Here is a 106,159-nt window from a genome sequence, read left to right on the forward strand (position 1 = left end):
TTATTATCTTTCAATAGTAAGCTTATGATTTGTTTTTATGTGTGAAGGAAAGCACACATTCATACAGTCTGGTAAGTAAGTGTCATGAAATAATATTTTTCATTTTCTTCCTGTTTTCTTATGAGGGGCTTTAATTTCATTTAGTTAACTGAAGAGAAGAGTGTTTTCTCATAAAAATAAAACATGACAAAATAAAAAAATGATTGGACACACACTCCCTGCCATATCTATATCTGTTAAAAGACGTCTGTATAGGATTTCACACACACATGTACGCAAACGCACCAGCTGTGACCTCATGTCACAGCTTTCACTCTCCTGTTTATTACATCGCGAGCAACTGTGAGAGTGACATAAATACAAAGAGATGTACGGTGGCCCTGAGGTACCAAAAGGTAACAGAAGCTTAAAAAACAGAAATAAACATGTCACAGTTTAATATGACAAAACAATAACCAAAACCACTTCATCCACTCTTTAAAAAACCCAAGCTCGATCCCTCTCTTTTTAGCAGCTATAGACCTGTTTCACATTTGCCATATATCTCTAAGATTTCAAAAAACTTACAGCTGCTTCAGAGACACACCATTTCCTGGATCATTTTCAGTCTGGCTTTCACAGGGCTCACTTCACTGAAACAGCCCTGCTCAGAGTCTCCAATGACATCCTGATGCAGAGCGATGCTGGTCATTGCTCTGTGTTATTGTTATTACACTTGACCTCAGCTTTTGACTCTGTAGATCACCGTGCCCTGCTGGACAGGCTGAAACACTGGGTTGGGGTTTCAGGATCTGCCTCTAAATGGTTCTCCTCTTGTCTCTCTGGGAGATTAGTTTCTGCTGCAAAGTTCAAATCCTCTTCTTCATCTCTTGATTTTGGTGTTCTGGGGCCTTTATTGTTTATTTTATATTTGCTCCCTCTGCAGCACATTATAGGTTCTTTTAAAGATATTTCTTACCATTGTTATGCTGATGATATTCAGCTTTTTATTTCTTTTAAACCTCAGGATGTTTTTAAGATTCAGAGCTTGCTTGGGTGTTTGGATGCTGTCAGGAGCTGGATGAATGATAACTTTCTTCAACTAAATGATGTAAAAACTGAGGTCCTTGTTTGTGCCCCTGATAGATTTTTCCCTAACATAGCTGAGAGTCTTGGTCCACTTGCCTCATTTATTGAGCCCTCGGTTAGGAACCTTGGTGTAACTCTTGACCTATGTGCCCAGCAGGTCCCTGAGATCAAGTGATCAAGGTCTGCTGGTTGTTAAGCCAACACGGCTGAAAACTAAAGGTGACAGAGCCTTCGCAGCAGTGACTCCTTCCCTCTGGAACTTCCCTTCCTCTCGGCGTGAGATCTGTGGACTCTATGATCTCTTTTTAAAAGCAGCTAAAAACTTTGTGATTTTTATCTTGAAAGGTGCTATATAAATAAACATTTACTTACTTACTAAAATGCAACAAATAACCAAGAAAAACAGATAACTGCGAAAAAAGAAACCAAAATTGATCATTCAGAAAGCACCTTGAAACTTTAAAAAATACAAAAACACAAGAGAAAACAGTGGCATTGAAAATCACAACAAAATTTGATAAAACATCCCAACATAAAAGTAAATAACCCAGATAAAAATGCAGTATTATATCAAATAAATGACTGCACAGGGAATTAAAAAATATTTCACAATGATGGTTCAGAAAATAAAGACAAAAAAGAGCAAAATGCAATAAAAATAGTCCAGAAAACGAAGTAAATCACAACTTTTAATAAAAATAACTACAACAAATTACAGACCAAAACCTTGTCCTTCATCTTAAAATAAGCTTCAACCTTGACCTGAGTTTTCAACAGACTTTAAAGTGTTTTCGCATCCACAAAACCAACTTTGAAAGATTTTTTCTGTTACCATAGAAAGTTTAGCAGCCACAAAAATCATGATTCTTATGACTGAATACTTAGACCAAACAAAACAAAGAGAAATAGAACGCCTCCCCCAGCCTGAGACACCCATAAATGCACAAGGCTGGACTGTCATCAACACCCAATCTCATAAATGTATAGGATGCTATAAAAATGATAGAGTTCTCTCACTAATTCTCTGAACAGCTTGAACATGACTGCCGTCTATTTTAGGAGTTTAAGCACAAGCGAGGTGGTGAAAGACGGGTGTTTACCCCCCCGATCCATTTCCAGTTTGCTTCATCAAAGTGAGGGACAAGGCAAACTCTCAGGGACAAGACCGAACAAGAGCAGCAGCTCTATATAGAAGTCTCAGAGGTGGGCAGTGCGACCAGCACAGTTACAAGTCAAAGCAAGACAACGAGTAAATTTAACCTATCTTATGTGATGCCGTAGATTTTAATAAAAGGGGATGATTCTCTCACCTAACCTGAGCTGTAGAGGGAAATGTGCCCATATCTTAACAGTCTACCTGTCTGCACATGAAGACCACCCCACATCCTTTTCCTTGGAACTTGAAGGTAGTTGGCACGGCAACAAACACAGATCATTACCTCAGCCACACCAACGAATCCGTGCTCGACTTTGTGAATCATCTTTTGAAGATAAAGACCAAGCTTTAACAAGTAGATGCACACCACATGGATTACCGGATTTAATTACACCAGCTAAATAAAGTAAGATGATGCTCATGTTGACTTATCTGCTCACCAGTCTGAATGAATTAAACTCCAGTAAAGACACACTTCTACATGTGAACTGAACTTAGTTGTTTCTCTAAATCTCGTTATGGAAGAAATCACAACCTTAAGTGGATCGCCACTTAGCAATACTTTACAATGAAAAAAGGCATTAAATTCACCAAAATATCCATCTTAGATATAAGTTTAATGATCTGCCTCCATAAGAGCTTAAACACAAAGTCATCAAAGTCATTCTCAGTAGCAGCGACGGTGGGCTCAACATGGAAGGAAATTACCTGGCCACAGGCCGCAGTGTGGCAATAAAGCATGTGGAAAGTGCAGCCTCCACCCACAGAGGAATGCAAATTATCATAAAACACAAACGTCTTAAATTTATTTTCTGCTACCCAGCATGACTTAAAATAATTGAGTGGAAAGTCTGGTTTAGCTGAGAGGGCAAAAAATAGTGAGTGAATTTTTGGTCCATCTTCTAATTTCTCCAACAAGTGTTCAGTTTATCACCGAATAAATGTCTGTGCAGTTATTCTCAACTATAATGCAAAATATTCTACAAGCTGATCATATGTTTCAGGTTTGAGAAAAAACATGTTTCAGTTTTGATGTGAAGGTCAATAAGAGATGAAAAGCAGAATAATAATAGAGAACAACCATAGCTGAAGCCCAAACAGCACTCTCTCCGTCAGCAGCTGCTGGTAAAGCTGAGAGCTCTGACTCGTCTCTGTAGCTTTAAGGCTGTCAAACTTTATTTCAAGTGCTTGAAGAGTGGAATGATGACATCTTTGGTACCTTCACAATCATTTCTTTTATCTAGAGCAGCTCAGAGAGCAGACCAGTGAGTTAACATTAAGTGATAATTGTCTCATGTAAAGCACAAGTGCTTTGAAGTCATCAAGTGCTGCACTTCACTTCCTGTTTGAGTGTCTGTCAGAGTCCAATGAACAGTGAGGATCCGCCCACGCGACCGGACTGCTGTTAAAGTCAGAACTTCAGTAGTGATTGATGGGTTTACTCAGAGGAGTCAGTCAGATATTATCTGATCTACTGCAGTGAAGATAAAGTAGACACATTACACGCATCACCTCAGGGTGTCTCAGATGGCCAACACCCTCCCTCCGCATCCTCTCTCTGCTCTGTGGAGGGCAAGTCCAGGCAAGTTTTCTGTCTCTGCCTCACTGTTTGGCTCAGTTTATTGCAGACAGGCCTGAGCTGCAACAGAGCAGCAACCCACACCACAAACATCCAACCTGAGCCGTGCTGCCCTTCAGCCAAAACAAGCAGGACACGCCTCAGTGCAGCTGGCCTCCAAACCACTCACCTGGGGAGAAAACACAGGGGAGAGGGGGAGGAGGAGGAGGCATGGATCACAGAGAGAAAATACAAGGATTATGTTTGTATAGTTCAGCTTTGTGATGTTGGAAGTTGGAGGGTCAAAAGCTGAAAAATCAACAAGTCACTCAGAAGAGTGAAGAAAAATGTGCAATGAAAGAAACATTTAAGCTGAAGTTACTCTTGTTTACATTTGGATGATGATGTGACAAAATTCAGTATTTACCAAAACTTAAGCTCCATTCGGAGGTCAAATCGGGAACAAACCGTCTTCTTTCAGATTTCTGAATGAGATTTTTAACTTTATATAAAAGGTTCAAGAAAGTCTGGTGGGTCTGCAATGATCCAGTCCAGGTGTGTCATCATCAAAGATGAGGGGTACCCATCTTTCCTCAAATGTATAAATAAAGTTTTTAAAAACATTTTTGTGAATTTTTACAAATATAATAAAGATTTCACAAATTTAAAACTGTGATTTAATGAATCTGCATGATGTGTGTAGAATATTTCAGTTTAGATTAAAAAAGTCTAAGTATTGTAGTTTTTGATCAGGACCTGGTCTAATGTAGTCTAGGTTCCCAAACCAGAGAGCAGTTTTTCAAACCGTTCACTGGATTGCAAAACCGAGGACACAGTTTAGTAATCATGTGCATTGATTTCACCCGTTTCTTTCTTTTCCCCGCTGGCTCTGCCCGGCTCAGTAATGCCAGAAAAAATGACTTCAAGTTATTTTAGTTAAAGGTGGTTCTAGTGAAACAAGGATCTGATGACCTGAAAAGGTAAATAAGAGGCCACTTTAAACATTTAGCTTGTCATTGTGCTGCCCTAAAATGAAATGTTCAGTGTTTGAGGGTAGTTCACAGTCCAGGGTGCTGATTCTGTTTTCCTGTAGTTTCGGTTAAATAAATAATGTCTAGTTTATCTGGAGATTTATTTGCTTTATTTTAAGATTTGATTTCTTAATTATCTTTTTATTTAGAAAATAAAATCAGATGGGGAGTTTATGTAATGTATCTGGGTATTCTGGCTCACTCCCACAGTCCAAAAACATGCACGTTAGGCTAAATTATGATTCTAAATTCCTGCTGGTCTCTACGCTGGTCATGTGATGGACTAGTGAACTGACCAGGGTGTAACATATCTGTCTTCTGATAGCAGCTGGGCTGCAGCCTACCGTAGCTGACTGGATGTTTGCAGCCATCATGAACCCACAGCTAGAAAAATAAATACAGAAGGAAACTTAATCACTCCCCAGACAGAAGACATGTTTGGGCTACTTTTGGCACTTACGGCTCAGTTTTGGCATTGGCAAGTGTTGTGCAGGCCAGAAATGGCCCCGGTACAGGAAGCCAGCCTGGACATACAATAGATTATGGCCTGTTCCTCGTTGGCCACATGTGGTGATCATGAGGCCGAGTCTAGACTTACTCCTGCTACAAGCTCCATGTTCATACAGCAAAACAATGCAAACATCTAGTGTGCAAACAGAAACAGGACCAGGGAGTGAAATTACTTTTAATTTTAATTCTGGCAGCTTGTCAGGTTAGGAAGGAAACAGCAGAAAGACTTTGATCAAGATGTTGGTGTTTTGTTGTTGATCCTGTGCTTAATGAACAAAGAAAAAGGGAGAAAGACAAATAAACAAACAAATAAATAAATGAATAAAAGTTTATTTAAAACCCCGTCCAACAGAGAGCTTCTGTCCATTAATTTATTCATTTGTTTTTCTTTTAATGAAATGTTTGTGTGACAGACAGGAATTTCAGATTAGCCCCGAGCCAAGCCCCAAAACCCAACCTGTCTTCAGGAAGCTGCTAAACCATAAAATCCACATTTGCAGATTAGTTTTTCTTTCATGACAGATTGATATGTCAGGCATGCATTTCACATTCATCAAAGTTGTCTCTGTAAAGTTGTCATACAACTCAAGCTGGAACTCAGATCACATGAAGACAGCTCTTTACAGGAGTAGAAATTTTGACTTGAGTCTTTCTTGTATAATTTATAATAAAATGAAAGTTTCACTAATTTCACAAATAAACTTTCAAAAAACACAAATGGAGACAAACAGGTTTAATTTTATAGCTCTCGAATGGCAACTTAGTAAATGTCACTTATGTTGTTAAAGTTGTGACATTTCACTTGAAAATTCTTATTTTTCATTTGTAATCTTTATTCAAAATGTAAAAAAAAAAAAAATGAATATATGCACCATATTGCTGTGTGATGGGGGTTAAAATTCAGTCTACATTTTCCAGATTTGTTTTTATGGAGTTTGATGATACTATAAGCAGGTTTGCTGTGCTTTGTAAAATATATTCTTTTCTTTTCAGGACACTGCTTTTACATCTATGCAAAAAAAGAAGAAAAGAAATTATAATACACACACACAGACAGATATAAAACTCAACCTTCACTAGAAGAGACACTTACATAATTTAATAAAGGAAAATGGGACAGATAGAGACTCGTGACTGGTCTGACTGGGTATTTCTCCCATTTAATTTGCAGCAGGATTTTGTTATTTCTTAATATTTTTGTTGTCTTTTAAAATCTTTTTGCATTTTGGCCTCTTTCATGAAGTCCACTTTGATCCAGGCAGAACTAAATGATTTTGCAGGGAGGTAATCACAATCTTTGAGGTCAGTTTGTTTTGGTTCTTACCCCACAGCGCTAACCGATCGGCTCTGTCAGAGGTTAATCTCAATTCTGGTCACATCTGAGCAGTTCAGCTCTTCACTTTTTGACTTGTAGACCCTATTTTCTCCATTATATTCACATCTTGTCACTGGAAAAAGAGCACCATGAGAGTATTAATTGTAAAATAATAGCTAATTTTACTGTTTTCTTTTCTTATTATTGGTTATATTCTCTGAAGTACTTTGGTCAATCTCAGTGGTTCTTTAAATCTGAGTAGAAGTGCCTTGAAAATTAACATGAGTTTTTTTCGACCAACATAAATATTTAGTGATTTACTGGGTCGCAGGAAGGCTGTTATCTGACATTAACTCATTATATCCTTTGGACTAATTTCGTTTGCTTGCAGTCTGTTTACCCACATCAATGTCTCCCTCTAGTGGAGAATAGCAGGAACTGCAACTGTGTGCAGATGTTCTGATTTTTAACACCAGCAGCTTCAATTCTCTGATAGGGATGTCAAGATTACTTTATTTCACAATTAATTATGGTAGTTAACGCCATGATTAATTACTCATAAATATCGTCACTTTGCATAAAAGATCATGTCTGAACCATAACGGTTATATATCAGATGGCTTGAAGGCTTGAAAACTGCATGAATTTCTTCAAGTAGGGACGATAAAGTGGTTTTTGGTTGGTTCTGCTGACAAGGCACTTAGATGCCCAAAATCAGCTTCTTTCTTTGTGGCATGAGTAATAACTTTGTGTTGCCCTGTGATGGACCGTCGACCTGTTCATGGTGTACCAGGTCTTGCCTGCTAACAGCTGGGATAAACTCCAGCTATACTAAGTCGTATAAAGGATGAACAGCCTATAAGAAGTGTTCACGTGATTTTAAACATTTATACTGTTTGGAAATTAACACATAATCAGGATAGTGGCACCAAAAAATCTGTAATTGTGACATCCCCACTCTGTACCTGAAGAAATAAAAGTGAAATGAAAGACGGTGGCAGGGTTAAAATGTTTTACTGTAGTGCTACAGTATGCAACAGGTATGAATGAAAACATCAGGCATCATGTTGTCTTTTGTTCCAAATGACAAAAATATCTGGCATGTAGAATTCCCACAACATGGCAGTAAAGTAGAAAACAGGATAACAATGAAAAGAAGAAAGAAACTGAGGTGTAAAAAACAAAACCATAGCTCTGTTGTCCTTGTGCTGCTCTCCGATTCTCTCCTGTTGGCTGGATCAGTGCTGACAACCAGGCTTTAATTCAGGGGCTAAAAACCAGTAAAATCACAATGACAGATCTGGTCGTTTTTAGCACAATCAAATGGCTTTTTCACATACATGTGCTCCACAGAAACACACACGCAGACGCAGACACACACACACACACAACGAACCAACACAAACCCTAAAAGAGCAAAAGTCCTGTGTTCTCAGTGTTGACTTCAATCAGGAAGGTTGAGGTGAATCGCATAATAAATACATTCTGAAATCTCTTGTTAAGACAAATATATACAAATTGATTTGCAGAAAAAACTTTTTTACTAAGTGTTTACAGCTAAGACAGTCACTTGAACAAAGTGTAGACCAAGATGCACAAATAAATCTCTTCCCTTGGGCTCATGTTTTCGTCTCCTTCCCTCGGTCCCTTCATATGCATGCTTCTTAATGTGACTGATTGCACACACTAGTGTCGTGGTCTGGACCAAAGCAATGCTATTCTATTATCCCTTCAATTACAGCACTACAGGCACACAAATACAAAGACACTCTGTTTGGCTCTCCGCCCTGCCTCATTCCTTCCGATGTGTGGCAAACACATGCAGCGCTCCCTGTAAACAAGTACTCTTTGTCCTTTCGGATAATAAATACTGTTTTGGTAAAATGATCATCATTAAAAGACGACACAGAGTGTATTTGAGCATATATCGATACAAAACACACAATTGCACTGTTTGAAGAGCTCTTCATTTGTATATCTTGTATTTTTCTCCTTCTTTTTTTCTTTTATTTTTTTTTTGGCTTCAGCATTAAGGCCCAAAATCAGGAGTGGAAGGGGAGCAGGAGAAGTCCAAGTCATGATCTGCGTGCGCCCATAAGGCCTACCGTAAATACAAACAACACACATACAAGCACACTCACAGATGAACAGTATTGCAGGGCGATATAAAAAAGAAAGACACTAGGGAATGGTGAAACATCCTCTCTGTCATTTCTCTTAGCAAAATCATTCTACATCTTCATCGTACATCTTTTCAGCCGTGCCCGTTTGTCTCCTCTCCTGTCCAAAGTGCGTGGGTGCCGGTGCTGTTTCAGTCTGGCTACACTAGGGGGTGCTATTCCTCTCTGTAGATGACTAACAGACGGTGGCTGTGGCTGTGTTTATTGCTATAAAGTCGTTGCTCGTCCCCTTAAAGAGAACACCAGGGGACAAAGCCACCCTCCAAATACTGATCTGAGGTCTCCTTTCCTCTCTGCTGATTGAAGTCTGTGCTTTTTAGAGGCTTTAACTGGCAGATCAGTGCTGGAGGGAAACCCCCCGCCTGGGAAGCTGGCTCAGGTGAAGATGTAATTGAGGAGGAGCTGGGAGAGGAGCAGGATGCAGAGGATGAGACAGTGACGACCCGTTAACGACACGCTGTCGTCTGTTGCCCTCTGACGAGACAGCTGACGACCCAGAGCCACCAGGTTCCTGCAGAAAGAGGGAAGGTCCGGGTGAACACGGCTTTAACAAGCCAGCAGGAATTCAGAAAAACTGAAGCTGCGATTCCTCAAGGGGAACAAACGTGAAACCTTTCTGACTATTTTCTCAAATTTGGTCAGTTTCTGAATTAGTTTCTACAGCTGCCAGAGTAAATCACAGCCATTCTGGTGAAGGTTGGTCTATCAGACACTCTGCAAAGCAGCATGCTGTTCGCCAGCCCATGCACATCTGGTTTGTTTTTTTAGAGTGTCAGCCACACCCTAGTAAATGACCTTTAGAGGTCACACACTGTAGAGAAACCAGTCCCCCAGTCGTATCACATATAATCCACGGCTTAGGGCCAGAAATCATTCCTTCTGAATATTTTGACTGTGGTAAATTAAAAGGTTTAAAAGTTGGGAAACAGACGTGACTCAGCTGTGACTTGTACGATTAAGCAGACGGTAAGCTTCACTACTAAAAAACAATTTTCTTTTATCTACAGAAAAGTAAACCTTCATCATCACTGTTTTTAGACACTTTTAAATGAACATTATTTAGAGTCCTCACAGTGAGCTGCTGTCTTTAATGGCGTAAACATGTGTCCGTCTCACCTCTGAATGTCTTGCTGTGTCTTCTGTATGGACGTGATAGAAGCCTCGATCAGGGTGATGTCCTTCATCTCCTTACAGCAACGGGAACACTGGTTTGAAAAGCCTGGCCACAAAACAAGAGGAAAACAATGACGGGGTTTAACACATAGCTATTGTAGTTCAATTTAAATAACACACAAGTCCGCTTATCAATGACGTGACTCTGAGGCCAAACAAGCTCTCCGCCCACCGTTTTTATTTGACAGAGTGTGGGCTGTTAGAAAGGTTGGGCTCTGACTGGTCCTGTCTGAGTGCAAACATTAGAACAAACAGCCTTTAGATAGGTGTCCACTTTAGAGGAAACTATGCATCAAAGGGTTAAAATTGAGACGTGACAAAACTGGAACTGCCTGTTAAAATGGAAATGGGCGGCAGTCTGACAACATATAGAAGTTGTGGAGGGTTTGTCATCTCCCTCCGCATCGTTCCCTGGCACTTCCAACACCTTGAAAGGAGTTCTACTTTAACGTGCCCACTGTTTAACTTGAAACAGGCCCACAACCACACTCTTTATGAGACTATACTACTCACTTTTACTCCGGTCTCTGAAAGTCTTACTCTGAACTCTCCTTATTTTCTTAGTCGCAGCACAACTATGAGGCCAAGATGTGACCAACTTCTCTGTTTTATGCTCATAATGGAAAAAAAATTAAATAAGAGACTGACAAAGCAAACGGACAAAGCTGGTTTATTACAAAACAGCAAAGTGGAAATCTGTTATCAAAATGTTATTGTCATAGAAACATTTGTCCTGGGTGTAAGTGCTTTTATGCTGAAACACTGACAGGAAGTGCTGTCAAATGTCCTGCCAGAGCTTTTCTACCAGAACAAAGTGCTTCCTTATTCAAAATCTGTTAAATATTGAGAATTTCTCCATCATTTCGGTCAATCATCAGCCGTAAAAATAAAGTGAAAAATAAATAAATGTGGGAGCACCTCATGCATGGCAGCTTAGGGTCTGGTGTGGATCAGAGCGTGTAACTGAGTGTACAGCTCACCTTCATTGTCCGAGGACTCGTGTGTGGGTTCTGGCGTGGTGCTGCTGCTTTCAGTGTTCTGGCTGCAGCTGGACGGCTGGCTGCTGGCCTTCCTGTGCTTCCCATTCACCCCCACCTGGAAGGAGGCAGAGGAGGTTTTCAAATAACATGATACAACATCCTAACTGCCAACGATGAGCATCACAGCAGGTAAGAAAAAGGACTCGTCGTGCTTCTCAATGACAAAGCAAAACAGATTTTTGGAATATTTAGTTGATTTGTTAAAAATAAACAATGTTTTCCAGAAGAGTTCAGACCCTTTCTTAATGAAAGCTGCATTTCAGCTATGGTGCATTCTACTATCAGTGGGCACTGAAAATTTGACCCAAGTCCACCTGAGCTTCACTCAGTTACCTGGACACAAGCAGAAAAGTTACACACCTGTCTATAGACGGTCTGACCAGTGACGGAGTAAAAACCAGGACATGATGGTGGGAGAATTATCTGTAGACCTGCTAAAATACAACTGTGTCTGGGCACTAGGGCTGCCACAATTAGTCGACTAGTCACGATTATGTCGACTATTTTAATAGTCGACAACTAATTTAATAGTCGAAGCTTCGTTATTTTAAAAAGAAACCTGCAGCGGCATTTTCCACTGCCGCCTCTGCGTTTCTGTCCATGGCACACATGCGCAGTAGAGGTAATCGGGGTCAGACGTGATGTCACCGGAAGTAAAACCAGACGGGCTTTTGTATCATCATGGCTACCCGGCAACGGACTTCTAAAGTGTGGGAACATTTTAAGAAAACAGAAGCAAAAGCTGTCGAATGCGTTATCTGCAAGGCAAAACTTGCCTTCCACAACAGTACAAGTGCGATGCACGAGCACCTGAAAAGGAAGCACATTGTGGCTGATTGCGACAACGAGGAAGGTGGACCGTCGTCTAGGTAAGCTAACTGGCTAAGCTAACAACATTAGCGTAAAACTTACTTTCTCATACCGATGATGGAAAAAAAGTATTTTGTGTTGTTTTGGCCAGTGCCTTATCCTTATTCCATCAACTGTTTGCACTTTATGATACGTGTTTGTTGCTACAGGCTGCATATTTCATTAAAGGTTTAATGAACTACCATCTTAATCGTCTTTATTTTAGTTAGCATATACCTCATAATATAATCATATGTAAATTAGATGTAAAATCTAGGTTTTGTATCCAATTTATATATGATCCGATTAGTCGACTAATCGAAAAAATAATCGATGACTAATCGATTATCAAAATAGTCGTTTGTGGCAGCCCTACTGGGCACCAACCTCAAGGTGGATAGAGAAACAGAGCCCCATGGAATCGATTTTGTTTTTTCCCAAATTCTACGTCTCCCTTTTCCCCCTAAATTATGTTTTACTCTGTGACCTGATATTAAAACCAAGGCAGCTTTTTCATGTTTTTTAGAGGCACTTAGGGTAGCATTTCTTTACTTCTGGGATAACTTCGGTGTTTCTGTTTTCTTAGCCTTTGCTGATTTTCAGGAGAGACCAAGTCACACAGACAGGAAGCTTCAGCGCTTTGACTTTCCTGCTTTTCTTCTTCATCTGGCTCAGACACTGTGGAAAACTCTTAATTTAGTTGGAAATATTCAGCCCCGTATGTGCAAATTCCACAATATTCCGTCCGCGTTTTAAGCATCGTGGCGATAATACAGCCCTACAGAAAGGACCCCTGCCTCTTTTCTAGAGTCCAAAAGAAGAGTGGCCTCCATTATTTTTACATGATATCACAAAGTTTGGAACCACCACTAAACTCTAGACCTGGTTGCCAAGCCAAACTGAGAAATGGTCAAAAGGCCTCGACCACCTAGGTCACCAATAAGCCAACGATTACTAAAAAAAGAGCTCATGGGATGTTTCTTGGAGCTTAAAGAGGGACGAACGTTACTGCAAATGCAGAGAGTTTGCAAAGAAGCAGTTGACTGAAAGTCAGAGCATGAAAATAAAACCTTGAAACAAACAATGATCTTTGTGGCTACAGTTTCCAACTGGAGACAACCAACACTGTATGAGGCCGGCCTCACACCCCCTGCATGAGCTGATGGCAGCATGATCCTGTGGGGATGTGACCCTGCGAAAGGGACTGACATGAGTCCAGAGTGAAGGATAAGGGTTCAGAAAAATATAAAGCAATCCTGATTAAATCCTGATCTCAGCCTGGTAGAAAGGTTTAGATTTTAACAGGAAAATGGCTGAAAGCAAACTTTGAAGAAAACAAGCAGCTTTGGGAAAACCGACCTGAACCTGGACACAGTCTACCCAGTAAATCATCTTTACAGACAAAATGACGGTGGCTGTAAGAACAGATGCTTCCCAACCAACATAACTGAACCACAACTTTTCTGCCACAACAAACCAACATCTCTAAAGTGTGGGGTCTGAATACTTAAAACTGGGATATTCGTTCATTATTTATTAATATATTTCTAAGATACAACAAAATCTTGTCTTTGCTTTGCCAGTGTGGAGGACTGGGTGCAGACTGATGAGAAAATAACTGTATATGAGTCTGAAACTCAACACACAGATCACATAGGAAGCTGGTGGCTGTAGTTTCACCTTGTGTTGACTGGCCCAGCTGTGACTGTAGGAAAGCCCATTCTGTTGTCTCTGGCTTCTCTCGTGTGTCTGAATCACACTGTCCTTCTCAAACTGGACGAGACAGTGTTCAGGGTCCCACGGCTGAGAGCTACAGACACAAAGATGCAGTTTCATTAGAATCTGCCTCACTCTCTTTGTCCCATTTAACTAAAAGCCAACGCCGCGCGACCAGTTCTATTGGTTTCTTGGTGTGAGTGTGTTCATACTCCATGTGCCTGTAGGTCCAGTCAGAGGTGTCAGGGTCCTGCTGGAAAAGTCTTGGGATCCAGGGTTTGTCTCCCCTCTCTTTGGCCTCTCTCCGCTGAGCCTCCTCTAGAACAAACTTCTCTTGGGTGGCCTGCAGTTGGTCCCGATCCAGGATGGCCCTGGTCACATGCTGCCACAGTCTGTGAAAAAATTTGATCAGAAGCGAATCGATTGAACAAGTAAGAGCCACAGATGTCAGCAGTAGCTTTGTGATTACTCTTATTGTTATAAGAAGTTACGACTCACAAATAAAGTTTAAAAGCCTTTTTACTTTCAGCAAAGACAAGTACTTTGTCAAGTACATGTACAGTTTATATCGTGAATAGCATCTATATTTAATTTACATGTCAAAGCTTCATAGCTTTAGCCCATGTCAGCTCACCAAGCACACTTAATGAAACCCAACACTAAATAAAAATAAACACAGGTATGAGTTTACCTTTCAGACTCAAACTCTCCCTGCTGGTCTAACTGGACCACTTGTCTCTTGAGACGTCTGCTCCGGATGTCTGTACTTGGGTTCCACAAAGTCTCCTGCTGACCAGAGCGCTTCTCATGAATGAACACCTCGCTGTCCTGATTTTAATAAAAGACATTTTAGGTTCAGTCAACCAAACTAATTCCCACAATGAGACATTAAAATTTTTACAGTGTTTGTTAACTTTGTAAAAGAACTAAATACTTGAAACAGTCTTTGCAACTTCCCTGGAAAGTCTTTCCAAAATTCTCCATTTAATTACAAACTTTTCAACATTTCTTTTTATCCAGCACAGTTTGGGATCTGTACATAGTTTTGTTGTGTCTGCTGCTTCTAAACCTATAATGTTCGATTCTGCCTCTGTTAAAGATAAAGACTGAAAACTAAACAGTGGTGAGGATGTGGCACAGAGGAATGACTTTGTGGTCCAACAGCTCTTACCCAGTGTCCATCTACGGTGGCCAGCACCTCCTCTCCCACAAAGATCTTCCCACTTATCTGGTTTACGGAGCCCGCACCTCCGAGGAAAGGCTGCAGTGAAGATAATTTAGGTGTAAAACAGCTATGCAATATTAGACAACTACAGCAAAGCAAGAAATATTGGAGAAACAAATCAGATTATTTTTTAAAAAGATTTCTTGTAATTAGAACATTTAACTTGTTTAAATAAATAAATAAAAACCTACCTTCAGTTTGAACTCAAGCTCTGCAAAACATTTTGTTTTCTCACACTTGATGGAAACTTTTCCTCCCAGCTCTAGTGTCATAGTGCCATACAAAATACCTGCAGGAGACAAATCATGGCACCATCAGGTCAACCAGTCTACGATGCGCCGCATGGTGGCAGCAAACCGTACACTTCGTTTCGCGTTGGTTCAGAGGCTGCGCTGCTCAAGTCATTACCCTGCATACTTTTAAGACTTGTTATGAGTTTCCATGGCAACAGAGGAGATGTTTACCAGCAGAATAAACTCATTAAGCTATCCAAAACAGGATAATCAGTGAAACAACTCTTCAGATCCCAAACAAGACCCACCGCCCCCACTAGAAGGTCAAGTTAAAGTTATTCTACACAACAGAAGTCATTTCCCTTTCCTCTAAAACAGACTTATACTGAGTTACTTTATTAAAATCTAGACAGTCTGATGATACCGATCTGATTTACAAGGCGGCATGTCATAGCTGCTCTCTGAGTTCCACACTGATGTCATACGCATAGACACGTGCGCACACACACACAGATGAGCACACTTTTTTCTTTTTTTTTTTTTTTAAATCACCCCCTTTCGGTTATTTATGGACAAAAGTTTGGAGATGTGACATGTCACAGCTAAGTCTAGCTGTCACATATTTAAATAAAGCTATTTTGTCATCATCATGTGTCATATTCCCCCTGTAAAACTGTGATTAATAGGTTACCTGTTACAGCTACAGAGTTCATGAAAACATGATTCAGCAGAGCTGATTTAAGGTTGAGATCTACACCCTGTTCATTAGGCCTGTATCTAAGTTACACGTATGAAATTAAAGAGTCAAAACAGACTAACTGTTATTTGTTGATAAGTTATTATAATGCAAGACTGCCATCATTCAGTGTGTGAAATACCAATGAAAGATCTCCAAAATCCACTTGTAGATGGCCAGTCCTAGTTCTGTCCCCCTGCTTTACAACATCGTGGTTTTTCTACTGGTCGGCTGGTTTAGCCATAAAAATCGCAAACAGAGTTGCCTAAGGCGGTTTCTTAAGGATATCAGAGTAACTTTTTCAATTTCTTCAGCTTCTTCAGATCCTCCTCTTTACAGGACATTTCACAGGGGTTTGTAAGATGATTCGTGCTGATCTGGTAAGGAACAGCACGCAAAAAGCTTATTTTGCCCTTCAGAGGTTGTTGTGTGCAAGCGTGTATGACGTATGCATAAATGACAAAAATAGACCATTAACTAGCCATTAACTAGACAAATGAACCAACAGAATTAGAAATGACAGTGAAGGTGTTTTGTACCAGCTAAATGGGTTTGTTACAGTTACATGAAGAGGAAAATATACACGCTGCGATATCAAAGACATGCCGATAACAAAAAACTTGGATACGACTGGATTAATTTGTAAATATGGACAAAGACATTTTTAATAGACCCATTACCTTTGCAGTGAGCGTAGGGCATGGTGATGACATACTCCTCTTCCCTGCTCAGGAACAGTAGTCTAGCTCTGCCCTCCAGAACAGCTGACAGAGAATTACCTAGAAGAGGACACAGGAACATGATCCACCTTAATAATCTCACACTAACAGCTGGGCTGTTGTACAGTGTAGTAGTCAAACTTAAGGCTATGCTGTTGTATCCCTGCATGCCTTCAGCTGATGGCATGCATCTTCTAGTCCAGTGGTTCCAACCTGGGGTTCAGGACCCCCTCGGGGGGTTCCCCAAAGAGCACTGGGGTCCCCGAGGCCTTGACATTTCAGAACCATTATGACTATGTTCCACTCACTGTCTCTCTTTTAAAAAAGTAAGGCTATATGTTGTTAATTTAACTTTGGCTTTATGGAAGGGCAGGACTCAGCCAGAATACAGAAATTATGGTGAGAATCTCACTTGTGAAAGCATAAAACCAGCATGGTTTCAGCACAGGGTAGGGTGGGGGGGTCCATGGCTTTTTAGTATTTGCATTAAGGGGGTCCCTGAGGAAAACAGGTTAGAACCACTGTTCTAGTCTATACTAGTCTATTAGCTAAAACAAACTGCATTTTAAAATATGATGTGTACCATAGAACTTGGACTTGGCCAGGATGCTTCCACTGATAGAAAAGCCATCCTTTCTATTGCAGATATAAAAGGCAGAGATGGGCGGGTGGTGGGACACCTGGCAGAGGATAGAAACAGAGACAAACGTCAAGTTTAAGAGTAAGAAAAAGGTTATCAGATACCATCTGGCACCTATTAATCTTACAGTTACACTTGACTGTGTAAATTATTTCACACAAGGATTGAAACGTGTCAATAAGCTGTACGCATTTTAGTTTTAAATGTGGTTTAACCTGCTCAGCTATGTAGAAAGTGCAGCTGTCAGTTTGAGGATGAAGCCAGCAGCAGCGAAATGTCTCCCCCAAGATTGGGTTGTAAGGTTTTTTCAGACCCTGGAAAATGGAAAGAAACACAAGCTTAATCAGCAACTCCAGCATCATCTGACATAAGCACATTTTGAATATTATTTTGGTCCAGTTGAGCAAGATTATAGTTGTTTAGTTTCAGTCAATCAAAATGTATTTATGAAGCATGTTTGAAAACAAGATGGCTGACCAAAGTGCTGTCCGTGACGAATATAAGACAGACATAAAACATTGGCACAACTCACAATAATACACATACAACCAACTCATGTGCTGAACGCCAGGGAGAAAAAAATGAGTCTTTAAATGAGATTTAAAAGCAGAAAGTGACATCCTAACATGCAGTTCCATAGTTTAGGTGCGACTACTGAAAAGGCCCCTCTGAGCTTCAATCTCGTCCTTGGATCAACCAAAAGCAGCTGATCAGCTGACCTCAAAGACCGTGAGAGGGAGTAAGAAGTCTGAGAGATAGGCTGGAGCAAGACATTTATAAACAAATACAAGAATTTAAAATTAATTCTGTAGCAGACAGGAAGCCAGTGAAGGGCAGCCAGAGCAGGCGTGATATGATCTAACCTGGAGGAAATGAAGGCATGCATAGTCTTTTCAAAGTCCTGTCTGGACTTTGATCACGGGTCTAATTTTGACAATTTGTTGCAGGTGAAGAAGCAGGATTTCACCATGGAGCTGATCTGAGTGTCAAATTTTGGGTCAACGTCTATTTTCACTGCCGAATTTGTGGCAGTGGATTTCTAATTTTATCTTTTGACTATTAAAAGACTGATTATTGAGCACTGTTTGTCATTGCATCTATGTGGCTCTCCCAGAGGACAGTCAGCACAAAAAGCGCTGAGTAAGTCTCAGCTGATTAATAAGCATTTTCTGCTGGCTCATGTGGGGCTGTGCAGCTGCCGCCAGGAAATTAGTCACAAATGAGTAGAAACAAGTGGAAAGTGTCTCCTGACATTTACAACAGAAACAGAGTAGGAGCAGGGCCATTTGTTGAGCAACCAACAAATAAATTGCTGCTGGATGTCATTCTGGATGATGGTGAGCCCAAAACAACAACAAAAATGCTAACAGTCAGAAAATGCAATGAAAACAGACAGTTGCAGCAGGTTGTGACTAAAAAACAGGACAGAGAATGCAGAACTGGAAGAAAGGCTTAGAAATCAAACCAAAAACTGTTCCGGTTTTTCCTGAAAATCTGTCACTAAAACAAATACCTTGTTTTAATGCACTGTTGTACTGAAGTAAACTTGAAGTTAAGTAAGAAACTGATCTGGAGTTGCTTCATTTTGTCATGTAAAGGCTCAGAAAAGAAAAGAGAAATAAATAAAAATTAGGTCAGCTGACTACTAAAATATACTGATGACCAGGTTACAGGTTTATTTTCATCCTCGGTAAATTCCAAGACGGCAATGTCAGAATTCATTAAGTTAAAATAGTGAAAGACTGGTTAAGGGTGCATGAGACATCCCTTTCAGACATGGATTGGCTGTTAGGATGCCCCCTGGTGAGGTATTCTGGGCACATCCCACCGGGAGGAGACCCCGGGGAAGACCCAGGACATGCTGGAGGGACTACATCTCTGGCTGACCTGGGAACGCCTCAGGATCCCCCCAGACGAGCTGGCGAATGTGGCCGCGGAGAGGGGAGTCTGGGCTTCCCTGCAGCTGCCCCTGCGACCCGCCCCAGATGGATGGACATTACATATGCTTTTGGAAACTTTGCAATCTTAAATTCATACTGTACTCTGAATTACTGTAAATGGGTCTAAAACATTTACAGTATGCAGTTTTTTACTTTTTGGGCCAGGGGGTGCATTATGCCAATATCGCCTAAACAAATACAGTTAAAAAATGAGAAATGCTGTGCAACAGCTTCATTAAGCTTCATAACAAAGTCAAAAGGTCATGGGACTCGAGGCTGTGCTAAGGTGTAGCCACATTTCTTTACAAAGAGCTACACAATAAAGACCATATCTTACCTTGGGCTTCTTGTAGAAGCCAGACAAATACCATCTCAGGACCTGCTTGATTCGACCATATGCACTTTCCTCTAGTGCAGCTCTGTGGTGGGAAAGCAAATAGAATATGGTTAAATATAAGATAAAAAAAATAGAAGTATAGTCATGAAAAATATGTATTTTGTCTCTGCTAAGCAATAATACTCACTGTGAGAGCAGATCAGCGTGGTAATAGTAGTCGGATAGCTTGTCCAAGAAGGATCGTGGCTCCAGGATGAAGGTCGGCAGCACCACCTTTGACAGGTCCATGCCCGGCCGCAGCTGCTTCAGCAGGCTCCAGATGAGACCCTTGTTTTCCTCTGACACAGTCTCCACCTGGGATGCCTCTCCAGCCTTAGGGGGCAAACACAGACAGAGGCACATTAAAGAGGTTAACAAAATAGAAAAAAAAATAAAATAAAGAGAAATCCCTTTCTAAAGACAGAAAATCAAAACCAGGTCAACGCGGAGCCTCTTTACCTCAGCCATCTCCTCTGTGCTCTGCTCCACATAGGCTGTAGCTTGTGGCCCGGGGGATAAATCGTCTGACTGTTCCATGTCACTCTCCTCTGTCAGCCTTCCACCATTTTCATTTACTGTAGTGTCCCATTCATCATGAGTCTCGCGCTCAGATTTGTCTGAGAAGCCGTCATGCTCCATGTGGTGATTGCCAAGCAGGGCTGCGTCATTCAACCTGACAAAAACAGAGGAATAAACAGAAAATGTAAGATCTACTTTATTTTACATTTCATTGCTGCACGATTTCCAGCCACAGAATAAAATCAGACAAAACTGTGCTAGAAATCACACGATTTAATTTGCATCTAGAACAACGTATGTTTGCAGATATTTGAATTGCAGCTGTATGGGAACTAACTTTATTTCTGGGTTACACACTATCAGCAGAAGTGGCTTAGACTGCTTAATTATTACCATTCACATTTAACTATAGAAGCATGTCCACTTGAGAAGTAAAGAGGTGACTCTCCAGTGGAAGATCATTATTAGCTTTACTGTGAGTGCTCAGAATTAACCTGATGAATCACAACTTTAAGGTAAAAAATAAATATCCTTAACTAAGTGACAGACTCATGTGAATTTCAACCCTAACTCGATGAAAACCAAACGGAGACAGAGCTATGCAGGGAGAATTATCGGGGAACACATCTGCTGAGGTCAATGGGCCCAAACTTAAATATCTATTATTGCTTATGGACTCTAAATATGTATGGGCCAAGGTACATCAAATGTAGAGCCCAACCAACATGGATTTTTTGAGGCAGATGCCGATATTTGGCAGAAAAAAATTCTGGTAACCGATTGACAGATTAGTAAAATAAATAAACAAATAAATAAATGTTATTTTATATTTGCATTTTGATTTTTCTTACTATGGAGCATACATTAATATAGCTACCAGTTGTACTGATTAATTTATCTTTAGATTTAGACCACAGGTATTCTACACATAAGCTATATAATAAGTGAAGTTACTGGTAAAACATTATTTTTGCAGCCTTCTGACGCCATTTAACGTTAAATTATATTTTATCTACTGAGTCATGACTTATTCGAAGCAAAACAAAAACCAGAGACTCTTTTCTAAGATGTCAAAGCATTTTTTAAAACATATAATGGTCACAAAAATAGTCTTTTAACAACAAACAGCGAGTTGCTTTTGCAGCCTGACACAATTTCAGTATTTTCTGACCTAGTAAAACTAAGAGTACCGCTGAAAACATTAATATTCATCATTAACTTTTCCCACCCCTCTGCGTTCACAACGCTCCTCCTCAAAAGTGTCTCAACACGCTCTCAAATATTTTGTACACTTAAGTTATTTCTGCAGGTACTTACTGGCTTTTAAGGTGGAAGATAACGCTGTGCTAGGTTGGCATAACAACAGCTACGAAGGTAACATAAACGGACATGGAGTAACTTAAGCTAGCTTAAGCACAACTTTAACAACTTTAAATGACGAGCATGACCGACGCAACGAAGCACGGGCCACTATCACGACACGACTGCAAACGGAGTTTAAACTAAAACTGATGTCATGCAGAGTTTTTTTTTTTTTTTTTTTCCTTCTTCTTCTTCTTTTTCCCAATTTTAATTTCACAACGTCATTATACAAGTACGTGTCAAGCTCCACCTGACAGCAGCGAGGACCTAGGATAAAATGGAGTCAGAGCTCCACCTGGTGGAGAAACAGCGCAACAACATTCTGCACGATTGACACTTGGCAGAATTTACTGTTTTATGAGTTATTACGAAAATATCGGCGTTTATTTAGCAAAACCCCGGCCGATTGTGTTTATTTTGAAAAGAGCTATAATCGGCCGATTTAATCGGCTGGTCGATCAATCGGTCGGGCTGTAATCAAATGTACAAATAAACCACACCATTGATGGAAATATGCCTCCTTGTAGTAAAATCCGGTCATTTGTATTGGAAAACCACCAGTATATTAGAAGCAGTAGCAATCAAGTGATATATATACACCATACTAGACTTATACAAAAATTTATATTTTAAATAATAAGAAATTAAAGAGGAAGCAACACATTTGGAAATATTTACAAATCAGACTTCTTACTCCCTCTCACGGTCCTTGAGGTCAAATGGTAATGGTAAATGGACTTGTACTTATTTAGCGCTTTTCCAGTCAGTTTGACCACTCAAAGCACTTTACACTACTTATCACATTCACCCATTCACACCCCGACAGGCACATCGGGAGGCAACGTGGGGTTAAGTGTCTTGCCCAAGGACACTTCGGCATGTAGTCAGTGGAAGCCTGGAATCGATCCATCTACCTTCTGGTTAAAAGACGACTGCTCATCCTCCTGAGCTACAGCCGCCAATCAGAGTTCATATGGATTACAAGGAATTTTACTACCGTGGACTAGACTGTCACTCATTCTTATCCCAGTTCTCCTCCTGTGTCTTATTATTTTGTGCTGTAACAAATTGTGTTGCATGTTTCAATAACGCCATACCAACAGACCAAGCTTTACTTGTGCTTGTTTATTTGATCTAACAATGTTTCTAATTGAAAACTCAATAAAAAAAAAATTTAAATGGCAAAAATTTACTCCTCCATGAGCCACCACCTTATCGTGGTGGAGGAGTTTGTGTGTCCTGACGATCCTAGCAGCTATGTTGTCGGGGGCGTATGCCCCTGGTAGGGTCACCCATGGCAAACAGGTGTCTAGGGGAGGGACCAGACTAAGTGTGGCTCACAAAACCCTTATGATGATGAAAAAACAAGGACCAAGGTTTCCCTTGCCAGGACGTGGGTCACCGGGGCCCCCCTCTGGAGCCAGGCCTGGAGGTGGGGCACGGAGGCGAGCGCCTGGTGGCCGGGCCTTTGCCCATGGGGCCCGGTCGGGCTCAGCCCGAAAGGGAGACATGGGCCTCTCCTCCCGTGGGCTCACCACCTACGGGAGGGGCCATAGGGGTCGGGTGCATTGTGAGCTGGGCGGCTGCCAGAGGCGGGGACCCTGGCGGTCTGATCCTCGGCTGCAAAAGCTAGCTCTAGGGACGTGGAATGTCACCTCTCTGGCGGGTAAGGAGCCTGAGCTGGTGCGCGAGGTTGAGCGGTTCCGGCTAGATATAGTTGGACTCACCTCGACGCATAGCTTGGGCTCTGGAACAACTGCCCTCGAGAGGGGCTGGACCCTCTTCCATTCTGGAGTTGCTCCCGGTGAGAGGCGCCGAGCAGGTGTAGGCCTGCTCATTGCCCCCCAACTTGGCGCCTGTACGTTGGGGTTTACCCCGGTGGACGAAAGGGTAGCCTCCCTCCGCCTTCGGGTGGGGGGACGGGTCCTGACTGTTGTTTGTGCCTATGCACCAAATAGCAGTTCAGAGTACCCACCCTTTTTGGAGTCCTTGGGGGGGGTGTTGGAGAGCACTCCTTCTGGGGACTCCCTCGTTCTGCTGGGGGACTTCAATGCTCACGTGGGCAATGACAGCGAGAGCTGGAGGGGCGTGATTGGGAGGAACGGCCCCCCTGATCTGAATCCGAGTGGTGTTTTGTTGTTGGACTTCTGTGCTCGTCATGGATTGTCCATAACGAACACCTTGTTCAGACATAAGAGTGTCCACATGTGCACTTGGCACCAGGACACTCTAGGCCGCAGTTCGATGATCGACTTTGTAGTCGTGTCGTCGGACTTGCGGCCGCATGTCCTGGACACTCGGGTGAAGAGAGGGGCGGAGCTGTCAACTGATCACCACCTGGTGGTGAGTTGGCTCAGATGGTGGGGGAGGATGCCGGTCAGGCCTGGCAGGCCCAAGCGTGTTGTGAGGGTCTGCTGGGAACGTCTGGCAGAGTCCCCTGTCAGAAGGAGTTTCAACTCCCATCTCCGGCAGAGCTTCAACCAAGTCCCGGGTGAGGCGGGGGACATTGAGTCTGAATGGGCTGTGTTCCGTGCCTCTATTGTCGAGGCGGCCAGCCGCAGCTGTGGCCGTAAGGTCGTCGGTGCCTGTCGTGGCGGTAACCCCCGAACTCGTTGGTGGACACCGACAGTAAGGGATGCCGTCAAGCTGAAGAAGGAGTCCTATCGGGCCTTTTTGGCCTGTGGGACTCCAGAGGCAGCTGATGGGTATCGGCGGGCTAAGCGGAGCGCGGCTTCGGCGGTCGCTAAGGCAAAAGCTCGGGCGTGGGAGGAGTTTGGAGAGGCCATGGAGAATGACTTCCGGACGGCTTCGAGGAGATTCTGGTCCACCATCCGGCGGCTCAGGAGGGGAAAGCAGTGCTCCGTCAACACTGTGTACAGTGGGGATGGGGGGCTGCTGACCTCGACTCGAGACGTTGTGAGGCGGTGGAGGGAATACTTCGAAGACCTCCTCAATCCCACCAACACGTCTTCTGATGAGGAAGCAGAGTCTGGGGTAGCTGGTGCTGGCTCGCCTATCTCTGGGGCTGAGGTCGCTGAGGTGGTTAAAAATCTCCTTGGTGGCAAGGCCCCGGGGGTGGATGAGGTCCGCCCAGAGTTCCTTAAGGCTCTGGATTCCGTAGGGCTGTCTTGGTTGACACGCCTCTGCGGCATCGCGTGGACATCGGGGGCAGTCCCCCTGGACTGGCAGACTGGGGTGGTGGTATCCCTCTTCAAAAAGGGGGACCGGAGGGTGTGCTCCAACTACAGGGGGATCACACTCCTCAGCCTCCCCGGTAAGGTCTATTCAGGGGTGCTGCAGAGGAGGGTCCGTCGGATAGTCGAACCTCGAATTGAGGAGGAGCAGTGTGGTTTTCGTCCCGGTCGTGGAACAGTGGACCAGCTCTATACCCTCTTTGGGGTCCTCGAGGGGGCATGGGAGTTTGCCCAACCAATCTACATGTGTTTTGTGGATTTGGAGAAGGCATTTGACCGTGTTCCCCGGGGACTCCTGTGGGGGGTACTCCGGGAGTATGGAGTGCCGGACTCGCTTGTAAGAGCTGTCCGGTCCCTGTACGACCGGTGTCAGAGCTTGGTCCGCATTGCCGGCAGTAAATCAGAATCGTTTCCAGTGCGGGTTGGACTCCGCCAAGGCTGTCCTTTGTCACCGATTCTGTTCATAACTTTTATGGATAGAATTTCTAGGCGCAGCCGAGGTGTCGAGGGGATCCGGTTCGGTGGCCTCAGGATTGGGTCTCTGCTCTTTGCAGATGACGTGGTTCTGTTGGCTTCATCGGGACGTGATCTTCAGCTCGCACTGGAGCGATTCGGAGCCGAGTGTGAAGCGGCTGGGATGAGAATCAGCACCTCCAAATCCGAGACCATGGTCCTCAGCCGGAAAAGGGTGGAGTGCTCTCTCCGGGTCTGCGATGGGGTCCTGCCCCAAGTGGAGGAGTTTACATATCTCGGGGTCTTGTTCACGAGTGAGGGAAGGATGGAGCGAGAGATCGACAGGCGGATCGGTGCGGCGTCCGCAGTGATGCGGGCTCTGCATCGGTCTGTCGTGGTGAAGAGAGAGCTGAGCCGAAAGGCAAAGCTCTCGATTTACCGGTCGATCTACGTTCCTACCCTCACCTATGGTCATGAGCTGTGGGTAATGACCGAAAGAACGAGATCTCGAATACAAGCGGCCGAAATGAGTTTCCTCCGCAGGGTGGCCGGGCTCTCCCTTAGAGATAGGGTGAGAAGCTCGGTGATCCGGGAGGGGCTCAGAGTAGAGCCGCTTCTCCTCCACATCGAGAGGAGCCAGATGAGGTGGCTCGGGCATCTGGTTAGGATGCCTCCTGGACGCCTCCCTGGTGAGGTGTTCCGGGCACGTCCCACCGGAAGGAGGCCCCGGGGCAGACCCAGGACACGCTGGACAGACTACATCTCTCGGCTGGCCTGGGAACGCCTCGGGATCCCTTCGGATGAGCTGGTGAATGTGGCCGGGGAGAGGGAAGTCTGGGTTTCCCTGCTTAGGCAGCTGCCCCCGCGACCCGACTCCGGATAAGCGGAAGAGAATGGATGGATGGATGGATGGCAAAAATTTATATTATTTGACTTCCAATGTTCAGCTGGACAAAACTGTGCTGTTTAGGTATTTAAAATATGCACTACACAATAAAAGTGCACATATGCAAACTTATTTTCTAGGCAGAGCAAATCAAACCCAGACCTTAGATCTGTCTGCATTAAACCAGAACACATTGGAGTAATTAGAAACATAAATAAACTTATTACAAAAAGGCACAGAAAGAAGTGATAATGAAAAGGGAAGAGAAATATGGACGGTGAGGTGTTGGGGTGGTTTAAGAGGAACATCCCACAACTATTTTAAAAGTCCGTCAGTCATCTGAGTATCAATAGCACATACATCCAAAAAATGCAGCCAAACAAAGATCCAAAGTTTTTTATCATATGCACACTTAGATATGTCATAAATTCTTCATACTTTGGATCCTATGAATTACAGAAAGAGTGCACAACAGCTGCCGTGAGTCACATGTTTTCATAAACACATTCCATGATGATGAAACTACGGTTAAAGAAAACGAGAAAACGGCTCGTTCCTTAAAAACAACAGCAGAGTTTAAAATTTAAAATCCGAGGACTTTACAAACCTGATCAACCCCTTTCCAACAAACTTCCTGAATTATCAACTCCCCACAATGTTATCTGTTAATCCAAACACACCCTGGAAAAGAGCCGGTTTCCCTTACCTTACAGATAGAAAGAAAAATACCTCCTCAGGAATCCAAACACCACAAATGCTGTTATCAGCAAATCCAAAAGCACATTCAGTCTATTCTTATCTGGTCTCCTCTGCGCTGTGTGTAAATGTTTTTCCATTTACTGACAAAAGAGTGCAGTTTGTTAATGTGACACCGAGATACCTACTTCCTGAATGAGTGTGAGGAAATATCTGCCTGTGTGTCAAGGTGTGTCTGTGTGTGTATATGAAAGCTTGCAATGGCTTCGTTGCTACCGTCTCTTTCTGGGTGGTGTACTGCTCACATTGTGCTCCATCTTCCTGCTCCCCTGTCAGTCATGTGATTGAACAGAGTGCCATGATTGGCTGGGAGAGGAACAAGACAGGAGGGACTGCTTGGAAGGATGGCCAGAGTGAGGGTTTAGCCACAAGGAAGGTAAGAGGAGGGGGAGGTGAGAGAAGCAGAGGAATGTCTAACATAGGATATAAACAGCAGCCAGCAGTTAAACCCAATGCCTGCAGAATAACTAAACATATGCACAAAAGCACATTCATGAGCTGAAAAATCATCCAACCAGGGTTCTATAAACAGCCCTTAATTATTAGATTTGCAAACCAGAGCAAACACACACACACACACACACACACACACACACACACACACAGATCATATTATTTTCTCAGTAATTTTACATCTCACTTAAACTGGGGACATCCAGACCACTGTTTGATATGAATACCGAACAGACACACTATTTTTTAAACGAGGACAACTATGACAATACTCTCACTGAATGTGTTGTGGTTAGTAAACAAGAGACTAAAATGTTGCTTAAAATGAGCAAATAGAGCAGAGTTTATCATAAGGTGGAAGTTGATATTCCCCTTAAGCTTTTAGATCTGAGTGCTAGAGGAACTGCATGACACGGTGCAGCCTGGATTCACGGCCAGTTTGCAGGCAGCTGCTGGCAACGCTGTTCATGGGCCGGATTTGTGAAGTGGCTATCTAGCAAATATTTCATCAGTATAAAATTCATGGAGAACAGTGGTGTGTTACCTTCAACGTGCACACAAGTTGTATTTTTCTGGCACTACATCAAATCAGATACACAGACAAAGAAATGAAAACCTTTACTTGCATGGTACACGCAGAGAGAATGCAGAAACCTACGTTTCATCTATGTGTAATTCAACCATCTGGTGGTTTCTGACTGATGTACATGTGTTTAGTAGAAGTGTCAACAATTCTGTACATGAATTAGAAAGTACAGCAACTTGGAATTTAATTACAGGAAATGAACATGTACATAATGCATATTTCTTTCCTGCTGTAAAGCGCTTCAGGCTTATTACTTACTGTAGCAGCTCTGTGTCAGTGAGTGGAGAAGACTGTAGCAGGTGGAGTATATGCGAGGACTCTGAAGACATGCTGATATCTCCCTCTTTCCCAGTTTTGGCTGTCAGCTTGTAGAGACTGGAGCAGCTTAGAGCCAGCTCCAGGGCATCCATCCAGCACCGGCCTGAGGAGAAGACAGATTTAGAGAAACATGAAAACAAGGCTTCTATAAAGTCTGGTCATAAAGTGCCATAAACATGCAAGAACATCAATGTCCAAGCGAAACAACTGCACATAAGCCTCACCATCAGACTCTGATGCAGCTCTGAAGATCAGGTAGTTGCTGGGTAAAGGCTGCGTGATGGAACCAACGTTCTCCCCTTTGGGACCCTGAGCATATGGTTCAAATAGTGACTCACACTTCATGTTATGCATCCAGGTTGTACCAGCAGAAACAAATGACCCTCTTGAGGGCCGTATGCATAATGCAGCACAGAACAGGATAGTCACCATTTAATAATTAAAACTGTTAGTGATAAAAAAAAAAAATGTACAACGATTAACCAACTACTAATGATGCTGATTGTCAACGCTCTATAAAGCCAGCTGAAATTCAGTCTAATCAAAGACCATTTCCACTCTCCTTTGTGCCACAGGGTATTTTTTATTATACTATTGCTCCACTAGGAGCTACTGAAGCTAAAATTGTCTTAATACCACCTATGAACTTAGTGTGGTTTATACAGAAAAGCCCAAAAGTCAGATTCTAACATCCAATTATACAAAATGTGAGTGTTACATAGCACAAAGCGAGCCTCACAATGAGCACGAGAGCCAGTGAGCTAACAAACAGGTCAAACCTTGACAGCCCAGATGGATTTCTCTAGTGGGTGGTAGAGCTTGAAGCAGAACCCGTCCTTCTTCGAGGGTCTCTCAATCAGCTTGCAGGCACTAAGCAGAATGGTGCCCACCCAGTGATCTGTTTTGGGGGTCTTATAGATCAACAGTACTCCAGGCCTTAGAGCGCACCACAGCTTGGTCCAACTTTTTAAAGAGCCACGGATCTAAAGAACAAGTGACGAGATGGGAAGCAGCAACAACTTCAGCTTACAAATACAACTTTAAAATGTTGTAAGGACGATATAAACCTGAACACATTCTTAGCTTTACAACTATTCCAGTGTCATTTGTGGAAATATAAAAAGATTATCAAATTATGCAAAAGAAGACGTCATTCTGCAGGTTCATTAAGTAGCTCCAATAATCCCACACCTTCAGCCAGTTAGACATCATAACAACACTGGGATCCTTCAGCGCACTGGACAGTTCTTTAGCTGCCCGTTTCTTCTCCTGTCTGTAATTCTGCTTTTGCAGCTGTAACACAGAAGAAAGAACACACACACACACACACATGTCATCAGCTTCATGGTGAATAAGTAGACACTAGGTGGAGGCAGAGTCAAATAAACTGTACTATTTATTAGAGACAGGTAATTAACATGAACATATTTTAAAGGTCTTCCAACACGTTTTTCAACATTTGACCCACTTCACGGAGGAGTGAAATGCTGCATAATGATGTTTAATACTTTTCTGAAGCAAGGCAGCGACCTTTACCTTGAGAGACTCCTTTCGGGCGAGCTTCTCTGTGGGGGAGGGGCAGTCCTTCTCGACACCATTAAACATCCTGGACTCAGACTAGAAGTGGGAGCAAGAAAGAGCAACAGAGGTGATTTACAGAGACAAAGACTGTTACCTGTTTTAGCTACTGTGGGCATTTCATTTTACAGTAAAATAACTGTGTAGAATGTTCTATTAAAGAGGAGAATCCAGAAGAAAAGTTCATTACTAATGTTTTGATTTTGTTTGTTTTTTTGTGATGTACAACCACATGAGTTTAATATCTAAATTTGCATAAACTGAGAACAATTCGTTGCCTGTACTTGTGAGAAGTAGGTGTGTGCCTCTTTCAGTCAACAGGGAAATTAAGCAGAAAATCAGTTCTGGTTTTCTGGACACAACTAACTTCCTTAGTTAAGATCACAAAGATAACAAAGATTTTGATTGTCTCCATTAAGCGGTAAAAACAGATTTTACCAATATATACATTATCATTACACAGCTCCTTGCTTCAGTGCACTAAACCATGTTTCACAATATTGTACGGTGAGCCCACACAAGCATTTACACACATCTATCACATATTTTTACACATATTTGACATTCTTAAAAGTATAACACACAACTGCATCCCAGTGTTAGTGACAGCATGCAGAAGTAAAGCTGTTCTCAGTCTCAAATAGTTACATAAGGGTCTTTGGGATGGAGGAAACGGCAAACGCTGCATATGAGACACTATTTTAAATACTGAATCAGGCAATATTGTGAGACTGTGTGATGCAAAGCAACATGGAGAGAAGAGACAAGACAGGATGAAATTACCTGGTTGCCAATGGCAACATTTATTCATCGCTGATAATTTGTATTACTTAAGAATGGAGACAGATTGTTCAGACATAAGCAGTGCCAAGACCAAATAGATCTGGCATTGCCAAATAACAGGCTTCTGGTTCCAAGACAGTTCCCACCATGGCCTTGACATGTAAAATGTGCTTTGGTTCAGTCTTTTCTTCTTTTGCATTCTTAGTATGTTGGTGCCGTATTGTACATCTGCTCTCTAATAAACAATTTAATTGCACTTGATTAAAATGCCCTGAAATTACACAACTTCCTCTAAAAGTAAGACCTCAGTAATTATAAGCTCAAGATTTTTGTACAAAATTAACACTTGTAACGAAGGCAAACAAGAGGAAAATAAATTATGGCATCATTCTAAAGGAATCAGTGTGTGCTCACCAAGAGTCATTTTAGTGAGCTGTTGAGGCACTGCCCAATCAGGAACGGTGTGCTTACCTTGCTGCCTGGTGATTGGGCAGGACTAAGTTCATTACTCAGCATGGAGAGACCGTTCCTGTCTGTCTCTTTGCCTGGTGGGAACCCACAACACACAGTCACATACAAATGCGCTCAGTGAAATAACCTGCTGACAGACAATTAAAGCATGACAGCTGTCAAAGCAGCTCAAAAGCAGGTTTGTTGATTTGTATGGAATAAGAACATTACAGCAGAGTAATGTCATATTTTCACACACAAAGGACCCCACCAGCAGAAGCTGCTGCAACATCACCATCCTGTCATATTCACTTTTCATCCATCAGCTTTCATGTCTTGGGCTCCTACCTGGACTGAGGTTGTAGAGGTCATTGTCTCCTCCATAAGAGAGGTTCCGGGTCAGGGTGCGGGGGTCAATTTTAGGTGGGGAAGTGGCGCTGGGGCACAGAGAAAGCCTCCGATGGAACAAATTCTCCTCCTTCATCCTGACACCTTGCTTGTCCTCTGTAAGGGAAAACACACAAAATGGAAAAAAGAGGAAAGTGTGATGTAGAAAGTAAAGAAAAAACATAAAACAAAAAAATGTTGCTTTAAAGTGTGTCTGTATTTGTCCATCTAATATTAGAATTTACAAATAGTTTAAGTTTCTCATCCAGTCTCTGAAGGTCCACTTCTTTTTTAATCAAGTCTGTTTTTATCTCTCGCTGTATCACCGAGGGAGCTCTTAAACATTCTGGCTTGTTGTCTGTGTACATGCGTCTGAACCTCCACCCTTTCATTCTTTTCCTACACTAACAAAGCCCTACTGTACAAGGACATGTCAGCCTGCCACATAACGGCACAGTGCATGGCAGTGACAAGCAGCTCAGACTGCACACTGTCAGACTATTTGACAGATGGAGGCTCCAAGTCAAGTTCAGTGAGTCTGTCCACAGAGATCCACTGTCCAAAATTACCACAAACACTACAATCACAGTCCCTCTATTGTTTGAACGTCTTTAGACCCTTACACACACACACACAAAAAAAATAAAGCCTTTTCCCTTATTTTGTTCACATCTATAAAAAAAGCCAAACTACTAATGAGTTGTACGTTTTAGCAAACAGAGTACAAATGCAGCTACTGCAGATGATCAAGCCGTGGCCCTGCAGCTCCATGTTGTTACTGTGCTTTTATTAATTTACAGCCGTGACAAGATCGGATCAATTAAGTTCATTTTCACTCGGTGCATAAATAGGAGACCCTGTGACGCCCAGCCTACAAAGTGGCTTCGCCTACAAGTCCTCAATAACAGCATCCAAGAACAGTGTCTTACATAAAACTCATTCATAGTGTCTTCACAGACTGATTCATCTTGTAACTATCCTACACTGTGATTACTCTAAAGCAAATGCAGTATGTTAAACTGGTACATACATGGCTTAAATATGGAGTGGAATTTTAACGGTCAAAGTGTGCACTCCCTCTACAAGTGCATTCATGTGAATATAAAAAAATATATATATAAAAAAACAAAAAAAACAAAGCACTCACATTCTCCTTACACCACTCCCTGCTTCCCTCAGTTGTCTACGCTGCCTCAGTGACTCATTCAACATCCTGACACCCTTATAATTTCATTCTCTTCAGCTCATGTCTTCCCTCCTTCATAAGCTTTTTTTGTCATTTTAAATAGGTTTTAGTAAATGGTTATTATTCTGACAAAGAACGAAAGAAAAGATAAATGTAAATAGACCCAGATTTGTCCTTGTGGAGCAATTCTATAAATAGCTCTCTTCTGCTGCAGTGCATGTGTGAATGTGTACCATGGTGCTGAACCCTGTGCAGGGTGCATGCTGCATGGAAAAGAGCTTGAAGCATTAACATTACACAAAAATAAACACAATGCACTGCCAAGCTGTACAGGGGATTAATACCACTTACAGTACAGGCCAAAAGTGAGGTGAAGAAGTGGGAACACATGTAGACTGACATGATAAATTGATCCAAGCTCATTCCCACAGCTGCAGGGCTGGATTTGCAGGGAAAAGACTAAGAATATGAGCACATTATGCAGCTTAGCTCAAACACGGGTGTGTCATCCCTGTAAGCTTAACGTGCATCTATCACTTCAGAATATATATGGAGGACATGACATGTGTGTGCCGAATTATGTGAGCGCAAAAACATTGTGGATAGGCATAAGTGACTGCGTTTGTGTCTGCCCTGCTACTGCAGACTGAGGGGAGGATTACAAAGTGTAATGGAGAGACAAAATGCTCGTCTTCAACCAGCCAATCCCAACACTGGTGGTGAAGCAGTGAATGCAAACAGAAAACACACAGAGCCCTTCAGTTACTTTAGAGATGAGGAGAGAAATACTTTGTGTGAGAGTTGCATAAAACATTGTCTTTGATTATGTGTGAATGTCTGTATGTGCAACTGTGAGGTCACAGCAGCATTTTTTTAAGTGAAACTTTTCAGATAGTTTCTGCAGGGAAACTTTGAAAGTGTTGAATTCAATAAACATAAAAGGTTACAAATGAAAATAAGAGCTAGAAGTAAAAAGCCCACCTTATCAGCAACACCTGGGAACAAACCTTGTTTTCCACTAGGATTAAAATTATAATCAAAACCCATCTAATAATACCACAATGTCTGTTGAAATTTAAAAACTAATAGTGTTAACTGTGAAATTACTCTTGAGAGTGCACTTACTGTAATTGGATAGTAAATATCAACCAGATCAACTAATAAATGAAAGATTCACAGGGCCAAGTACGGACGTGAGCCCAATGTCAACTGAAATATTATATTTATCATCAACACCAGCATATCAAGTCACCAGTATGACAGATAAACAAACAAACAAAAAAAGACACTCCCTGTAATCAGCAAATGCTTTTGCAACTTTCCATTTAAGCATTCGATCTATAACCAATAGTAATAATAATTTTGTAAAGCAGCAAAATTATACATTAGACCATATTCAAAGCTAAATAAAGTCACGTCAAAATGTTTAATAAAAACATTGAGCTATAACTTTAGGCAGTGCTGTACTTAAGGATGAAAAGATAAACGTATAAAATGTCACAGGTTTTAAAAAAAGTGAGAGAAAAACTGACAGCACAAGATAAACGATGTGTCAGCGGGAAGTATTGGCTGCACGACTCATATCTACGACTAAGATGACAAGGAAGGAATATAATCCCTGGCAATACAAGGAAAAACTACAACAGCATTTCCTTCTGCCTGAACCTTTTATTTAAACAATGCTAAAACTCAACTCCAAGCACTCATTGTGCACAGTGTGTAAAGTTTACCATGCTTAGCTAACATGAACTCCACCCTGCAAAGCAAAACTATGCAGGTGCTGGGCTAATATTTACCCTGTGATATGAGCACCTTGTGGAAAAGACAACATTGCGGTAAGAGAAGCAGAGAAGTGTATTACCAACAATCCTGTGTCATTCATTAAAACTATGAAAAGGACGGATAAAAACTAATCTAGAGAGCAAAACAACAACAGAAGTGCCTTACCGACAGTTACCTTGTTGAGGCAAAAACACCTGTGACCTGCTGTCACATGGAGTCTGTTTGTTTTCAGTAATCATTACACCACCTGGGACATTTGGGGAAGAGGAGGGTTGAAATGTGACATGTTCTAACATGCATGTTGTTAATATGCTCATATGCTGGCCATGTAGAGACTGACAGCAGCTTAACTCGATTCTGCAGCAGAAAAGCAGATTCAGTTAAATTAGAAATCTTCTCTAGGAAATAAGTAAACGGTAACTAAATATGCAATGTAAATTCTGCTACCGGGGTTTGGCTGATTTGGCTCTTTCTTCCCCCTGGAGCGCGTCATCAATCGCAGTGATCTTAACTTTTCCTCACTGACCTGGCCAACGGGTTTTCTGTGCCAAAAACTGTGTGCTTGATATAAATAGGACAGCATCAGTGTTGTGTTTCACATAAAACTAAGCTCCTCTCATTTACAAAATCCATGATGCCTTCTGTGGTATTTATGGCTTGGTTTAAAGGAAAAAACCTTTACTTTGTATATAAGTGGAGTTGTATGAAATCCTTGAAACACAGACCCCCAGAATCAAGCCAGCTGCTCTTAATATGATTGCACAGATTAAGTCCAGACACATACTCATCCTTTCATCTATCCCCCTTTCAGTGTTCCCTACCATATTAACGCCTCGTCTGCAGGCCTAATGGATGGCCACATGACCCAGATATACACCAATGGGACATTACCAAGTGCAGTACAATGAAAATGTGGTAGACATGATGCACTGTGGGGCATCGTAACAGTATGTCCAGGCATGTGCTCTTCGAACAAAACTAATTATAACATTTATTTCTTTCCAGTCTTTTCACGCAAATGGACCCTCATGTTTTAGTTGCATGGTATGTTAAAAGCATTCAAAAGTTTGGTAGTTAAATGACTAGACTGACGAAACCACCCAGTTCACTTAGCAAGTCTTTGATGGCAGTGACACTCTTCATCGTCTAAACTGGTGCAGTTTTCTGCCTTGAACAAACTGAATCAACACTAATAAAGTAAAACAAGTCAAAGCTCTTGTACGAATTCTTTTGATCAGACAAAGAGTTTTTTAAGGAGTTGTAATTTTACCTTGACATGTTTCGAATCAAACTTTAGTCTATCAGCTGATAGTATCCCAGAGGAGTGACCAGCCCGGCAATCTCTTTGATCAAAAGGATTCATAACACTACAATTTGAATAGACAAAATGAACCTAGTCACTCTAAATCAAAGCTCTACGTCAGTGAGAGCTCATTTTATAAAATGTTGCTGCATAGTGAACACTGACACTCTAGAAGTGAAGAAGTCTGTAAAACTCAAACCAAAGGAAATGAGAATTCAAAACCCTAACTACTATGTCTGACCCAATACAAAGAAAGGCACAAGTAGGTCTGCTGTTCAGAACGGTTTAAAAAAAGAAGACACGTGGTCTATTTTTGGTATACACTGTGGGAGGATGTGTGGTTTAGTTGTTCCATTCCAAGTCTTGTGGGGGTGCTGGAATAGTCTAAGAAACTTGTGTGGAGAAAATGCCCTCCAATCCAACTTCCCATTTTACCTTATTAAAAATCGGGCACCTCCTTTGCTCTTTAAGGTCTTTGGTTGCTCATGAGGTAAACCATCTCTAGACTGAACCAAAATCTGAACCTTCCTCTATCCAGCTTCCTCCCTGATATTGTTGCAATATCAACAAATGCAGCTTATTATGCTTTTTTATGTGCATATTTTCATTCACTGTTCATGTTGTGGAGCATTTCAGCAAGACAAGCAGGAGACGCAGCCTCCTTTAGTACACAGTTTATGTGAGGCTTCTGTAAGTGGAGAAAGGAAAAAGCAAGGCAATTATAGTCTGTAAATGAGAGAAGTAAGCCTAGCACGAGGAGCGCTGCGTCTGTTTCAGGCTGGGATGAAAATGATGGGTTTAATGATGACAAGTATGTATCTGAAATTTGATCCAGCAAAACAGCTACATCAAAACACAATCACTTATTCAAAACACGAACAGTCTATCCAAACATATATTTTTATAAAGCATCTTGAAGTATATCCCAATGTTATTCCACAATGTCAAACTTAGTAAAATGTTTAATGTATCTAGATTATTTTTGCATTACACAAAAACAATCAAAAGTCAAGCTGATAAGCCACCAACAAATCACTTTATTTATATTCCTAACTTAGATCCTGTTACTTTAAATATGCATTGCATAACTTTCCAACCTTAAAACTGTGTTCTGGACATCTATTATGCATATTTCTGGAGACTTCGCTGCCTCGTCCTGAGGCTGAGAAAATCACACTTTTTCTTGTAGGACGCTGCATGACGTTGCAGCCCAATTTGAATCAGTAAAGAAATGCAAGAAGACATTATTGGATAAAGAGGGGAAAAGAAAGAGAGAAAGAGACATAACAAGAGTCGAGATAAGATTATCTTTGCTGGCTGGAGAGGGCTCACAGCACAGGTAGGATGCAAAATGGATTCCACATTAGCCAATGATAGGGGCACGTCGCTGGGAAAATTGCATCTTTAAAATCATTTCATACGCTAGCCCTTCCCTTCTTATTATTTATTAAACATGAACCACGTTTAATGTCAAATGCAGCAACACCATCTGGATCATTGCTCACTGTAAAATGAACAATGGAGCGTTTGTCTTCTAAAACGCAGGCAACTGAGACAGCAATACTGATGTCTTCCCTTTTGTTTAAATAAACTAAATTTGAATAATAAAGCAAGCCTCGAGACACAAACTGCAGCGATGTTTGACCCGGTGGACAAACTGATCCAGCTGGCTGTGTATACGACTAGATTCAGGCCTGGAGGTGAGTGTAAGACCCAGTCTGAGACAGGCCTCGTCACACTGAGCGCACAGATAATGGCGCTGCTGTGGGGCCGGACACAACCCTTTTGTGTACAATAAAATTTTGTTACAGACAAGTGAACATGTACACATTTGTATACACACACAATCTCTTGCTTAGAGTATTTGATGACTTCAGTAATACACTTTAACATAAATAGATACTTATTGATCCCAACACTGAGAAATTAGAACTAATCTGCTGCAGCCATGACTTCAACTTCACACACATCCTGCTTTGCTTTCATTCCCTGTTGTAACGTGAACACCTAAAACACACAAATGATGCCACCTTTATACTGCCAAGGACATTTTCCATGTCAGCACATTGAAGACAAAAAAAAAACTGACCTAACAGTATTGGCTACACCGACATATATTGATAACTTCACATCATATATATTTACATTTATGAATATTCCATTTCCATAAAGGGACAATATATTGTAATGCATCATTTCAAATATACACACACTTTCATTCATTAGATACAAGCTATTAAATTGGATTAAACATTAAGCATTTAACAACTGCAATAAAACTCAAAGTGGATGGTAAAGATAATGCTGTGAAGAAAACACTGAAAATGGGAAATCAAAGCAGCATAAGTAAAATGGAAAAGTAGACTGGAAACATCAGAGCTAATAATCTGCATATGCATGATTTGATAATCTCAGTTACCGTCAAGTTTCTGCTGAACCATCTGGCGTAGTGGGTGTAACTCACGCTCCGTATTTATTGTTAAAACTGTTTTCATATGTAAACTAAGGATTCTAAACACAATTTGATTCATTGTTGTTGCTACTGAATGTGTACAACTTCCAAAAGAGAATGTATTCGAACTTTGTTCCTATGGCAACTTTATGGTTGATTTATAAAGCAAACTGCTAAGTTTTATGATGCTTTCCATTGTGTTGGATTTTTACACACCAAAACATAAATAAATAAATAAACCCCAACACACAAAACAAATTATATATCTGATCTGAATGTTCTCACTTATTGGGAAGGCTGACAAGGAGAGATATATGGCTAATCTCTTTCCCAACAAGGCACCTCTGCCCAAGGGTATCAGGGATGAAGACGGGATCAACAGCAATTTACTTGATTAGTTACAAGGTGTTAAAAGACCTACCCCAGTTTCAACTGTGTGCCTGAGTATAGCAGGATGATGATACATTAGAACTGGCACTGACAAAAGTTTACATGTTTACATAAAGGGTGAAGTCTGTCTTGGTAGTATGTCATAGCACAAATAAAATGCTTATTTGGCATATGAGCAAAAATACTCACCCAAGAGTTTAAATTTCATGCAGGCTCCTTCAGCTCATTATGCCCCTCCCACATTTCTATTCTCTAAGCAGAGAACACAAAAGTATGAAAAAGCAATGTATCAGCCATTTTTCATCCCGCTGCACTTTGAATTATATAATAGAGTTATGCAAATTAGATTAATTCTTTTGCTCTCAGGATTCTGCAGCAACTAAAATGTCCTGTTAGATTATGAAAAGGCCTTTTTATAGAGCTGAAACCCCTCACTGGCAGAAAAGAAACAGAAAGTTGTGGAGATAACACAGAAAAGGGGAGCAGAAAATGAGCCTGTTTCCTTGTGATTACAGCCACACAGGTTGCTGTGTGGGCAAAGTGTTGTCTTTAAGGGGGAGTGTTTGTCTGCTGAAGGGACATTAAGTGTTAAGGCTGGAAGGATGCCCACCAGCAGTGACATGGAGGCTGCCTGTCTTGACTGAAAATATATAAGGAGAGAGCAGATGACAAGGTATTGAATAAATTACTTTAATTAATAATGCTAAAACAAAAATCAACCCTTGGAGATGGAGGGTAGAGACTCCCCAGTGTACCATCTAGAGTCCTGCACGGGTCCAATTTTCTCAACCCGAACCAACAACGTGCAAACACATTATGATAAATACCATCCACAGTACCTGGTTTAAACAGTGTTCTTGGCTCCTGAATCACAAATCCAGCTTCAAAAAAAGGAAACCCCGACACCTGATACTGTGGAATACTATTATTTGAATATCCAAAAACACATCACGGGTATTTAATACCTATATGTAAAGAAAAAAGCGAAGTTCTCATCAGTGACCCACCTGTACCTGTGAAATTCTTGTTATGTATATTTATTTATTTATTACATGTGAAGCTATAAAAAGTATCTCCCTTCAATAAAACATCTTGCTGTGAAGGTACAGAATGTTGTCAATGAACAAACTAGAGAAAAGGTTCAAGGGAAAATAAGCAGAAGTCCAGAGTTCCTGGTAAGAAATGAGTCAGACTGAGCTGTCACACTCCTGCAAAAGCACTTTAAGTGTACACAAGGATGGTGAGTTGCTGTGTTTACATTTCCATTCAATGACTGTGGCCAAGAGAGTAAAGCAGGTTGCCTAGCTGAACCAAAAGCATTGAGCAAGGCAGCCTGGTAATAATTAGTGTGTGTGTATTTCTGTGAAAGAAATAGTAAGAGTTATAAACCTACTGCGTGGTGTAAGTATTTTCCCTGTAACTGCTTTAAGCAAAATGTTCATAATACACTCCCTCGAGGCTTAAAAAAAATTATATTGCACTTGTATCCAGAGAACCTTAAACTAAAACACCAGCAGCGCAATCTTATAGATTTTTCAATACTACAAGCTAAAAGAATGATAGCTCTTTGTTGGAAAAAGCCTGATCCACCTAATATCGGAGCCTGGATTAAGTCCATGGCACAATGTATGGTACTGGAAAAAATGACATTTTATTAAAAATAAACTAGATGTATATGAAGAAATCTGGAAGCCATTTACTAATTACATTAATAAGACTATATTGGTCATTTCTTACAAGAGGTGTAAAACTGTTTTGTTACTGTTATAGATCTTACTTTACTTGTTTAACTGGTATGCAGAATGTACAAGAAATCATACCTGATTTTTAGGCACCTTGTGTTACTGTTAGGGCTGCGCAATATGGCCTAAAAAATTTTTTTCTGATTTTTATAACCAAATCCGATTTCCGATGTTAAATCAGTTTTTTTTCTTTTCTTTTACAAAACATAAAAAAAACTTATTAAAAACATTTACTTGTTTATATAGATGAATGCCAGCAAAAATAAAGCATATAATGTCATAGCTTCTCCACCATATAAACGACTTCATATCTTACATAGAAATATGCGACACAATGCATCCATGATCTCTTTCCATCTGAAACTTTATCATACAGAAAAAATTCCCCTGATGAATGTTGTCTTTTAACGAAAGTTTGTGGGTTATGTTGACTTCTGCATCTCGTAGAGAGCAGCATTTCTCACTGCAGTTATACGCACGGCTAAATCCAGGCGTGAGTGAAGGACCACTTCACTGAAAATCTGTCAGACAAACACCGTTCTGGTGTGGAGGGAGGGCTAAGTCTGCTGCTAACTAACTATGGAAAAAAATCCAGATTTTCATTAAAATAAATCTCCAGAAATGGAAAATTCGATTTATTGATTTTATAGATTTACTGATTTTTTTGTTTGATGTATTTGTGTAATGTTTGTGTGAATAAGAGAGATACCTTGTTATATGTTGGGGTGGGAAATAATAATACTGTTCATTTGTGAATTGTAATAAATTGTAAAAAGGAAATTTAATAAAAATATTGTTAAAAAAATTTAATATTCTTTAAAGTTGGGTCATCAACGTGTTTTTTTTAAACTAATTTTGATATATCAGAGTATCTAGCAGCATGGCAAAAAAGCAAAACTGGCAAAAGTTTAAAATCAACAAACTCTTGAGTAAAAATCTTAAAAGGGAAAATATGAAAAAACAAAAAATACATTCCCACACACATAAAACAGAAAAAAAGTCGGATTGCAGGGTGCTCGCATTTCCAGGGTGAATGACGAATGCCACAGCAAGTGTATTCTCCAGATCTATAAACATTTAATGAGAGATCATTGGATCATCTAAGAGTGCAAGCTCAGCTCTTTGTCCAAGCAATCACTTGACAGTCATGAAAAAAAAAAATCCAGCAGTTTACAACCCTTAACACAAGAGCGCATGTCTTGTTGCTACAGCTCTATTAACTGAGAAGAAATGTGCTCTACTTTCATGTCTGCCTAGGTCAAATCAGTCATTCCAACACTTCAACTGATTTCAATAAATGAAAAAGCTTTTTTCTTGCTTGCTGCATGAAGGGCTCCAGCGCTGGACTGTCATTTTGTTCATTCTGCATAAAAATGTTCCAAGGACAACATTTGGCAAAATGGTTAAAAACAAAATCCTATTATTAAAAAAAAAGATCCATAAACAACACTTCTGTATCTTAGACTGACACCAGGATCACCACGTGCAATTCTGGCATGTGGTAAATCAAGTCAATGCAACATCAACTGCTGTTTACCACCATGGAACTGGACATTCAACAGTTAGCTAGTGAGCTAGCCGCTATCCTGCTACGCTGCAGCAGTTCTGCTTACAAAAGCAGGTGGTAAATAAACAAATATAATGTGGGTGAGAGGAGAATTGATGACATACATCTATACTCAGTGAACTATTAAAAGAAAAATGCTGGACATAATTGCTGAATAACTCACACTGCCAGCTGTGGGTGAGTTACGGGAGGTTATGCCTGGAGAATAGGCAGCTGCTACTGAACCTGCATCAATCTTTATTTACAATAAAAGCAATAAAATCAAATCTCTGTGGTTGTTTACATAAGGTAATTCAGACATCTTACTGGTCAAATATATTTTCCTGAATTAAAGTGAAGAAAAAGAGACAGCTGAAAGTGTTAAGTCAAAATGTTTTATGAAAAAAAGTTAACCAAATTCTGCTCGAGTCTATAACAAAACTGCTGCATAAGAGTTCAAAAGAAAACTGAATGAATGACCCTTCATGCAGCCTGCCCATCCCTTGTCTTTTTTTTTTTTCTACAACCTGCACTCTGTTTCTTCATCGTGGTGTATTTTTGCTCTCAATATACCTTTCCATAAGAAGATTAGAGGTCATCTTAGATCAAACACACACTGCATAATCACAAAAAACTAAATTATTTAACATCAGATCTAACTCTGGCCAACTGAGTGTCATTTCATCTTGCTTTGAAAACAAGAAAGTGCTGTACGCACATTTTCTCTGAGCGGAGAGCTACAATTTTCAATGCAGATGCTAATTGGCATTACTAATTACCCTTTATTCATGCTACCTAATTTGGATTTACCTTTTCACTAATTACCGTAACATCAGGATCCAATTGAATTTACCAGTTTTTAATGAATTAGCACCAAAGAAATATGAAGTGACAGAATATCGGTCTATACTAATTTAGAAAAACCTATCAATCTCTATGTCCCATGCAGTTCTTCTCATGAGCTAACTGATATGTCACTGCTGTCTTCTTGTTTTTCTTGTTTTTAATAAAGCATAGTTATAAGGCGAATTGGTGACAATACTGGATATATGTGAAGTTTTGTTTTTATATGTTTCAAATTGAGTAAACCAAACCATATAGTTTGGTTTATACTAAATAAGATACAATGCAGCCAGTCAGGTGAAATAAAAAAAAATATATAACATATTTCTATAACTATTATCTTTATGTTGTATTATATCAAATAGTCTGAATATATGTGGCTTTTAAAGCAAACAAAATGAGAAGACAGTAATCTGGGTGTGAAATATGGGGCACGAGTTCAACATTTTGTCTGGTTAATATGCAATTTCTGTCGAGTTTCATGTCTTCATGTTGCTCACATGCTAAGTTGAGTATCTTGGGAACCAAACTCTGAGAAAAATAAACCGGCATGTTTGGATTTTTCTTTCTTCTTAACAGCAACCACTGTTTAGTCTCCAAATGTCTTAAAGGATGCACAATTAACCACAAAAAAATAAAAATGAAATAAAAATAAAAACAACTGCAGAATGCTAAAACCAGAAGCAAATTTATTATAAAAATAACTATCATTCTAATTATGATATCTTCCATATCCTAGGAATAGTTATACATTGAGAAAGCTGCCTATAATTCCAAGCAAAAAGCCTGCTTATTATAAAAAATATATGGCTTCCCTCTTTATACAGCCAACCTACATAAAAACACTAGTAGCCATATCCATCCAGGACAGAGCAAATATACAGTCTATTATGAGAGGCTGAAAAAGGAAACATATAGTAGCTCGGAAGTGCTACCATGTGAAAGATCAACACTCAGACCAACTGCCTGTTTTAGGGATTTGAGCTACTTTATAAGTTACTTATACTTTTATGGTCACAAAGACTGAACAGATGTAAGCTTAACTGCACGAACACTGTAAACAGGTAGCTGTAATAAATATAATGGTTAAATAAATGGTAAGCCTACTTTCCACCCTAGGAGAGATGCCCTAATTCCCCATTCTGTTCAGAAAGTCAGACACCCCTCCTGGCAACAATGCATAACATGTGCCTGCATTTGTGTCAGTTTCTGAAAGTAGTTCACCGATGAAACAACTGTACCACAAGCATTTAACTGCTTGTATGTTTGGACTATTTGATAAAATGAAGCTAAAGTAGAAAATTACCCAGTTAAAAAGCTTGCTTGCATTATTTATATGCTAAAAGGAGGGCCAGCGGGTAAAAAGAGCTCAGCTTACCTTTCACCTAAACCACAGGGGACCCTGCATCCAGAAGCCTTTGTTGGAGCAGCTTGTCTCACCTGCAGACATAATCAAGCCAGAATAAGGTTTCACTTTAACTCACACTCTACAGACAAAAACAATCTCAACCTCAGTGTTCCTCCTTCTCATGCTCCTCCTGGTCACACCACCCTGCTAAAGCCCCACCCCATTCAATACAAGGCCTAAGAACTGCTAACATCTTTCAGCTTTTCACCTGCACAAACACTGTTAGTCACAAGTCAACACTACACTCAAATATTTAAGCCCCAACACACAAGAAGGATCATCTAATTAAAAACATTAAATGTTGTTTATTACAACAACAGAGACACAGTTGACAAAACTTTAAACATGCAGTAAATTCATGAATCATTGCTTCTACAACGGTCACACTCTGGTGGAATAGGAACCCTAGCTAGACCAAAAATAGCAGAAAGCTGACACCTTTAAACAGACTTATTTGTAATTTCAATTCAATTTTTGAGCCTCATTCTAAAACGCAGTGCTTGACATGCTTTAAATTGCACTTGTTCTGTGGTTAAAAACGTTTCACCACCACTTCTGATTTAATATTTGCTTTCCATTAAAATGCCTTAAAACCATTCTTGTAAAATGAACAATGATTCTCAAACAGCTGTGATGTGTGATAAGCTGTAATCACTAAATAATGTCAAAACTTTAAAGCAAGTTTGCTAATTCAAATTGTTGCACAATTAACACATACCTCTAGACAATAGGAGTTAAAGACTTTGTCTCCATTGTGCATATGTCTTAAACCCTGGCAAGTGGTGTTTTAATGGTGAGATGGGGGCACAAACGAGCTTAAAAGAAAACTACCAATGAAATGTTCTGAGTTTGTTGGCAAGTTATTAACTGTATGGAACACAAAAAACTGCAAAGCTTAATTTTTTTAGCCAAATCACCTAGCTCTGACAGAATAAAAATAACAACAAAAAATGAAACAACACATCGCTACTTGGCAAACCTTAACACGGATCTCTGCAGACATCCCCTTAGGTAATAATTCACTGGAAAACCAGCAAGCGAAAAATGGGCTGGGGCAGCACCGGCAGAATCTGTGCCTTGCATCTGATTGCTAAGAAAAGGAGGAAGCATTAATACTTAAGCATGTCTAACCTAAATAAGTAGTGAACTGAAAGTGAATCAGAAAGCTGGCTCCATTTGGGGACAAAGACATGCGAGGGAAGGGAGGGCACAAGAGACCGGGCCAAATGCACAGCAAACAAACGTGAACAGAAAGATGTGGAATGTGGTATGAAGATGAGGGAAGGAGTTATAGGAAGTCATTACAAAGGGCAACAGTAATATTAAGACAGTGGGAATAATCTTAATTTCATCCAGCACAAATGATCCAAAAATGGTTAAAAAAAAAAATAAAAATTGTGTTTGTACAGAGTGGAAACTAGAAGTGGGGTAAGACACTGTGCCCCAGAATATGGCAGCTTTGAGGTGGAAGGATACCAGAACAACACCATCACTACACTCTTCTAGCTGTCACACATTCCTGTCACACCAGATGTTTAAGTATCCGTTCTTCGGAGAAGCTCACTTTGGTGTACACAGAAATAATGCTGTGTTTAGGTATTTCTACTTTCTACTCATAACATATTAGAATAACTGGGTCAAAAATAACTCAGCAAGGGAACAGTTAGCCACACCAGCCCTGCAAATTGAATACCATAGTGTTATGGACTGCTAAAACACTGTGCCCCATGCATATTGTATAACCAGCACTCTGCATGCATACAACTAAGTAACATTTGCATAAGAGCACTGTCAGCTTGCCAACTCTCACAGCACAGAGCCAAGACGGACTTATAGGAGGGGGTCCAAGTCACGCCCTGCCCAGTGACTTATATTCAGTTTTCTGGCACAATTAAATGAAATGATTGGAATGGTGTGAAGAACAACTGTAAGCTAGACTGGATGAGAATTAATGGCCACAAACTGAAGCAAAACCACTAAACATTAATGAATATCTGTCATTTCAACAGCAAATTTTATTTATCCGAGTGTCTTACAAACAAAATGAATGTGGTAGTACACCCATGAATATTAACATCTGCAAACTTGCATAGGGTTGTTTTATGTCAATCTTTTTAATCAGTCTTAAGGAGCAACACCATCTGAAACTAATGTATCTCTCATACATACATGTATCTGTGATGGAGCGTTGCAGCATTTCGTTTGGGGAGTTCTTTCTTCTCTAACCATCAAGCGCTATACTGCCTAACATTTTCCAAACTGCACACCAGTTCAGCCACCCCCGTGAATCTTTGTGTCGGTCAGATGCCTCTTCTTGTCTCTTGTCTTGAAAAGCTCAAATTTATCGTCTAGACTGCAGCAGGTGGTGATAGTCCTTCTGCCCTAGAGGAGACCCACTGTGAGCAGCACGAGGAAGCCGACCAAAGTCACCAGCTGCAGTCCAAGATTGCCGATGATAAAATCAACTGCTAGATGAGAAACCCAGTTGGAGAAGCAGCTGAATATTCAGACAATGTTTTAAAGATTCTCTGTTCCAGTATCTGCCATTTCACCCCTTGTTTTTTTTTCCAACCATCTAACAGGAACAGTGGATGACTAGAGATCAAAGGATATTTCTAGTCTTTAATTCCTCCCTTGGAATAATTACTTTATTCAAATGTAGAAATTTTTCTGTAACTGGGGAGTTGGAATAGCTGTAGCAGTCTGTCCACAGGGCTACAAATATGTAAACTTAATATGAGACATTCCTAGTAGGATATACAGCTCAAACCTGAATTACAAGCGACACAATCACTTTTCATGCCCGTATTTAACACAAAGGTTAGTGAATCAGAAAGTAAACCATAGACAGATGCTAGTTATGTTGCTGTAGAAATTACTGGCATGACTGGAAGAGGGTACTAATTAATCCATCTATGAAGCTCAAATGTTGAAGCCAAAAGACAGACCAACTTAGTAGTGCAGCAGAAGACCATCATTTTCTGGCATTAAAGGAATTCTTTGATATTTTATAAAACATATTTTTATTTGCTGCTCTCTCACTAGCATTTTGCCACATCAATATCAATTTCATCTCTGTGCCTTCAGCACACATATCAGACCAAGATGTGTTTATTTAAGCGCCAAAGACTGACACAGTGGGAAATGCAATACGCAAGGAGACACAGTTTGGAAGAAAGAGTGCAAATATGCAAGAAGCAAGTGGTTTAAAGACCATCGATTACATTTTTTATTATCAGTATTATTTCATTTGAATGACAACCACTCAGTTTTTGTTGGAAGTAACTGTAACCCACAAATTTCCTTCTGTCCAGCACTCTAATCTGGTAAAAATCTTTCATAACCACACACACACACGGCAAGACTTAGACAGCCCAAAGATTTTTTATCTTGATTTTGGGCCAGGTGATAATTCCATGTCATGGAAACCAGCCCTCTTTTGAAACCCAAGGTCCTCCTGAAAGGTTACAGCAATGCTTACTTTCTTGGAGCTGCTTAGCTTGGACAGCTAGAGCAGAGAGTCACAAATTTCCATTGAGTGTAAAACCAACTGTATCGTCCCCCCCCCCAGTACTCTATTAGGTAAACACAGAGTCCGTAGTCTCATAAATAAAATCTTGACACAATAAACTTCCTAAAGCACCAAAGATGTAATGAAACATAAAATATAAACTGATTTGCTTGCAGCCTGTGAAATGTCATGACTTGAAAACATCAGCAGCAAGATGCCAAAAACTAGAGCTAATCTGACTCTGCACCGAGCATCATAATGACCCTCCAAAGAGGGCTTTATCAGGCCAGTGACGTAATTAAGCCTCCCGGTAAACACTTCTTTCATAATAAAACACTGTGTAGAAAGTATGTCACAAACCTACAACACCCCAGCTGTAAACTCAACACAGATGCTGAAGCTTATCCCTTAAAACTAGAGATTATCAGCATTTCAACATGAGACGAGCAGAGGGACTGAACAAAATGTCTGTGTCAGTTCTGCCACTTTAAACTTGCTTTAAAACAAATGTGGCTGGTGACACGAATAATTGCTACAGTCTCATGTAGGTGTTGCAGGTAACAAGCAAAACTGGAGTTCCTTTAAATGGGCTCCATCACAAAAAGCAAATAAACATTTTACGAATAATCACAGCGCAGGCATCAACTCTAAAGAATGATTAAAGTGGACTGAAGATTAAGATGTACATGAGGTGGTTATTGTTTTGAGGTTGGATATAGGCTCTAGACACCAGGTAACCAGTTAGCCAGGAACTCTAGTCCAAGTCTAAGGTCAGAAAGAAGGTTAAGTCCCTTCCATCTAGGACTGATCCATCTTTGTTGTGCCTTAGTGTCATATAAAGTACGAAATAACATAGGAGGTTGAGGTTGATCTGACATGGACGTGCCTCTGAGCTAGGAAAGGAAGTAGAAACAGAGGTAAAACAGGCTTTTTTTACTCTACTTGTCATTCTGGTGATTCGGCGTTGGCTTGATGTGTGCAAGCACACTGCGACATGGGGGGTGAGACCTTCCATTTAGCTAGTTTAAATTATTAAATTGGAAGAGGAACAAGTTAATAAGATATATTTTTTGCACCAGAAAGATGTAGCTAATATGTAAAAAGGCTTAAAAGAAGCCCATTGTTGTGCCATTTTGTTTTCGGTCATACTCATCATAGTGTTGTTCCAGCGTGTCTTTCAAGCAGTATGCTGACACACATCATCACGTCTCTGGTTCTGCAGTAACACTAAACTTTCCATCTATCGGACAGTCATGATTATAGGCACATTCACGCCATGATACTCCTTAGAACTTGGTTCGATTAGGTGGGGAATTCCGAAACATTTTGCATCTTTCTTTGGTTTGCTTTCACGCCCTTTTACACAAGTGGGCCAAACTGCCTGGACAACGCCGATATTTCCCAAAATGACCAATGAACGAGAAGGAAAAACAAGAACAAAATCCAGCTGATCAACTGGCCAGGACAGAAAACAAAGATCTGCCCTTCAACTGGCTCATTCACTACAAATAAACAATAGAACATCAAATTTATGCAGTCTCTGGGATTTTGTGTTTACTTAGGTTTTCAAACCCAACCTGCTTGCTCTACACTACACCACAAATGCTCTCCTTTGGCTTCCATCGTTACCAGCGGACTCAGGCCTCCTTCCGCATCAGAACAGTGTCTGAAAGCACTAACAGATATACGGTGAAGTGAGCCTTCACTCACGCCTGGAATTTAGCTGTTGCAGTGGGAACTGCTGCTTTGCTTTAAGAAGCAGAGGACAACTTTAGCCAACAAACTCTCGTTAATAGAAAAACCAACATCAGTGGAATTATTGCCACAGTGGATCCTGTATGATAAGGATCCACATGGAAAGAGATCACGGATGCAGTTGTGTTGCATATCTCTATGCAAGATATGAAGCCATTTATACGCTGGAAAAGTTATGAAGTTCTTTTAATTTTTTTGCTGTCATTCATTCATATAGGTAAATTAAACATAAGCATATTTTGCATGCAAAAGCTTTAAGTTTATTATTGGTTTTATGTTTTAAGAAAGAAAGGGAAAAAGAAAATAATTAAATTAGGAAAACCGGATTTAGTTTGAAAAAAGAAAAACCAGAGATTTTATTTTTAGGCCGTATCACCCAGCCCCACCCTGTTATCAAGCGGACCACAGTTTGGTCCACACAAGAGTTTGAATGAGCCTTCACATTACTTCAAACAGATGGCACTATTGTTGGAAGCATATCAGGTTTGTTTAAGTTGCGCCCTAATTTTAGTTGAAGATTTGTTTTTGCACAAATAAGTCTTATTAACAGTTGAGCAACAAAGAGGTGAATCAATAGAAAACAACCACACAAAAAAAAAAAAAAAAAAAAACACGGAGTCATCAAGCCTACACTATGCTGTTAAAGAAAAGAAAATCTCAGACAGGTGCTTTAAAATTCCCAATGTTTTAAATTAGGCTTTCCCAGAATAGCATTTACAAAAACAATGTGTGCATTTGGCTAAAAGCTTTAGCATTTTGCAACATACGTATAAACTAATGTTATAAATATAATCTACAGTTGTTCGTAAATTACAATAGACTTTATTTAAAAAAAGGAAGATACCTCAGCAACAAAAGGACCTCATTTTATTCATACAGCTCACTTCACTGCTGTAAAGTGACTGAACAAAAATCTGCAGGAGACAGGAATCTTGGCACAGTAGAGGCTGCTAAAAGGGCTTTTGCTCTCTGGGGGCAGAGACATGGATTCAGAATGGAGCAGTATTAGCCTAGATTCCCCCACTAGATGCTGGGGAAAGCATTTATATGTCAGGGGAACTGGAAAGGTGCTGAGCCACTTCTAAACTCAGGAGCGGGACACTTCCATTGTACCGAGTAGAAAGAAAGAAAGCAAGAAAAGAAAGAAAAGCAAGAAAGAAAGAAAGAAAGAAAGAAAACTACTGTGTATTTAAGTGTTTTTGTAAAAAAAAAAAAAAAGATTAACAAAAATAAAGAGTCTTTGACATTTTACCTGCATTTCCTTTGTGTTAATAAACAGACTGGAAATTAGTTGAGAGAAATCAGGGATGACCTGCAAAAACTGTCTACAGCATCACAAATAATGACTAAAACGCTTCTATGACCTGTACTGCCTTAAATGCCCTTTTCAGTAAAATGAAGTCAGTCTGTGGTTGAATGTTATTTTCTGAGTATCCCTCAGGACTCAATGTGGAAGTTGGGACATCTGTTGCTCTGTCTCCCTGCTAGAAAACAAGTAAAAACAAAGCAGAACTAACCACCACCCCCAGAAAGTGACTCAAACAGCTCTTCATATTCTTGCCATGCCTTTGTCTTTGCTTCATTTACTCTTGCTCTTTCCCTGTTTGTCATTCACAGCAAAGCAAAGCCACAGTTCTACTTGATAGGCTTAGGGCCCAACACCATTATATATCCCCACCTGATTAGGGCAAGGCAGACTGTCACATGGCGTGACCAGACTTTAGGTATTTGCAGATCAGTACAGAAACCCTCCCATCATTATTTTGACATTACAAAATGTAATTAATGTTTATTGGCTTTGATATAAAGCATTAAGATGATGAAAGAAACAGCATTGACACTATTTGAGGCAGAACATACTTGTGAAAAATTGTATTTGCAAATAGGAGTACTGTCTGTTTTTAACGACTTAATGACCCAGTTTCAATGGTCATGCAATACTCACGACCTTCAAACACTTTCTCTGTTACCATTTCTGTTATTGACGCCTTGTGCAGACTGACCTTTTACAGTTAATCAATACTGACTGAATTTTTGTCCAACACAAGTCTGACAGCGAATTACAACACAATGTTAAAGACGGATTCAAGTAAAAGTTCACAAAGACGACAGAGCATGGAAAGCAGCACTGCAAGCAGAGAATGTTTAGAAAGCACAGAACAAAAGCATGAGTAAACATTTTTTCTCACTCTGCTGCAATTTCCCAGGTATCACCTGACATCCCACTTCTCACACTCTGGTATTCACTTACTCCTGTGCCACATGTTCTTCTTGAGAAGTTTCAGTAAAGCTTGCAGCTCTTAACCAAACTGTGCTTTAATGATATTCTCAATTAAAGTCCAACTCTACATAATTCTAGACTAAATGACCACCACTCAGCTTTTGAAGCAGACAAGGACTGTCATGACAACATTACTAACTAATAGTAAAACACATACATGATCCCAGTCATACTTTATTTGTTTAAACAGTAAAAATGTCTCGTTACAAAACAAGATGCTGTGTATGTTTATGAGGCGCAGGATACTCATGCACACTAAAGTGAGGTGAGCATAACATGTTAATGTCAAAGGAAGTTTCGATTGTATGTAAACATGTACACAATCAAAATGCAATGTCTCATTATCTAGAAATAAAAATGCATTTCTATGGAAGCAATTGCTTTCCAATGCTATTACATAATTATTTAACTGGCATAAAAAGGTCCGAAAACTACTGATATTGTTTATCACAGCTGCATATGGGACCATTCATCAAGTGTGCATGTTGTAAAATCCTTATTACTGAAACTGTAAGTTGGCACCACTGATGCAGTAAGGTCATTCTTATCTAGTCACTCACTCCACGTTCAATTTCTAACCGAAACTTTTGATTATATAAAAGAGTAGTAATCGCAAATATATGATATTTTAATGTCTACCAACCACGTTGCAGTTACCTGCATTTCCTCTGCATGTAAACGCAACACGTCGCAAAGGATACGACATCGACATCGTACACATGCAGAGATCATGGTGATTCCTCGGATTAATGGAGGTTGTTTGGAAGTAAAAACTGTGGTTATTTTCCCAATAACCACTGTTATCGCGCGTAACGTTATCTCGTTTAGCTTGCCTCTGTTTGCCACCGCACATGATAGCAGTAAAGTCAACCGTGTACATATATATGGGGAAAACAGCGGTACTTGTCCTTGTTTATCACAGCCACCGTGGGAATCGGCTAGGCTCATGGTTGCTATGCAAACGGGTGACAGCCAAACTGCAGCCGCATGGGGCATGGTCTTCCCCGCTAACGTGGAGATGAGGGTTTAATTGGGGTAGCGAGCTAGTAACGATAGCCACTACCCAATTACACGGCAAACCAAACACAGAGATGACGTTACTACCACCACAGACCAAATTCATCCAAATATAGGGTCCAGCATGCCTAAATCTACCGTCCAACCCCCATTCCCTGTGACGGCGATGGGAGCTCCGCTAGCTAGCAAAAGTTAGCATTTAAAAACATACGTTTGTTGAATAAAATAGAAGTAACTAAAAATAGCAAGTTAACCTGCTCGTTGTGTTGTAGTAAGTCTGCAGAATACGAAAACTTACTCTTTGTCGATCAGGACAGCGCCCGTTTAATCTCACAGCTTCCTTCCCAGTCCAGTGTCATACCAGGGCGCTGGGGGAGACAGCTGGGTACTGGGGGACGGTTGGAGCCTACCGAAGGAGAAGTTGCTCCCTTTCAACATGGAGAGTGCAGCGTGGACTGAGCCTCCTGCTGCGGTTCATATGGCTGCTGTCGTGCAGGGAGCTCTGGCGACACCTGTGGCTACCGTGGGGTACTACACCTGCTGCATGCTGCTGTACTGTATACTCTAGTCAAATATTTTATTTTAGTTTAGTTTATATAAAAATAGATTTAATTTTATTTAACTATATTTAACATTTCTAATGTATTATTTAACGATATCCTCCATTTGAAACATGAATCACTAAAACTGGAGAAAGAAGAAAAAAGTATTTGGAATCTCCCAGTAGCACAAAAACAATGTGCAATGGACTAAATGTAAACATAAAAACCACAAATGCTGACATGTTATGAGCAAGTAGAAGCATATTTTATTGTATTTCTATGAAAAATTGATTATCATCTGATAGCAATTATATTGTGGTATCTTGGTGAGGTACACACACATCCCAGTATTTCATTATCCATTTCTTGAGGATATCAGGTTGGATAGGAATCATCATTCCTCTAACGCTTGGTTTACTTTTTATTGAACCTCACAGGAGACAAAACAAGAAAGACACGTTCAAATGCCAAATCTATTTTTGAATCCAAATTTGTGGCTGTGAGAGACATGAAACAAGGATGACACACAGGAGTGGAGGAATGGAGAAATAGTGGCGAGGGCTCACAGAAGCTGACTCTCTGGCACAGCCTTATATAAACCACAACCACCATATTGCAAACAGGTCCGGTGTAGGCCTGTTGCCAACTGTAAAATATCTGAAGACTGTATAAAGCTTTTCCCCCATAACGAAATAATGAGAAGTTGCATTATTTATCATTTGTTGAGAGTGTCCTTTGCTACCTGCAACCTCATAGCTGAATAAGGTTTGTAAACTCATTCATCTCTGCAGCATTCAGCTTTGTACTGTTTCATGTAAATACTTCTTAAACTGTTTACATAATGACTGTACAGTGGCTGTCACATTACCTTTTAAGTATTAGCTTGTAAAAAAATTAAAATACATGTACAAAAAATATTAATATTCTAAGTGATATCAGTAAATTTGAAACAGCTTAATATTGTGAGAATAAAGCTTTAATCATGAAATTGAGGCCACAATGCATTAACATCTTTAATCCTATTTCATATGACAAACTGAAAGATATACACATTTTAAATCCTAACTCTTTTAGCATAATTGCTTTGAACCAGCAAGCACTTAAAAAGCATTTTAAAAATGCCCTAAAACTTTGTTTTCTAGTCTTACTTGTATTTTATTTAAAAGTGCGTCCAACCATTGTAAGTACACTATAGCAAAAATAGAACACAAGTTTAGAAAAATCTACAAAAACGTACCTGCCTCATGGAAAATTCTACTCTTTAGAAGGTAAAAATAACGCTTGAGTTTCTCTGGCGATTTTTAACATCACAGGAAATGACCATAGATGGATCAGATATATAGCAGGAAGCCACACAGCATTACAGTTTCTGAGAGGAATGTACAGTGCAGACGAGACGGACATCAGTAAAACAGAACAATGGAAGTGGCTTCCAAGTTTTTGACAGTATGTTTCTTTTTTCCTTCTTTTTTTAACACAATGACGGCCAGTAAATCTTAAACTTGCATAAGTTCCTGAGCTGCAACAATCAAATGACCGGTAGTGAGGAAAATTTTCCATTCCATAAGGCACTGGCCAAAATGCAACAAATACCACTGATAAAAACATCTCTTTTGTTTAAAGTGGACAGTGTAGAAGACAAATGCATCCAGTGCATTATTCACATTGCAGTGCACTTAAATAAAAATGAATAAAAAAACATTGCACAATTCATTTTGACTTATTGTTTGTAAAGCAAAAATAAAGTCTATAATTAAAAGGTTCCTGTAATAATAATATCATATAGGCCCTATTTATCTTTAAGGAAAAAAAAAGAAAGAGTGCCCCCTATTGGTGTTAAAGCATACAAACCGTTTAAAGGCACAGTATTTACACCAGCATTTGTTTTGTACAAGTCAATTCCAATTTTTTTAATCAAAAATGTAAAAATATATCTATACAGCATCTAAAAAACTACCTGAGCAAAACATTTACTCTTCACTAAGTCACATACAGTAGGAAGCAATCAGAAGTTTTAAAACTATTGTGCATTTGTAAAACAAGGCAGAAGTAAATATTATCCATGTTTTTGGTCAATAAGTTGGTCATCAAATGCATCTTCACACAGCGCCCTTCATTATCAAATATTCAACTTTTTTTAAACAAATAAATACAATAAAACAGAGTTTAAATCCTGAATGTTGGTAGATTTTCACTAAAAGTGTGACTCATAAAAAAATAAAACAGAACTGTTAAAATTATTCCCTTTACACAAATCTGCACAGTTTCTGGCTTAAGTTAGAAACCTGAAGGAAGATTTGAAAAACTATGTAATTTAATATCTTTGTTTGGGAAAACCTTTTTTCGGTTCTATATTCTCGTAAATTGAGAGTGCAGCTGCGTTTTGGTAGATTAGATCCACGTTGGTCCCAGTCCTCGACCGGATGACATCCAAGGCACACTGGTTTAAGAACACATACTGGTCCTGCAGATGTGGCAAACACAAAAGATCATCAAGATCATTGCAAACAATGTGGAAAAAACACACACAGGTTGTGATTGTTTGCTACCTCTGTCTGCACCATGAGCGGTCGGTGCATTCGCAGGTCGTAAACAATGCCAAACACATCCACAATATTTTCCCTTTCGATCTGGAAGATCAGCCGGTCGATGGCGATGAAGGTGCCTGTTCGGCCCACACCAGCACTGAGCGAAAGCAGCAATAACGAGACAAGGAGAAGAGACAGAGTGAAGACCAGTGTTCTTCTGTCATTTCCAAAACAATCATGTATAACTAAATGTGAAAAATTTGTTTATTTTGTTTGTGTGTTTCGTCTGACCTGCAGTGGACCACAGTAGGTGAGTGTTTGGAGTACTGGTTCATGTGTTCTCTGACCAGATGCCTGAAGCTGATGAGGAGCTCCGTGGTTTCTGGAACCCCGTGATCTGGCCAGGCTGTGAAATGGAAGTGACGAACTAAACGGACCTCTGCTGTTTTCACCTGGAGGACAAGCAACAAAACATTTGGGAATATCTGTATGAGAACTGCAGGCAGGATGGTTTGCAGTTGGAAATGGAGCTCAGAGCTTTTTGCAATAGTAATTAATGTGTTTCAAGGATTTATGCTTGAATGAAAAGTGGTTTTAACTCTAATATATAATCATATACAGCAGATCCAGGGAGGATCACTCAGACCAACTTTTGTGGCTCTGTGTGGTTTACAGTGATCGATACATCTTTGCTTCCATGCTTGCAAAATACTCCCACAGCTTACTTTTTTCATCTTATCACTGTCTGTGGTTTTTTGCACCACTTACTTCTCAAATACGCTTTCAAGTTTGAAATGAGCATTGGAGAGGATGGGTAAACAGATGATCACATGACTCTCTTTCACGGTAAGAATCACGTGTATGTGGTTGCCTGGATACGAAAAACATGCTTAAACTAAACCCTGAAAGCCCAACTCAAGACTCTGCATCATGTCTTCAATCTCATGTGGAGAGATGTTTTATGTTTACAAGATAAGCTGCTTATTTGTGAATGAAGTAAAATGCTGAGACTGGGGTTGATAAACCTACCTACGTTACCACGTTGGAACTATTGTTTTTAGGCTGAGAAATGCAGCCTTATCTATCTTAGTGAACTGTGTCCTTCTAACATAGTTTGATTATGTCTTGTACTGATATTCTCTGCAGCCACTGCAGGATTAACTCACCTGTAAAAAGACAGACCAAATTACATATATAAGCCTTATTTATTTGCTAAGTAAGAATGATAACAATAGGCAAGCAAACTTTGGCAGTCTTGGCATAGTCCAATATTTAACGTAAAACAAATTTTAAAAGAAGCTTCCATCATGTCCATCACTTCCAACTTGTCCAAGGACAAGTTAGTCAAAGACTAACAGTAGGTAGGGAAAACTACAGGGCTAAACACTGCAGGGAGAATCAGTAACTGTCGAATGATTGGTGAAGTAGGAGTGAGGTGGATGTTGCAAGATAAGAGAAGTATGGATACTGGAGACCTCAAATGGAAAATATCAAGGAAAGAAAATCAAAAAGAACCAAAGACTGAAGTCAATAACTTTTATTATCTGTTTTTTCCTCCACCACACACTTTGATACTTACATTTTTTATGCTAAAGTCCCTGATGGTCCAGTCATCAAGTGGTATTTCAGAAGTTGTTGTCACAGTAATATTGTCAAAGTGCTTGGTGCCACGACCCCAGTACTGCTCACATTTAACCTGAAAAACATAAAGATGACGATTCAGCTGTAAGAGGCTGGAACTATTAAAGACGTAGCAATGATCTTTATTTAAACTGTAGTTAGACACACTGGGATCTGTTTCCATTTGTTGACATGTGATGTGAGGTTGCTACTCACTCGTCCTTGTTCATTACAGCGAGTCAGCATGACCAGAGTCTGCGCATTCTTCTCCCAGATCATCCTCCAGAACTCGTTGACTGTTGTGGGCAAAGGACCCTGAGCTGCAATAAACTCCTTCCTGGAGAGGTAACCCTGCCCGACAGAATCAGTCCAACCACAGAAAACATTCAAACAGAGCTACTCACATGTGGGTGAAGGTGACATGGGTAACATGCAATGCCCTTAGAGTTGCCACAATACACCAATATAGAAGATTAGCATGATAATTAAATAATTAAATATTAATATTGTACAAAAAATACACCTATGATAATATTTTCTTGTGTGTTCTCAGCCAAAAATGAATATAAATCTTAATATAATGGAAAAAAATGTTTTTGTACAGTAGGCAAATTTACAAAATCACAATGCATTTTGAATATATAATTCTATTGAATTCATTTTATATTTATATCGTAATTATATGTATGTTGAGCACTGAAGCCAATAATAGTATTTATATAAAAAATAATTATGTTTAAAAATAAATATTTTTGTGGCATTGTTTATTATTTAATTATTTATGTCCTAGGATAGAAGGTGTGAGACAAATGATATAATCTGACTTTATTCAAAAAGTAAAAATATAACAAAATTAGTGTTGGTGCCAATTTTGAAACTTTAATAATCCCATTTAAAAAAAAGCCATTTTGCAATTATGGGATGGAAAATTATTCACTTTTTGTGTTTTTTTCTATCAATCTGAAACCAAGTTTTATCCCAGAAACAGGCATTTAAGGGGTTGAATGAAAAACAAAACAAAACAAAACAAAAAAACAATAAAAACATGAATATTTGATATCATATGTTGAGCACTGAAGCCAATGATAGCATCTATACATGTTTTAAATATATTAAAATATATAATATTTTTGGGGAATTATTTATTATTGTATTTTTATGTGTTGGGGTAAAAGGTGTGACACAAATTCTAGGGATGTAGGAGCATTAAAGCTCCATAGGTTGAAATAATCTATTACCAAAATTAAAAAAAAATGTAGTGAAAATCAGAAATCAGTGCACCATGATATATCATGTTGTCCAGTAAGAAGTTTACTGAATTGAAGCAATGACTGAGGCAGACAGCAGCGTTAATGAGAGTCAGTACGCACCGGCATGTAGTTAGCATTGATGTAGTCGTCATGTGGATTTCCATGGACAATAGAAAGTTTCACCCTTGATGAATCGTCTAGAAGGTGAACAAGAGTGTAAATAAGGGCATGGAGTTTGGTAATACTATAAATTAACCTACACGTTTAAATGTTGAAAGATGGTAGCCCTGGTTTAATGCTGGGAATGGATGACAGGTAATGGTTAATGTCTGAAGGATGAGGAGCGTTAGCGCTGAAAGCAGCAGAAGTGGATATTTGTTAATTTTGTTATTGAATTTCCCTTTGGGATTAATAAAGTATTTTTCATTCATTCATTCATTAAGTGACTTACAAGGAAGCACGTTGTTGTAGCGGTTTTTAGGCTTGTTCTCCAAAGACAGAGCATGAATTTTTGCCTGAGCAGTACCAACAATCTTCATGTCCTTTAAAAGAAAAGAAAAATAGTGGTTTAAAGATGATAAACTAAAAGCAGCAATAATATATATATTTTTAATTTATACTAACTCTAATGTCTCTAATGATTCTACTGTCACCTTCAAATTAACTGCAAATCTACAAACATTTTTTCATGTATGGTTATCCTCTCTCAGGACTTTACAAATTTGATAAAACTTTTGGGTCAAATATATTGCAGAAATACAAAGAATTTTCAGATGTTTCAGGTATTATGGCACCATTTTATTTGTTATTGCCGAAATTATATAGGTATAATGACTGTGAGAATGAACGCTTTCTTTATATATAAATAATTGCTGTACATTATGACATGGATTTATAAATATGAAGTTAATGTTTCACCTCAAATTCCTCTGCAAAGCCACAGTTGGAGTCTGCTTTCTGCTTCTTGTAGTAAGCCTCATAGTCCTCCACCCTCACAGCCGCACTTCTGCTCAAACGGACAACCATGTTTGGAGAGAAATGATGAGTTTTCATCACAAATAATCTACTAATATTTGTAGATTTAAAGGATTAATACTTACACTTTAGCTCTAGAAAAATAATGAAGAAAAAGTAACAATTACTTTAACATTTGCCACCAATTAAATTCATATATGCAAGAAATATAATGTGGTAAAAATGCACAACTTGCCTCACGGAATGAATCTGGATGTCGGATGCCTCTTTTTTGGATACTCTGCAGTACACCATCAGTTTAGAGCTGGTACCTATTAATGCTATTTTAATTGTCTTTATTTTTTATCAGTAAAGACTATAACAAACCTTTTCCAGTAGATGATGAAGCCCATAAGGATAATGAAGAAAACTCCAAAAACTCCCAGTGTTACTCCAATAACAATTGCAATGGTATCTAAAATGTTTACACAGATTATGAAAGTATTATAGAATATGGTCATTATTTCACAGGTTATGTAAATAAGCATGTTCACAAAATCCCATTTTGGCTCAGCTAAAATGGTACCTATAGTTTTGTCAAGTTGTAAAGCTTCAGAGAACGGTGTTATGGAGTACAATGACCGGTTGCTGTTCACAGTTCCCTGATCTGTGGCCGAACTTTCCAGATAGGTGAACATCACAACTGCATATCTGCCGGATGAAACACACCACCTAGCTTTAGAGATCTCTAATCATTTTTATAAACCAAACTTTTACTTTTAGAGTTGACTTTTCTTCATATTGATTATGCTGATGGGATTGCTGTTGTAATATTTACTAGAATAATCAAAGTATTAAAAAAAAAACATTCATTACACTAGAATATCATAGGTTAAAATGAATTAAAATGAAATGATTAAACACAGAATGAATAAAAAACAACAACAACTACATAACAAAGGACCTGAACCATTTTTAAATGAAAGTGGTTTGTTTTCTTACTGGTAAGATTCACCGGCTGTCAGAGGACCATTAAGGTAGCCCTCCCACTGTGCTCCATTTCCTATTACAATGGAAATTGGGTTGTTTGACGAGTTAGTGCTTTTGGTTTGGAGGTCCTGAATGCTGCGTGACTGGGAGGTGATGGGTATAACCGTTGCCAGGTATACTGGGGTAGAGCCTTTACTCCAGTCAGCATAAGTTTTTCCCAAGTATGTCAAATTAGAATTATCTAATGAAAGAAAAAGGAACATATGTCTCTTTATTTCTTTATCTACTTACTTAGAAAAGCTCTTTTTAATGTATTATCAATATAAAATAATGTTTAGATACATTGAGCCCATTTATACGACCATAAAAGTCAGTAATCAGATTACTGCCAGCAGCAAATGACTCCCGGACGACAACACAACAATAAACAGTTAAAACTAACAAAATAAATAAAAAGTCAAAACTTATACTTAAAAGCCCAATGGACACACAAAGAAAACAGTTTTTAAATCTGTTTGTCTTGCCTATGGCATCACAACTCTACGGCCTGAAGTAGCCATGAAGGGGATGGCTCCACCAGAACAGAACAACATATTAAAAGACGAAATAAGTTCTACATGGATGAAGACATTAGCGTACTGCGGGGAAATCTACGAGTGTAAATCTGATTTCCCATAACTCAGTTAAGTTAAAGGATAATCAATCAATCAATCAAAACTTTCAACATACCTCAAGGAAACCTAAGTGCTGCACAGTAATAATGAAAGCAGTAAGCAACAACAATAAAATAAACAATAAGAGCCTAGTGATCATGCTCTCCAGAGTTACAAGCCAGCGTAAAAAAATGAGTTTTTAAATAAGATTTAAAGGATTAAATAAAAGAAAAAGACAGATAGAGATGAAGGATGTCAGATTTTGCTGTAAACTTGAACACTTGAATTAAGTGTTAACTGCAGAAATCAGATAATGATCAGGTTTTTGGTGGCATGTAAATGGGCTCATATAAAACAACATAAATAAACAGCTGACAAAATGGTTACTTGAGCACAAACTGATTAATACAGCAAAACACACACTCCTTGATATTATGAGAAGAAACTTACATGAACTGCTGCTTCTTTTTACCAGTACCCCCACATTTGTGATTGGTCCATTCGTGTTGTCTAGCAGGCTGCGATTAATCTGAACTGTGAACGTGTTCTGATCCTTTACACTTACTAGAGTGGCAAAGTTTGCTGGAATCTGAGGATCTTCCAAAAAGAAAAAAAAAGAAAGCTAAATGAGCATCAATTACACTATTGTACTTCTACTTGTATAGAGGATATTGTCAGCTAAAGATCCAAAAATCTGCTGAGACCACTAGAGACAAGGACTTACTCGTGATGCCTGTTCGACATGTAAGATTTACAGGTGTACTGGGATGTCCGCAGCTTTGAGTCATTACAGTCACTTTATATTCGGTATAGTGTTTAAGTCTGGAAACATTTTGACTGCAACAGCTGGCCGTGGAATTAAAGACTGGCTCACTGTCTCCCAGGACAACCTGGAAGCCAGAGCTCTGACCATCCGGTTTATTCCAGGTCAGGAAGATCTGTGCTTCTTCTAAGTTTGGTGCCGTGCATGTGAGATTCGTCACAGGGCTTGCATCTGCAGCAACAAAACGAATAAATGTCAGGAAAGAAAGAAAACAATATAATATATTACTTTTTTATGTGTTATGAATAAAAAAGTTTATTTCTTTTGCTTCTTATGATCTTTCTTATTACTTGAAGGCTGGTGTAGTTGTCATCAGCAAGTTCTTTTAGGTTTACATTAAGATAATCGATGTGAATTTTTTTTTTTAAGAACTTTACCTGCAGTATAATCTTGCATTATTTATTTATTGGATTTTGCATGAAGAAAAATGTGTCAAAGCAGTCGTATAACACACTGCATAAGAACGAATTGTTGTGACTGTACCTGTGCAGATGTTGATCCTTGTCGAAGCACCCCGTGTTCCATCAGAAGTCACTGTGGTGACACTAATGTTGTACTGGCTTCCTGGTTGCAGGTCACGGATGAGATAATTGGTTTCATACGTGATGCTGTTGTTAACCATCCCATCTGACCATTGCCAGGTCAGATTGTAATAATAGCTGTCCTTGTATTCAACAGGTTTGGTCCAATTCACACCAATTGATGTTACCTGGGGAGTGGCGTTGAGAGAGTTCACTCTATGCGGTCCTGATGGTTGGAAAGAAATTTTTAAAAAATGCACGTTAATTCAAACAGTGAATATGAAAAAAGAATATTCATACAGAAATGAAATCCTTACTTGTTGTGATCATGTTACTGGTAACACTCTCACTCGTAAAATTCATAGGTCCGACGGTTCTCACAGAGATGTTGTAGGAAGTCCCAGAGGACAGGTTGGAAAAGGTAAATGTGGTGTTGACAGCAGTGCTGGTAGTAATGTTTTGTTCTCTCTGAATTTGTGTATTATAGTAGAATAATGTTTTTGTCATTAGAGGGGCTTCTCCCCAAATAAATACAATGGAGCTGGTTGTCTTGTTCAGGATCTCAATCGGTCCAGGAGGGTTAGGGTCTGCAAGGACACATGCACACTGACATCAACACACTGACCATTACTTTATTTATTTAAAAAACTGTGCATTTGTGTTTTTATATCAAATTATTTAATATTTCACAGGTTTCAGTTGATGTAAAAAGTTAATAGTACTTTCAAATGTACAAAAACCTGTGTGTTTGTAAATCAAACTTTTGATTCTGAGCATTTTTTTATACTCACAAGTTGCATTAATAACGACGTCAGATGATTGATTAAAAGGTCCACTACATGTGCTCAATATAGCACCGTAAAGGACTCCAGCTGACAGGTTGGTGAACAGGAAGGAGGTAATGTTGGGGCTCAGCTCTTTTTCTATGGTGAAAACTATCTGAGAACTGTTCAGATGAACCTTATAACGCTCCACATTTCCATAAGGTTTGGTCCATGACACCAGGACTGAACTGTTGGAGCCCTGATTGGAGACACTAGGCAGCACCGTCTCAGGTTCTGTGAATGTGCAGATGAGGAAAATTAAGCAGTTCAATCCTGACAATTTGAGAAAGAGAAATAGTAAATAAGATTCTCACTGGTGTACTGAGTGGTGCAATGTTTCTCTCCGTTAATGCCATTTGCTGCCATGACTAAAACACAGATGATGTAGTTGGTTCCAGGGGTGAGCTCTGAGATTGTGATGCTTTCCGTTGGCAAGGTGCGGTTTTCGAGGTTGCAGCATGTTATCACCACCTGATACATATAGTCATTCCTGTACTGTAATGGTTTTGTCCAGTTTATGAAAATAGCAGATGTGTTTAAGGTTTCAGCTCTCAAGTCTGTCACACCATATGGCCCTAAGAACACAAAAAAGAGTTGCTTATTGTTACACAGTAAAAACCAATCAATCAATCAATCAATCAATCCATTTCCAAAAAGAGATACAGTACATACGTGTAAAGTAATAAACTGTCCGTGGTTCTGCTTGGGTGCCGTCTGCGGCCTGGGTTGTAACGGTGAAGCTGTAATTGCTTCCAGACTGAAGATTATCTACTTTTATAGTAGTATTAGTAGTAATGTTTACAGTCACACTTATAGGTGAACCAGTGTCAGGACCCTTGACCTTTACTTCATAGGTGTAGTTTGATTTGCTGTCGGGCTGTTCCCACACCAAGGTCACTGAATGTGTGGTGATTTCTGTCTGGGTCAGATTTGTCACACTGAATGGTCCTGAGAAGGTGAGAAGATGAGATACAGTGAGTCAGCAGAGAAGATGACAGGCTGAATTTCCTCAAACCTGTGACTGTAATACCACTAGTGTAGTGCACCACACAGGGATGACATTTTAACTGGTTTTCCATTAAGGTATCTGGATGTAATGTTGCTATAGCAATGGCTTGTTCTACTAAATGGGCTTAATTACATAGCTTTCAACTCTGAAATACAAAATATAAAGTGTTTCTTTAAACAAGGGATGCACCGTTCATTCCTTACTTTTCTATACCGCTTAGTCTAATTCAGGGTCGCTGGAGTCTGTACCAGCAATTAGCAGGCGAGAGGCTGTGTACATCGTGGACAGGTCGCCAGTCCATCACAGGGCCAACACAGAGAGACAAACAACCACTCACACCTAGGGAGAATTAACCTAACATGCATGTCTTTGGGAGGAAGTACCCAGAGAGAACCCACGCATACATGGGGAGAACGTGCAAACTCCACACTTTTTTGTTAAGAGACCGCGGTGCAGCCCTGCACTGATACCACATTTTTCAAAACAAGTTCAAGTTTTTACATTTGAGTACTTGCCGATAACAAGTATCAATATGAGAACTAATAAATCACATTACAGTACACTAGTAAGGAGCATGGACCAGTGTGTTAGATGTGAGGACTGAGTGGTTAATTGTGTGATATATCAGATGGGTCATTCTGCAGCCATTCTCTAAATGTAAGGCTTGAAACTGTCAGAAACTTTATAAATAAGGAGGATAAATTGGTTTTTTGGTGCTTTATGTTCACAGCTGTGACAAAGCACCTGTAGGCCCAAAATCAGCTTCTCTCGCAGACATAAGGCCAAATTCAGATTTGTAATAAGGTACAAGTAATAACTTCGTTGCTTATCTGTTCAAAAATGAACATTTTATTTCCACAGATTAATCTCTTTTGCATTAATCCATTAATTTGACAGCCCTAGTTTTTTCACAATAGTATTGAGTTCTGTAGTATCGGAATACTCTTATGAATATAGAGTACAAGTACACGTACATAGTATCAGTATGCAAACCCCCCATTGTAACACAACACAAATCAATTAATCAACATGTTTCTTAAAGGATAAACAACACATACGTGTGAAGTAGGAAATGGTCCGAGGTTCTGCTCGGGTGCCGTCTGCAGCCTGGGTTGTAACGGTGAAGCTGTAGTTGCTTCCAGACTGAAGATTATCTACTTTTATAGTAGTATTAGTAATAATGTTGACAAGCTCTCTCCCAGGTGATCCAATGACCTTTACTTCGTAGGAGTAGTCTGATTTCCTCTCTGGCTGATCCCAAACCAAGGTCACTGAGTCTGTGGTGATTGTTGCCTGGGTCAGATTTGTTACACTATATGGTCCTGAAAAGGTGAGACATAAAATTTGATGTAAATCAGCCTCAAATATTACATGTTAAATGTCCTAAATGTCTCAGGACTGTAATACCACCAGTCTAGTGCACCAAACAGGCATGACAAGTTAACCAATTTTCCAAAAAGCATCTGCATGTCATGTTGATTCAGCAATGTCTGCTTGGTGACAGGAAACAGAGGTTTTTTTCTTTATTATTATTATTGCACAAATAATTGTCATTTTCTGTCTTCATGCTGCTACTTAAAAACCAAAAACAAAAAAAAAAATGCAAAATCTGTTACTGTGACCTGTAACTAAAACTATATTACAATAATAGTATTAATAACTATAACCACTCTTTCAGTAGATTACTTAATAAAAACAAATACTAAAAATCAATGTCTCAAAAGAACACAGAAAACAAAACTCCTAAAGCAGGGTTGATTTTATCCAAAGCAATAAGTTGAGTGTGATCAATATTAGTATTTAGGTGACTCACGTGTATAGTTTCTGGCTGTTACTGCTGTGCTCGTATACCCAAACACACCAACAGTAACTACACTGATGTTGTTGGGGCTTCCTGATTGGAGATTTTCCAGCAGGTACCAGTTGTTTGTAGTCTGGTTGGAGAAGTTACCGCTGGACACACTGAAGTTGTACTGATTTTGGTCCATGTCTGCTGGACGTTGCCAGGTAAAATTGATGGACTGAACTGTCTGAAAGTCCACTGTGATGACACCAGGTGGGTTGGGAACTTAATAGATGTGGGAATACAGTTATCACTTAAAGTTAGTAAAATGAATACATGGTCAACCAAGTGTGAATCACAAGCTACAACGTTGAAGTTACTCACAAGTCGCATTGCAAACCGTATGGTTGTTCTGAACTGGTCCACTTATGGTGACCACATCCACACAGTAAAGGACTCCTGGTTTCAGGCCCCCAAAAACAAAGCTTAGAGTGTCGTTGCTCAGAGTTGTGGTTTGATTTAACTGCCGGTCTCTGTAGAGATTAACTGAGTATGACGACACCTGCCCAGGTGCTTTTGTCCAGTTCACTGTCAGGGTGGTCGTGGTTCCTATGGCTGTTATGTTAGAAACTTGTCCAGGAGCTGTAAGAAATGAAATACAAGTTCATGTAAATTTAATTTCATTAGCTGGTTTTCATGAACACAAATTGAGTTAACCAAGTTTATGGAGGGAGCTTTATTCACTTTTCATTAAATTATCAAGTTAAATAAGTTAAATTAGTGAACAGTAAGCTTTTGTTTGTCGGATAAGAATTTTATTAACTAATATCTTCCTTAAATTATACTAAATAGAAACCCTCCAGTGACGCCTGGTGGTTGGAGCAGGTATGAAACATAAAACTAAACCTGACAAACACTCAGTGTGGCCACGCTCATTTCAAACCAAATTCTGAAAAAAAAGAACATTAAATCCTTCTCTGTTTGCCAGTAGAGGCTCTGTGTGCACATAAAGCTGTCACTTTGTCTAAATAACACGCATCAATACCAGGGGTCTAATAATACAACAATAAGACTGTAACTGACCCTATTTTTATTAGAGATGCACGATATAGGATTTTTTTGTTGCTGATATCCGATATGCAAATATTTTACTACTCTTTTTAGCAGATTCTGTGCCGATAATATCATGCATCTCTAATTTTAATGGTTACTTGTGTACTGGAAAACAGTCATTCTCTGTCCTTCAGTACGACCATCAGCTGCTACTGCAGTGACACTTATTTCATACTGGACACCAGCAGTCAGGTTAGTTATGTCTCTAAATGTCTCAGAGTTTCTTATTTCTCCATTTCTCCACTGTACTCTATAGAAAGAGCTGTTTCCCTCTGGTTTAGTCCAGTTAACAAACACAGAGGATGTGGTGAAACCAGAGACTGTGAGATTTCTGACCATTTCAGGCTCTGAGTGGAAGACGGATACATGAACATCATATCAAAGTAAGAGAAAAGAGGAATAATTAAGAACGTCTGACAGAGAAAGCTACTATAAACTACAAATGTCTAAAAACTGAAGCAGTCGAATGTGAAACAGGATGTGAGCTCTTCATTTAGCAACGATCATCTTCATCATCTTACTTGTATATTGACAAGTGTTTCTCACGTCACTCTCTGTTATGTTATCTCCAGCTACTGCAGTCACAGCGAAACAGTATTTCACTCCAGGAGTCAGATCAGTGACATTTGTCTCTGTCACAGAGACATTTTGACTGAAGTTTGCTGTTTGATTTGTCCATTTTACTGTATAATAGGAGCTTTCTCCCAGTGGTTTGCTCCAGTTTAGAGACACAGAAGATGTTGTGAAACCAGTGACAGTGAGATTCCTGACTGCTCCAGGCTCTGTGTGGGAAAAAGTGTCGGATAAGAATTTTAAAAACTAATATCTTCCTTAAATTATACTAAATAGAAACCCTCCAGTGACGCCTGGTGGTTGGAGCAGGTATGAAGCATAAAACTGAACCTGACAAACACTCAGTGTGGCCACGCTCATTTCAAACAAAATTCTGAAAAAATAAAACATTAAATCCTTCTCTGTTTGCCAGTAGAGGCTCTGTGTGCACATAAAGCTGTCACTTTGTCTAAATAACACGCATCAATACCAGGGGTCCAATAATACAACAATAAGACTGTAACTGACCCTATTTTTATTAGAGATGCACGATATAAGATTTTTTTTTTTTTGCTGATATCCGATATGCAAATATTTTACTACTCTTTTAGCCGATTCTGTGCCGATAATATCATGCATCTCTAATTTTAATGGTTACTTGTGTACTGGAAAACAGTCATTCTCTGTCCTTCAGTACGACCATCAGCTGCTACTGCAGTGACACTTATTTCATACTGGACACCAGCAGTCAGGTTAGTTATGTCTCTAAATGTCTCAGAGTTTCTTATTTCTCCATTTCTCCACTGTACTCTATAGAAAGAGCTGTTTCCCTCTGGTTTAGTCCAGTTAACAAACACAGAGGATGTGGTGAAACCAGAGACTGTTAGATTTCTGACCATTTCAGGCTCTGAGTGGAAGACGGATACATGAACATCATATCAAAGTGAGAGAAAAGAGGAATAATTAAGAAAGTCTGACAGAGAAAGATACTATAAACTACAAATGTCTAAAAACTGAAGCAGTCGAATGTGAAACAGGATGTGAGCTCTTCATTTAGCAACGATCATCTTCATCATCTTACTTGTATATTGACAAGTGTTTCTCACGTCACTCTCTGTTATGTTATCTCCAGCTACTGCAGTCACAGCAAAACAGTATTTCACTCCAGGAGTCAGATCAGTGACATTTGTCTCTGTCACATAGACATTTTGACTGAAGTTTGCTGCTTGATTTGTCCATTTTACTGTATAATAGGAGCTTTCTCCCAGTGGTTTGCTCCAGTTTAGAGACACAGAAGATGTTGTGAAACCAGTGACAGTGAGATTCCTGACTGCTCCAGGCTCTGTGTGGGAAAAAGTGTCGGATAAGAATTTTAACAACTAATATCTTCCTTAAATTATACTAAATAGAAACCCTCCAGTGACGCCTGGTGGTTGGAGCAGGTATGAAGCATAAAACTGAACCTGACAAACACTCAGTGTGGCCACGCTCATTTCAAACAAAATTCTGACAAAATAAAACATTAAATCCTTCTCTGTTTGCCAGTAGAGGCTCTGTGTGCACATAAAGCTGTCACTTTGTCTAAATAACACGCATCAATACCAGGGGTCTAATAATACAACGATAAGACTGTAACTGACCCTATTTTTATTAGAGATGCACGATATAGGATTTTTTTTTTTTGCTGATATCCGATATGCAAATATTTTACTACTCTTTTAGCCGATTCTGTGCCGATAATATCATGCATCTCTAATTTTAATGGTTACTTGTGTACTGGAAAACAGTCATTCTCTGTCCTTCAGTACGACCATCAGCTGCTACTGCAGTGACACTTATTTCATACTGGACACCAGCAGTCAGGTTAATTATGTCTCTAAATGTCTCAGAGTTTCTTATTTCTCAATTTCTCCACTGTACTCTATAGAAAGAGCTGTTTCCCTCTGGTTTAGTCCAGTTAACAAACACAGAGGATGTGGTGAAACCAGAGACTGTGAGATTTCTGACCATTTCAGGCTCTGAGTGGAAGACGGATACATGAACATCATATCAAAGTGAGAGAAAAGAGGAATAATTAAGAACGTCTGACAGAGAAAGATACTATAAACTACAAATGTCTAAAAACTGAAGCAGTCGAATGTGAAACAGGATGTGAGCTCTTCATTTAGCAACGATCATCTTCATCATCTTACTTGTATATTGACAAGTGTTTCTCACGTCACTCTCTGTTATGTTATCTCCAGCTACTGCAGTCACAGCGAAACAGTATTTCACTCCAGGAGTCAGATCAGTGACATTTGTCTCTGTCACATAGACATTTTGACTGAAGTTTGCTGTTTGATTTGTCCATTTTACTGTATAATAGGAGCTTTCTCCCAGTGGTTTGCTCCAGTTTAGAGACACAGAAGATGTTGTGAAACCAGTGACAGTGAGATTCCTGACTGCTCCAGGCTCTGTGTGGGAAAAAGTGTCGGATAAGAATTTTAAAAACTAATATCTTCCTTAAATTATACTAAATAGAAACCCTCCAGTGACGCCTGGTGGTTGGAGCAGGTATGAAGCATAAAACTGAACCTGACAAACACTCAGTGTGGCCACGCTCATTTCAAACAAAATTCTGAAAAATAAAACATTAAATCCTTCTCTGTTTGCCAGTAGAGGCTCTGTGTGCACATAAAGCTGTCACTTTGTCTAAATAACACGCATCAATACCAGGGGTCCAATAATACAACAATAAGACTGTAACTGACCCTATTTTTATTAGAGATGCACGATATAGGATTTTTTTTTTTTTTGCTGATATCCGATATGCAAATATTTTACTACTCTTTTAGCCGATTCTGTGCCGATAATATCATGCATCTCTAATTTTAATGGTTACTTGTGTACTGGAAAACAGTCATATTCTGTCCTTCAGTACGACCATCAGCTGCTACTGCAGTGACACTTATTTCATACTGGACACCAGCAGTCAGGTTAGTTATGTCTCTAAATGTCTCAGAGTTTCTTATTTCTCCATTTCTCCACTGTACTCTATAGAAAGAGCTGTTTCCCTCTGGTTTAGTCCAGTTAACAAACACAGAGGATGTGGTGAAACCAGAGACTGTGAGATTTCTGACCATTTCAGGCTCTGAGTGGAAGACGGATACATGAACATCATATCAAAGTGAGAGAAAAGAGGAATAATTAAGAAAGTCTGACAGAGAAAGATACTATAAACTACAAATGTCTAAAAACTGAAGCAGTCGAATGTGAAACAGGATGTGAGCTCTTCATTTAGCAACGATCATCTTCATCATCTTACTTGTATATTGACAAGTGTTTCTCACGTCACTCTCTGTTATGTTATCTCCAGCTACTGCAGTCACAGCAAAACAGTATTTCACTCCAGGAGTCAGATCAGTGACATTTGTCTCTGTCACAGAGACATTTTGACTGAAGTTTGCTGCTTGATTTGTCCATTTTACTGTATAATAGGAGCTTTCTCCCAGTGGTTTGCTCCAGTTTAGAGACACAGAAGATGTTGTGAAACCAGTGACAGTGAGATTCCTGACTGCTCCAGGCTCTGTGTGGGAAAAAGTGTCGGATAAGAATTTTACCAACTAATATCTTCCTTAAATTATACTAAATAGAAACCCTCCAGTGACGCCTGGTGGTTGGAGCAGGTATGAAGCATAAAACTGAACCTGACAAACACTCAGTGTGGCCACGCTCATTTCAAACAAAATTCTGAAAAAAAAATATTAAATCCTTCTCGGTTTGCCAGTAGAGGCTCTGTGTGCACATAAAGCTGTCACTTTGTCTAAATAACACACATCAATACCAGGGGTCTAATAATACAACAATAAGACTGTAACTGACCATATTTTTATTAGAGATGCACGATATAAGATTTTTTTTTGTTGCTGATATCCAATATGCAAATATTTTACTACTCTTAATCAATTCTGTGCCGATAATATCATGCATCTCTAATTTTAATGGTTACTTGTGTACTGGAAAACAGTCATTCTCTGTCCTTCAGTACGACCATCAGCTGCTACTGCCGTGACACTTATTTCATACTGGACACCAGCAGTCAGGTTAGTTATGTCTCTAAATGTCTCAGAGTTTCTTATTTCTCCATTTCTCCACTGTACTCTATAGAAAGAGCTGTTTCCCTCTGGTTTAGTCCAGTTAACAAACACAGAGGATGTGGTGAAGCCAGAGACTGTGAGAATTCTGACCATTTCAGGCTCTGAGTGGAAGACGGATACATGAACATCATATCAAAGTGAGAGAAAAGAGGAATAATTAAGAAAGTCTGACAGAGAAAGATACTATAAACTACAAATGTCTGAAAACTGAAGCAGTCGAATGTGAAACAGGATGTGAGCTCTTCATTTAGCAACGATCATCTTCATCATCTTACTTGTATATTGACAAGTGTTTCTCACGTCACTCTCTGTTATGTTATCTCCAGCTACTGCAGTCACAGCGAAACAGTATTTCACTCCAGGAGTCAGATCAGTGACATTTGTCTCTGTCACAGAGACATTTTGACTGAGGTTTGCTGTTTGATTTGTCCATTTTACTGTATAATAGGAGCTTTCTCCCAGTGGTTTGCTCCAGTTTAGAGACACAGAAGATGTTGTGAAAGCAGTGACAGTGAGATTCCTGACTGCTCCAGGCTCTGTGTGGGAAAAATTGTCAGATAAGAATTTTAACAACTAATATCGTCCTTAAATTATACAAAATAGAAACCCTCCAGTGACGCCTGGTGGTTGGAGCAGGTATGAAGCATAAAACTGAACCTGACAAACACTCAGTGTGGCCACGCTCATTTCAAACAAAATTCTGAAAAATAAAACATTAAATCCTTCTCTGTTTGCCAGTAGAGGCTCTGTGTGCACATAAAGCTGTCACTTTGTCTAAATAACACGCATCAATACCAGGGGTCTAATAATACAACAATAAGACTGTAACTGACCCTATTTTTATTAGAGATGCACGATATAGGATTTTTTTTTTTTTGCTGATATCCGATATGCAAATATTTTACTACTCTTTTAGCCGATTCTGTGCCGATAATATCATGCATCTCTAATTTTAATGGTTACTTGTGTACTGGAAAACAGTCATTCTCTGTCCTTCAGTACGACCATCAGCTGCTACTGCAGTGACACTTATTTCATACTGGACACCAGCAGTCAGGTTAATTATGTCTCTAAATGTCTCAGAGTTTCTTATTTCTCAATTTCTCCACTGTACTCTATAGAAAGAGCTGTTTCCCTCTGGTTTAGTCCAGTTAACAAACACAGAGGATGTGGTGAAACCAGAGACTGTGAGATTTCTGACCATTTCAGGCTCTGAGTGGAAGACGGATACATGAACATCATATCAAAGTGAGAGAAAAGAGGAATAATTAAGAACGTCTGACAGAGAAAGCTACTATAAACTACAAATGTCTAAAAACTGAAGCAGTCGAATGTGAAACAGGATGTGAGCTCTTCATTTAGCAACGATCATCTTCATCATCTTACTTGTATATTGACAAGTGTTTCTCACGTCACTCTCTGTTATGTTATCTCCAGCTACTGCAGTCACAGCAAAACAGTATTTCACTCCAGGAGTCAGATCAGTGACATTTGTCTCTGTCACAGAGACATTTTGACTGAAGTTTGCTGTTTGATTTGTCCATTTGACTGTATAATAGGAGCTTTCTCCCAGTGGTTTGCTCCAGTTTAGAGACACAGAAGATGTTGTGAAACCAGTGACAGTGAGATTCCTGACTGCTCCAGGCTCTGTGTGGGAAAAAGTGTCGGATAAGAATTTTAACAACTAATATCTTCCTTAAATTATACTAAATAGAAACCCTCCAGTGACGCCTGGTGGTTGGAGCAGGTATGAAGCATAAAACTGAACCTGACAAACACTCAGTGTGGCCACGCTCATTTCAAACAAAATTCTGAAAAATAAAACATTAAATCCTTCTCTGTTTGCCAGTAGAGGCTCTGTGTGCACATAAAGCTGTCACTTTGTCTAAATAACACGCATCAATACCAGGGGTCCAATAATACAACAATAAGACTGTAACTGACCATATTTTTATTAGAGATGCACGATATAAGATTTTTTTTTTTGCTGATATCCGATATGCAAATATTTTACTACTCTTTTAGCCGATTCTGTGCCGATAATATCATGCATCTCTAATTTTAATGGTTACTTGTGTACTGGAAAACAGTCATATTCTGTCCTTCATTACGACCATCAGCTGCTACTGCAGTGACACTTATTTCATACTGGACACCAGCAGTCAGGTTAGTTATGTCTCTAAATGTCTCAGAGTTTCTTATTTCTCCATTTCTCCACTGTACTCTATAGAAAGAGCTGTTTCCCTCTGGTTTAGTCCAGTTAACAAACACAGAGGATGTGGTGAAACCAGAGACTGTGAGATTTCTGACCATTTCAGGCTCTGAGTGGAAGACGGATACATGAACATCATATCAAAGTAAGAGAAAAGAGGAATAATTAAGAACGTCTGACAGAGAAAGATACTATAAACTACAAATGTCTAAAAACTGAAGCAGTCGAATGTGAAACAGGATGTGAGCTCTTCATTTAGCAACGATCATCTTCATCATCTTACTTGTATATTGACAAGTGTTTCTCACGTCACTCTCTGTTATGTTATCTCCAGCTACTGCAGTCACAGCGAAACAGTATTTCACTCCAGGAGTCAGATCAGTGACATTTGTCTCTGTCACAGAGACATTTTGACTGAAGTTTGCTGCTTGATTTGTCCATTTTACTGTATAATAGGAGCTTTCTCCCAGTGGTTTGCTCCAGTTTAGAGACACAGAAGATGTTGTGAAACCAGTGACAGTGAGATTCCTGACTGCTCCAGGCTCTGTGTGGGAAAAAGTGTCGGATAAGAATTTTAACAACTAATATCGTCCTTAAATTATACTAAATAGAAACCCTCCAGTGACGCCTGGTGGTTTGAGCAGGTATGAAGCATAAAACTGAACCTGACAAACACTCAGTGTGGCCACGCTCATTTCAAACAAAATTCTGAAAAATAAAACATTAAATCCTTCTCTGTTTGCCAGTAGAGGCTCTGTGTGCACATAAAGCTGTCACTTTGTCTAAATAACACGCATCAATACCAGGGGTCTAATAATACAACAATAAGACTGTAACTGACCATATTTTTGTTAGAGATGCACGATATAAGATTTTTTTTTTTTTGCTGATATCCGATATGCAAATATTTTACTACTCTTTTAGCCGATTCTGTGCCGATAATATCATGCATCTCTAATTTTAATGGTTACTTGTGTACTGGAAAACAGTCATATTCTGTCCTTCAGTACGACCATCAGCTGCTACTGCAGTGACACTTATTTCATACTGGACACCAGCAGTCAGGTTAGTTATGTCTCTAAATGTCTCAGAGTTTCTTATTTCTCCATTTCTCCACTGTACTCTATAGAAAGAGCTGTTTCCCTCTGGTTTAGTCCAGTTAACAAACACAGAGGATGTGGTGAAACCAGAGACTGTGAGATTTCTGACCATTTCAGGCTCTGAGTGGAAGACGGATACATGAACATCATATCAAAGTAAGAGAAAAGAGGAATAATTAAGAAAGTCTGACAGAGAAAGATACTATAAACTACAAATGTCTAAAAACTGAAGCAGTCGAATGTGAAACAGGATGTGAGCTCTTCATTTAGCAACGATCATCTTCATCATCTTACTTGTATATTGACAAGTGTTTCTCACGTCACTCTCTGTTATGTTATCTCCAGCTACTGCAGTCACAGCGAAACAGTATTTCACTCCAGGAGTCAGATCAGTGACATTTGTCTCTGTCACAGAGACATTTTGACTGAAGTTTGCTGCTTGATTTGTCCATTTTACTGTATAATAGGAGCTTTCTCCCAGTGGTTTGCTCCAGTTTAGAGACACAGAAGATGTTGTGAAACCAGTGACAGTGAGATTCCTGACTGCTCCAGGCTCTGTGTGGGAAAAAGTGTCGGATAAGAATTTTAACAACTAATATCTTCCTTAAATTATACTAAATAGAAACCCTCCAGTGACGCCTGGTGGTTGGAGCAGGTATGAAGCATAAAACTGAACCTGACAAACACTCAGTGTGGCCACGCTCATTTCAAAAAAAATTCTGACAAAATAAAACATTAAATCCTTCTCTGTTTGCCAGTAGAGGCTCTGTGTGCACATAAAGCTGTCACTTTGTCTAAATAACACGCATCAATACCAGGGGTCTAATAATACAACGATAAGACTGTAACTGACCCTATTTTTATTAGAGATGCACGATATAGGATTTTTTTTTTTGCTGATATCCGATATGCAAATATTTTACTACTCTTTTAGCCGATTCTGTGCCGATAATATCATGCATCTCTAATTTTAATGGTTACTTGTGTACTGGAAAACAGTCATTCTCTGTCCTTCAGTACGACCATCAGCTGCTACTGCAGTGACACTTATTTCATACTGGACACCAGCAGTCAGGTTAGTTATGTCTCTAAATGTCTCAGAGTTTCTTATTTCTCCATTTCTCCACTGTACTCTATAGAAAGAGCTGTTTCCCTCTGGTTTAGTCCAGTTAACAAACACAGAGGATGTGGTGAAACCAGAGACTGTGAGATTTCTGACCATTTCAGGCTCTGAGTGGAAGACGGATACATGAACATCATATCAAAGTGAGAGAAAAGAGGAATAATTAAGAACGTCTGACAGAGAAAGATACTATAAACTACAAATGTCTAAAAACTGAAGCAGTCGAATGTGAAACAGGATGTGAGCTCTTCATTTAGCAACGATCATCTTCATCATCTTACTTGTATATTGACAAGTGTTTCTCACGTCACTCTCTGTTATGTTATCTCCAGCTACTGCAGTCACAGCAAAACAGTATTTCACTCCAGGAGTCAGATCAGTGACATTTGTCTCTGTCACAGAGACATTTTGACTGAAGTTTGCTGCTTGATTTGTCCATTTTACTGTATAATAGGAGCTTTCTCCCAGTGGTTTGCTCCAGTTTAGAGACACAGAAGATGTTGTGAAACCAGTGACAGTGAGATTCCTGACTGCTCCAGGCTCTGTGTGGGAAAAAGTGTCGGATAAGAATTTTAACAACTAATATCGTCCTTAAATTATACTAAATAGAAACCCTCCAGTGACGCCTGGTGGTTGGAGCAGGTATGAAGCATAAAACTGAACCTGACAAACACTCAGTGTGGCCACGCTCATTTCAAACAAAATTCTGAAAAAAAAATATTAAATCCTTCTCGGTTTGCCAGTAGAGGCTCTGTGTGCACATAAAGCTGTCACTTTGTCTAAATAACACACATCAATACCAGGGGTCTAATAATACAACAATAAGACTGTAACTGACCATATTTTTATTAGAGATGCACGATATAAGATTTTTTTTTGTTGCTGATATCCAATATGCAAATATTTTACTACTCTTAATCAATTCTGTGCCGATAATATCATGCATCTCTAATTTTAATGGTTACTTGTGTACTGGAAAACAGTCATTCTCTGTCCTTCAGTACGACCATCAGCTGCTACTGCAGTGACACTTATTTCATACTGGACACCAGCAGTCAGGTTAATTATGTCTCTAAATGTCTCAGAGTTTCTTATTTCTCCATTTCTTCACTGTACTCTATAGAAAGAGCTGTTTCCCTCTGGTTTAGTCCAGTTAACAAACACAGAGGATGTGGTGAAACCAGAGACTGTGAGAATTCTGACCATTTCAGGCTCTGAGTGGAAGACGGATACATGAACATCATATCAAAGTGAGAGAAAAGAGGAATAATTAAGAAAGTCTGACAGAGAAAGATACTATAAACTACAAATGTCTGAAAACTGAAGCAGTCGAATGTGAAACAGGATGTGAGCTCTTCATTTAGCAACGATCATCTTCATCATCTTACTTGTATATTGACAAGTGTTTCTCACGTCACTCTCTGTTATGTTATCTCCAGCTACTGCAGTCACAGCGAAACAGTATTTCACTCCAGGAGTCAGATCAGTGACATTTGTCTCTGTCACAGAGACATTTTGACTGAGGTTTGCTGTTTGATTTGTCCATTTTACTGAATAATAGGAGCTTTCTCCCAGTGGTTTGCTCCAGTTTAGAGACACAGAAGATGTTGTGAAAGCAGTGACAGTGAGATTCCTGACTGCTCCAGGCTCTGTGTGGGAAAAATTGTCAGATAAGAATTTTAACAACTAATATCGTCCTTAAATTATACAAAATAGAAACCCTCCAGTGACGCCTGGTGGTTTGAGCAGGTATGAAACATAAAACTGAACCTGACAAACACTCAGTGTGGCCACGCTCATTTCAAACAAAATTCTGAAAAAAAAATATTAAATCCTTCTCTGTTTGCCAGTAGAGGCTCTGTGTGCACATAAAGCTGTCACTTTGTCTAAATAACACGCATCAATACCAGGGGTCTAATAATACAACAATAAGACTGTAACTGACCATATTTTTATTAGAGATGCACGATATAGGATTTTTTTTTTGCTGATATCCGATATGCAAATATTTTACTAATCTTAGTTGATTCTGTGCCGATAATATCATGCATCTCTAATTTTAATGGTTACTTGTGTACTGGAAAACAGTCATTCTCTGTCCTTCAGTACGACCATCAGCTGCTACTGCAGTGACACTTATTTCATACTGGACACCAGCAGTCAGGTTAGTTATGTCTCTAAATGTCTCAGAGTTTCTTATTTCTCCATTTCTCCACTGTACTCTATAGAAAGAGCTGTTTCCCTCTGGTTTAGTCCAGTTAACAAACACAGAGGATGTGGTGAAACCAGAGACTGTGAGATTTCTGACCATTTCAGGCTCTGAGTGGAAGACGGATACATGAACATCATATCAAAGTGAGAGAAAAGAGGAATAATTAAGAAAGTCTGACAGAGAAAGATACTATAAACTACAAATGTCTAAAAACTGAAGCAGTCGAATGTGAAACAGGATGTGAGCTCTTCATTTAGCAACGATCATCTTCATCATCTTACTTGTATATTGACAAGTGTTTCCCACGTCACTCTCTGTTATGTTATCTCCAGCTACTGCAGTCACAGCGAAACAGTATTTCACTCCAGGAGTCAGATCAGTGACATTTGTCTCTGTCACAGAGACATTTTGACTGAAGTTTGCTGTTTGATTTGTCCATTTTACTGTATAATAGGAGCTTTCTCCCAGTGGTTTGCTCCAGTTTAGAGACACAGAAGATGTTGTGAAACCAGTGACAGTGAGATTCCTGACTGCTCCAGGCTCTGTGTGGGAAAAAGTGTCGGATAAGAATTTTAAAAACTAATATCTTCCTTAAATTATACTAAATAGAAACCCTCCAGTGACGCCTGGTGGTTGGAGCAGGTATGAAGCATAAAACTGAACCTGACAAACACTCAGTGTGGCCACGCTCATTTCAAACAAAATTCTGACAAAATAAAACATTAAATCCTTCTCTGTTTGCCAGTAGAGGCTCTGTGTGCACATAAAGCTGTCACTTTGTCTAAATAACACGCATCAATACCAGGGGTCCAATAATACAACAATAAGACTGTAACTGACCCTATTTTTATTAGAGATGCACGATATAAGATTTTTTTTTTTTGCTGATATCCAATATGCAAATATTTTACTACTCTTTTAGTCGATTCTGTGCGGATAATATCATGCATCTCTAATTTTAATGGTTACTTGTGTACTGGAAAACAGTCATTCTCTGTCCTTCAGTACGACCATCAGCTGCTACTGCAGTGACACTTATTTCATACTGGACACCAGCAGTCAGGTTAGTTATGTCTCTAAATGTCTCAGAGTTTCTTATTTCTCTATTTCTCCACTGTACTCTATAGAAAGAGCTGTTTCCCTCTGGTTTAGTCCAGTTAACAAACACAGAGGATGTGGTGAAACCAGAGACTGTGAGATTTCTGACCATTTCAGGCTCTGAGTGGAAGACGGATACATGAACATCATATCAAAGTGAGAGAAAAGAGGAATAATTAAGAACGTCTGACAGAGAAAGATACTATAAACTACAAATGTCTAAAAACTGAAGCAGTCGAATGTGAAACAGGATGTGAGCTCTTCATTTAGCAACGATCATCTTCATCATCTTACTTGTATATTGACAAGTGTTTCTCACGTCACTCTCTGTTATGTTATCTCCAGCTACTGCAGTCACAGCGAAACAGTATTTCACTCCAGGAGTCAGATCAGTGACATTTGTCTCTGTCACATAGACATTTTGACTGAAGTTTGCTGCTTGATTTGTCCATTTTACTGTATAATAGGAGCTTTCTCCCAGTGGTTTGCTCCAGTTTAGAGACACAGAAGATGTTGTGAAACCAGTGACAGTGAGATTCCTGACTGCTCCAGGCTCTGTGTGAGAAAAAGTGTCAGATAAGAATTTTAACAACTAATATCTTCCTTAAATTATACTAAATAGAAACCCTCCAGTGACGCCTGGTGGTTTGAGCAGGTATGAAACATAAAACTGAACCTGACAAACACTCAGCGTGGCCACGCTCATTTCAAACAAAAGTCTTAAAAAAAGAACATTAAATCCTTCTCTGTTTGCCAGTAGAGGCTCTGTGTGCACATAAAGCTGTCACTTTGTCTAAATAACACGCATCAATACCAGGGGTCCAATAATACAACGATAAGACTGTAACTGACCATATTTTTATTAGAGATGCACGATATAAGATTTTTTTTTTTTGCTGATATCCAATATGCAAATATTTTACTACTCTTTTAGCCGATTCTGTGCCGATAATATCATGCATCTCTAATTTTAATGGTTACTTGTGTACTGGAAAACAGTCATTCTCTGTCCTTCAGTACGACCATCAGCTGCTACTGCAGTGACACTTATTTCATACTGGACACCAGCAGTCAGGTTAGTTATGTCTCTAAATGTCTCAGAGTTTCTTATTTCTCCATTTCTCCACTGTACTCTATAGAAAGAGCTGTTTCCCTCTGGTTTAGTCCAGTTAACAAACACAGAGGATGTGGTGAAACCAGAGACTGTGAGATTTCTGACCATTTCAGGCTCTGAGTGGAAGACGGATACATGAACATCATATCAAAGTGAGAGAAAAGAGGAATAATTAAGAACGTCTGACAGAGAAAGATACTATAAACTACAAATGTCTAAAAACTGAAGCAGTCGAATGTGAAACAGGATGTGAGCTCTTCATTTAGCAACGATCATCTTCATCATCTTACTTGTATATTGACAAGTGTTTCCCACGTCACTCTCTGTTATGTTATCTCCAGCTACTGCAGTCACAGCGAAACAGTATTTCACTCCAGGAGTCAGATCAGTGACATTTGTCTCTGTCACATAGACATTTTGACTGAAGTTTGCTGTTTGATTTGTCCATTTGACTGTATAATAGGAGCGTTCTCCCAGTGGTTTGCTCCAGTTTAGAGACACAGAAGATGTTGTGAAACCAGTGACAGTGAGATTCCTGACTGCTCCAGGCTCTGTGTGGGAAAAAGTGTCGGATAAGAATTTTAAAAACTAATATCTTCCTTAAATTATACTAAATAGAAACCCTCCAGTGACGCCTGGTGGTTGGAGCAGGTATGAAACATAAAACTGAACCTGACAAACACTCAGTGTGGCCACGCTCATTTCAAACAAAAGTCTTAAAAAAAGAACATTAAATCCTTCTCTGTTTGCCAGTAGAGGCTCTGTGTGCACATAAAGCTGTCACTTTGTCTAAATAACACGCATCAATACCAGGGGTCCAATAATACAACAATAAGACTGTAACTGACCCTATTTTTATTAGAGATGCACGATATAAGATTTTTTTTTTTTGCTGATATCCAATATGCAAATATTTTACTACTCTTTTAGTCGATTCTGTGCGGATAATATCATGCATCTCTAATTTTAATGGTTACTTGTGTACTGAAAAACAGACATTCTCTGTCCTTCAGTACGACCATCAGCTGCTACTGCAGTGACACTTATTTCATACTGGACACCAGCAGTCAGGTTAGTTATGTCTCTAAATGTCTCAGAGTTTCTTATTTCTCCATTTCTCCACTGTACTCTATAGAAAGAGCTGTTTCCCTCTGGTTTAGTCCAGTTAACAAACACAGAGGATGTGGTGAAACCAGAGACTGCGAGATTTCTGACCATTTCAGGCTCTGAGTGGAAGACGGATACATGAACATCATATCAAAGTGAGAGAAAAGAGGAATAATTAAGAACGTCTGACAGAGAAAGATACTATAAACTACAAATGTCTAAAAACTGAAGCAGTCGAATGTGAAACAGGATGTGAGCTCTTCATTTAGCAACGATCATCTTCATCATCTTACTTGTATATTGACAAGTGTTTCCCACGTCACTCTCTGTTATGTTATCTCCAGCTACTGCAGTCACAGCGAAACAGTATTTCACTCCAGGAGTCAGATCAGTGACATTTGTCTCTGTCACAGAGACATTTTGACTGACGTTTGCTGCTTGATTTGTCCATTTTACTGTATAATAGGAGCTTTCTCCCAGTGGTTTGCTCCAGTTTAGAGACACAGAAGATGTTGTGAAACCAGAGACTGTGAGATTCCCTACCGGTCCAGGCTCTGTGCATAACAAAGTGCAGCATATGTTGAACACAAATCAATAATTATATCTAATAATATGGAAGGATACCACCAGGAAAAAAAACAACACTGTCTACACATTTTACCTTCCTCTCAAATGAAACACCTTAAAGTGTAAGATAAATGTGTACTTACTTGTGTATTTAGACACGGAGATACTTGCTCCTACAGTTCCATCTACTGCAACAGGAGTAACTGTTATAGTATACTGGACACCAGCAGTCAGGCCAGTGATGTTTCTACTTTCGCCCGTTTCACTTGCACTTTGGGTGTTCGTTCCATCTGTCCAGTTTACACTGTAGAAGGATCTATTTCCATTTGGTTTATTCCAGATCACAAATATGGATGTTGTTGTGACTGCAGATACTGTGAGAAGACTGACTGCTTCAGGTTCTGTAAATCAGAAAGGTGTCAGAGGAAGGATAAATCAATTAAAAGAGGAATTTATTGAAAGAAATAGTCATCGTGGATCTACTGTTGGCACTACGTCCAACTAAATCACATTATACATGGGGTTTATTACACACACACTTACTGGTTGTGATGTTTTTGCAGCAGTTAAAAACATCATCAACTTTTTTCAGAATTAATATGCAGACAATAAAACTTATCTTTTAACTACTTCTGGATATCATCCTGCTTATGATCACGAGAGTATTTTTCACCAGCTGTCCTCAGCAGACTGTCCCTACCTGACTGTATGAACCAAGATTAACTGATGACTTACTTGTGTACTGGAAAACAGTCATTCTCTGTCCTTCAGTACGACCATCAGCTGCTACTGCAGTGACACTTATTTCATACTGGACACCAGCAGTCAGGTTAGTTATGTCTCTAAATGTCTCAGACACATTTACAGAGTTTCTTATTTCTCCATTTCTCCACTGTACTCTATAGAAAGAGCTGTTTCCCTCTGGTTTGGTCCAGTTAACAAACACAGAGGATGTGGTGAAACCAGAGACTGCGAGATTTCTGACCATTTCAGGCTCTGAGTGGAAGACGGATACATGAACACCATATCAAAGTGAGAGAAAAGAGGAATAATTAAGAAAGTCTGACAGAGAAAGATACTATAAACTACAAATGTCTAAAAACTGAAGCAGTTGAATGTGAAACAGGATGTGAGCTCTTCATTTAGCAACGATCATCTTCATCATCTTACTTGTATATTGACAAGTGTTTCCCACGTCACTCTCTGTTATGTTATCTCCAGCTACTGCAGTCACAGCGAAACAGTATTTCACTCCAGGAGTCAGATCAGTGACATTTGTCTCTGTCACAGAGACATTTTGACTGAAGTTTGCTGCTTGATTTGTCCATTTTACTGTATAATAGGAGCTTTCTCCCAGTGGTTTAGTCCAGTTTAGAGACACAGAGGATGTTGTGAAACCAGAGACTGTGAGATTCCCTACCGGTCCAGGCTCTGTGCATAACAAAGTGCAGCATATGTTGAACACAAATCCATAATTATATCTAATAATATGGAAGGATACCACCAGGTAAAAAAAACAACACTGTCTACACATTTTACCTTCCTCTCAAATGAAACACCTTAAAGTGTAAGATAAATGTGTACTTACTTGTGTATTTAGACACGGAGATACTTGCTCCTACAGTTCCATCTACTGCAACAGGAGTAACTGTTATAGTATACTGGACACCAGCAGTCAGGCCAGTGATGTTTCTACTTTCGCCCGTTTCACTTGCACTTTGGGTGTTCGTTCCATCTGTCCAGTTTACACTGTAGAAGGATCTATTTCCATTTGGTTTATTCCAGATCACAAATATGGATGTTGTTGTGACTGCAGATACTGTGAGAAGACTGACTGCTTCAGGTTCTGTGAATCAGAAAGGCGTCAGAGGAAGGATAAATCAATTAAAAGAGGAATTTATTGAAAGAAATAGTCATCGTGGATCTACTGTTGGCACTACGTCCAACTAAATCATATTATACATGGGGTTGTGATGTCTTTGCAGAAGTTAAAAACATCATTAACCTTTTCAGAATTAATATGCAGACAATAAAACTTATCTTTTAACTACTTCTGGATATCATCCTGCTTATGATCACGAGAGTCTTTTTCACCAGCTGTCCTCAGCAGACTGTCCCTACCTGACTGTATGAACCAAGATTAACTGATGACTTACTTGTGTACTGAAAAACATTCATTCTCTGTCCTTCAGTACGACCATCAGCTGCTACTGCAGTGACACTTATTTCATACTGGACACCAGCAGTCAGGTTAGTTATGTCTCTAAATGTCTCAGACACATTTACAGAGTTTCTTATTTCTCCAGTTCTCCACTGTACTCTATAGAAAGAGCTGTTTCCATCTGGTTTAGTCCAGTTAACAAACACAGAGGATGTGGTGAAACCAGAGACTGCGAGATTTCCAACCATTTCAGGCTCTGAGTGGAAGACAGATACATGAACACCATATCAAATGTCATACGTGTTTGGTATCTCACTTCCCTGTCTATATACCTTTAATACATGCATTACATCCTAAAGTACAATATGAGATTAGACATTTTTAATGTTTATCTGTTTGACATCAAGGTGTGATTTGGCTAATTAATTGGGTGCCTAAAGTTAAGTGTTGCAAATGGCACCAAGTTAACAACTGAGCCCAGTTAGATAATGAAACAAACAAACAAACAAACAAACAAATAAATAATAAATATCCTACTTGTGAAAGTATCTCTGAGTTGTGCTTCCCCCTCAATTGAATTTGCAACAGCTGTCACTGTAATGTTGTAGTGCACTCCAGGGACTAGATCTTTAATGGTGTAGGTGGTTTCATTTGTAGTGGACTGGTTGGAGCCATTATTTTGTGAAAACCACTGAATCTTGTATGAATCAGCATTGCCATCAGCTTTAGTCCAGTTTAGCTTCACAGAGGTTGTTGTGACAAAAACAATAAAGAGATTTTTAACCGCAGCAGGATCTGCAAGTTCAGAAACACAAGAGACATAATGAGAAATCATTGTGTTGTTTACAGCTTTGTGGCATCAGATGATCTAAGTAAGATGGTGAAAGAAGAAACTGCTGCTCACTTGTGGGTTTCGTAACCGTGAAGGGTTCTCCTTCAGTGTTATTGGCTCCAGCAATGGCACTGATGGTTATAATGTAGTTAGTGCCTGGAGAAAGGTTTGATAGCAAAACGAAGGTGTTGTTTGTGAATAAAAGCTGTGAATCTCCAGCTTTTTGCCATGTGACCTTGTATGAAGACACGTAACCATCAGGTGCAGTCCAGTTGAGGAAGATGGAGACAGTGGTTGCAGAAACGTTGTTAATTTGAATGTTGCCTGGTTCTGCAGGGGATACATGAAGGGGAAGATGGCAGAGAGTAAAAGAGAGAGAGAAAAAAGAAACAAAAAGAAGCCATGAACACATCAACACAGTAAGACATTCACAAGAAGACCACACTCATAAAGGTGGTGATATAATTCCACTTGTTCACACTACTGACTCGATTTATTTCAGAGACTCAAAGAATGATTTCAGAACATTAAAAGAGAAATTCTTGATGAATTTAGGCTCTGTGAATAGAATACAATAGAATAGAATACATGGCTTATGATTCATTAATTTACTATCAACTGCAGAATCATGTTTGCATGATGAAACAAGTTGTAGAATATGTTTCCATCACTCATCAATAAAAGTCACAGTAGATATGTGGAAATGCAGTTGGAAGTTCTTCTAAAACCACAGCTGATTCTACAGCTTAAAGCAGAAACCCTAAACCATGTTTACACCTGGACATACAGCTGACTGCTCTAACAGGAGAGTCACAGCAGACTGACAAAGACACGTTAATGCAACACTCAGCTCCTGTTTAAAGCAGAATACAACGAAAAGTTAAAAAAATTTAAATATGTTTTTAGATGTTCAATAAAAGGAAGATAGTTTACGGTGAGACTGAAACAAAACAATCCAAACATGACTATGCAGGGGAGAAGTTGACTAGCTGAGTCACCACAAACAACAATCTATATTTCATCATTAGTAAAGGTAAACCCAGAAACCAGATGTTCCTGAACTTCTTTAAATTTTCTTTTTCTGCAACTTCTTGGATTTTCCTTTAATTTCCTTGGAGTATCAGAAAAAAACAGAGATTGGGTTAGATTACCTACATACTTGTGTACTGGAAAATAGTCAAGGCAAACTTTCTCATCATCAACCTTTTTCAGAATTAATATGCAGACAATAAAACTTATCTTTTAACTACTTTTGGATATCATCCTGCTTATGATCACGAGAGTCTTTTTCACCAGCTGTCCTCAGCAGACTGTCCCTACCTGACTGTATGAACCAAGATTAACTGATGACTTACTTGTGTACTGGAAAACAGTCATTCTCTGTCCTTCAGTACGATCATCAGCTGCTACTGCAGTGACACTTATTTCATACTGGACACCAGCAGTCAGGTTAGTTATGTCTCTAAATGTCTCAGACACATTTACAGAGTCTCTTATTTCTCCATTTCTCCAATGTACTCTATAGAAAGAGCTGTTTCCATCTGGTTTAGTCCAGTTAACAAACACAGAGGATGTGGTGAAACCAGAGACTGCGAGATTTCCAACCATTTCAGGCTCTGAGTGGAAGACGGATACATGAACATCATATCAAAGTGAGAGAAAAGAGGAATAATTAAGAAAGTCTGACAGAGAAAGATACTATAAACTACAAATGTCTAAAAACTGAAGCAGTCGAATGTGAAACAGGATGTGAGCTCTTCATTTAGCAACGATCATCTTCATCATCTTACTTGTATATTGACAAGTGTTTCCCACGTCACTCTCTGTTATGTTATCTCCAGCTACTGCAGTCACAGCGAAACAGTATTTCACTCCAGGAGTCAGATCAGTGACATTTGTCTCTGTCACAGAGACATTTTGACTGAGGTTTGCTGTTTGATTTGTCCATTTTACTGTATAATAGGAGCTTTCTCCCAGTGGTTTGCTCCAGTTTAGAGACACAGAGGATGTTGTGAAACCAGAGACTGTGAGATTCCCTACCGGTCCAGGCTCTGTGCATAACAAAGTGCAGCATATGTTGAACACAAATCCATAATTATATCTAATAATATGGAAGGATACCACCAGGTAAAAAAAACAACACTGTCTACACATTTTACCTTCCTCTCAAATGAAACACCTTAAAGTGTAAGATAAATGTGTACTTACTTGTGTATTTAGACACGGAGATACTTGCTCCTACAGTTCCATCTACTGCAACAGGAGTAACTGTTATAGTATACTGGACACCAGCAGTCAGGCCAGTGATGTTTCTACTTTCGCCCGTTTCACTTGCACTTTGGGTGTTCGTTCCATCTGTCCAGTTTACACTGTAGAAGGATCTATTTCCATTTGGTTTATTCCAGATCACAAATATGGATGTTGTTGTGACTGCAGATACTCTGAGAAGACTGACTGCTTCAGGTTCTGTGAATCAGAAAGGTGTCAGAGGAAGGATAAATCAATTAAAAGAGGAATTTATTGAAAGAAATAGTCATCGTGGATCTACTGTTGGCACTACATCCAACTAAATCATATTATACATGGGGTTTATTACACACACACTTACTGGTTGTGATGTTTTTGCAGCAGTTAAAACATCATCAACTTTTTTCAGAATTAATATGCAGACAATAAAACTTATCTTTTAACTACTTCTGGATATCATCCTGCTTATGATCACGAGAGTATTTTTCACCAGCTGTCCTCAGCAGACTGTCCCTACCTGACTGTATGAACCAAGATTAACTGATGACTTACTTGTGTACTGGAAAACATTCATTCTCTGTCCTTCAGTACGACCATCAGCTGCTACTGCAGTGACACTTATTTCATACTGGACACCAGCAGTCAGGTTAGTTATGTCTCTAAATGTCTCAGACACATTTACAGAGTCTCTTATTTCTCCATTTCTCCAATGTACTCTATAGAAAGAGCTGTTTCCCTCTGGTTTAGTCCAGTTAACAAACACAGAGGATGTGGTGAAACCAGAGACTGTGAGATTTCTGACCATTTCAGGCTCTGAGTGGAAGACGGATACATGAACATCATATCAAAGTGAGAGAAAAGAGGAATAATTAAGAAAGTCTGACAGAGAAAGATACTATAAACTACAAATGTCTAAAAACTGAAGCAGTCGAATGTGAAACAGGATGTGAGCTCTTCATTTAGCAACGATCATCTTCATCATCTTACTTGTATATTGACAAGTGTTTCCCACGTCACTCTCTGTTATGTTATCTCCAGCTACTGCAGTCACAGCGAAACAGTATTTCACTCCAGGAGTCAGATCAGTGACATTTGTCTCTGTCACATAGACATTTTGACTGAAGTTTGCTGTTTGATTTGTCCATTTTACTGTATAATAGGAGCTTTCTCCCAGTGGTTTGCTCCAGGTAACAAACACAGAGGATGTGGTGAAACCAGAGACTGCGAGATTTCCAACCATTTCAGGCTCTGAGTGGAAGACGGATACATGAACATCATATCATATGTCATATGTTTGGTATCTTACTTTCTTGTCTCTTTACCTTTAATACATGCTTTACATCCTAAAGTACAATATGAGATTAGACATTTTTAATGTTTATCTGTTTGACATCAAGGTGTGATTTGGCTAATTAATTGGGTGCCTAAAGTTAAGTGTTGCAAATGGCACCAAGTTAACAACTGAGCCCAGTTAGATAATGAAACAAACAAACAAACAAACAAACAAATAAATAATAAATATCCTACTTGTGAAAGTATCTCTGAGTTGTGCTTCCCCCTCAATTGAATTTGCAACAGCTGTCACTGTAATGTTGTAGTGCACTCCAGGGACTAGATCTTCAATGGTGAAGGTGGTTTCATTTGTAGTGGACTGGTTGAAGCCATTATTTTGTGAAAACCATTGAATCTTGTATGAATCAGCATTGCCATCGGCTTTAGCCCAGTTTAGCTTCACAGAGGATGTTGTGACAAAAACAATAAAGAGATTTTTAACCGCAGCAGGATCTGCAAGTTCAGAAACACAAGAGACATAATGAGAAATCATTGTGTTGTTTACAGCTTTGTGGCATCAGATGATCTAAGTAAGCACATAGACATTTTGACTGAAGTTTGCTGTTTGATTTGTCCATATTACTCTATAATAGGAGCTTTCTCCCAGTGGTTTGCTCCAGTAAACAAACACAGAAGATGTTGTGAAACCAGTGACAGTGAGATTCCTGACTGTTCCAGGCTCTGTGTGGGAAAAAGTGTTGGATAAGAAATATAATAACTAATATCTTCCTTAAATTATACTAAACAGAAACCCTCCAGTGACACCTGGTGGTTGGAGCAGGTATGAAGCATAAAACTGAACCTGACAAACACTCAGTGTGGCTACGCTCATTTCAAACAAAATTCTGAAAAATAAAACATTAAATCCTTCTCTGTTTGCCAGTAGAGGCTCTGTGTGCACATAAAGCTGTCACTTTGTCTAAAAAACATGCATCAATACCAGGGGTCTAATAATACAACAATTTGACTGTAACTGACCATATTTTTATTAGAGATGCACGATATAGAATTTTTTTTTTGCTGATATCCGATATGCAAATATTTTACTAATCTTTTAGCTGATTCTGTGCCGATAACACTTGTCAGCGTGGACCTACTGCTGGCACTACATCAAACTAAATCATATTATACATGGGGTTTATGAAAACACACTTACTGGTTGTGATGTTTTTGCAGCAGTTAAAACAGCTAAAGTTAACCTCATAGACATTTCCAGGGATCAGACCAGTTATTAATCCATTTCCAGTGATGTTGCCAGTGGATAAGGTGCACTGTGTTCCAGACGTCACACTGATATTTGCTGTAGTTGTTAATATTTGTACGTCTGTTCCACATGTTGCTTAAAGATAGAAAAAGGAGAACAAAAACCAGTAAAACAAGAAAAAGAGTCAAATGTCTGCACACGTGAACGAGGTATAAAATTTTTTGTTCACACTATTTTACAGATCTGACTCATTCACAACTGTGATCCTATTGATAATCTCAAATTATATTTAAAAGAAAAAGCTGTGTGCAAAAGTTTTAACTTCTTCGATGAAGCATATGATGCAAAATAAAAAAATATTCACATGTACTTACTGTTACAGTCTGCGTGGGTGCTCTGCAGAAATGAAAACAGAAAGAATGAGTAAATCAAAATGAACCAGCAGAGGGCAACATTGAGCTTAGCATCGACTACAAACTGAACCACCTGTTCAGCATTACGGGGAACTGAAGCCTCCTGTAACCACTTAAGATTTTATTATTATTACGATTATTATTATTATTATTAATATCAAAATTACTTAATTAAGCTCCAGTTATATTGTTATATACCCTCATTGATGAAAGTCACACCTCCATCCAGCCAGAATTTTGATCTTCACAGTCCTCTCCACATTATTCTGGTAAATAACTACAGATACTTGTACAGGGATGCATACCAAACATGTCATGGGGTGGTTGGGTTGGTAAGTGTTTTGGAACTACACCTATTCAGACTACCTGCTTCCAGCTGCAGGAGGTGCATGGGTCTGTTTGGATCTTCCTACCACACCTGCCTCAGATCTCCTAATCAAGAGGCTGGGCTTATCAAGCTGCAAGCTGCAGCACTTCTTCGCCAGATCATCTGCCCTACTCGGCCTGAGAGCTGCTCCAGGAAATCTTGTGCCTGCCCTGCCTCTGCCTTGCCAGCCTGATATCAGCAGTTCCCACCAGCTCTCCCTGCCTTTGTCTTCCTGGCCTGCCTGCGCTGCTGCAGTATCCACCAGATTCCACCTGCTTGTCTGCTGCCCTGCCTGCCCTTCCGCCCAGTGGAAAAGTATTGGATTTTACCCGCCGTCCTTCCCAGCCTGGATCCTGTAAAACTAAGCAAATACTCCGTGCAGTGAAGATCTCCCCACCTTTGTTCCGCCGTACCCGTCAGCCGGGTTAATAAACTTTCATTTTTGCAGTTACAGTACTTTGTGGTCTGCTTCTTGGGTCCATCATCTTGCCAGTATTATGGCAAAACATCAATCCATTTTAAGCACACAGTTATTTTTAAAAAGGACTGGGAAACTTGATCCATTCTTGGCCCTGATTATCTGCACATCATTCAAACATTTTCTCTGGAATCATGTAAATATAATCAAATATGTCACAGTTCTGCGTTCTGGCTCTAATGCATGTTGAAACCGATCTCATTTGCTTAAATGAAACAGAATAAGCCTGTCTTGTTTCTATTATGAAATATTGATAGCGAGCATTAGTTTTTTACTGACCTAAATAGTCTAATTCCAGCCCATTTTATCAGAATAACACAGTTATTTTTCTTTTTTTATGAATTCCCAACAGGTTTGTAAAACAAACCCCCATCTATTCATATAGCTGTAAATAGAAAACACACTTCCGTTTCCATTGCTTAGATTAATACACAAAAGCTCAGTATGATGTGATAGAGTCCCACCAAAACTGATGAAAAGTTATTGAATCTGTGCCAGGAAGCAGAAGATCGCCATTTGTACAGTAATTCTCCTGCAGCCTCATTTGTAAACAAAAAGAAGTGCAGTTGAGAATATTTTTACCTGAATGTCTCTTTATGTCAAATTGTAAGATGACAAACAAATCCTGATCAGACCACCATGCCTCTTATGTTCATCCACTCTCTCATCCACCCCCATCTCTGTTCATGGCTATCATCTGCATTCTGGTATCAGGACAAAACAAACAGCTCTGATTCTACATTACTTATTAGCTAAAATTTAAACAGCTCTTTCAGGCTGTTTGCAGCTCAGCTAAATATTTAACAATGGCTTCATCGCTCAAACCTGCATCATTCTTTCTGAGGTAAAGTCACAGAGGAATAATTATTAACTTCCAACAATGAAAGATTTTATGATGTTTAGCTTTCATTTTAAATATAATTTAAGGACAAAAACTTCCTTGGATGCATTTTTTAATCTTTAACCTAAGTAAATTAACCAGGAAGAATGGCACTTATTATTGTTTTTCCCACTTCTTGGAAGAATAAGCTGCAAAACCAACTGAACCTTAAGATTCATGTGTTTTTTCTGTTTTTTTCCTGTTCCTTTCTGTTGTCTTTATGTCTTGTGTTTTGCTTTTTGTCTTATTTTGTAGTCACAGCATTGTTCTGTTCTCTTTACTTTCTGTTCAGGACACACCTGGTATAACTTTGCTGATAGCTTAATCCTCGTATAGCTAGTTTTCCTCCTCAGTATGTAAGTTTCCATTGGTTTCTTTTGTTTTCTGCCGGGTCATCTTCATTGCTGTGTTTTTCCTTGTCTTTGTTGGGTTCCCCTCTGACAGGTTTTGTTTCTCTGTTTATTCATTGGTTTGTTTTCTGTTTTTGCAACCTGCTGTAATCGAGCCTTTGTTGTGGGTTATTAAACTTCTTACACATTCATCTGCCTACGTCCTGCATATGTTGGAAACTTGATACTGGATGCAAATATATTTTTTGTGAATAATATCATGGACCATTCTGACCCAGTCTATACTGTGATGGCTGTGATGATTAGAAATCATGAGGTTTTTTGGGTTTCTTAATCTTTTTATGTTTGAAACTAGTGTTTTATAGTTAATTTATTTTAAATCTACATGTATTTATAATTTTGTGTACAGTTTGTGTTACTTTTGCTGACATGAGATCCCTTTAGGCAAGACATTTTAGATCTCAAGTATTTTTAGCTAAAGATGGCTATAGCTAGCTATCTTGGTAGCTAGCTTGGCAGAAGCAACTATTTCCTCTGGAGAATAGTTCAATCTGCTAATAATTCAAATATTAATTTTAGCTCCAGTAATGTCATCATCATAGAGGGAGGTTATTAGTTTCAGCTCACTCTCCTTAGTTGTTATAGAGTAATTCAAACCATCTGTTCTGTTGTCTGCGATCAATGTCTTTGATGATTTATTTTAAAAGGGAACTGAGTGAGAAATGTGATACATAACAGGACAGAAAAACAAAGATAAATATTACCAAACCAGGAAACTTGAAAAGAAAGGCTCTATCTCAAATTAATTTTCAACCACTGATGCAGGTCAATGTCCTCACCTTAACTTTAGCTTTCCACCTTCTGGAACATTGTTCCTCAATCACAAGGACAAAGGTTTTTACACTATTAAACCTGTGAAGTTTAAGGGTTCAGTAGCTCAGGTAGCCAACCGTGAAACTGAACTGTCAGGTAGTGCTTATAATATGCACTCTTCTTAATGTTTACACCATAACAAGAGGAATTTGCATGAGGAAGTAGACATTTACAGTATTTCTGCTGAACGGGGAAGGTATCTGACACACCAAAATATACTGAATAAGTTGAGAGTTCAGTGAAGCATCACTTTATTCAGTCACGCGAATTCATTTCTATCACGCTTACTGAATTAGATTTTGTTAAGCCATATATGTTTTTTTAAGACTTGCAATGAAGGGTGGAGCTTATTGACCACATCCTATGATCGAACTTTGACTTTATGTTACTTTTATGAGGCCATTTTACCTTTAAATCTCTGCTTTATGAAAACATGGCTTCGAAATTTGTCAGTTGCTCATATAAAAATCTAAAATTTAAACATCAGCTGTTCAATTTCATGTAGCAGATAAAAAACAATCAGAGCCAGAACATGTACCAGTACAACCACATGATGAATATGTTTCTTTAAAAAGAAGCTTGTTCTGTGAAATATGTTTTAATGGTACAGACACAATAAATACGCTTTAAACTGAAACTCTTTTAGCTTCTCAAGAACATGGTAAAGGTCGCATACCAGCATGACAATGTCATGTTTTCATCCAAATATTCATGTTAAAATGACCCCAGGAATGTGACTTCTCCAAGCAATGACTCCCAGAAGTTTTATTTCCCTTGGCACGCTTCCTAGGAATCACTTATTTTCCCCTGACTAAATAAACAAAATAATGTCTAAAGCCATTACGCTTTGGCACTGACTCACATAGCAAAAATAACAGAAACTCAAAGACCCTTATGGGCAATACTGCTCTAGAAATACTTCAACTCAAATAATGGACTTCATTTTATTCTATGACTCCACTGTGACTCACCTCCATCTATCTCAGGCTTATGTAGGACATCATATGACCGTTTTAATTGACAGCCATCCATTGTGGACTTATTTTTTATTCTGTATTTATGACAAGAATTAGGTAAATATGCTGCTTGTAGCTTATTGTTTCACTGTTCTCCTTTTGCTCGAGCCAATTTTAAGACAGCTCTTATAAACTGCCAGTACTTACAGAACTATTTGTGACCATTAGACATAAAGAGCTATATTTAATGTTCACAGGGGAACATACAGTACTTCTCTGGGACTCAGTCAGTGCCCCTGTAGACTATCTGTGCCCTTTGACTGTGTCTGTCTGCAGGAGTAGGGAGGAAATGGCTGTACTGACCACTATATAAACATTACATCACCCCTCAGCCTGCCACCCTCTGATTCCTACAGATTCCTAACAGTCAACCTCCTGATAACACCCAAGTTCCTTCCTGAATAATAACACTTGAGAAAAACAATCAAAAATCATCTTAAAGGCTGTTTGTTCAGGGATTAGTCATTAACATTAGCTCCCCAAAATCTGATAACACTGAACAAAAGCATAAAGGAATTGTTGCGAAACACTTGGTTTCTGCTCCTGGAATTTCACAAAGTCATAAAATATGGCTGAGGTTTTGCGGGTGCCCTTGTTGACTTGCTGAGTGGAGAAAGTGGACACTGATGGCTGTAAATTCTGCTACATCATGTTATCTGACTCGAAACGAAAGTGTGTGTTTGCATGTGTGTAGATTATTAACAACAAAATACCAAAAGTTCACAAGGAAGAAACAAAGAAATATCGTAGTCTCCTTTTTCTTAGGGTTAGAGTTTTCCCCCCGTTATCTTCTAAGTTAATGACTTTTCACTTTTTTTTTAAATCTTCTTTCTGTTTTTTATTATACTATTTGTGTGGTGTTTGTCAACTCTATTTACTTGGTATAGATCGTGGCTCAATTTGTTTTTTTTTTTTTTTTTTCTCCATTTAGATGAGTTGTGATCAAAGATATTAAGGGTTATTTAGCATCTAACTTTAACAGAGAATCAGAGAGGATGTCTGATAGAGAAGCTAAGCCACGGCCACGGGAAAATGAACTTTTGCTACCTAACAATTCAAATCCTTAAAAAGATTTGTGTTTCAAGCAAACTATACTTAATGATTTTTACACCATCTCACGTTTGCATCGGACAGTTATTTACTTTTTCTCGGTTTTCTCTGTTGAAGAACATCTGTGGTGCCCTGAATCATAGCATTCATGTCAGCTGCTGCACGTCTCCTGCTACTTATTAGTCAATCAGAAGCTTGTTGGATAACCAACTGACAGCCATGACTTTTTCAGAGAAAAAGTGGAACATGTTTATGCTTTTATAGGTTCTTCACTCTTTTTTACTTTCTCATAAGTGGTATTTTGCAATTAAACCAGCATAAATGTAAATCTCAGCTGATCAGGAGCAGGATTTTGCATGAAATGAGGTTTAACCACACAACGATCTCCAACTGAGATAAAAGTGACAGCGGAAAATAAATTATCTGCTGAACAGTGATGGAGTGTAAAAATCACTGTAAACCATATTGGCTTGAACCATTTTAATTATTTTAAGGTTTGAGTAGTTTTAGATCTTGGATCTCAAACTCCAGTCCTTGAGGCTGCTGTTGTGCAGGTTTTAGATGGTCCATACTCCAACCCGCCCCTGAGGACCAGAGATCCCCATAAAATTTTTTTTAAAAATTCACTAATCTGTTGCTCCTTTCTGCTAAGCTGTTAGCTTAGCTTCCTCATCAGGATTCATCCCTGATTCTCCAAACTAAGAGTTGTCATACACAGCCAGTGTTTCCCGTCCTCATGTAAGGCACAGTCCCAGTAAACAATGGAATCTTCTCTGACTGAATTAAACAAAATGCTTATGTGTGTGGTGTGAGTCAGAAGCTGTTGCACACATTAGGACAAATTAAGAAATTACTATTTCCCATTTAAGATGTTTTACATTCTCAACCTGATGCTTGCACTCCACCTCCACAGGTGTTTTTAGGTAAAACAACCTAGTTATAGCTGCAGCACAACAACGTGCAATGTCAGAACAATGTCAGTAATTTTACTGTGAAGGCCGTATGCACTTAAGGGTGTTTGTCTGTGTGGACGTGTACATGTATTTTACAGCTAAATTATCCAAGCTAACTTCCTCTTCTAAAGGCAGAAGTTGGTTTCCATTGCAAAAAATGTTCTCTCTTGTCTCATTTCTTTCAGATAAAGTTGCACTTTGTTCTCCAACTAGAGTTTACTGCCTGAGAGCCTACACATTGTTTCTGTTCTAAGATCATTTCACTTCCTGTTCTACTCCTGATGTAACATTTAGACAACATTGAGGATGTTAAAAGCATAAAGCTCCACCTCATAAAGGTCAAATACAGGAAGACAGAAGCCAAAGTACAACAGCTAATAACTGTGGTACTAATAGATTATAATGTCCACTTATTTGTTCTCATAAATTAACTTTGTTTTCAACAAATAGCAAAACATTTAAAATATTTTTTAAACCTCTAATACTTAATACTACAATAGACTTTGTATTTTGCTGCACCTTTGTACACAGCTGAGCCTGCACAAAACACTGAGTATCTATATTTTTCACATAAGTAAAAGGAATACCCTGGTGGTTTGCAAAAGTATTCACCCAGTTTTCCTATTTTTCACTAATTTCTCTAACTTTTTTTTCTTTTCTTTTTTTATAATTTATTTATGTAACAGGCATGGCTGCTTGGACAGGTTACAGCCCAGCAAACCTGCACTGGAAAAAGTAGATATTGAAAATGCATGAAATAATATAGGAAAAAAATAAATAAATAATGCTAACAATTACCTTTAAAAGTAATTTAATTTTAATAAAGTGCACCTCTCTGCAGTCCAAGAGTCACATGATTTCAAAATATGCACACTTGTTCTGAAACACCAATAATCAAATGAAAAACATCAAGCGATGTGTGTCTGTATACATATTTTTACATGTATGTGTGTATATAGGTATGTCTTTATGTATAAATGTGTGGGTATGTGTATGTGTGTGTGTATGCGTATGTGTATACATATATATTTATATACCCATTTCTAACTTAATTTCACCATTTTCATGATTACAGCCGATGTGGCAGTGTAAATGCAATAGCCCTGATACCCTATATATAGGAACATGAATCATACAACAAAGTTGTGTCTAAATATATCTGCTGCCTCCAAATATTCACTGTGCATGATAGCTGAAGTATGAGTGTGTTTGTCTCCAGGTATCAGCTTCCCACACCACAGTCTTGCCACTGATATCTGGGGCCACATCAGAGTCAATGCAAATGCGTGACGTGGTTTTTATTGGTTTCTGACACTTCACTGTGCTCTGCAGATCGCTCAGCTGCTGGCTGCAGATATCCATCAGAGTAAAATGCACTTCCTGCAGATGTCGGTAGCCTGCAGGAGGAAGACATTGTGCTTCAATGCATACATACTCACACCCATAGATTCTGGTCACAGTGGGCAGGGCCACTACACTGATCACTCAAGTGTGAAGTGTGTTAAAGTGAAGCGAGAAGTGTGAGTGTGTATTAGTAGTAAGTGGGTTTTTTCTTCTGCACTGAACAGCAGAACTTCTGTCTCCATTTCACAGAAGAGCTGTTATAATATTTAAATCCAGTTTTGGTGCTTCAGTACTGTCTCATACATAAAAGCCACTAGTGTTATGAGTTTTTATCCTCACAAAGAATAGTTTTTTGTTTTTTTTTTTTGTTTTTTTTTTTGCAACCACAGAAAATGCAAAGTTCTCATTCCTAATAATACACAAAGACACTGACACTTCCATGTAACTGACATAGTGGGACCTTTCTTGTCAGCTAATGTTTCACTGGGTGGGTTTTAGTCTTACCTCTGCTTTTGTGACACTCTTCGGCCACATTCATTCTCTCCAATGTTTCTGCTTAGTTTTATTCTTTAGTCCATTAGCAGGTCATTGTATTATTATTTTTTCCCTCCCTTTTTAGGTTTTCTTGGTGGTTAGCAACCAGCTTAGAAGTCCGGTTGCGGGGGCAGCTACCTAAGCAAAGAAGCCCAGACTTCCTCTCTCCTATGCCACTTCTTCCAGCTCACCAGGGGGATCCTGAGGCATTCCCAGGCCAGCTGAGAGATGTAGTACCTGCAAAGTGTCCTGGGACCACTGGGGTGGTCCCTCTCTTCAAGAAGGGGGACTGGAGGGTGTGCTCTAACTACAAGGGGATCTCACTCCTCAGCCGCCCTGGTAAGGTCTATTCAGGTGTCCTGGAGAGGTTTTCATCCCAGTCATGGAACATTGGACCAGCTCTACACCCTCTTCAGGGTCTTAAGAAGGGGTATGGGAGTTCGCTGAATCAGTCTACATGTAATTTGTGGACACGGAGAAAGCATTTAACCATGTCCCCCGGGCACTCCTGTTGGGGGGGTGCTACAGGAGTTTGGACCCCATAGTACGAGAGGTCCAGTGCCTGTGCTACCGGTACCAGAGCTTGGTCCACATTGCCGGCAGTAAATCAGATTCATTTCCAAGGCTGCCCTTTGTCACTTTAATGGACAGAATTTCTTAGATCAGCCAACATGTTGAGGGGATCTGGTTTGGTGGCCTGGATTGGGTCTCTGCTCTTTGCAGATGGTTTAGTTCCATTGGCTTCATCAGGCCATGATCTCCAGCTCTCGCTGGGTGATTTGAGCCGAGTGTAAAGCAGCTGGGATGAGCACCTCTAAATCTGCAAGGTATCAAATTAATTAAATCATTTTTTACAGGTTTATAAACTCATTACCACAACGAACAATAAAGATTATTAAAAAAAAAAAAAAAAAAGAAAAGTTATATTTCAATATCACTAACTCACTGCTATTACATATTTTATTCTTTAATTTACAGTTTTGATTGGACAGTTTGCTCTGACCTGGTTAGAAGGACCAGTTTCAGTGTATTTAAATTTGTTCTAAGTGTCGTATTAACTAAGCCTGGTTTACTCACGTTGGTCTTACAGTATGTGAATGTGAGAACGCAGCTAAAACAGGAATTTGAAATATTTTAAGTCTCAAACTGTACAAGCTGTACCTGTCTGCTTGTGTTTGCCTTTTTATGAATCCTGTGTTTGCTTGATCTGAATTAGGCACTTTTACTCCTTGTTTTTCAACCAGGTTCTACTGAAACCGATAAACTTCCGTTTCAGTAACCATAGCGTCACTGTATTGCTGCTGGTTGATTCTGCTGTCCTGATGAAATCACACAGAATTTCAAATAAGAGAAAATGAATTAAAAAAGATTTATCATAAAATAAAGAGAGTGAAGAGGATTTCTCATCTAAGCACCATAAATGTCCGTAGAAAATTTAATCAGTTATTCTGTTGATGTGATCAGTCTGGATAAAAGTAGCTAAATAAATAGCTGCTATCTAAAGAGTACAGATATGTAGTCATGTAAATAAAAAAAGGCTAATAATAGCTGCTTTTTATCACCTTGTTGTCTCAGGAAAAGACTCACTCCAGATATGCAGCTGTGCGTTATGGCCATTTTATGGTCATGGTGCATTTAAATCCTTTTAAAAGCATTTTAGCTTTTAATCAGGAGATCCAGATGATCAAATGATGCAAGACATACAAAATGAGAGAAAAATAATAGTAATTTCTTTATCACTGCTGCAGCCCTGTCTGGTTCGAACTTGCTTTGAGGTCACTGATAAAATGATAGTTATCGCCTGACAATGAGGCCTTTCAGGCCGTGAGAGAAGCCTGTGTCTCATTTACATGAACTGGGGAACTGTGACTCTTTGTGATTCATCTTCCACTGTACATGATGAGCTTCCAGTTGCATTCCCAGTAAAAGGCCGCATGTTTGAGGATGTTAATTTCAGACTGAACTGTTTTGACAAAGCATAAGCCGGCTCAGAGTGGGTGGAACATCCCACAAAGGGGGACTTGATTTGTGACTTTTGCAATGTAGAGCAATAATGCATGACACAGGAGGGGTTGTGCCTGTAATGTGGAGTAAGGAGCCCGCATTTACAGAGAAAACTGTATCTGACGCCATCAAGCCTCTGCACGTCATCACAAGGCATCCACATTTCAGTCCAGAGTCAAGCGTTAGTGTAGAGCTGCAGATAACCTCAAAGAAAACACAAAGTACCACTTCTTTCAAGCATTAAAAATGTCATGTTCCTTTGTTACAAGCTGTCCCCCTCACACACAGAAGCCGCCATTCTCTCATCTCTATGCGCTATGAGGAGGCCGGGGATGAGAGAGAACCTGTGAAAGGCTCCATGCGATGATAAACTTATGCAAAGTGTTGTACTTTTCCTGCATGGGTCGTTAATGGCTGCGCGTTAAGCTGGGCGTTAAGCTGGCCATTGCACGCACTGTCTGGACTGGGCTTCAAAGCAAACTTTATATTTTGGCTTATTTTAATTAAACTTGCTAACTATTTTCTGTGTGTTGAGTGATGGCTACAAAAGGAAAAAGATGTGGCGTTTGAGCGGTGAATGGATGTGTTATTGTAGTGAGAGGAGACGGAGAAAGTAGATTAATGTAATGTAATAAAATTAAAAAATATGTTGATTTAATAAGAAACAGATATGTAATTTTAATGGTTTCATCCTTGAATTCTTGTCTGCAGGACAACAGTGGACACTGTCTACATGCTTTATTATCACGAGTAATTTCTTTTTTTTTAAAAAAAATCAGACATCCTTTTGTATATTCAAGTCAAGGGTTAAGAAGCATAGCAAAACTAAGACTTATTTTGATCACAAGACCAATTGATTTTTTCCAAGATGAATCAGAAAACCACAGTACAGTCACCCTATTATAATACCATAAAATCTAGAGACAGAAAACACACAAACAAAAGGTAGAAAATGCTATTTAAATTATTTTAAAGGGGAAAGAAATCCCAATTATTAGACCTAAATAAAACAAAGCACCTTGTTGGAGGTGCTTACTGTAAGCTGTTTTAGTTTATGAGGAGCATCAGTTACAGTTACATGTGTGGAAAATATTACTATACAAAAGAATTTGCCTGCAAGGAAGCTAAATATTTCCCCTTCTCTACTAAAGCTTCCCTTCTGCTAGATGTCTAAATATACATTTGAGTTTACCTGACCTTTATAAACTAAATTCAACAACAACTGCATCCTCACATCAACAAAAGATAATAAAAATCATGACACAAATGTGTTTAGTGAAAACTAGCTGATTGCTTCTCAGTTGTTCAAGTATTACAATTTAATCCACTCTGACTTGTTTCCATGACCTAAGAAGGACAGTGTCCCTCACTGAACTTCCTGGGACCGTGGCAAACTATTAATGCAATAGTGTTGATATGAAAGCTGGGAAAATGGAGATAAAAATCCTGTAAAGAGGAGGAAAGGATTCAAGAATAAAAGTGTAGGTGTCATGACAGGAAAGAGTTAAGAGGATAATTAGAAGCAGAGAACAATCCAAAAAGAAACTGGGGTATAAAACAGAAATTAAAATATGACTCATTCCTCTGAGCCTCCACTGATTCTTACAAGCTTGATCCCTTCAGCCTGACTCTAAAGACATTTAACTATCCCGTATCGACAACCAACAATCACTAAAGAGCTCATTTTAAAATGTCCAAAAGTATAAAAAATCTGCCCTCTAATCTCTAAATTTCATCAGAAAACAGATGTTTACAGTACAACATGGTCTTAACCAGAAAGTCTTGATTGTCCAGTCTAGAAATGACAGCTTGGGGCTAAACAAACCCAACTAGATTCACAACTATTTTTCCCATATAACTTTCCCTGAATCATGAGGATTTGGTGCTCTAGACCATTGATCCCCAACCCTTTTCTTCAAGGCCCATGCTGCAACTTCTTCTCTCAGCAACACTGAAGCAAGCAATGTCAGACTCAACATTTGCATGTCCGGCCTACCATCTGCATCTCTGCTCAGCATGTGAATATTTTTAGTAGAAAATGACAGACTGCAGCGTAATGGCTCACTGCACAGCCGCACTTTCACTTCCCCCTTTTAAAATAACCATGTGTCATTCAGCTACTTTAATGCAATTAATAACTTTCATTAATGATTAATAGAACAACACCTCTTTGTTTTCTCTTTGTCATTGGGATTATCATATGAAAGTTGATGTCTACAAATTCAAAAACAATGTGAATAGGGAAGCAGTTTAATCAACAGTCATCTTGTTTGAGTGCTTGAGTAATGGAGGTATGTGACAACTTGGTGACAACTTGATATTTATAGATATTCTATAGATAAAAGCACATTTATTTCCTGGTAAATGTATTGAAAACAATGTGTTCAGGAAACTGCCTGGTCCACATTCAAGCCAAATAAATGATTAAGTAGTTTTGCATGATATACAAGAAATTAAACATTAACTCTGTCCTTATTAGTAAATGGAAAAAATGTCAATGGTGAGAAGTTTTCCAGTCAGACGTCTGTGTGTTGAATCTGCCAGGTTCAAAAAGACATTAACAACTTGGTTAGTAGGAAATATGAGATAAACTGCTAACTGTGATGTCAAAGTCACACATTTTACACACATTTCACACACATTCAATTTAAAATCTCTTTGCTTACAGCAGAGAGTTGCTGGGGCAAATTTGTCTCATCTCACCAAAATTTATCTTTTTTTTTTTTTTTTAATGAGTGTCTGCACCAGTCCTACCTCAGTCTGATCTTTTTCAGTATTTCTGCAGCATCATGGCAAAAAACAGACTCTTTATCTATAGAAATATCTGCTCAGTATTTAATCTGTCAGTTCCACATTCATCTGAATTACATAACATGAGAAACATGTTCCGTGAAACGCAGGTGACAAACATGGAACAAAGGGAAACGCAGGAACAACATCAGATTGATATCTCGCTACATTACAATGTAGTTTAGTCTGGTCTGAAATGTACTTGTAAACAGAACAATTCTTTTAACTATTAATTCAGGAAATATGGTTGGTAGGTTAATCCCTAACTTCTCTTATTCACACATCAAAGCATTTTTAGACTAGATTACTGAACCGCAACGTTATTTTTTCTACTATGCAACCCAAATATTACTATAATAACCACAGTGATAATTTAAATAAAAATGACCGCATGGGCTTATACTGCTGCTTCAACTTCACATCCACACTGAAATTCTGCTCATGTTTGTTCTTCCTTGAATCAGGGAAAACTTTTTAAATAGTGGTTGATCTTGCAGGCCACCATAATCTTGACTAGAGGTTCTGCATTTTGGACCTGCAAAGCGCTGCTCCATCTTGCCTGTTCGTTGGATGCTGAAGCCCAAAACTCCAGATCCAGATTATAAATGCTGGTTCCAAACTGGCCTTGGAGCTGCCTTAGTTGAAAAGGGGTAAGAGATGCACCTCATTCCATTCCTGACCCCTTTGTGTTGGCCACACACATCCTCGCATGCCATTCTCAACCTCCCTCACCCTTCATCTGTCTCTCACAAAGACCAGCGGGATCAGGACAGGTGGGTCTGTTGGACCTGTGGCTGCTGGATACATTCATGTGTCTGTTATGTAAGTTTACTCAAGAGGAATGCGGTTTTTTTCTTTCTTTTTTTTTTTTTTTTTTTGTTTGTTTTTTACCTATTTCACACTACCAAACAATGGTTTATTATGCAGCCCCTAACACAGTCTCTTTTGATGCTCTTTGCATTTCTGTGAGTTTTTGTCAAACCATATAAAACTCTTCTTAGAAACTTTAAACTTTAAATGAACAATCCAGTAAGTTATTATTAAATCTATGCAGCTGTACTGTATTAATAAGATGCTGACATAAAGCTTAGTTTAATTAAAACTCTCAAAGGATCATTGTTTATTATATTGAAAGCATACTAGCTTCGTTTCAACAGGATGAAACTAGTTAATAACTGTAGATATTTCCCACCTTCACTGTTTTTACAGCAGCTACCTGCGCAGCAGGTGCAGTCACGCTCCAGGAATAATAAACATATTAAATAATAATAAAAGGCTATTAACACTGAAACAAACCTGCCTTTTTAAATTACATTAATAAAAACACATACACACACAATCTATATTAAGTTTGGGCTAAAATGTAACTGGATCACAGCTTTCTTACTTTGAGGAGAGCGCTGAAGACCAGCAGAGTCCACAGAGAGGAACAAAAGCGCAGCGACGGCTTCATTTTGCCGAGAAGTAATTAGAAGCGCCCTTTGCAACCCCTGAGAGCTTTCATGTCCAAACTTCACAAACTTTTGAAACGGCGGCAACTACTTTGGAGTCTTACTTCGTCAGAGCGTCTCTACATCAGGACAGTTAAAAGTGAGAGGAGGAAACTTTTTCTTTCTGCTGTTTACGGGGAGGAGCGCGCGCGTCACACGGGGAAGTTTAGCGAAGCTGCCACTCCTCTTATCATCATCAATTCATTTCTCCTCGCTTATTCTATCCCTAGCGATGTCACAGCTTCAGCTTCTGTAGATTTTGTTTTGTAGACTTGGAGGAAAAGCATGCCCATCTCCCTGAAGAAAAGAAAACGAGTCTTCCCGCATGGTAGCCATAACTCGGCTGAGCAGAGTGAAGGAATGCAACCTGGGGTTCACACACAGTCTAGAGCAGCTCCACCCCACCAGCTGACAGCTTCTGGGCTGTAAATGAATGATGCTGCAGGCTGATTTCACATGAGTAGAGAGTAAGGGGCAAGAAATGATGGGATTTTTAGCGTAAAGTGTGACAAATGGATGTCATGGGCCTCCTCATATGATTCGCAGAGACTTTTGTCTGATTTAAGGAAGATTTTAATGTATTGAAGATCACAAACCAGCTTAAAAAGACTTAAAAAGTAATTCTGCAATTAATTAACATTTACATTTTTGAAAATACAGCCAATCATTTGGCTAAAGTCATAATGATTTAATTTATTAAATAACTAACTTGAATTTTGTTTTTTCAATCAGTGTGATTTTATTAATAAAATGTTTGTTAAAGTAGAAAGTAGCATTAAAGGGAACACATAGAAAAAAAAGAAAAAACATCTTTTTATTCCATGCTTCTGGGCATATATTAGTCTAAAGTTACTGCTGCAGGCTTTCGGGGCCCCTCTACATTTGAAAATATCTCATTCAGCGAGTATTTCAGGTTCGCAATGAAGTTTTATGTCACAACTTCCAGCTCAGAAAAGAAATGTCTTAAATGCTTTTAAGTGCAAATATTGCTCCAGTCAGCTGCTGAAACTCTTTTTCACTCACCACATTCTAACCAGCAGCCAATCAGTAATTTAACTTAGGAATTGAATGAGAAAAATGCTACCTGTTCTCTGTCGGATATTTGATAACCTGACTGGGACCTTTTGGAAAATTTGGCTTTTTTTAGGCTACTCTATTTTTCTAATTCTTTGTTGTTTTTCCAAAAGTTATAATTCCACATTTGTTATTTAATATACTCACCAGCTTAAATTGAAGCGTATAAGGCACAGAGCTTAATAATAAGTTCTAAACCATGGCCTGACAGTGAAGCTCAGGATTTATGAAAGAAGTATAATGTGCTTTTGAACTTGGCTGGTTCTTTGGTGCAGAATTTTGACTCTGGTGATGAGACTGTTCCTAAAGTTTAAGTATTTGAGATGACAATCAAGTGTGGTGGGTAGTACTCTGAGCTCTGCTTTTAGTTCTCAGGTTATGCTGTGTTGTGATATACTTCATAACAGAAAGAACTAACAGAAGAGGTAGACTCTAAGGAAGAAAGGGATGGAGAGTGGTCATCTTCCCACTGTTAGCTGTTTGATTCCTTGTGCATCCATGTGTCAAAGTGTCTTTGGGTAAGAGACGCA

At 39.2% G+C, this 106,159-nt stretch overlaps 2 protein-coding genes across 14 annotated transcripts; both read right to left on the reverse strand.

Moving 5' to 3' along the window:
* Positions 1 to 7,636: 7,636 nt before the first annotated feature.
* Positions 7,637 to 52,866, reverse strand: osbpl5 (oxysterol binding protein-like 5). 4 transcript variants are annotated; one of them, XM_041996874.1, is made up of 23 exons: positions 52,705 to 52,866; positions 43,813 to 43,874; positions 31,152 to 31,307; positions 30,825 to 30,898; positions 29,529 to 29,609; positions 29,184 to 29,285; positions 28,772 to 28,975; positions 28,217 to 28,301; positions 27,933 to 28,095; positions 19,925 to 20,138; positions 19,614 to 19,798; positions 19,427 to 19,508; positions 17,365 to 17,463; positions 17,093 to 17,189; positions 16,471 to 16,569; positions 15,013 to 15,110; positions 14,768 to 14,857; positions 14,288 to 14,424; positions 13,809 to 13,988; positions 13,561 to 13,690; positions 10,972 to 11,086; positions 9,935 to 10,037; positions 7,637 to 9,329 (listed from the first exon to the last, which is right to left on the reverse strand). In XM_041996874.1, exons 3-23 carry the CDS (start codon positions 31,285 to 31,287, stop codon positions 9,194 to 9,196), a joined length of 2,610 nt encoding a protein of 869 aa, XP_041852808.1. In that variant the 5' UTR covers positions 31,288 to 31,307; positions 43,813 to 43,874; positions 52,705 to 52,866; the 3' UTR covers positions 7,637 to 9,193. The 4 variants fall into 4 exon arrangements, with proteins under 4 accessions (XP_041852808.1, XP_041852809.1, XP_041852810.1 ...); XM_041996875.1 differs by lacking the exon at positions 52,705 to 52,866 and adding an exon at positions 52,033 to 52,051; XM_041996876.1 differs by lacking the exon at positions 43,813 to 43,874.
* Positions 52,867 to 53,908: 1,042 nt separating this feature from the next.
* Positions 53,909 to 104,879, reverse strand: LOC121647225 (receptor-type tyrosine-protein phosphatase eta). 10 transcript variants are annotated; one of them, XM_041996472.1, is made up of 41 exons: positions 104,453 to 104,872; positions 90,388 to 90,409; positions 89,966 to 90,148; positions 89,005 to 89,262; positions 88,465 to 88,725; positions 88,030 to 88,290; positions 87,439 to 87,696; positions 85,303 to 85,560; positions 84,936 to 85,193; positions 84,394 to 84,654; positions 83,826 to 84,083; positions 83,408 to 83,668; positions 82,973 to 83,233; positions 82,381 to 82,638; positions 81,964 to 82,224; positions 80,854 to 81,114; positions 79,744 to 80,004; positions 78,633 to 78,893; positions 66,288 to 66,545; positions 65,934 to 66,188; positions 65,179 to 65,442; positions 63,784 to 64,059; positions 63,426 to 63,686; positions 63,079 to 63,345; positions 62,605 to 62,874; positions 62,250 to 62,513; positions 61,668 to 61,937; positions 61,394 to 61,540; positions 60,303 to 60,531; positions 59,887 to 60,011; positions 59,688 to 59,775; positions 59,557 to 59,601; positions 59,447 to 59,455; positions 59,265 to 59,352; positions 58,798 to 58,888; positions 58,467 to 58,543; positions 57,313 to 57,447; positions 57,056 to 57,172; positions 55,768 to 55,928; positions 55,498 to 55,633; positions 53,909 to 55,412 (listed from the first exon to the last, which is right to left on the reverse strand). In XM_041996472.1, the coding sequence occupies exons 1-41, from the start codon at positions 104,516 to 104,518 to the stop codon at positions 55,263 to 55,265; spliced, it is 8,151 nt and encodes a 2,716-aa protein (XP_041852406.1). In that variant the 5' UTR covers positions 104,519 to 104,872; the 3' UTR covers positions 53,909 to 55,262. The 10 variants fall into 10 exon arrangements, with proteins under 10 accessions (XP_041852406.1, XP_041852409.1, XP_041852408.1 ...); XM_041996475.1 differs by lacking the exon at positions 88,030 to 88,290 and having other exon boundaries at positions 104,453 to 104,871; XM_041996474.1 differs by lacking the exon at positions 84,394 to 84,654 and having other exon boundaries at positions 104,453 to 104,871.
* Positions 104,880 to 106,159: the final 1,280 nt, after the last annotated feature.

Source organism: Melanotaenia boesemani, chromosome 10 (assembly GCF_017639745.1).
Source record: "Melanotaenia boesemani isolate fMelBoe1 chromosome 10, fMelBoe1.pri, whole genome shotgun sequence".
NCBI classification, from domain to species: Eukaryota; Metazoa; Chordata; class Actinopteri; order Atheriniformes; family Melanotaeniidae; genus Melanotaenia; species Melanotaenia boesemani.

Coding starts and splice junctions, on each gene's coding strand:
- LOC121647225 (XM_041996472.1), bottom strand. CDS start 104,518: ATGAAGCCGTCGCTGCGCTTTTGTTCCTCTCTGTGGACTCTGCTGGTC. Junction 85,561..87,438: donor CTCCGTGTCTAAATACACAA/GTAAGTACACAT, acceptor TATCCCCTGCAG/AACCAGGCAACATTCAAATT. Junction 62,514..62,604: donor CAGTAACATGATCACAACAA/GTAAGGATTTCA, acceptor TCCAACCATCAG/GACCGCATAGAGTGAACTCT.
- osbpl5 (XM_041996872.1), bottom strand. CDS start 37,956: ATGAAAACAGTTTTAACAATAAATACGGAGCGTGAGTTACACCCACTA. Junction 31,308..37,880: donor GGTTCAGCAGAAACTTGACG/GTAACTGAGATT, acceptor TTTCCCTTACAG/AGGACAAGCAAGGTGTCAGG. Junction 20,139..27,932: donor ACTGACACAGAGCTGCTACA/GTAAGTAATAAG, acceptor TGTTTTTGTCAG/GTTGAATGACGCAGCCCTGC.